The sequence below is a fragment of the Acipenser ruthenus genome, chromosome 1 (genome assembly GCF_902713425.1).
Source record: "Acipenser ruthenus chromosome 1, fAciRut3.2 maternal haplotype, whole genome shotgun sequence".
Taxonomy (NCBI): Eukaryota; Metazoa; Chordata; class Actinopteri; order Acipenseriformes; family Acipenseridae; genus Acipenser; species Acipenser ruthenus.
The window spans coordinates 67,579,736-67,688,361 of NC_081189.1; the positions used below are offsets into that span (position 1 = coordinate 67,579,736).

The following is a 108,626-nucleotide window of genomic DNA, read 5'->3' on the forward strand; positions in this document are numbered from 1 at the left end:
ACCACAGAAACAAATGTCAATGTTTAAATTATTTGTTGTATGGGGAAAATATGTGAGTTCTCAGATCTTTTTTTCAAACTTGCATCTACATTGTTTTTTTTTTTTTTTTTCTCAATCTGCTAAACTCAGCTCTGTGGTCAGTCAGCTTTCCATAAATATATTTATATAACTTATGATCTACTATACACCACTTATTCTCTTCAATAACAACAGCTGTTTTGTATTTAAAGGAGTTCCTTTTTCATTTTGTTACTAGATTTGTTAAATTCCTTGTTTAGGCTTGAATTTCTTTCCCCCCACCCATCAGATACTGATTGGATTAATCAAGTGCCAGTCACTTATATAACTGGCCTCTTGCATCAAATTTATACAGAGAAAGACTGAAATTGAGATGTAAGGTTGCCAAGCAACAAAGTCAAACATGCATAAATAGTTACCTAATGTTGCAATCTTGGTGTGGAACAAGCTGTATTTTAGCTACTAAGCTGCTGAATTTACAGCATGACTTCTATTACTTGGAGTTACTTGGTGATGATGGTGTTTTTTTTAATGTACTCACACAAACACCTTACACTGATTTTACTAATACTTACTAACAACAGGTTTTGATTTAGGACATTAACACAAAGTACCTGAGTAACATGTAAGATGCGCAATAAATTGAGAAAACGATAAAAAAAAGACTTGCAGATTAATGTTAGTATAATATATGAAAAACATATATTACACGAAAAAAACTACCTATGGATAATACATGACTAGATTAATGACATTATATTTTTAAATAAACGGACACAAACTAATTTATACTTGAATATTAAAACATTATTATTTTTGTGCGTGTGTTTGGTCACATATGAAAATAGCCGATTCTATGTTGCTGTTAAAAATTGTTATATAGGATGTTCGCAGCATTTAAATTGTGTCAAATTAATTTATTGTGGAAGAAGCTATTGGTACAGCTCCTGAATTCACTGCCTGCCACTTGGTTTGTGATGACGCTGTAACGAGCCTGGATGTAACCCGATCCAACAAGTGAGATCCAGAGATTTTGAGAAACAAGAAAGGACAAGATGGCTGGCTTTGGAATGATAAGTGTTTTTCTTCATTTTTAATTTGTGAAATATTCTCGGCAATTTATGGAAAAGACTTGGAACAATGAAAATATGTATTTTTTTGTTACACTGGGTATGAAAGGGACTAGTTTGACGTGTTGCAGAGTGTGGTTGAAGGTGCTTAATTTTAAAGTTGCCTTTTTTCGCTTCGTTGCTATTATGATGTAGGATTCAGTGTAGCCTACTGTGAAGAGACGTACAAAGTTTTTATTATTATTATTTAATGCAGCGTTTGTGTAATTTGGTCTGCATGCGAGGTACTGTACTTTTGCCAAACGTTTTTTGCCAAAAAAAAAAAATTATTTTGTGTAAAGGAAAACACTTCAACTGTCACTTTCAGATATATATCATCAACAGGAAACACAAAGAAAATAATTGCTACTTTAGTAGCTACAATTTTTTTATTAGATTTTCTGTTCTACATAACACGTTAATCTGTTTACTGTGTGAAGATTTCTAATTAAAGAAGGACAAGATACTGCATGTGCATGTTAAACTAAAAATCAAAGTAAATAAATGCAACATTCCGTGCATTGACAAGTGCGATGAGCTCAAGTCGTGTAACACCTCAGCAGCGGCAGCCCCTGCCTGGTCACAACTCCTCGGGCGCAACTGGTACGACACTGGGCATTAGACAAGACCCAAACGATCGCGGGATGGATATAGAAATGGTTCACCGCCCTAACCGTGGTCCCAGGAGCACCACCGGCACACCTCCCTCTTCCTCCTGCTCCAGACAGGCCTGGAGCCGAGTAAATCCTGGGTTTGAGCCCGAGGAAGAAATGCTGGAGGCGGGCTGGCCTCCTGCGAGCCCTGGGAGGAGGTCGTTGTCCACAGCATCCAGCAGTACAAGCAGCGGGAGTATAGGTTACGTCAGAGGTGGTGGTACACGGGGACCTTCGGGTCTGTGCCCGACCCCTACTGTGGAAATACTGCACCGCCAAGACAGAACTGAGCAAAGTGAATGTGGGAGAAGGATGCTGCAAAAACTTCGAGGTAAGTCAGATTTAGTCGTTTTGGGAGGATTATGTACAGGTCAAAAAGAAAATGTATCTGACGTGTTATTTATAGGACGTCTTTTAGTGCCCATACAACAGGACTGAGGAGGAGGCCAATTCTTTATCCCAAGGTTGCCCATAGTGCCAATATTGATGGTGGGTAAGAAGTGGTAGGGTACAGTCCTTGGCTGGACTGAGAGGAATGTAATTGCAGAGGTGGCAGGTTTTCCAATTGTAATAACAGCTGCGGTATTTTAAAATGTGCTCATGTACCACAATAAAATGTAGCCATTTATTTCCAATAAGCTGCATAACATTACACATTGTGTCCAAAAGTATTTCAGACACATAACTGTATAAATGGGTAATTGTATGTAAAATAATGTGATATCTGTATAATGTGAAATAATGTATAATGTGATATCTTGTAACAATTGTAAGTCGCCCTGGATAAGGGCGTCTGCTAAGAAATAAATAATAATAATAATAACTCTTTCAGTGAATAACACAGTTCCTCTGATGCCAGTTTTTGCTTCATTGGGTCTTCCCTTGGTGGGCATGCAATATTATTATTATTTATTTCTTAACAGACACCCTTATCCAGGGTGACTTACAATTGTTACAAGATATCACATTATTTTTACATACAATTACCCATTTATACAGTTGGGTTTTTACTAGAGCAATCTAGGTAAAGTACCTTGCTCAAGGGTACAGCAGCAGTGTCCCCCACCTGGGATTGAACCCACAACCCTCCGGTAAAGAGTCCAGAGCCCTAACCACTACTCCACACTGCTGCCCAATACCCTATTGGTCATTAATCAAATACTGTGTGTGGTAACATAGCAGGTGCTTTAGGTACAGTATGTGATGCACAGCACTAGATATGTTTTCTGTAATAGGTGAAGATGCCAAGGAGCGGTGTTTTTTATCTACAGGCGATGTTTATACTTGAAGCGTATTCAAGTAGTTTGACTTGGTTTAATATTACATTTTTGATTTAATTTTCAGTCCTGTGGGGAACGAGGCTGATGGAGGATAGCGGTGCAAGCAGAGAAAAGTACCTGAAGAATGTACTGCGGGAGCTGATTACCTACATCATTTTCCTGGTGATACTGTGTATTTGTAAGTATCCCACTATGCTTTGCTTGTGAAAAGTGTGGGGTGAATTGCACAGCTGACTGAAGTGCTCTGTTTATTCACAGTGTACATGCCCCCTCTCCTGGGATTCAGAATTTATCCCTTCCTCCATCTGTACCCATCCATTCATTGTACTCTGAGAAGATGTCCGAAAAGGTGATAATTGATGGTGTACAATGAATGATTTGTGATATGGATATGGTGGGGTCAGTTCAGTTGATCTAAACGGTGGCAGATTTATAAAAACAAACAAAAAAAAACAATTTTTAATAGAATTACACTGGGTATGTTTAGACCCCCATGTTTTTCGCAAATAGGAAATAGCATGAAATATAACTAAATGCAACCTATAAAACAAAATGAAACTAAACTCAGATATAAAATGAAATAAAGCGAAAAATCATTATAAAGCCAACGTTGAGTGGCATTTTTAATTTGGGAGGTTTATACAAAAACTACTTTAAATAAATATACTTGAAATCGTAGTTGTCAAGGCTCAGTCGTTAACATAGACACGGTCTGAAAGGAAACGGAAGCTGTACGCAGTGTTGCCAACTTTTCAGATCTCAAAGTCACCAGATCGGCCTCAGAAAGTCGGAACTTAAAGAGCGAGCGTGCCAATGTCAACCGAAAACGGTTCCCCCGGACTAAATTTCATAGATTAGCCTATTTTGTGTTGTGTTGTGGTACATGAACTAAGCGACAGTGTGAAAGATGCAGTTTATTTATTTTAATAATTTTGATGGCTCTGTAGATATTATTGACATGCTGTTTGTTCTCAGGTGCCAGAATGCCAGCTTATCCAATACCATGATTTATTGTCTCATGTACCCTGTGGTTTGCATTGACTGTGAACGTTTTGTTTTTTTTTTAAAAAAGAAAATGTAGTTATGTTGTATGCTTGCGTTTAATTCTTGATTTGAATATTTGTGCTAGATTAGAGCTCCTTATGAATACATGATAAAAGATCCTAATTTTCTTTCAGAAACCTGCTTTTTGAGTTAATGCTGAATTGTAGATTCTGAAATAAGCCATTTTTTGTGTTTGTTGATTTAATATCATTCATGCTGATTTGCAGTAATAATTTTTGTATCTATTTTATCTTATTGTATTTTTGTAGAGGGCATGGGCAGTATTTACTGTAAATCGGCAGTTCATTAAAAAATATTTGGGGTACTTCAAGTATGTTACTGTTGCTATTGAAAAATGAGGGTAACTAAATTATTGTTCTGTTCTAGGTCTGTTTATGTCAAAATAATAATAAAAAAGGATGTTTAATACATATGTATATAGTTAAAACGTGCTGTATACTTTGTTTTTATTTATATACATCTATTTGAGTTATTATATTAATGTGTATCTGTAATAAAACTAAATAAAACAAATTTTTTAGTGGATACAACGAAATAAAATGAAATTTGAAAAATAAAACAAAAAATAATAAGAAATAAAAAGAATTTCGCAGGGCTTTCGGAATGTTCAATGATTACAGCACGTCCATGTCCCCTTACAGGGAATATTATAATGTTAATGTAATAAATACAGAATTTTACCGGTATTAGGAATGAGAAAAATCAGAATAGTGCATTGTATAGGAATTCCTTTTCTGCATTTTACTGAATCTCTGACTTTTAGAACTTTGTATCTCCACTGAATCAACAATTTAAAAGCCACAAATATTTACTTACAATGTTTAAAAAAAAAAAAAAAAAAAATTCAATTGAATAAGTTAACTTGATTAACCAAGTATTTTCATAGATTCAGGTATGGCTCTCAAATTAAAAAGGTAGGCAGCTGTATGCATAGCAGACCCGAGAATGTGTTGCTTTAGAAAGCTGTAGTGCAGTACATTTCTCTTGCACAAGGGTAGGTGCTGCTCATTTCTTATATAAATATATGGTACACAGATTGTTACCAATCTGGTCTAGTCTTTCATGGTTACAGATGGTTTGTATAGAAAGTAAGAGAGACAGTTTGATACTAAGAACCATATTTGTGTTTTTAAGTTTGCACTACACTATACTTCCTTAACGCATGCCTCTTTATGATTTATGTATGATCTTGGGGACATGCCTTTTAGTGTACAAAGTGTCTGTTTAGGTATTTAAAGAATGCTTCTCCTCTCCACAGTCAACCCCCATGCAGTGTAGATTCATTCTGGAAACAAAAGTAAATATTAACAAACCAGTCAACTGTATAACTTGGGCAGTGGGTATTGACTAGAAAATTATCTTTATTTGTATCTACTGGCCAAAGGAAAGCCAGAGTTGTTGATCTTTTAGAACCCTATTGCACAGTATATCACAGGGTACAAAGTACAACTTTTAATGTTATGAAATCCACATCTACCCCAATATTTGTATGGTGAATACAATTAAAAATCAGCAATGTAGCTTTTTCTGACGTTTGAAAAGTGCATGGCATTCTGGGACACACTCACAGCCAAGTGCAGTTTAGAATTCTTTTTGTTTACATTTTCCAAATTAAATAAAAATACAAATAAAAAAATGGATCATCATAGCTTTTCTTCAGATGCATTTCGAGTGAATACTGTGTTGGTTACAGAGCTGCATGTATTTATCTTTTCACTGCTTTTTAAAAATGTGATACTGTAAATTAAGCTTGTTTTGGGGAAAACATTATTTTTTTCTCTGCCCTTTTGCGCCACTGCACTATAGATGTATTTTCTTCAATGCTGCAAACCAAACTTTATTTATAATATATAAATTACAAATGAACTGTGATTAAACATGAGGGATACACTGCCATATACTGTTTGCATATTACAATGAGATTCTATATACAGTAACTCCTTCACAAGTCTTAGTGTTTTGAGTTGGGTTCAAGCTACTTTTGACTCCCACTGAAAGCTATAAGCTTGCAGTATGGCACCTAACTGCTGTGATATATCTTGAAAGTGCTGGTATTAACATTAGAGTTTTGTTGTATCTGTTTATTTTTATTTATTTATTTCAATGTCTTGCAGTGACATATGGGATGGTGAGCTCCAGCATGTATTATTACACAAAGGTCATGTCACAGCTGTTCCTGGACACTCCTCTATCAAATGACGAGAAGACAAATTTCAAAACTTTGGCTAGTATGGGTGACTTCTGGAAGGTACTGGCTGTTTCATATCTGTGAGGTTCTGGTATTTTGTAGGTCTGCTTCCTGAGAGCAGCAGGAGGAAGTGACACATGCAGATAATGGCTTTCCAAATGAACCCTTCCTGCTCTCCTAATTGATGGAGACCATCTAAGTGATGGTGTTCTTGAATTAGTATGTGGGGCATTTCACAGCTTTGCAAAACAGCCTCCAAAGAAGGGTTTTGCCATGCAGGTGTTAACGCAACTATAAAGCAAATATAAAACAGTACAGTAGAGAAGCTGTGAGCTAGTCTTTATTGAGAGAAGTCTGGGTGAAAGTCTTTGAAACGTGAAAAAAGCTGAATCTTTATTGTAGAACAGTGGTTCCCAACCTTTTTCAATGTAGGATTGTTTCCCATATGTGTCTATGCAAGGCTGTAGCCAGCTATGAGGCACCGAAGGCACAGACCTTGGTTAAAATCATACCAGTAATGTTTATTTAGGCCTTTTACATGTTGCTTTGCCACAAGTAAAAACGCATGTCTCGTTGTATGCACACACTAATTCCCAAGTCCCGCTGATATCTCTGGGCTCTTCAAAGTCTTTACTCATTGCAGACTACAGCGACACCGACTCCATTTTTATTAAAAAGTGCAAGTGCCTCTGATTTTTCATGGCTGGCTATGGCCCTCATATGTATATGTAGAAAGTATTTATATAACATACCTAAAATAATTAGATTCCTAGGCTTGAATCTTCACTACCAGTGCATAAAGGAATGTTGTCATTTTACATTTTGAAAGTTGGCAAATTTCCTATTTCTTTTGTTTAAAAAAGTTTTGACCTAATACACATTTATTCTCAGGGTCTTTATAAGCAATAATGGACACTTCTCTCGATTAATTTCTCAAAATAAATATTTATAAATAAAATAATAGTTAATTCATTCCATTATTATCAGTAATAAGGAAAATAAAACATACCTGACAAATCTGCTTATATCCACTCTTGATATTTACAAATGTTGTAAAAACATATGTATTAAAACACGAGACAGAATAATGTTCTAATATAACTAGAAGTCAAGTACATCCGATTTACAGGGTTCTCAGGTTTTTTCTTAGCTGTAAACAAGTTCTTGTGACATATTTTGTTTCTCTGTGCTGTTGAAAATGTCTCTGCCCTTTAAAAATGAAAGGCCCTGCTCAGTGACATCACATGAAAAAACAAACAAGCAGGCAATGAAATTATATTAGTGTCCTATGATATGCGTTAACAAGCTGTACTGCAAATTATGGTGGCCCAGCAAGTCAAAGAAACAAAGTGTTTTTTCTTGTGTTTACCCGATCACAGGCCCAGAATGACACTTCAGTATGATCGTGTTTACATGATCACAAGCTGTCTGTTCTGTTGCTTAGAACTGCGTAAACCGAATTTTGGGAGTTGTTTGCGGACCACAGGTTGGGAACCACTGTTGTAGACCAAATAAACCCTATTTAAAAAAAGCAAACATGATTGTATTTTTTAAAATTACATTTATGAGGTGGGGAAAAACCTCAACACGGAACTGCGTTGCTCATTGTGCTCTCTTTCCAGTTCGCAGAAGGCCCATTACTAGGTGGCCTGTATTGGGATGCCTGGTATAATAACAAAACCCTGCCAGAGAACCAGAGTTTCATCTACTATGAGAACCTGCTTCTGGGTGTACCTCGCTTAAGACAGCTAAAAGTGAGGAACGAGTCGTGTGCGATCCATGAAGACTTGAGGGATGAAATCCAGGATTGTTACAACATGTATTCGATGGGAAATGAGGACACCTCTCCGTTTGGTCTTTTAAGTGGAACTGCGTGAGTACCAGTTTTTAGGACTGGAAAAAATATATCAATCTGATCTATTTGAACTGTTACAAAACATTGCACTGTATATTGTAAGCAATATCATGTACTATGGTTCCTCTAATTGTTGAAGCATTGTGGAAAAATTTGTATTTGTTATATGACCCAGAGACTCGCCACACATGCTCGCTTGGGTTCTTTTCCCTTCCGAATCACGACCCAACACACAGAATTTGAATTTTGAGCACTGATGCACACTTTTAATTATACAAAATAAATAAAACAAAAACACCTAGCTCCTTCAGAGCACTAACTATACATTCGTCAGGAACCTACTCTAACGAAGCCAGACAGCTAAGCTGTTTACCGGCTGAAACAAAAACATAGTTTTTTTTTTAAAGTTGAACACAAACACAACAAAAAGGTTTCACACAGTACCGTTTGTATTTTATGGTTGAAAACACCATCAACCAGGCCCTCCACACAGCAGCATCCCTGAAGGGACTGGCTGTTCTCTTTATATACCCTGCACCTGGCTCTAATTCACAATAATCGCCAGGTGCAGGTGATAATTAACTAATAAAACAATTAAATTAGGGCTTTTCAGCCTGTGTCCTTCTGGGAGGTGTAGTCCTGTGTTCTCCACCGGACTACACTTTCTTAGTTACAAGAAATAATTTACTGCACTTAGCTGCTTGAAGCTATTGATGATTGTGAGGGGTAGCAGTGGTAAGACTAACAGAAAATTAATCTTTTGAAATGGTCTTAAAAAAACCCTGAATTGCTTAAATTATATATAGATTTTATGAAATAACTTTTTTTTTTAAGGGCTTCTGAATAACACCGTGTAACAATTTTTTATTTTTTTTTGGTTCCTGGGTAGTAAATGTTATTTCCTAATTGCTTATGCCTCAAAAGTATAGAAAATGGCTATTATTCCCCACAAACTTTGCTTTTGTGACCAGGACAGTGATATTTTGAAATTTACCTATTTTCCAGAACATTCCAGATAGATTCAGTGCTGAGTAAACTTGGAGTAACTTCTAGAACTTTCTAGAGCTTTCCAGTAATATAAATAGTAGTATAAATACAGGGGCCTTAAGCCCACCAGTTCAGTTTAGTTCCAGCTGCCTAAGTGGATACATATCTGCATTTTTCTGAGATGGCATCAAGGTCATAGGAGACTTCAAAATGGTGGCATTCCTGATGGGTCTCCAAGGCGGTTTTACCAAGTTTCCCTGCTATCTTTGCCTTTGGGACAGCAGGGACACCAAGGCGCACTACCACAGGCGGGACTGGCCACAGCAGACCGAGTTCTCTGTGGGGAGGAACAACGTCAAGTGGGAGCCACTGGTGGACCCCCGGAAGGTGCTGATGCCACCACTGCACATCAAATTGGGCCTTATGAAACAATTTGTCAGAGCTCTAGATAAGGAGTCGGCAGCCTTCAAGTACCTTCAAGACTTCTTCCCTAAGCTGTCTGAGGCAAAGGTCAAAGCCGGTGTCTTCGTCGGACCACAGATAAAGAAGATCCTGGAGTGCAATGAATTCCCCAAGAAGCTCACTAGTAAGGAGAAAGCGGCTTGGAACAGCTTTGGTCGCAGTGGTTCGGGGCTTCCTGGGCAATCACAAGGCCGAAAACTATGTGGAGCTGGTTGAGACTCTGGTGAAGAACTACGGCACAATAGGCTGTAGGATGTCCCTCAAAGTCCATATCCTTGATGCTCATCTTGATAAATTCAAGGAGAACATGGGAGCGTACTCGGAGGAGCAAGGCGAGCGCTTCCACCAGGATATACTGGACTTTGAACGCCGCTATCAAGGACAGTATAACGAGAACATGATGGGAGACTACATTTGGGGGCTGATTCGTGAAAGTGATTTACAGTATAATCGTAAATCTCGAAAAACTACTCACTTCTAAATCTTTTGTAGTCATTTTTGCATTACTTTAGTATAAATACATGTTAATTTGGATTCATATGTTGTTTTTTTCTGACTTTATGTGAACGAAGACACAAATTTGCCCGTTTTCTCATTGGAAATAGGTAAATCTCAAAATATCACTGTCCTGGTCACAAAAGCAAAGTTTGTGGGGAATAATAGCCATTTTCTTTACTTTTGAGGCATAAGCAATTAGGAAATAACACTTACTACCCAGGAACAAAAATTGTGTTACATAGTGTAATGTATCGTATGTACAGTAAGATGGTGATAACAATTTACTAGCACCAGCCAATCGCATTGCTTATATTTCCTTGAATTTATTAATCTGATTAGCCTGCAAATTAAAAAGCCTAAAACCTTTTTTTTTTTTTTTTAAATCAACAGCTGGACTTATGCTAAAGAAGAGGATTTGAATGGAAGCCATCACTGGGGTCTGATCACTACCTATAGTGGCGGGGGCTACTATCTGGACCTCTCACGGACCAGAGAAAAGACAGCTGCAAAAGTGAAAACACTTAAAGAGAACCTGTGGTTGGACAGAGGAACCCGCGTGGTGTTCATTGATTTCTCGGTTTACAATGCCAATATCAATCTCTTTTGTGTTGTCAGGTACAGTGTATATTACAAGTAAGAATTTGGTACCGTTTTGTGCATGAGTGAGTTCTTGAACAAAAAAAGGGTGGCAGTAAAGTCAATAATAAAGCCACATTCTTAAATAGCTACTCATCCTTTTTCACCATGTCTTTTATTAAGACTGATCTGATACTGTGATGTTTTTGAAATATCTATGGTATACCAATGGAGGTATATGCTTTTAAAGAGACATTAATGTGCCGGTATCCTAAGGGGCTGTACATTAACAATCTTCAATATGAATAGTCCCTTCCCTTTATACTGTGTCATAGGGGTTTTGGTCAGGATTCATACTTAATATCATGTGCATCTTTTTTATAGGATGGTGGTGGAGTTTCCTGCCACTGGTGGCACTGTTACCTCTTGGCAGTTTCAGACTGTGAAACTGATCCGCTACGTATCCAACTTTGACTACTTCGTAGCTGCTTGCGAGATCGCTTTCTGTCTTTTTATCCTCTACTATATGGTGGAGGAGATCCTGGAAATACGTATTCATAGACTCTATTACTTCAGGAGCCTCTGGAACTGCCTGGACATTCTTATCATTGTGGTAAGTGGTGTAGCTGCAGTCAGACCATGTGACCTACAGAACAGGATGCAGAGGTCGCATTTAGCGTTGTATTTGGAATATCATAAATTGATGTTAAAAAGACTAGTGAAGAACCAGAAGTAACAAGGGGGACCAGTAAAATGTTAACGAAGCACCACTTTTAACTTGAAATTACCTAATGTGTGGAAGCTTTTAAAGAAATGCACTGGATAAAAAAGCTGGTTAAATGGATGTTGAAACTTCAAATTTTTTGTTTTTTTTACAGCTTTCTCTTGCGGCTATTGTTATTAATATATACCGGACATCTACTGTGAAGGCTGTTCTGAAGTACCTTTTGGAAAATCAGGAGACTTTCCCGAACTTTGAGCAGCTTACTTCCTTGCAGATCCAGTTCAACAACCTGGCAGCAGTGATTGTGTTCTTCTCCTGGGTTAAGGTATGTATTTGGTTTGGCTGTCTAATACATACTTCCATAATACTGTTCAAATTGTACTTAAGTTGTATAAGTACCTCTATAGGAACACTATGTGAGCAAACTTCTGCAATTTCATTGCAGCTGAAGTAGACCAAATTCCATATGTAGAAGAGAAAAGCTATTAAAAATCCACCTCAAAGTATTGTATGGTGTTTAATCAATTTTACTATTATAATTTACCATGCTGTTTCTATACTTGGTCATATGCATGGTCTTATGTATTAATCCAAATCAGAAATTGCATTCCAACAGTAAAAGTCGATCTGCTAATTTGCATTCTTGTACAGTTGTAAATCAATTGCTTTTAAAGAGCTTTTATCACAAAATATATTAAATGAAATACTGTAAATGAAATATATTTATATTACTGAAATATTAATGGAATACTGTTTTCTTTAATTTCCTTTGTCCACAGCTCTTTAAATTTATTAACTTTAACAAAACAATGAGTCAGTTATCTTCCACCATGTCTCGTTGTGCCAAGGATGTCATTGGCTTTGCCATCATGTTCTTCATCATATTCTTGGCTTATGCCCAGCTGGCATATCTTGTGTTTGGAACCCAAGTAGATGACTTCAGTACATTCCAGGCCTGCATGTAAGTAGCTGTAACAGATAACAGAGTTGCCTAGAGACTCCCGGGATAAGTTTTTACACAAAACTGTATTTATATCTTAACTGACAATCTATATTGGCAGTATTTTTACAGGGTATCATTTAAGACTCCCATTACACCGCAATTAAAGCTTAGTTAATTTAGTTAATTAGACACACATCACTCCTGACAGTTTAACAATTTAAAACTATTTCCTGTTTTTATGTACTTGTTGATATTACAATAATATTAAGACATTTAAGGTTCTAAATGACATGGTATAAAATGGTGGTTCCGCATTTCTTGTTCTGTATTTCAGATTCACGCAGTTCCGCATTATTCTAGGTGATTTTGATTTTGCTAAAATTGAAGAAGCAAACAGAATTTTGGGGCCAATTTACTTTACAACATTTGTCTTCTTCATTTTCTTCATTCTTCTGGTGAGCATTTCATTTTTCATCCCTCTGTTTATAATACACACCTCCACACATTTGCTAATGTTCTTTTGTCTTTTAAATGTTGTTGTGGATTTTTTCAGCTATCCTTGATTTGAGATTCTGTGGGGTGCTGCAAAAGTAATACTGCATGTGTGTAACAGGGCTCAGTAAACATATATTAAAATCTCTTTTTTTGGCAGAACATGTTTTTGGCCATTATTAATGACACCTATTCAGAAGTAAAAGCTGACATGGCCCAACAGAAATCAGAAATGGAACTTGCTGATCTCATTAAAAAGGTATTTAGGGCACAAAGTGTTGACCACCACTGTACTTTTTTTTTTGTCATGAAACTGCTGATTAAAGAAACTGTCATTTTAGTAACTTGGATATAGGGTTTTAATGATACAGCTTTCTGTTCTGTAAAAATAAATAAATACACAATAGAGTAAATAACCTTGAGCTTACATTATCCAGTCAATCTACTGTGAACATAATAATAATAATAATAATAATAATAATAATAATAATAATAATTTAAGCTGTGCTTCTAGGTGGAAATACAGGTTCCTATTATTTCACAGCTGCTTGAAGTGATTTGAGAGGTTTGATTCCTGTGTGCTGTTGTTAAATAGGGATGTAACAAGGCCATGGTTAAACTCCGGCTTAAGAAAACCACCGTTGATGACATTTCGGAGAGCCTTCGACAGGCGGGAGGAAAGCTCAACTTTGATGAACTGCGCCAGGATCTTAAAGGGTATGTGCATAGTGATGTCCATAAGGCCTGTGTGTGCACTGCTTGGAACATCTCAGTACATTTACAGAATAACTGCCCTGGGATGACTTATTTTAAGTACAGTAAAAACCGTTGTATAAGTCGATTTTCCAGGCAATTTTGCTGGGCCCTTAAAAGGGGGGAGTGACTAATACACCAGTGCGACGTATGCACCGGTGTGTCTTTATACTAAACTACTGTACCAGCGCCACAATGCGATTACTACAGCCACGGTTATTATGGCTCACACAAACTTAACTGTCAACAATCCGATTTATTTTTTCAGGATCTACAGCTGTCAGGTCATGTTGCTAGGTAGAAACACAAAACCACTGTTCTCATTAAAAGTTTTCATTTGTTACTTTCAATACCCTTAGTCATTTTGAATGTTAAACACAAGCTTTCAGGCTCTTGACTGACCTCCTCTTGACCCAGAGGCGTATACGTGGAGGACAAAAAAATAGTGGTTAAAGTTACCAATCTTTGGAATATGAAAACGTCACAGCTATACTGCTTCACTGTTAACACAATAGCTGTCAATCTATATGAATTTCCTTATTGCCACCCTCCCGAGCCTGATTTGTCAGACTAAACCCGCCCCTGGAATCCATAGCAAACAGCTATTGGTTAGAAAGCCGAGTAAACTTATCAAACCTTCCGTTCGTTGTAACTGCAGTGCTATAATTATGCATGTGTCTGTCTTTGAGACTGGATAAAGTAGGACAAACTTAAATATGGCGAAAGAAAAACAAGCTGAAAAAAGAGGAACGTGTTTATTGCCAGATGTAGAAAACAGTTTGTTTGAATGGAGTACAGTACTTTGAATAACTTTAATACAGGTGTGGGCAATTCAGGTCCTGGAGGGCCTGTGTCCCTCCTGGTTTTTGTTCCAACTGTACCCTAAATTAATTAATTGGACCAGTTAAGCTTCTAATAAGATGGTGCACTGTTTAGTTTATTATTATTTTTTTCTTTTTTAATTGATGCACTGTTTAATACTTTTCTTTTAAATTTGAATTAATACCATGAATTTGTAAAAGCCAATGCAGTTGGAACTATTGTCTAAGTATGGTTTTGGAAAAAATGTTCAGTAAACAAAGAAGTTATGTTCTTGAACTTGTTTGGGTACTTGATAAGCTAAAATAAAACAGGTTAATACAGATGCGACGTGGGGTGTAGAACTTGATTTTAGGCTCTGTTAATTATTACTTTTTAAATCCATTCAAGAACAATTTGTCAGTGATTCACACTGTTACTACTGGAATTTACAGGACTGTAGTAGTATTATATCCATATTTTGATGTATTTCGACATTGCATTTAAATTTACTTGAAACAATTATTTAGAAATTTTGACACACAGAATAGTTTCTAGCAGTTTAAACTAAAAACAAAAAACAACACTGCAAAATTATTAATGGAATAAAATGTTGCAAACAAGGGTTATTGCAAAACTAAACCTGTGTATCTTTCATTATTTATCAGTCTTGAGCAAGTAGGGAAAAAAAACAAACAATTGAATAAAGTATTTTAAAAACAAAAAAAGTGTTTTCCTAAAATTGAAGTCTCAAAAAGGTGGGAGCGACTTTAACGCCAGTGCGACCTATACAACAATTTTTACGGTAGTTTGAAAAAAATGTATAAAATAAATAACTTCTAGTATAGATAACTTTACTGGTCTGCTGCTTTGAGTAGAATAATCTTTCCTTTATAAAACTGTGTACCTTCTGTAGTATTGAGAGAATAGGATAATTGTTCATCTATTTAACTTACAGTTCTCTCCCAGCAATTTAAAGGATTTACACGCTAGTTTAAGACAATGCCCTTTATTATTACCTTCTTAGGAATTACCATTCATTTTATTCAGTAGTAAAGCTGTGACAGACTGGTTGGTTTGATAGGCTTTTTAATATTTTGAAATTAATCAGAAGAATTTAAACAATATTTTAGGTTTCCTTGGATAAATAAATCGACTCATTGAATAACTGTTTCTACAGTATATGCAAATTACTATATCATTTTTTGTACATGATCATATTGTATCAGGAATGAGAAATACAAAAAAGTGTTAGATGTATTTGTTTGTTTGTATAATGTGCAGAAAAGGCCACACAGATGCTGAGATTGAAGCCATTTTTGCTAAATATGATCAAGATGGAGATCAAGAGCTGACGGAACATGAACACCAACAAATGAGAGATGACTTGGAGAAGGAACGAGTGAGTGATCTCCACTTGCATGCATTGTACTATTTTCTCCTCACTGTACATTATGTTGTATTTCTTGAACATAAAATAACTTTTTAATGTGGCTGGTTGATCAATACACATTCATCATTGTATTTATTTATTTATTGATTTATTTGTTTGTTTTTAAGTGAGACAATATCGTATCATGTTGCCACCTAAACTTTATAAATAGCTTTCTAGTCATAAAGAGTGGAAGAAAATGACCTGGGTAGTGAAAGTGGTATGACTCGTTAGATCAGGCCTGACTACCTCCCTGCCCTGTGCGTGCTGCAGGAGGATCTGGACCTGGAAAGGAGCTCGTTGCCCCGGCCAGTCAGTGGACGCAGCTTTCCCCGCAGCCTGGACGACTCCGAGGAGGACGATGATGAGGACAGCGGCCACAGCTCCCGCAGGAGAGGCAGCAGCTCCAGTGGAGTCTCCTATGAGGAATTCCAGGTGTAAGTTCAGCTTCAGTTCTACTGCATTCACTTGACAACGGGTACAGTGCTTTATTTGTGAATATAGTACATAAGTGTTTGAAGCGCCTTTTTTTCCTCGTACAAATTAAATTAACTTTAACACAAAACACTGAATGATTAATGTTGGACTGTGCTTTAACAATGTAGAATTATGACATTTGTTTATTAGGCTGGTTAGACGTGTGGATCGTATGGAGCATTCGATCGGAAGTATTGTGTCCAAAATAGATGCTGTGATTGTAAAGCTTGAAGCAATGGAGCGAGCCAAACTGAAGAGAAGGGATGTGCTTGGCAGACTTCTGGATGGGGTCATTGAGGTAAGCTTGTGTCACAACATGAAAAGAAAAGCATGTACCTTTTGTCTTGCTATCCCCCACCAGAACATAAGAATGTCACACTTTACAGTTTTATATACATGTAGAGAACTTCTGATTTATTTGTCATGAAATTTAGTTGACATTCTTTAACACAAATTATTGAGAGTATCAGTATCTGTGGATATTAGCAGAGGCCTGCCCATCTGTGTCTATGTATGTACATGTTTCCCTTTTTACTTTCATGCATGGGATATTGAAAATAACTGAAAAAAAGTAGTTTGGACACTTAATAAATAGATTTTTCATTGAAAATATTCTTGCGTCTTCCATATCTCCCCAGATAAAGAGAACTGCTTTTCCAAATGGGATAAAACTTGGTTACGACATTCTTTACCACAAATTTATTGAGTATCATAATATAAGGATATATGCTGTGTGTGACACATCTGCATTGAAGATGATCAGAAGGTTATGGTGATCTGCTTTGTCAGAGCTGTAATTTTGTATTCGCAGACGTGGCAGGATTTACTGTATGTTGCCCACATACTTGTTGCAGGATCATCCTGAAAACAAATGTTTGCCACCTGTCACTGAAAATATATATTAGTCTGAACAGATAATCCACTAGTCACAACCTGTCCACAGGTGTGTGGTGTGTTGTGTGGTCCAGTGGTTAAAGAAATGGGCTTGTAACCAGGAGGTCCCTGGTTCAAATCCCACCTTAGCCACTGACTCATTGTGTGACCCTGAGCAAGTCACTTAACCTCCTTGTGCTCCCTCTTTCAGGTGAGATGTAGTTGTAAATGACTCTGCAGCCAATGCATAGTTCACACACCCTAGTCTCTGTAAGTCGCCTTGGATAAAGGCGTCTGCTAAATAAACAAATAATAATAATAATAATCTCAAGTTACAAAAGTTAAATAGAGACTTAGAAATGAAGTTTCATGTGTCGGTATCAAACACTTTTACGTCTTGTCACAGCTTATTGCAAACTACTGTCACACTTCAGAGTTTTAGGTATATCTAGAGTATTGTACCACTTGCTCAGTTTTGGTAAAGCCTCTGTGTCCATCTGTTTAAGTCACACTCACATTTTTACATATGCTCTGTATCTAGTGAATTGCTTATCCAATTGTGAAGAAGCTCACTAATGATGTTCTTTAGCATGTTATTGAGAGTATCATAATTTGGGGGTATGTCTGTATTAACAGTCGTCACTGATACGCTTGTTGTAATTGCAGGACTGAGAATACGTGTTGCTTGGATTGATTAGAATAAAGCCTGTTGATGCTGGTGTGCAAGTCTTTTGATCCTTATTCCCTTTCTCTGGGGCTTTTTAACAGTAACGCAGTCGACTACCAGATCTAATCAAATCTCCATCCCTGATTTTGTATTTATTTGGTTTTTTTTGCCACAGGACGAGCGACTAGGGCGTGACAATGAGATCCACCGGGAGCAGATGGAGCGACTGGTACGAGAGGAGCTGGAGCGCTGGGAGTCTGATGACACAGTGTCCCAGATGAGCCATCGTCTGGGGACCCCGCTGGGTGGGAATGGACAACCCCGTTCGCGCAGCTCCCGGCCCTCCTCCTCGCAGTCCATAGAGGGTCTGGAGGGAGCAGGAAGTGCGGGCAGCCATGTGTAACCTAGCAACCCAACAGGAACCTCAAGGGGGTGCTGCTGAATTAACTTGCAGTGAGCCGGGGAGAGTGGTGAAAAGAAAGGGGTATAAAACGGGTAAAACTCTATAAGCTTTCCCGTGGAAATCAGAAAAGTTTTAACAGGCGGTGTGCAATTAAGGCAGATATATTTTGCTTTGCAGTTGCACCCAGCAAAGGCACAGAACATGACAACAGTGCAGACTGGCAAAAGCAGAAATGAAAAATGATGGTGCACTAGGCTCATGAATATGCTTGCAGCGAGAGCAAAACAAAGTTTTCATTTTTAGTTAACTAGCAAGTATTTTCTTTTTCCTTTTCATTGTGTAATTCTCAGCAATGCTTTTTTTTATTATTATTTTGCTTTTCACTCTCCAAGCTGATGCAGAACCCACTTTTTTAGGACAGAATTCAATGTTTTTAATTTTTTTTAACTTGTTGTTTTTTAGGGACTTTTTGGTTTAGAAGTAAACAAATCAACTATTAATGGTACCAACAAGCAATATGAGGGAATGATGAAAACAGAGTTTATTACATATAATGGTTGACATAGTACAGTAGCAATGGTCAGTTAATACCCTTTTTTAATTGTGTAGTAATTTATGAACCTTTGATTGACATTGCCCCATGTCTCATTTCCCAATGTTTTGAACTAAATATTTCTGTGCATGGTATGGTTTTATTTTCTTCAAATGTTGTAACCATACTATTGGTTTTAAATGTATTGTTTTCAACCAAGATCATATGTCCTGTGTGGTAAAATTATAACAGTTATGTTTTGTTTTGTTATTTTTAGACCAAAAGGAAAACCATAACTTTATCACAAACCTAAACGGGACATGTTCATAATTCATTTTCTAGAAGCTGTTTATAGACTTTTCAGAGCAGCAATAGGTTGTAGAGCAAGATCTAAACCAATGTAATTTCTAAAGCGGAACTCAAAAACAAATAGTAATGCATTCATTAGAATTGTATTGAGATCATAAGAATGTTTTGCGAGTTCTATCAGCATTTGAAACGGCTGACTAATTAAACAACTGTCTGGAACAGTTTCCTGCATCCAAAAAATTTGTTTAACCTGTCAAAACCTATTTAAAATAACTGCCTCTACAGTTAAAGATGTTTGTATATGGTCCAGGAGTTCTAGAAAAAAAATTATATTGCATAAGTACTATACTTTGTCATGTTACAGTTTTTATGCACATACATTGAAGGTACATTACATCTTTTAGTTTTGTAGTTTAAAACATCATATATTGTAAATGTAAAAACTCTTTTTTGGTCAGTTAATATAAATGTTACCATGTATTATTTCTTGCATTAGAACAGCACATAGAAATACTAATAGTTTATGAAAGCAAAATTGCCTTGATCAACCTTTTTGCAAAGCATCAACATTTTAAAGTGAGTTTGTTGTTTTGTGTCTGTTTGCTAATACAACGTTATGTGTATTGCACTGTTTTTATGTGCCAAACTATTCCTTATAGACACATTGTTTATATATGCCTGTAATGTTGTGTAACTTTTAACAAACTTCATTTTGGAGTGCATCTAGTTTCATGGGATATCCATGTCTGTTTGACACAATGTGTGCCATACCTTCAAGTATGGTATTTTGTAGTCATTTTTTTATGAAGACATTTTACATTGTGATTTGTATTATTGAGATTATAAAGTTATAGGAAAGAAATCCACTTTTTATTATTTGTAGCATTGGACAAACAATGAATGGTAAAGCTTCTCACTTTTTCACTTATTCTCTTGGTTATTAGGAAAGTTCATTATATGTGGTGTTAGTCTTCCACTAGGTGATTTAGAATATGTAGGCTGTTAAATCTAAGCACTTTACTTCCTAATAAAGACTCTTTCCTGTACAAATAATTTGCTTCAGTCTTTTATGTGTTAATACTGTCCACTTTGTGATTTGAACCAACTTTAGTAAAAAACCACCTCCCCATTTCTGTGTATCTTCTTTTCAATCTGAGGATCTCTATTATGCTCAGCTCTCTATTAGATGGTTTTACTGTATTCTTTTGGTGATGATTCCACTGTACCAGACATTAGTACAATGACCCAGAACTTGGCGTTGCTGCAGAATTGTACACATGTGAGAATAAACACAAGTGAGATGTTTTTGTTCACATATGAGACAAAGAAGCATCCTTTTGGTGAATCACAGTATCATACTGTTGACTTCTTTAAATTTCCGCTCACACCTGTAGATTTTTTAATTTTCTGAAAGCTAGTTTTTGTATATCATGTTTTATCCAGTAAAAAGTCTTCAAATCTTGTATCACTATCACTGTTACATTCATTAACACAAAAATACTCTTTCAACAGTATCAAACTCATGTTTTATAACATGTTTGCATGTGTGTGTTACTGGGCCCAAACCTAAATTCAAAGAAAAGTGGGGATCCAGCACAAAAAAAGTTAAAAAAAAAACAAACGCTGCCCTAATTATATTTTACTATCCTCCCAAAACCACACATAAACTTGGGAGTTTTTTTTTTTCTCCACAAAAGGGTAAACAATATAGTGTTAAAATTAACATTTAAAGTAAACTATGCTGTCTCATTTTACAGGTAACATGTTAGGTCTAGCTAACAAAGTGTAAACAATTATCTTTAACCATTAAAAAAAACAAAAACAAAACAAACAAAAAAAAAAACAGTAAATTGTTAATATAGTAAAATCTAAACTATCAACAATGATTTAATGAAGGAGTGAACCTAAAACAGACAAAAAACAATTATAATAACATACGCCATGTTTATGAGAACTTCTTCATAAAGCGGAGTTTTAAATATGCAATTGCCAGGAAGATTAGGGTCATTATTGCCAAAGCTAAGTGGTTCTCCCACAGACCCCATTCTGTTGCTTCAATGCCTTGCCTCTGCAAGAACTGTTCCCCAGTACACCTGGAATTGAAACAAAGGCATCAAGTTCCATATATGAATCAAAATAAATTAACAAGCTAAGAACCAATAGATGCCCAGCACAAGAAAACAGGCTGCAGAGACAATGTTGTTGGTGCAATCAAGTCAGTAGCTATGAAAAGGAATTTTAAAACGTTACCTGACTGCAGTATATACAGCAACAACAATTACTTCCATGTCAGGAATGAACAGAACCAGTTCATAGATTGTGTTTTACTTTTTTCTCTGTCTACAAATGGAGCTGCATCATCATAGTACAAATACAAATGACACAACGTATGACGTCATTCATCAGTTTTTATTTGCGTAAACGTAAGTGTTGTTAAGACCAATGGTTTGATGATTTAAATATATATATATTTTATTACTCTTCATGTCTGCTCTCAACATGTATTTGGTTTGAGTTGTTGGTGTTTTCAAAGAAAATTCCATTTTGAAATAGCAGTACGGTTTAAAATTCATGTGATTTTAATGTCTGGTCATTCTGTGTTGGGAAATGAGTCAGTACAGTATATAACATCAAAGATTTCTACAAATACGTAGTGAACCTTCCACAGTGTAGCACATGCAGGTAATGTAACATGCAATTTTATATGAAAACACATTACTTACATTACAAATGGGGAAGACACGCTGCAGTTGATATTATCTCCAGGGGGCACTGATGATGTGGAAGAATTTTTACAGAAATCAAGTCCAACAAACTCGTTCACTTGCAAAGCCTAGCAGAAGAACATTGCACAGGTTAATAACGTTGGTGGGGGGGCACAGTCCCACCAGAACACTTCACTTAGTCATCATAACTATAAAAACTTGTGCTGCTGACAAAACCATCAGAACTCACAGTCAGTCCGTAGCGAGGGATGCTTAAGTATTTAAACCAGGCCAGCCAGTTCATAATACTTGGCAGATTGACAAGCAGGCCAGAGAAAATCTGAGAAAAACAAACATAACAGAAGCTACATTGAGTTACACCATGCACAATATGCCTGCGTATACTGAGCAGAGCCACTTACACAATTCAGAGACTTGTGTCGTGGACTGATCATGTTGACTAATATCCACTGAAGGAGAAGCTGAATCAAAACGATACCTCTCTAGAAGTGAATGAGGTATTAATCAAATAACCCCATAAACCCTTAAAGATATTGTAGTTTAGGTAAATCTCACCTGTCAACCATTTCCATTCACTGTGTACATGTAGGTCTCTCACATGTTCAGTTTTGAAAGAAGCACTTGTTATAGCAAACATGTATTATATCTGACACTGAGCCAGGTTAAAAATAGCTTACATTTTGTGTGCCTTACGTTCATGTAGTCTGTTTATGTTTGACTTCATAGGTCATTTCACTTCAGCATGTCGCTGACTGCAAAGGACATGTCAAAAAAGGGGTTGAATGGATAGGCCAATTCTCCTCACCAGATTAGAAATACAAGACTAGCTAAAAGTAAGACATGAAACCAAGTATAGTACCAGATATCAATTACAAAATGAAAAATTGCTATTATGTATTTTTTTTTCTTTTTTAAACTGCAGAGATAAATGTAGTGATTGGAAGAGCACACACGGAAAGGTTTATGGATTCATAGCCATAAGCACTTCAGTTGTTCAAACATATGATTACGCCTTTGTAACAACAACTAGAATGGCTCTGCTGTTGGATAAAATGAGGAAAAACACAGACGCTCACCATCATGAAAACAAAGCTGATGGTCATGAAGATATTGGCCACCGCCACCACACTCTGGTCTGCAGAGATGGCCAATGTCATCGCTGTGGCAGTGTAAGACACCAGAGTGATGGTAAACATGAAGATGAAGAAGGCAGATACAGTGTTCTTTAAACCTGGAGAAAGTGACCGGAGCAGGTAAATGTACTGCTCTTACTACAGCAACAAACAATAGCAGAACCAATGGCATTCACATTGCCTTGGCAAAATACACAACAGTTAACAAACTTTGATGAGGTTAAATAAGTTACACAGAATCCTACTAGAAGTAATATGAGTCAGGCTGCAGATGAAGGGAGAGAGATGTCTATTCTTTTTTATGCATTGGGTGCTCTGGGGCTTTATCTCCACAAGTTGGAATTCAAGTGCTCTAATCTAGAGGAGGCTTGACCTTTAGATGTTATTGTGATAAGATCTTCCTTGTGTTCCATATTCAATCCGTCTCCAAGTATTCTCTAAAATGGTATATTGGGCTCATTACATATGAAAAACATATGAAATGACCAGAAAAGCCGCTGCTTACCTATCATGAAGTAGACAACGCATGTGAAGAATATTGATGGTACTGTCCTTAGAGTTAGTATATCTGCCATTATTTTTGAGAGAAAATATACTGACAGTCTGTAATATCCACTGATGTATTCATGTCTGAGAAAGAGAACGAGAAAGAGATAATAGTTCATATGACACACATTCCATAGGCCAGTCAACCGCATTAAAGTGTTTTTTGTATAGAATAATTTATTTAAAAGTGAAAGAATCGATGTAACCCAGACTAAATTCTGCTCTAGAGCCACAGAACTTTTTAATTAAAAAATGTTTTTTTTGTTTGTTTTTTTGTCACAAGCAATCAACTAAAATGTATATATTTGAAATATATTTATACATTCAGCTTGCCAATATTGTATGTAGCGTATTACCAACTCAGTGGTGCTGTTGCGGTAGTTTAATGTTAAATTGAGAACACAATTACAAAATGATTAAAAAAACAAAACAAAAAACAGTAAAACAGTGAAAAGGAAATAAATAAGAATACTGTACTTATCATTTTTAATACAGAACATCATTAACAAAATCGTACTGTACTGTAACAGAATACCTAAAAACCAGAGTGATCCAAGTTTTTTCTCTGGGTTTCCAAATACGGAAAGTGCACAAACCATCTACAGTTTCGGTAGCGGGGTCATTTCACACTCACATAAAGATTTTCCTCTCTGTAATGAAGAGCTCAGCCGCAGAGACAGTGCTGAAACACTGATTGGTAACAACAAAGAATAACGCGCCGACTCTGTAAAACACAGTAAGATTTATTTATTAGATTTTTTAATATTCAGAGCCCATCATCAGCAGTGGTTTCTAAATGCTGTTGACTGTTATCTTCTGGCGTGTGCTATTCTTTAATGTGGGTTTTGATTTCTTGGTTGCAGATGCAGTCTGGAATACAGATACTTAGACTAGCTAAGTTCCTTCTATCATGTCCCTTTTAGACTCTGTCTTGTTACTGTAAATCACTGCATTTACCCATTTTACACCGCACTACAGCTAATTGCTCTTGCCTTACGACAAAGTCAGTCACATGGCATGTCACATGGTTCAATCCATTAGCATAACACATTTGAAGCTGTTTGCCATCATAAGTTACTGCAAACCAGTAATGGGTTGACTGGATAAAAAAAACAAAACAAAAGTTTACTAACCTGTTCTGGATCCCGCTTTCATCGTCCTTAATTCCAAAGAATATAGCACCCACAATAAGAGCTAGGAAAACAGTGACACCAATCTGACACGAAAAAATGTTGTGTTAGTATATGTACATAATATTTGAATGAACATGAGTGTTGGAATGTTTAATGAATTTTATTTGCTGAAAAAAAATACATTTCAGCACTGCAGTGCAGTAGATACAACTTAGATGTCAAACTAAAACCTATATGTCAAATGGCCTTACAAAATTAAGAAAAGAAACACTGTTTTGTACATTTGAATGAGTTTTACTTAGTTAATATGTAATATATAAAACCTGGCATCTTTTTGGTACACTCATGCTCATTTAATAAGTTTGTTACTTATGGCAAACACAACTATTTTTGTACAGAATACACAAACAACGTTGTTTAAATATTCAAATACTCAGTAATTTTCATGGCCATTTCAGATCGCTTACAGGTTTAAAATTGCACCTACCCTAACCTTATAGCAGCCTTTAACAAATATAAAAATACAATGATAACTTTAAGAAATGCTAACACTGCATAAACATGACCAGTTACAGTGTCTTTATCACATTTATTGTTATATGGGTAACAATGCCTTTATTAAAATGTAATCCTAGTGCTGGCTTCAAAAAAAAAAAATGATGACCCACATAATTACCTTTTTTTACAGTAATTATACAAGGACAAATAAGTACCAGAATTGTACTGAACCAACTCCCTAGGAGAAGTAAACCCCACATGTACTACTGCCAGTCAATGCCCATCATACTAAAGACAAATACCCAGTTCTACTCATGTGCCAGCAATTGCTCTCAGCCAAGAAAATAACAGACTCTGTCCTAAAATGTTACATTAAATGAATAATGTTTTCAGTTAGATGATAAATCCATCACATAAAAGCCAATTTAAGAGAATGCCATTTCAAATAAGCAAGTTTTTAGTCTATATTTAAAAACATCCAATGTCATATGTTTATATGGCCCCAAAGGTTAAAAATGTAATTAACTTCAGTGTTTAAAAACCCAAAGTCTGGTTCCAAAGGTGAAAGGATAATTTGTGAAGGTCAGCTGCATTAAACCTCATCAGCAGGATTTTCTCATGTGGCAGTTCAGCAAGGGTCATAAGGGCATCATGTGATGGTCTACAAGAATGCCAGGGCTCTACCAGTCTTCCTGAGATATGATATCATTTAAAATGCAAGGTCACAGCAGCCAAAGCTGCTTAACTGGGGGATTACGTAGATTATTTGGGACCGATTAGAAGCTAATATTTCTTAAAGCGAGTCCCCTTTACTGCATTTTATTGACGTTAATGACTAATAAGGCTAAGTATTAACACAGCAAAGTGGATTGCTGAAATAAAAAGTCTGCAGTTGAAACTCAGATTACTCTAAGTCACTTATGTCGGTAAGCACTGTCATAAGGTCACTACTTGTTACTGGTGTAATCATATATGCATAATTGTAATGCCCTTTTCTTCATATGTCTTTTGTTGGATATAAGTAGATCATAATGGCATCCTTCAAAACATAAAATGGATCTAGTCCACAGTCTGAAACTCTAAGACAAAAAATTGGTACAAAATGCCAACACACAAATATATTTTAGGTTGTAATGACTTTGCTCAAAGCTATATTTGATGATATGTCAAGGCATACATTCAAACCCTTTTAATATTACTTTAAAAAGGACTGACCAGGACTGTATCAGGAATTTACCAATAACATTGCAAAATAAGCATTGAATGACAGAAGTCTTGATACTACAAATATGCCTGTTTTGCTTTGGAAGTTGGAATCTAGTACTACCCATACCATATTGATTACAATAGTGTTCATTATTGAAAACAATGTGATATCAAGTGGGGTGTTGAATGTGATTGAAGACAAACTAGAAACTAAATTTAGCAAAGTTTAGCTGAGGAGCTGTGGAAAAAAAGGAAAACATCTAGCAATGTAATTCTGTAATTACCTGAGCAACTGAGGTCTGGGGGTTTAACATAAGATTCCTGAATGTCCTTTTTGACACCCACTTGAGCTGGTGGAAGAAAGACGTTGAATAGGTGATCTTCCTGGATATCGGCCTGGTATTGTACAGTTTTCCTTGGGCGATCTTTTCCAGATCTGCTTTGGTGTTCTCGTAGTACGTGGAGTTGCAGTACGCCTCTGCCAGCTGACCCTCAATATTCTGAAAGCTAGCCTTGCGCTCCACAGAGTCCAAATCTATAAGAAGAATACAAACCAGAAGATACGTGCAACATCATACTGATGACAGTCAATCAATCTTCTACATTCACTGACTGTTTCATTTTCTACTGACGAAAAAAAAAATAGAAAATAAAATGTTCTGACACAGGATGATACAAAATAATTCTAAAAGCCAGCCTAGAACAGTGGCTAAGTAGTTCATCTTAGCTTAGTTGCTTACTTACCTCGCAAAACTACATTGTATTAAAAACCACAGGCAACTTTTCTTATAATCTACCATTCTGTCAAGTGAAATCATTTATTACAGTGAGGGCAGACAAAAAGGTCATAGGTTCAATTTGCAGCCAAGGTTAGTTAGCCGTGACACAAGTTTAAAACAAGAGGCTGGATACTTGCCTTGTGGGAACATATTTATTGATTCTCTAAGTTTTTATGTGGTGCTTGTAGAAAATGACATAATTATAGAAAATCTGGCCCTTGACTCAATCAGTTTGCTTGATGAGAGAACATGGCTGTTTATAAAAGATAAGACTGAAAAGCTTGGCATCCTCCGAGCCCATATAAATATATATATATATATATATATATATATATATATATATATATATATATATATATATATATAACCCCAAAAACAACATTTATGGAATAAAAAATAAAAAATAAGTTTTGTTAGGGACTGTTTTGAATAATAGAACCAGTTCATTACATGTTTTAGTTCATTCTTATTTTCAAATCACTAAAAGAAAGTCCAGGTCAGTGAGATTTTAACTTCATGATTGTCTATAATATAGAGGGGTTACAGGGTTTATAGCCATGCAGAATGTGCAATTCTATACAAAAATACAGCGTCCAAATCCTGTAATGGATTTGTGATTTCCATTTTTCCCCCCAGGTCTTGCAAAAAGCTGTTTTGTTTAAAACTGAGAATCGTCAGAAAAAAATAATAATAAATTACAAAAAAAAAAAAAAAAATGATACCTTCCATTTCATTAATTTTGTTCATTATCACAGCGGTTGAATCTCCATTGATGACATCCAGAAAGAAATCTGCAGGGTTGTTGTACGGGTCACATGTATATCCTGCACATCCAAACAGTACAATAAAAACACATGTACAGTTAACTTGTAAATACACAAATGTAATTTAGAGAATGTGCTAAATTGCGATTTAATGTGTTTTAATTAGTTTGCTTAGTATATCATTTTCTATCAGTCTTGAGATCCCACAAGTGTGTAATTTTCTTTTTTATTCATTATCTGATAATAGCAGTGGAACCAGGAGTCACCTCACTAACCTTGTCTGACTAACCTAATTTGAAATAATAAAACCCTGCGTTTTATGTTTATGCATTTTTATACTGATTTTTTAAGTATCAGTTATGAATGATCTGTTCCATGTTCTTTCTTGAACTGCATGACACTGTCACTGATCCTCAGAGCTGTGAAAGCACCATGGTAAAATAAATGAGTTCTTACCGATATTTTTAAAATAGTCCAGTGCATTCTGAGCAGGTCCATGGTAAACAAGGTTTCCACTGGACAGCAGTGTCAGGCTGTCAAAAAGCCGATAGATGGAATACCTGGGCTGATGGATGGACAAAATGATTGTTCGTCCACTATTGGACATCCTAAAGACACCAAATGAAAAAATGAATTACTTTAACAGCTGTTAATGTGTGTCTGCGAAGCGAAACCTTTACCTCCCAAAGTTCTTGCAGCATGTTCTGCAATATGGTAACTCTTTCAGATTTCTTGAAACCTTAAGTACTTTCATCAATATTCTCATAGATGACGTATTGTTCTGATCTGCATTCAATAAAAATGTGAAAAGCATACATGAAATTAGCTATAAAAAAACACTTTCACACATACAGTATTGTGACAATGCTTCACATTCATCTTCAGCTAGCCACAGGACCCTTTCTCAGTACCCGCCATACACAGACACCACTGTTAACAGTGAAGTACAGCAGCACAACTTACACTTCCTTCTGTGATGCGTCTTGCTTGAACCAGAATGGTACTTAAGCATAACAGTGAAAAGGTTTACAGAGTATTTAAATGAATATTCTTTTTTTATTAATATAACTTATGAAAGACATTATAAAGAAAATATATTTAAAACACGCATTTCATTACTTTGTATGAGAAGATCTTGCAATTTTGAAGGTAATTCATCCATAACAGAAACTACTGTATGTAAAGTTGACAAACGTTAGTGGAATTCCCACAGTGGGGTCACATTTGTTTCTTATATACAAACAAAACATTGCAGCAGTAATAATAAAGTAAACATATTAATGAATTCATTTCTATAGCTATGTTTGTTGGAAATATGATATATATTTGTGTTCATGGTCTGCTTTGCAGTTTTGAGTTTCATGTTTTGATATCAGTGAAGTGGACAACCATAGATTTGGTTATATCTATTTATGTACAGTAGAGGGCGCGGGAGAGCAGGAGATTGCTGAGTGCAATACAGTATTTCATTGGTATTTTCAGTATCATGCTACAACTAGAAATGTTTCGTGAACAAAAATAAAGCATCCCCAGGAAAGGAATCTATAATCAAATGGTTTGTAAACATAAACTAAAATGGATATGGGAAAATGTTGCCAGTGGCTAAAACAAGGTGACAGGAAGTTCATAGTAAATTACCGATACAGAACCTCTCTCCCAACACATTTACTTCAAGTATAAAATGTGTCTAATAAATGTATGTATTTCTTTTAGTGCAGATACTTACAATTAAGTGTCTTGTAGTAACGGATGAAGAACAACACATTTAGCATGTAGTGTTTATATAACTCTACAAATATGAAGTCAAGGGTCTGGAATATGAGGCTTTTGATAGTGGTGCAGCGGCAGTCATATTAGGTCAAAGGTCAAATTAAAGGGTATGGTTTTTAGTATATTAGCATTTTTAAAAGGAGGCAGCGGATTTGCAGAAACATAAGGTTCTTCACAGGGATGCTTAATGCTACTCATTGTACTTTTTTAGCAGCAGCAGGACAGAATTAGCAGTACTGGCATCCAGCCCAGTGGTAGGCTCATCCAGAAACAGCACAGGGGGGTCGATTATGAGCTCCATGCCGATGTTGGTCCTCTTTCTTTCACCACCAGACACTCCGCGGATCAACTGAGTCCCGACCTGCAACAGAGAAGAAACTCAATGAAGCAATAAAACATCAGGTACTGTAAAACTGAAGGATAATAACTTTAATAAAATCATTAATAAAATATTAAAAGACATTCAATTATTTTTTTTTTTTCTACTGAACTACAAAACTTCTTTAGTTGTATTCATAGTAAAGTTATTACACTGTGGCTTTTCTTAATATAGTTTTCACTGAGAAAGCCACTTTAGTTTAGGCACCATTCGCATTAGCTGAAAAACACAAGTCGTGTTTTGAAGAAAGCACAAAGCTAAGGCAAAGGCTTATATTAGTTTAAAGTTGCAGGAAGGAAATATTATTTCTGAAAATGTTCCTTTGCACTTGCTTTAAACAGCACTGAACACACCTTACATGCAGGGTAATAGCATACCTTTGAGTCTGCAACTTTGGTCAGTCCTAACTCTTTGATGACCTGGTTGACCTTGGCCTCCTTTTCCCTCTCACTCACTGTCTTTGGTAGGCGAAGAGCTGCAGAGAACTGGAAATTCTCTCTCACTGTAAGTGTTCCCATTACAACATCATCCTAGTAAATAAAAATGTAACAGAGGGTAAATTCAGAAACACAGGTGTGCAATGAGGGAGGCAGACTGATGGGTGAACAGAGGGGTGGGGGTTGTACAAAGAAGGCCAAAGAATGTGACATCTGCATATTTATTCATTTAAAGGACTTCTGTTTGTTCTGTGGCAAAGAATTGAATCATAATCCCATGCTAAATCAACAAGTTTAGGAGAATTTCTCATCAGCTAAAGAAAGCATGTATTTGTCGGTCAAAAATTGGAAGTGTAAGGCATCAGAGTGTAAAGCATACTACTATGGAGCACAATCAGGTAGAGATTGTTTCGTGTGTACTGCATTATGACCTGATTGAAGTAAACCCTGCACTGCTAGTGGACACAATGAGGAACAACATTTCATCAAACTATCTCTGCTCCAGAATAAAAAAAAAAGCACATTCATAATAACTGCACCAAATGGTATAATGTTGGCGTCTTCACTGAAATAACAAATGACTATAAGTATTTTTAAGGTAGTCATGCATGGTCGATTGAGCATGGGATTTCCCACATGAGATTTTACTTTTTCCCTAAATAAGTGAGAATCACAATACTCTCCCAGCAGTAATTTCTCACACCTGAACCACATAGCCTGAGATGCATTTGAAGTTGGGTGGCTGAGGGGCTCCGTCAATGAGGATCTCTCCAGACAGACCAGCAGGGTCCTTCCTAGCTGCCAGGATATCCAGGAATCTGAAAAACAACAAATAAAGACAATATAGAAAATCACTTTTAACCCCAGAGCCGCAGCAGGGCTGTGCTGACTGGTAATGGTATTCGTTGATGCCGGTGAATGTAACATTTGATCCTCTTCAATTTTGTTTGTTCTGTAATCTCTTCTAAAAGACTTGAAAACAAGGCTGTCCAGGTATATTTCAAGCGTGTACATTTGTGTGTTTTGTAGGGTTGTATTGTAGCTAGTAAAGGATATCTCATATACTACTTTACATCACTTCCATGACACTTTTACTGTAGGTGCAGACTGTGGGCCTAATTCACAAAAGGACTGTTTTAAGGAATGTTTTTTGAAAGAGTTTATAAACGGTGGCATAATAGTTTCATGAACTGCAATTCAGTTAATAAAAATGGGATTTAAAACGTTTTGTGACTAGGGCCTGTAATAGTAACATGTATTAGAATGTGATTATGGTTTCTAGCCACAGTAACAAAGACACTTACGAAGACTTTCCACTTCCTGTGGCTCCCAGGATAGAGTTTAGGCCTGGTCTCATTATCCCACTGAAAAAACGAACAACAAAACATTGGTCCTGTAAATCAGTGTGCATAATCTATTAGTCATCTTTATAGTTTAAAGTCCAACGATTTGTTGAGCTTCTGAGATATGTTTCTGTTTAACAGAAGAGAAAGACACAAATAAAGATAATAATAATAATAATAATAATAATAATAATAATAATAACACTCTGTAACACAATTTTTGTTCCTGGGTAGTAAGTGTTATTTCCTAATTGCTTATGCCTCAAAAGTATAGAAAATGGCTATTATTCCCCACAAACTTTGCTTTTGTGACCAGGACAGTGATATTTTGAAATTTACCTATTTCCAATGAGAAAACAGGCGAATTTGTGTCTTTTCGTTCACATAAAGTCAGAAAAAAACAACATATGAATCTAAATTAACATGTATTTATACTAAAGTAATACAAAAATGACTACAAAAGATTTAGAAGTGAGTAGTTTTTCGAGATTTACGATTATACTGTAAATCACTTTCACGAATCAGCCCCCAAATGTAGTCTCCCATCATGTTCTCGTTATACTGTCCTTGGTAGCGGCGTTCAAAGTCCAGTATATCCTGGTGGAAGTGCTTGCCTTGCTCCTCCGAGTACGCTCCCATGTTCTCCTTGAATTTATCAAGATGAGCATCAAGGATATGGACTTTGAGGGACATCCTACAGCCCATTGAGCCGTAGTTCTTCACCAGAGTCTCAACCAGCTCCACATAGTTTTCGGCCTTGTGATTGCCCAGGAAGCCCCGAACCACTGCGACAAAGCTGTTCCAAGCCACTTTCTCCTTACTAGTGAGCTTCTTGGGGAATTCATTGCACTCCAGGATCTTCTTTATCTGTGGTCCGACAAAGACACCGACTTTCACCTTTGCCTCAGACAGCTTAGGGAAGAAGTCTTGAAGGTACTTGAAGGCTGCCGATTCCTTATCTAGAGCTCTGACAAATTGTTTCATAAGGCCCAATTTGATGTGCAGTGGTGGCATCAGCACCTTCCAGGGGTCCACCAGTGGCTCCCACTTGACGTTGTTCCTCCCCACAGAGAACTCGGTCCGCTGTGGCCAGTCCCGCCTGTGGTAGTGCGCCTTGGTGTCCCTGCTGTCCCAAAGGCAAAGATAGCAGGGAAACTTGGTAAAACCGCCTTGGAGACCCATCAGGAATGCCACCATTTTGAAGTCTCCTATGACCTTGATGCCATCTCAGAAAAATGCAGATATGTATCCACTTAGGCAGCTGGAACTAAACTGAACTGGTGGGCTTAAGGCCCCTGTATTTATACTACTATTTATATTACTGGAAAGTTCTAGAAAGTTCTAGAAGTTACTCCAAGTTTACTCAGCACTGAATCTATCTGGAATGTTCTGGAAAATAGGTAAATTTCAAAATATCACTGTCCTGGTCACAAAAGCAAAGTTTGTGGGGAATAATAGCCATTTTCTATACTTTTGAGGCATAAGCAATTTGGAAATAACACTTACTACCCAGGAACCAAAAAAAAAAAAAAATTTGTTACACGGTGTAATAATAATAATAATAATAATAATATTTATGTTGTATAGCGCCTTTCATTAAAAGAAAATCCCAAAGCGCTTTATATTTTTTAAAAAAGACATACAATAACAGAAAAACACATAAATATACATAGAACAATACAATAAAAACTATGAATTGCAGTAAGCCAATGTATAAAAATGAGTCTTGAGGCGCGATTTAAACATGGACACAGACTCTGAGTCCCTGATAGACCTTGGGGTGTATATAACATGTGATTTGTGGATTGTGAAAACGATAGTAGGATGAGACCGCAGTGGAGAGGAATTCCAAACAATACTGAAGATGTAGCACACTTGTCTGGCTTTGCAGAGTGTACAGTATTTGCTCTAGCAGCCATAATTTGTGCCATAATTTGTGGGGTTAAGGTAGTAGTATAGATTGCTATGCACTACTACCAGGAGAGATGGCACGGAACAGCATCCCACAATTCAAGCTTCTTGTTTTTAAATAATTTAAGACAGAATTACAGCATATGTCTGCAATAGCTGTCCCTTACAGGTGTCATTATTTATATTTAATTAGCCTAATTTCCCTCCCGAGTTTAAACTGCATGGTAATATATTCTATACTTGTAATGTATCGGCATTCAATGTTTCAATGGGTTTGAATTTACTGCTGGGCCACTAAGTAGAGGCAGACTGTGTAGTACTATATTCTATACCTATAATGAAAATAAAGGGCAATCAAAAGAACTTATGCCAACAAATATGCCATTATTGACGTCTTATATGTCAGTGTCACCTTTCACCCCCCCCACCTACTCTAGCTTGTGGTCATATATTTTACATTGTACAGAAAGAAACGGCAGTTAAGCTAGCTTAATCATTTACAACACATTAGATAATGTTTGTACTGCATCTCTTTGTCAGGTTTTGCTGTTCAGTAAAAATTGAACTATCCGATGATCTCTTTGTTCTGATTCTCAAATAATAAAAAAGAAATCCAAAATTTATGAATAGGGGGCTCAGAGTTTGTCACGTGACACTAATGCTTTTCCCTGGCAGCCATATAAAAGAGATTATAACCAAGAAACCATGTATAATATTGTATAATTAACACTGTGAGAAAAAAAGCTGAAAACCTGTGTGAAAAAAGCTTTTACTTGCCTGGGAAATGTCAAGAATATTTAAAATGATCAGAATAATATTTAGCTTTTCAATTGCCCATTGTTATGAATGTTCTACCAGGATGTGGTTTCCCAGGACCACACACTGAAGGACCACACAATAAATATATATTTTAATAATTTAATTTTGCCATAAAATCAGGTCAGCCAGATGGTGATGCCCTTTATCCCTTGTGTGATCTAGCAAACCCCAATGTATAGGCATTGTGATTTTTTAACATTATTTGATGGCTTTCAACATCAGATTATTATTTTTTTTTATGTAAATCAATATTTTGAACAAAAATAGTTACAGTACAGTTACGACAGCAAATGGTGGTCTATTATATGATATGAATTCAACTGTATAAACTTGCTTATTTACATACCTTATTTTAATGTTATTGTCTTTACTAGTAAGGGGGAAAACATAAACAGGAATTAACTAGAATAAAATGATATAGGAACACACCGGCTGAGATCATAAAAGCCAACCCCCCCCCATCTCTCTCACCAAAAAATAGTTCTTACATAAAGTAGAAAATGATGTTACAAAATGCATAGTTCACTCTCTGATACACTGATCCTGCACCATAAACAAACATGTTAATCATTATGGTTTTATGACACAATCCTCTCTGCCATTGACACGCAATGATTATGGAATTGTCTGGAGCAGTGGTTTTTAGTCTTTTCATTTCAAGTACCAGTGTTTCCAGCAGGGACCACCAGGTGTACCAGTAACTATGTGCAATCTTAAACGGCTGTTGTAAAACTGGGATTTAACACATTACAACCGGTTTTCTCACTGAAAGTGTGACGGCATTATCTAATTATTTGACAAAAGTTCACTACAATCAAACACAAATTGGCTGCTTTGGTTCCCCATCAAGAACTTTGAAAGTTCACAACAAATACCTCTTCTCATAATTTCTAATTTCTCTGTGATTCAGTGGTACAAACAGATTGCTACATTACGATAGTGCGATTGAGGGAGTATTGTGGTTGAGGAATCATATCATCATAAAGAACAATGGGCTGTGCGTACCAGTGGCAAGTCTGTCACATCCCGGTACTGGTATGTGGACCACAGGTTAAAAAACAACAACAAAAAAGATATTGCTCTAAACATGTACGTATTTAGCACATAAAATGTTAATTAATGATTATACTTTTTGTAGAGCATCTCACTTATTTTCTCAGTGTCGCTTTTTTTCTTTGCTTGTTTTTATTTGTTATTCCATAAGGTTTATCTAGTGCTACCATTATAACAAACAGGACTTCAGTAGAATCATATATTCTGGTAAATACAGCCAATGTTAAAGCATCTGCACTGTGCCTTGGGAAGGGTGGCAGACAAGACCCCAGAGTAATTAGAATCACCCGGTCTATCAGAGCAAAACATCAGATCATGACATAACAGATCCCACCCACATCACCAGCTCTCTCCCTAAAAATGTGTAGTTATATAAAGTAGAACATTATGTCACACAAATACTGCATGTTAATCATTCAAAACATGTATTATTTTACAACACATTTACCTCTGCCGTTGGCACACTATCATTCTGGACTTGCCTAGGGAATAATAAAAAGGTATTGCTCTGACCTCTGAGTATGTATTTTCTAAAATGTTACACACATAGTTAATTGAAAACAATGTGTTTTATTTAAGTGACCCTACGTTTTGTACAGCAACTCACTTATAAACTTAAAGGCTTATTTATTTACTTATTAATCCATAAAGTTTATTCAGGCTATGATTATAATAAACTTTGCTATAAAAACCAGCGCTTTCTTTGAAAAAATGACAGTAGAATCATATATTCTGGTATCTGTAGCCATTACCTTATACAGACAACAGTGTTAAAATATAGACAAATAAGCAAAAACACTTCATGGGACATTCTGTTTAAATTTCAAGTATAATATATGGAAAAGAAAATATTTCCTGTGACCATGTTTTGCATCTGTTGAAGTGTGATTCACCCAGTCAGTCTGGCATTGGATTTGAATGAATACAAAATAGATTCCAATTTTTTTTTTTTTTTTTCCTACTCAGCAATGTAATGCAAAAAAAGGTATTCAACACGAGAATTCTCAAAGCATGTTGTATAAACACACATTAGTTTAACTGCAGTGCCATGTAAACAGAAAATCCTCCCCTCTTCTACCTGGGAGAAGGGTGTTGCCTAGTTACTCCACAAAGTCACTTTGCCTTTGTACTCTGAATACACATATGATAGCAAGGCCCTGATACAAAAAGCAGGAATAAAGACAGCACATAAGAAAAGCAGCTCTTTTAAAAGCAAGGTTTAAAATAAGTGGGACCGCATACAAATTTACTGTTTACAAAAATGACAAAAATGGTTTGGACAATTGACCCAAACTTCAACTTTCACATGGGTAGCATTAATGATTAAACAGGCAATTTTTATTGTTTTATAACAGTCAAAATCAATCCATTACTGACGATGTTCACTCGTGACAGCCAAAGACACACAATTGATCCAAAGAGAAGCTATTTCACCTACCAAATAAAAAACACTCAATGTCAACCTGTCTGCCACTGTGATAAATTCAAAAAATATGCAGTACTTGTGCTTTTTCAATCTGTCCACAATACTGTAAATATTTTTTTTTATTATTTGTTTATTTAGCAGACACCTTTATCCAAGCCAAACTTACAGAGACAGTGTTCGCGCTAGGGCGCGCCATTGCGCCAATGGCCCCCTGAAAAAAATGTCCTGCTGAATTTCTCTTAACGCGTCCGTATGTCCCCTTCCCAGATGAGAAGCAATACCAATATGCAGTAAATGAATGCATTTTGTATTAAAATGACATGTCTGATGACATGCTAATCTTTTTTACTTGTTTGTTTACACTTGCGTTTTCATAATTAAACTCCCGTGCTTTTATTCTCCAGTCCATTGGAATGCGCTCACACCCACCCTGGTTACAGTAAAGCCTGGACGAAAAAGACATCAGGCTTGTTAACAACAAATATATATTTGGCGCAAATATAACCTCGTATTCCTGTTACACCCGACCATTACTTCTAGAAATCTAAGTAATCCGCTTCGGCAGTGACTGTTGAAATGTAGGGTATTATATTTGTGCTTAAAAATATTGTGGAATTCATCCGCTGTTAAATTATCTATTTGCAAGTGAATGGGAGAAATTTGAATTTGTGTGTACTGCAATAGAGTTTATAGACGAAGTGCAGTAGATTTGTGAAACAAAAACCGCATCGATTAAAATAAAAAAGTAGACTACGGTAACGTTATAAAATATGTGAAATGTGTCTTTTCTATGACAAAAAATGCTAAAATAATTCAGTATGTGTTAAGCACCAACTGTCTCTTGGACATTTCGCCAGTAGGCCTATAACGGCATGATAAAAAAGAAAAAAAAAAATTATGTAATACAGTTCACGAGCATTCACGGTTTTGGTAAGTAGCATTTTCAAAACCATATCATTATGTGCAGTATTAAAATATAGCAAAAAAAAATTCTGAAATGGCAGACAACGCATTTTACTTAGTACCACTTCCCAATCTATTGCAAACTTTTATCATCTAATCAACGTTTAATCTCTAACACCAGACTGCTGTGCTGTAACTGTGCGTTCAGTGCACACATGGCTAATTTACATATTAAATATGTACTTTTAAATAGACCCTGTTGTTTAAATGTCATATAAACAATTGGGCAGTTACTGCAGTCTGTCTTTGGGATAAAAAAAATGTACATATTTTAAACTAAAAGCCTAGTCTTTAACTCATTTTATTTCCTGTGTGCGTTCATGCATGCAAGTCGATATATATATATATAATTTTCAATGACCCGATTAAAGTTTATTGTAACTTAAGTACTATTGGTTCATTTCAAAATATAGAATGTATGGCCAATCAGAAACTGAAGTATTCGCATCCTTGACCTGTTGAAAAAGAGGTCCAAAAATGTAGTGCAGCATGTGCTCCTACTGAGAGATCGTCTGGAACTGGTCAGTCGTTTGGCCAAAGACAATCTCAAATCAGCTCAGCACCAACAACAGCAGCATTACAATAAAAATGCAAGAATTCAATGTAATGCTGCTTCTTCTTCGTCAGAATCAAAAATGCCAGGAACCATATGAGGTGAATCGGGCCATAGGAAAGGTAAATTATGAAATTAAGCAACCCAATCACCGTAACAAACGCAAAATTTATCATGTCAATCTGTTAAAGCCCTGGCAGGCAAGGAAGGCCTTATTTATAACCCCAGGCAAGATAGAGGATCATTTAGGCCCCTGTCTATCTAGCACCAGAGACATTCCAATGGGGGAACAGTTACTTCCAGATCAGCAAAGAGAGCTACTTCAGTTAATTGAAAAGCTCAATTATGTTTTTTCTGACTTGCCCGGTAGAACTAACCTTGTTGAATATGCTATTATCACTCCCCCAGGTTTCACGGTGCGAGAGAGACCTTACCGGATTCCTTAAAGTCGATGAAGTGGAGTTAGCAAAGCGGTATGGGCGATGCTCGAACTTGGGGTGACTGTACCTTTCAGGAGCGAGTGGTGCAGTCTGACTGTGATAGTCGCCAAAAAGGACGGCACCAACCGCTTCTGCGTTGACTTCCATAAGGTAAACGCTATTGCCAAGTTCGATGCATACCCCATGCCTCGGGTTGACAAGCTTCTCGATAGACTGGGAACGGCTAGGTTTATTTCCACTTTGGATCTGACGAAGGGTTACTGGCAGATTCCCTTAGAGAGATAACTGCATTTTCAACTACTGAAGGGCTGTTCCACTTTAAAACCATGCCTTTTGGGCTACATGGTGCACCCGCTGCCTTTCAGAGACTGATGGACCAGGTCTTACACCCACATCGTGAGTATACAGCAGTGTATAATGATGATGTGGTTATTTACAGCTCCACCTGGAGAGAGCATTTGGCTAGGATCACGGCCATTCTTCAGTCTCTAAGGTTAGCCCGGCTGACAGCCAACTTGAGAAAATGTGCGTTTGCCAAAACAGAAACTCAATATTTGGGATTCATTATGGGAAATAGACGGGTGAAACCCATTGTCACCAAAGTCCAGGCTTTGGTGGACGCGGCAATCCCCAAAACCAAGGCTCAGGTTAGGTCTCTACTGGGGTTGGACGGTTATTACCGAAGATTCATCCCCTAGTATGCCACAGTGGTCAATCCCTTGACCTCACTAAAAAGAGCGCTCCAAATTTGATTGTGGTCAGGAAAATGTCAGGGGGCATTTGACACCGTTAAGCATAGACTCTGCCAGGCCCCCACTCTCATCACACCAGACTTCACCAAGAGATTCATCCTCCACACCGATCAGAATCTCAGAATGATGAGATGACTCAAAACCGAAAAAAAAATCTACAAAAAAAAAACTACTGTTCCTCTCAGTGCAACTGAGGCTGGAGATATAAAGGGTTTCCAGTTTTTTTTTATGTTTTAATGACATATTGTGTTGCTTTTGAACCAGGAACATAAATAGTAGAAGAATAAAAATTATGTACCAGATGATTTGGTGACAAATCAACTATAGATGTAGCCACGTTAAACATTAGTAAAATATGGGAACAAATTCATTTGGGAATATACAGTATTATACACCCGTCCAACCAATCGGATCATTCCGTTGCTGTAGGATACGTCACGATACACTACAGCTTCTGATTTCTGTAGTGTCTTAAAAGGAACTAGTTTAAGATGAAAAAAAAACAGACTACTGCAGAAAAGAGCAGAGTAAAGAATTCTGAGAAACCCAGATACTGTAGGATTGTGTTATCTTGCTTGCCTTACGTAGGGTGTGTTAAACACAAGCGTTCAGGAGGTGAACTTTTTGAATAGAGCACTGTCATGCAAAGGGTGTGACAGCAGGGATAGTATATCACCCATCACCTGCTGCCTATATGTTAGGATAAATGTTAGCATATAGGAACTGCTACCACAGAAGTCAAGAAAATAAAAAGCAAAAATGTTTTTCAAATTTCTAAAAATAAAAAAGGATAGTTTTTATATAAAGTAATAGTGCTGATTTGTTTTTAAATGCACTGAACTAAAACAAAGAAATTGTCAGGCTTATAACGTTTACCGCTTCGTACACAACACTTCAAAACAAATGATTACTTATGTATAAATTTTTTGCCTAGCCACTGTAGTGCCACTGAGGATGACTGGTAAAGGACGTTGCCTTCTGCCCCACACATTTTATTAAGAAAGAAAGGCAAATAATGAGGAGAATTCAGATTTACTCAGTTACTTCACTCACAGATATCCCAGACACGAACAATCTGGGGAACATGGTCCAAAAGTTACCTATGGCATGGTGCAAAAATACACTTACTTCAAGTCATTTAAGATTTCCTTGGTATTGGTTTTCCTTTTGCACAGAAGTCCGCTCTTGAGTTGCACCTTGTAGGAGATATTATGAAAGCTGACAGTGGCTCCTCGAGGGTGGTTGTTCTTATCCTTCCCTATGGAGCTTCCATTCATGTCGTCCGTCATTTGGATGCTGGCATGGCCAACCTTACCAGTCATTTCTGAGGGGTACACTTTCTGTTCATATTTGAGAAAAATAATCTATTACAACAGTGAATTACCGCACAATTAAAGCATGTAAACAGTACTGTTAGAAACAATAAGACATAGGTTAACACCGTAGATTTACCATTATAATATATATGTATACATGTAACTTGGAGGTCCCCGGTTCAAATCCCGGCTCACTCGCTGACTCACTGTGTGACCCTGAGCAACTCACTTAACCTCCTTGTGCTCTGTCCTTGGGGTGAGATGTTTTTGTAAGTGACTCTGCAGCTGGTGCATAGTTCACACACCCTAGTCTCTGTAAGTCGCCTTGGATAAAGGTGTCTGCTAAATAAGCAAATAATAATAACAATACTCCTGTACCTGATGAAGACACACTTGGTGTCGAAACGCATTGTTTAATTTTTGCAGCAATGTTTTAATAACAAAGACAATAAACTGATTGATTCAAAATGAAATATGGAGTGGATCACTTTCTTTAATTATAAGATGACCATATTACAAGATGTTTCTGACCAGTGTGCTACCAAACCTGTCTCTGCGGCTGTTTGACAAGAGTTTGAAAATTATACAAAAAAAACGTTTTTGTAGCAGAGACACCTGATACTACATGATAGATAGATAGATAGATAGATAGATAGATAGATAGATAGATAGATAGATAGATAGATAGATAGATAGATAGATCTTTAAAAGTAAATGCATGTCTAATGGGTGGGTTTTACCAAAGTGCAACATTTTTAACAACTTTCTATATGTACACATGTATGCATGCATGTATGATTTGTGCTGGATTTTAACATCAAATGTGTCAGGTAAATACAGTATGCTTTTGTCCATGAGATTACAAAGTACTATAATATTTGCATTGAAATTTGACCTGAGTAAAAGTAGCAAGAACCTGATGCTAAAAAGCTAAAAATCAAGAAATTCAACGATAATTCTACAATAACATTTTTTTTTTCTACAATTATAACCCTCTGAAAAGACTAAGCAAAAACTGGCATTTGCTTCTTTTTTTTCTTCATAATTAGCCTACACCATAAGTTTAATGATAATACATTACATTACAAAAATTGACACTATTTGTACCTACTTTTCATATTATTTGAAATACTGGAAAGCTTGGCAACGATCATAGCCCACAGTACTTGTTAATATATAAACTTAAAACGAATGAACCCCGTCGCCTTCTAGCATCATAAGTATATTTTAGCGTTATTCAAGCTATATTACTATATCGGTATTAAAAAAAATAAAATAAATAAATACAAATTAAAAAGTTAAATTACAGGTACTTACCAATGCCAGTAAAACGAAAGAGAGCACAGCGGTGTACGGAAGCGTTAAGTGAGGTGACTGTGAGCCACAGTTGTATTTCTGATGTGTATTTATAAGGAGGGCTGTTTTGAGCAGACTCAGAACTCATACAAGCACGTGAAGTGTACACAGCTTATTCTGACCTCAAAGTAATACTTGTAATTTACAGGCTACATTACTGACCCCCTTCCCTCCTCTCCTGCCCCCTGCCCCCGACCATTTGTATTTCCTCTGTTTATGTATTTATTTTTTAATGTTGCGTAAGTAGAGCAATGGCTAAAGTCTAAAAATAAACAGGTGTCATGAAGCGTGTAAAACGGTGTATGCCGTATGCACGCTCTACACACTGCATAGACCGGTGTAAGTTGTATATTGCCATAGTTTACATTAATTTAGAGCTTCTTTAAAAAAAAAATACGTTTTTATTTTATTTTTTTAAATTAATGTATTCCGTTGGTGTTTTTAAAGGCTATTGTTTAGCCTTTTAACTGGAGCCATTTGTCTTTGCTCATAATTCTAAAATAAAATGTTGTATAAGGTTGCAGGTTGATTCTGTAATATCCAAAGTTCAGTAAAGTATTTAATAAAAAGACACACCCTTATTTATATGTAGCGTTTATTATATAGTTTAATATAGCCTACATATAATAACATTTGCAAGTTCACACACGTTCAAGGTCTGTTCACAGCTCACCAGTACATCATTCGATCAATAAGCCAGCTACATACAAGGAAAGTTAAGTCATTAATAATTTACATCAAACTTCCATCCTTAAATTATTTAAAATATTATAGTACTTTTTAAAACTGTGAGCTGAAAATGCATTTAACTGTTCCTCTCCTATTTATGTGGAAAATGAGCATGGTATATCAAGTTTTTTTTTTTTTTTAAATCAAGTTTCTACATTTCTTTTTATGCTTTTGTAGCCAGCTAGTTTAAGAAGTTAGCAAATAAACTACAAACTGGTAGGGAATTCTGGGACACTTCCTGTTTCTTCTCCATGTGGGTAATTTACATCAGCATACTGGAGTTAGTTTGTAAAATGGCTCCGGCTGTGCAACAGTGTGCTGATGTCTGTCTGCTATACTTGGTTTCGTTTGCAGGTGAGCTACACTCTTAACGTTCAAATGAATAATTATCTGTTTACTTGTTATTTTACTTCGAAATGTAAGAAATTATTAGAGAAACATAACTTGAAATTACTTTTGTAATGTTTATCTCTGCTGCTCTTTCTTAAAATTGAGTCTTTATTATTATACAGCTAGTGCGATTCTGTTCAACTAGCTGCTAATGTTATTTCAGGGCTTAGGCAAGTAAAGTAAGATTGAAATTATTGTAATAAATAGTTTTCAGGTGTTTTGCTGGTAACCTTATCGTAAGATGTGGGTAATTTACATCAGCATACTGGAGTTAGTTTGTAAAATGGCTCCGGCTGTGCAACAGTGTGCTGATGTCTGTCTGCTATACTTGGTTTCGTTTGCAGGAGATGAGCCAAAAATAAACTCTGTTGTACCTGAGTCTGAGCCAGAGTGATTGTGGTCTGGGACAAACAAATAATAATACACAACACAACGCAGAGTACGCTAAAAAAAACAGGTTGTTTTATTCACAGTAATTCATTCAAACCAAAACTAATATTTAGGAGGAGACGCAGCCTAGCTGCCCATTACGTAACCGTGTGGTCCTGCATGCACTGTAGTTTTAATAAGGGTTACACTTTCATAACACTAAATCGATGTGTATTGCATATGTATTAGGTCACATGGTCTGATTGTGATTAACCTTTGGAACTGTATCAACAATCAGCAACAACTTGTAAAAAAAAAAAAAAAAAACGTGCATACTGTATCGCCATTTAAGTAAAACAAACAAGCAATTTGAGCAAACAGCCAATCATACTTTTCACAAGTTTTTCAATCATAGAAATTGTGATTAAAGAGGCTTAATGGGGCCATCTTGTGGCAAGAGATATAGAAACATTGGGATATTCTTTAACGAATTTCTTAAAAATAGGAAAGAAAATAAAAGGCTGCATATTTTTATCAGAGTATTTTACTTTGAAACACATGCAGTTATGTTTTTGTTGATATAGGGATCTATGAGTTCAAACAACACAGCTTGTTTGAGCATAATGAAATAAATAAAATAAGGTAATATGAGGATATAAGGTTGCAAGTCACAATATATATTTAAATGCATACACAGTATAATATTAAAAATAAACCAAAACATGTAAATAAAAGTAAAGGTGCACAAAGTACAATATACATACAAAAGTATATAGGACGTTTCAGACATAAGAGTCCTTCGTTTTAGCTGCTGAAGGACTCTTATGTCCAAAACGTCCTAAATACTTTTGTATTTATGTTCTACTTTGTCCACCTGTACTATTACTTTAAAGTTTGTTTTTTTTAAATTATATATGTATATACAGTCTTGACAACAGAGCACGGTTCAATAGCTGGCAGGATCTTTATTTGCAGCAACAGGTTCACAGCAAGTAACACAGCTCACAGCACACGATTCTCCACTCTCTGAATCCACACACACTCACCTGATGCACCCTCTTTTATCCCCTTTTATCCACATGAACAGCACCTGGTGACCACCATCTAGACTGACTGATCCAGCTCCAAGTCCCAGCACGCTGCTTCATGGTTCATGGTGCAAGCAATCAAGTCCTGCAAGTTAAAAGTTCTGGAATTCAATACAGCCGCAGACAAAGCCGGTCCACCTGCTCCCGCCACTACATAGCTCCCCTTAGTTCTCCTCGTCCCAGAGGAGACTGACTGTCCCGGAGGCGGTGAGGTGGACGTCTGTGGGGTTGTGGCGATGAAAAGGGACAGCCGCTGGGGTGCCCTCAACCGTGGATGGTGGCTGCGGGCTGTCCCCGGCAGACTGCTGGCTATCAGAGCCAGCTGGCGATGTGGTGGTTCTGGGCAAAGGTGAGCCTGAGGGTCCAGCCCCCAGGCTGTCACTGCGCCACCCCCGATATGGGGCAAGCCAGTCCCGATGGATCACCACCGTCCAATCCCTAGGTGGCAACTGGACCCAATAGGTCACATCCCCAAGTCGTTCCAGGACCTGGCAAGGACCCACCCAAGCACTATCCAGCTTGGGGCAGCATCCCCACTTATGGTGGGGGTTATAAACCCACACAAACTCCCCGGCCGAAAAGTGCCATCCCCTCACCCAAAGGTCATAGTACCTGCAACTAGCCGCGGGCAAAGCAATGAGTGGGGTCCTGGCAATCTTGCAAGTGCCTTGCTTACTCAGGCCCTGGGGTATCCTCTGCAGCATTGGGTGGCCAGCTAATCAGTAACTCAGCCAGAGTTCTGATCTCCCATCCGAGCATCAACAAAGCAGGGGTGCAGCTGGTTGACTCCTGCATGGCGGTACGCAGGATAACAGGACCAGGGGCAGCTGTACATCCCAGTCTTTCTAGCGGTGACAATAGCCAACTGGGCGGAGAGGGTACGGTTAAACTGCTCCACAAGCTCGTCTCTCTGGGGGTGCAGCGGAGTGGTACAAGTCTTATGTATCCCCAGGCGATGGCACATCTCCGCAAAGACCCGGGTCCGAGTGAAGCTCCTGTGGTACTCTAAACCGGCAGAAAAAGCCTTCCAGCAGTACTTCGGCCGCTGTCTCTGCTTCTTGATCTGGGGTTGTATATGCCTCTGGCCACTTTGTGAAGTAGTTCATACCTACCACAATGTAGCAGTTCCCCCGATCAGAACACGGAAAGGAGCCCAGGATATCGACCCGATCCATCTCATGGGCTCCCCAGCTGGAAACTGCTGCAGTGGAGCGTGGTCCCTTCCTTACAACACACTCATCACAGTGCCTGTAGAAATCCTCCACGTCCCGATGGCAGCGGCCACAGTAGAACACCTGTTGGAGCTGCTTGAATGTTTTGGCGGCCCCAAAGTGTCCTGAACCCGGCGTGCCATGATGAGCCTGTAGTACCGCCATCTGTAGGGAGTGCGGTACAACGACCTGCCACCTCACCTCCCGTTTTGCTGGCTCCTTCCACCCTCGCTGTAATACCCCGTCCCTGATTGCCAGATTGCCTTTGTCGTTGGCGACTGCAGGGCTATAGTGTCCCACAGCGGCCTTCTCCAGCCAGTGCAGCATTGGCTGCAGATAAGCATCCCAGTCCTGCTGCCGCCTTCACTCCACTGCTGTGAGCACCGTCAGCTCACTACAGATCGCAGTGGTCGCCTGGCTCTCCTGAACCGTCTGGTGTTGTAATCAGTCCCTACCCCCGCTCTGCTCGGTCACAAACCAGCTCTTCCTCTCGGATCTCCCGCTTGGCAGTGGCTGCAGTCTTCCTCAGTACAGGGGTGACGGGACAGTGCACCCGCTTTGTTGTGTTGAGTCCCGGCTCTGTGCTGGATTCGGTAATTGAAGGGTTGTAGCTGCTTGATTCAGTGTGCCACCTGCCCCTCTGGTTCCTGAAATAACAACAGCCACTACAACGCAGCATGATCTGTGCGGATGAGGAAGGACAGTTTCATACCAGCCGTCTCTACTTGCTGCAACACCTCCCACAGGGAGCGTAGAGCCTCTGAGAATATTGGCCCGTGCACCAGTAGGTTGTCCAAGTACACCAGGTAGCACTGTGGTGGAATCCCGTTCAGTGCCTTCTCCCTCAGCCGCTCAAAGGGAGCAGGCGCATTACACAGTCCGAATGGCATGACTAGAAACTGCCACTGCCCCCAGCCGCAGGGGCAAGTTCGACCTGCCGGTTTTTAAGGGGGTGGCGGGCTCCGACAAACAGACACTGCCGCAAACCTACACGACCAAAGGGTCCAAATCGACACCCCCTGGACCCTACCCACACTTGCAAACGGGATCCAGCAAGCACCACTTGGACACCCGCCAGTGACCCAGCCAGCTCAATTGGGAGCCACCGCCAAACGGCCTGCCTGCCGCAACACACAGGCGAACCCATCCCTCCCAACGGCAGCCCAGGGGAACCAGCCAAACTCCGGGGCCGGCGTCGGCCGGCGTCGGCCCCACCGGGTGATGTCAGCCTAGCCTGGGCCTGGCCGAACAATCAACCCCCACTCAGTCCAGCCCAGCCACCGCCATTGCGCAAGAGAGGATGCCGCAACAATTTTGTTCCCAGTCCTGAAATCATGCTGAAATCAGCAGGCTGAAATCACCTGGTGCAGCACAACATCAATATGGGGGAGGCCACATATATCAAGCTGCAGCCTTGTCGCCTACTCCTGACCAGACAGGAGTCTGCCAAGAAGGTGCTGAGAGAGATGCTAGAAGCAGGCCTGATTGAGCCCCTGGACAGCCCCTGGACTTCGTCAATTGTGATGGTCCCCAAAAAGGATGGAGAGTGGTGCTTCTGCGCTGACGACAGACGGTTGAATGAGGTGATTAAGAAGGATTCATACCCCCTCACCCGCAGTGATGAGTCCCTGGACCTGGTAGCAGGGTCCACTTGGTTATCATCACTGGATCTCTAGAGCGGCAACTGGTAAGTAGCCCTTGCACCAGCAGTAAGACCCAAGACTGCCTATTTGACAGGCAGGGGACTGGCAGTTCAGAGTGATGCCATTCGAACTGTGCAACGCCCCAGTGCCCTGCTGGTGTATGGAGTGTCGTTCCAGACCGCCCTTGACTCCCTGTGGAGAGTGCTACAGCCAGACCACGGCTGGACTCAAACTGCACCCTGACAAGTGGCGCTTCATGCAACGAAAGGGAATAAGCACAGAGCCGGACAAGGTGACCGCCGTTGGGGAGTGGCCCATCCCCACCGACCAACGTCGACTCCGAGGGTTTCTGGGTCTTGCGTCCTAGACTTCGCCAGCATCACTGCTCCCCTGCACCAACTACTGTGAAAGGGATAACCGTTTGAATGGATGGAGGAATGGCAGGCTGCTTTCAACCCACACTCCGGGAGGCGCTGACACAGTCCTCGGTGCTCTCCCTCCTGGACCCCAGCCTACCATTCCTCCTGGACATGGATGCCAGCAATAAAGAGATCATAGCTGCATTGTCCCAACAAGGGTCCGACGGCGAGAGGGTCATGGCTAATACAGTGGGTCCGTCAACAAGGCGGAGCGGCAGTACTGCATGACTTGGCGGGAGCTACTAGCAGCGGTCTCGACCTGCAGACCCGCGCTCTTAACATTGGGCTGAGATGGTGTTTGGCCGGCCATCAGACCCCTCCGCTAAACCACCCGAACCAGAATATGCCAGGTTATTGCAGGACTGCCTGGAGGTGGCCCACAGCTTTGCCAAGAATCCGTTGCATGCTGTGGGCTGCCGGCAGAAAAGGAATTACGACACCAGGGCACGGGCAGGCACTTCACAGCAGGGGAGTGTATAGCCCCCAATGGAAGCGGGGTCACTGCCCCAAACTGGACAGTCACTGGCTAGGACCTTGCCAGGTCTTAAGGGGCACTCACACCGAGCGCGATGCGCATGCCACCTCCTTGCGCGTCGCTCTGTGTCACCGCAGACCACTGTTCACACTGAAGGCAGCAAGGGGAAAGTCAGTGGGCGGTCTGTTGTTACGTCACGGCTGTATGTACAGTGACTTTTGGTTGCCAAGCAACAAACAGTAAATGCCAGCGGGAAGGGAAAACTTTTTTTATATTTATATTAGGAGGCTGTGTGGTCCAGTGGTTAAAGAAAAGGGCTTGTAACCAAGAGGTCCCCGGTTCAAATCCCACCTCAGTCACTGACTCATTGTGTGACCCTGAGCAAGTTACTTAACCTCCTTGTGCTCCATCTTTCGGGTGAGACATAGTTGTAAGTGACTCTGCAACTGATGCATAGTTCACACACCCTAGTCTCTGTAAGTCGTCTTGGATAAATATGTCTGCTAAATAAACAAATAATATAGAAAATACAAAGCTAAATATTTCAAGTAATGAGGAACGAAACATTATAATTTTTTCACCAATAATCAGTGGTACTCAGATAAGCGCCTTTGACAATCTGATAATTAATTTGCAATCATGAACAGCAATGAAAAAAAGATAATTGTGAGTGCTCCGCTCTACCGCAGAAAGAAAATAAAATACACAAACATTGTGGGTCCATGACATTCTCAAAGGAGAAAGTACGGCGAATACCATCAGCTGATACAGGAGCTCCGATTTGATGAGGATAGATTCCAGATCTACTTTCGGCTTGATCATGCCCAGTTCCATTGCCTCCCAAGTAAAACTGGTCCAATCATTACAAGAATGCAGACTAATTATATAGAAGCTATCAGCCCAGCAGAGCGCTGCGCAATATGCCTCAGGTGAGTTTCTGATAATTCTATGAAATCAATCAATCAATCAATCTATCTGTGTGGTCCAGTGGTTAAAGAAAAGGGCTTGTAACCAGAAGGTCCCTGGTTCAAATCCCACCTCAGCCACTGACTCATTGTGTAACCCTGAGCAAGTCACTTAACCTCCTTGTGCTCCGTCTTTCAGGTGAGACGTAATTGTAAGTGACTCTGCAGCTGATGCATAGTTCACACACCCAAGTCTCTGTAAGTCGCCTATCTGCTAAATAAACAAATAATAATAATATCTATCTGACCTTGTACAAATATATTTAAAAATATTTCATTTGTAACTATAATAATTAAAAATGTGTAATATTATCTGACATTGCTCAAAATCGTTCACAAAGTAAATATTGGAAAATACTGAAAACATTTTTTACAAAGTAAAAATATTTGAAAATACTTAGATATGAGTAAAATAGGAAACACATTTTAAATTGCTCTGTTAATGGCAGCAGGTTTAATAGTTACAAGAACAGGGGTTAACCCGCTTTGAATTCAGGATAACAATTAGGCTTACATAGTGTTACAGAGAAATATTTGAAAATATTTAAACTATTTTGTCCCAGGTCTGCTATACACACACACACACACACACACACACACACACACACACACACACACACACACACACACACACACACAAACTTACCAAAATCAATTAGCAACTAGGGATCAAAATTAAATATAAATGCATATAAAGTATATACTCCAACAATAGTAAAGTCCAATATGCATGAAAAAATTTTCACAGGAATCTTTCATTGGTATTAAAGACGACAATGCTTTATTTGTCACAAAACATATTATTAAAAATAATTAATTAAATTCAGCTTCAAACAGAATTTGGTGGATTTTAAGCTTGGTTGCACACTTTTTTTTCACAAGGCAGTTTCTTGATGTTGGGGAGGAGACTCAAAAGGAACATTTCATCCTCATCTGTGGGCTTCGGTTGATGGGAGTGGACAGATAAAAGAGACTCCTCGAAGCTGTCGAGACCAGCTGATTGCCTTCTCCTCTTCTGGCTCGGCACCTGTGATCGTGAAGAGGGAGAATGTGAGGTGGTCTCCAGCTCGCTGTGCTCCTCTTCCATCTCATGGACGAGAGTGCCAGGGTTGCTGTCCTCCTCCTCCTCTCCCTCTTCATCCTGTTCTTCTGCAGGCATGTTGCTGGTAGCGGGCCTTGCCTGTATGAAAGCATTCAGGAATGCCATCACCTGGCTAAATTTCCAGCCCCTTTGGCAACAGGGGACTCATACCACACAATTGACTTCAGTTACCATGTCGATGTTTCCACAGCAGCTGGCATAGTAACTGACGTGTGCAAGGCCATATGGGACTCTATTGTGTCAGAGTACATGAGAATACAGAAAAAAGAAGATTGGGAAGCGACTGCCAGGGAGTACCACAGGCAGTGGAACTTCCAGCGCATTTTCAACTACCGCCTCTCTCGTGCCAAAAAAATGTACCATTGGTGTGAGCCCCCAAAATGCAGAGATTGTGGTGAAGGCAACATGTCGGTCTTCCTCGCAAAGGAGTCTCCTACTTTCCCCTGATTGGTTGCTGTTGGTATACGTAACGGCGCGGCGAGGCGAAAGTTGAAAATATTTTATCTTCTGCGTGTCACTCTGAGTGCCGCTTCCCTCCGCCGCTGTGTGCCCCCATCAGTGTGACCGTCTTCATTGAAAACAATGGCGTCAACTTTTGTTTTGCCGCGTGGCACTGCCACACCGCGTTCGGTGTGAACGCCCCTTTAGAGCGTATGTCAGGTCGTGCTCCATCATAATTGGCTCACCCCTACCGGGGACGGGACCCTGTGCAGCCCAGCCCGGCAGCACCTGCTTCCCCTGCCACACTTCAGTCCCGGCTCTCCCTTACCAGGGAGTCCCCCTCCACCTGGACCCGACAGACCTCCACCTGCAGAGGCATGGAGTCCTGGCTGACTTGGGCAGCCAAGACCCTGATAGCAGCGCAGGTCACCACATCGTTTTTAGGGACCCTAAGGGGGAACTGTGTAACAACCCAGGGGTCTACTTTATTATAACGGGACATAATTGTGTGTTGGCAGAGTTCTCGAATGTTCTTTGGCCCAGAGCCAAGAGTTGCTACTGCAGGTGTTCAGTGATGCCAGAAGGAAGAGAATTTCCACCTATCATTAGCTCAGCTTGCAGAACGGAGGGGCCCCCCATTGCAAGGAAAAAAGGGATTGACACTGCAGAACGAGGGATGGGAGGTGGGGCAGATCGTACATGCTTGGTATTGGTGGGTGATGTACTGGGGGGTGTGGATTGGACGAGGGCATATAAGAGAGTGAGGGCATTGGTGGGAAGGAGATCAGGGATTCGAGAGCTAGTGGATACTCTGTGTGATTTGACTGCACTTAGTTTGGCGTAACACACGGCCTACAGTATGCTTTTGTTTGTCCAATATCCAAATGTCCAATATATATATATATATATATATATATATATATATATATATATATATATATATATATATATATATATATATATATATACAGTGCCTTGCAAAAGTATTCAGACCCCTGACCAATTCTCTCATATTACTGAATTACAAATGGTACATTGAAATTTCGTTCTGTTTGATTTTATTTTAAAACACTGAAACTCAAAATCAATTATTGTAAGGTGACATTGGTTTTATGTTGGGAAATATTTTTAAGAAAAATAAAAAACTGAAATATCTTGCTTGCATAAGTATTCAACCCGTGCTGTGGAAGCTCCCAGTTTACACCGATGAAAGAAATTGCCCTAACGAGGACACAATTACCTTACCATTGGCCTCCACCTGTTAACCATTAAAGTTGCTGTCACATTTTCTGGATAAAAACCCCACTGTTGAAGGATCATTGGTCAGGCTGTGAATCTGAAGGAAAATGAAGACCAAAGAGCATTCTACAGAAGAGATAAAGTAATACAAAATAAAGGGTACAAAATAATATCCAAGTGTTTGGATATCCCAGTGAGCACAGTTGGATCAATAATCAGGAAGTGGAAGCTGCATCACACCACCCAGGCACTGCCAAGAAAAGGCTGTCCCTCAAAACTCAGCGCTCAAACAAGAAGGAGACTTGTGAGAGAAGCCACAGAGAGGCCAACAATCACTTTGAAGGAGCTACAGAGTTCAGTGGCTGGGAGTGGAGTAATGGTGCACCAGTCAACCATATCAAGAGCTCTGCATAACACTGGCCTGTATGGGAGGGTGGCAAGAAAGAAGCCGTTACTCAAAAAGTACCATCTGAAAGCACGTCTGGAGTTTGCCAGAAAGCATGAGAGTGACCCAGCTGCAATGTGGGAAAAGGTTTTGTGGTCAGATGAGACCAAGATAGAGCTTTTTGGACAAAACTCAAAGCGCTATGTGTGGCACAAACCTAACACTGCCCATGCCTCAAGACATACCATCCCTACAGTGAAGTATGGTGGTGGCAGCATCATGCTGTGGGGATGCTTCTCATCAGCAGGGACTGGGTATCTTGTTAAAATTGAAGGAAGAATGGATGGAGCAAAATACAGGGAAATACTGCAAGAGAACCTGCTTCAGTCAGCTAAAAAACTGAAGCTTGGGAGGAAATTCACCTTTCAGCAGGACAATGATCCCAAGCACAAGGCCAAAGCAACATTGGAGTGGCTCAAGAACAAAAAGGTGAATGTCCTACAGTGGCCCAGTCAAAGTCCTGATCTCAATCCCATTGAGAATCTGTGGCACTATTTGAAAATTGCAGTCCACAAGTGTCGTCCAACCAACCTGAACAACCTGGAGCAAATCTGCCAAGAAGAATGGGCCAAAATCACTCCGACACTGTGTGCAAAGCTGGTACATACTTACCCCAAAAGACTTAAAGCTGTTATTGCAGCGAAAGGTGGCTCTACCAAAAATTTATGTGTGGGGGAATACTTATGCAAGCAAGATATTTCAGTTTTTTATTTTTCTTAAAAATATTTCCCAACATAAAACCAATGTCACCTTACAATAATTGATTTTGAGTTTCAGTGTTTTAAAATAAAATATCAAACTGAACGAAATTTCAATGTACCATTTGTAATTCAGTAATATGAGAGAATTGGTCAGGGGTCTGAATACTTTTGCAAGGCACTGTATATATATATATATATATATATAATATATATATATATACTTGTTTACAGAAAAGTGTACAGGAATATCTTTTTTTAAGGCAATGGAATCGGAATCGGCTGGAATGGCTTTTTATGGAATCGGAATTGGCTGGAATAGCTTTTGGGAATCAACTCCTGGGATCGATTCCACCGATTCTCAAAATTAGAATCGATTCTGGAATTGACTCCAAAAAAATTGGAGTCGAACAGCACTAGGGTTGTGTGTTCGGTGAGTGGAGAGGAGTAAAGTAAATTAAAGACGCAATTGCTATGTCGTGCTGGAGTACCAGCACAGTATGTGTTTGTTTGGTGTTCGTTTTGTTTGTCTGTCTGTTTTGGCCAACGTGCCGTTTTCTTTTACAAAGTGTTTTTTGTTTAAACTTTTTATTTGCAATAAACCGGCGCAAGCAAGGGCCTTCACCATTTCACTCGCCGTGCTGTGTGTGTTTCTTCTGGGTCTGACGTCACCACTCAGGCCAGCTTGCCACAGAGACACACAATATTTAATAAATAACACAGTCACAGCACTAAAGGTGGCCCAAGCGCATTGTATGTGGAAAAGTATTGAAATTAAATTTCTCCCTATTTCTTTTATAATGCTACTGTATAATGGGAAAGTGGAGAGAAAAAAAGAAAAAAATACCCTTAAAGGAAAATAGTTTATCATGAACCCCTAGATTTAAAGTTTTGGACCCCAGCCTGCCTTAAACTATTGTGATGCTAATGATAAACAAAATGGTTATACAGCCTTCTAGGCACAGTCACCCATTATGTACTGTAAAGTTACTGCAACTGATTCAGTGGATTTCTTAAGTTTGTGTTTCAGCATTGAAACACAGCATTATTCATTGCTGTGTTCTGCACTTACTTCAGTGGTTGGGGTTAATGGCCACAAAACCCAGTCCAATTGCCTGAGATGATTTGTGAAATTGAATAATAAATACCAGTGTTTGATGAGTTTTATTGTGCATGTTTGCCGGCATGTGGAAATGTACAAACATTCCAGCTAAATGTGCGAGTGTCCTTGTGCATGTTTACTTTAACTTTGTGAGAAGTACTTTAAATGCACTGCTACACACATACACAAAGGCAGTTCTGAGCACCAGTAAACAGTAACAGGGTAGTTTTCATGGTTAAGCCTGACATTCACAAGGTGATACATAGTGCACCACTATGGGATTGAACCTTCAATACACTGATGTGTTAAAGACAATACACAACACAGGCCTGGAAACTACACAGCCTATTCTACGATTAGGAGTCTCTGTGCTATAATTGCAGCAGTTCACTGGCTTCAAATGATTAGACATTTATGCAACTAATTCAAGTTTTAGACATACAGCTATGGCCAAAAGTTTTCACCCTATAGAATGAACAGATTTTGCTTCATTAAGTTCAATGAAACCTGTTACATTAACATACTGAATTATGTTCTGCTTTGTATTTTTCCATATGCTTAACGAAAAACTGACAATTGAACAATTTGACATTTCAGAAACAAACATAAAATACCAAACCACTATTATGGCGTCCGGTAGACTTTTGCGATATCATTTTGTAGTTTCTTTGATTACATGATGTTAAATAAAAGATCTAAATTATGTTCATGTAGTTTTTTTTTGTTTTTTTTTTAAATGTATGTCTTAATCCTAAAATTCTAGGTGATGCAAAACTTTTGGCCATAGCTGTACACTTGTTTCACAGATGTTTCAGTTTCCAAAGATTATTTGTTTAAATGTGTTTTAAGAAAAATCTAGATGGTATGTTACTTGTTTGAAGTTAAAGCACGGTGCAGAAAGCCTCAATAAAGCGCCAGAAACAGCATACCATCACACAGGTTCACATCCAAACTGTGCCAAAAACTCTTTATTTAAATACATTTATAATGATACAGACATTTCAGTTTTTTCACAATTCCCCTAGCAAAGGCATACCTTCGGTACAGAACACCCACGTCACATTACTGATATGCTCACAACAGACAGCTCTAAGTGGAAAATCTTTTGCAACAACAAAATAATCAATCATTCCACTTTTGTTACACCTCCACCATCAGACAATATCTTGGTTACTTAATTGTAATTATATAACTTAAAGGCAGAAGCACACTTAGTCTAGTATGTACAGACATGCCGTTGTGAGAAGGTTGACAGTACAACATAACCCATGTTTTAAGGGAAGACTTGGCAGAGTTTTTTTTTTTATTTTTTTTTATTTAAATGCTACATACAGTATAATGAATATCATTACAATATCAAAGTATAATAATTACCCTGTGTGACTGGCCTGTTTTATTAAAATAAGGTTTTACGACTGCTAGGGAAAGCGAGTAGTAACCCAACATGCGATATCATGCAGCTACAACCTGTAGTCTAAGAAAGAAGGGAAGGTGCAAATTAATCTTTTAATCCAATCTATCTGCACAAAGATAAAAACACTGCTGAACTCTTCAATCCCGGCTGGACGATAGGAGCTGGGAGGTTTGAAATGTAAAACGATAGTGTAATTGTGCTTTTTTTGTGAGTTTCTTTCCATGCTTGTGTAATTTGACTAAGTGTACAAGCAAAGGACATTCCTGTGACAGAGGGAAAAAAAATATTAGTGAAAATTTAAAAGTGTGCTTTTAGCAAACCTCCCAATAAATGAATGCCTCCTGTTCAACAAAGTTTTGATACAGGCAAGAATCACAATCATATTTCACATCCAGAAGAATCTGAAATGTTTTTATTTCATTGTTTTTTAAGCTACTGTTTTTTAAACTATCACTTAAGCATCTTATCAGGGTCCGCATCTAGGGTGAAGAGATTAGGATTGTGCTATGTAGAGCCAAAAAAAAAAATGCATTACACACATCTGAAAACCAACTTAACAATACAATCACATTTCTGTATTTACAGACTGCAATAAAGACACATTGCAATGCAACTGATGAAACTAGAGAGATGTGGAAAGAGTCTATTTTCTTACCAGACAAGAAATACAACACAAGCACACTTTGTAACAGCTTCACGACAAAGGTATTAAACTCCTACAGCCTGAAATTATTTCCAAATTTCCCTGTTAAAAACAGACAGACGTTTGCTTTTAACTGTACGGCCATAATATGGTTAAGTATTTTTGTTCTCTGGCTTACGACTTTCACACTGTTCAACCTGTGACCACAGCTGCAGCAATGCTAGACATCAGGAGACCAGCCTGAACACAGTTCAAAGCCATTTCAGACATACCAGGTTAATGATATCACAACCACACTGTGCAAGCACAACCATGCAAATTGAAAACCATTTCAAAGCAGCTTACCATTTAAAAGAATAATGTATTTACAGAAACAAATCTTGTACTAAAACAGCAGCAATTTTTGCCAGTGACAAAAAATATATAAATATCAATATATACAATATTAATATACAAATATGAGTGATCTGTATGCAAAGCACTATTTTTTTTTTTTTATTTTTTTTTTTTTAATTACTAGAGTCAAGTTGCCAAGCAACCTTTTTTAAACAACATTTCAATATTTTTACTATACATATTAAAAATCCTTCTGGTGATCTACTTGTTAAACCCCGTATTTCCTCTATTTTATACCTGCTCAATTTCAATCATACTCACTTCAAGCACTGTTTTATTTATTGACTTTGTCAAAGAACAACTTTAATCTTTAGATAAATAATTGTGGCACAGACTCAGCTGAACTGGGTAGATATACACTGGTTTCAATACTACTCAGGGCAGGACATAACTGGCATGGTAGAGAAGACTTGCGGAGGGAGGTACTGTACTGTATGTACAAATCTTCTCATTTAGAATACCTGGTGCACTGGTAAGTAGGTAGAAGAATCTGCTTGTTAAGCAAGCTTTATGTTAATGTTTACATTAAGCTTCTAGTAAAATGAGCTGAGAACCTTTTTGTAAGAAGGGTTTAGCTGGCATTAGGTTCTACTTTGAATATTAAAATGAACGCCACTTACACGTTTAAATTCCTATGACTGTGGTGTCCTTTCTTTTTAGCAACAATTTCTGAAAATAATATATTTAATATTCACTATATATTAAACGTATTTCCTTAATATTTTTTGTTTGTGTATTTGTTTCCCTGTTCTCCAAGTCCCTTTACTCAATGTATCTGCTCACCAATATAGTTAGCAAATATTTTTCCTAGAATTGAATTTAAGGTCAACTGTGCCCCATGGTTTCTCCTTAGTGTGTGGTGGGTGCACTGCATACTGATCATATTGCACGTTGGTTGTTGGTGGTAACAGTGGAACTGTCTTCATGCCCATCTTCCACTGGAGACAAAGCTGCGGCTGAATGAGAACGTGACATCTGCATTCTTGTGTTTTCCCCAGGCACCGAACGGGACTACAATGATTGTGCTGTTGTCTTCTGAACCATACTGAAGGGCCTGTAAATAAAAACACAAAAACTGCTGTTTTTTTCACAATTTCAACTGCAAACTTTAACTGTTCTCATTGCTTCCAAAATAGTCCCAAAGAGCATAACCTATTTATGGATTTTAGATGATCAGTCATTGGACAAAAGAAATGTTTTAGATTTTTACATAAAATTGTCGGTAGATTTTAAATTTAGTGTGTACATTTTTACTTTTAGAATTACAACAAAAAAAAAATGGGTGAATAGAACAAATGCCAAATCGTAATATTACGAGTTAAGACTAATGACTAGGGGGGGTCATGACGGTCACGGAACCCGTGGATTCTGACATTTGTTTCCACTCAGAGTGAAAATAGGAAAGAAGCAGTTCACGTCTTTTGAATTGGTTTCAGTGTAAAGTTAAAGCGCTTAGCAAACGTCACATGAAGGTGAATACTTACACAGAACTATAAAAAAGTGGTGAAATTAAACTCTAAGCAACTAGCAGAGCAATATCCCAAACAACTTCATGAAAGCGGAGGGAGCAGCTTTAATGAGAAACAAACTTCAAATTAACAGAAGCCTTTTGTGCAGAAAATATACCTCTGCATACACTTGATAATGCAAAGCCTAAAGGGAGGGCGGTTTACAGTTCTGCAGAAGCATGAACCTCGATTTGTAGCTCTTGCTGTCCTTCCTCTGAGGTGCTTAACCTGTCAACAGTGTAAATGCAGAACAATCCTTTTGATCTTTTAATATACTTGTAATATCAAAACCACAGGTGTGTTTAAATAGACATTAACGAAAAGGATATTGTAAAATTGTCAATTTACAAACAGAACATTTATTTTAAACTACATTTCAGTGTTCAGATTATTATTATTTTTTTGTTTGTTTTTTAAAGGTACTGTTAAATAATAATAATAATAATAATAATAATAATCTATGTTTCCTTTTGACTAGATGTGTATGTTAAAGAAAACATTAAATACTTGCTAAATACATTAAATATATTTACTTTGCACAAATACTAAAATATTACAATCTATTACATTAATAAATATATTTAAGTTCTTTGTAGGCATGACCATTCTGTGAAATTGTCTATTTTTAGCCATGACTGTCCCGTGATTTCTACATATTTTTACTGTGACAAAATCACATCCTGTCTAATGACCACTAAATAGGGAATGGCAGCTCAGCCAGTAGTAGAGTGGATCACTCACAACAGATATCCATCCATCTTTTGTTAACAAGCACATACAGAGCTCAGAGAATTTATTTAGAAAGTGAACTGAGAATGATTACATACTGAGACTAAGTTTAATTTCTTGAGTTATCAGAAAACTTGATGAATGATTCACACAGTTTAAAGCCAAGGGCATGTAATGTTCTTTTCATAGATAAAAAACCCCCACTAGATCTTACCAATGCAAGAGACTAGTAGATTAAATGTATCTGGCAAGAGCTTCAAGAGACTAATCTAAAAAGCATATAAAAGAAAGAAAACTTTAGTTTTCATTCCTTCTGGTGGTTAGACTATGCTAAAGTAACACCAAGACCTCGTACACACTTACTGCCCAAAGGCAAACATCTGCTACACTTCAGTGTAGAATTGGAAATCCAAGGTCACCACCAGACCTTTCCTGTGGCATCTCTAAACTGCCTCAATCTCCATTATCACCACTTTATAATATACATGAAAATGAATTACCTGTAACTAAAAAGACTGAGCGCTTTTATTCTGTTTTTAAATATGGAAGCTTTAGTATCCGAAAAAGCCACCAGCACTTAATATTTGGCCAGCTATTATTTTCCTAGGTTTAAATATCGAGACAAGCTATATTCTTCAGTTATTTTTTTTCCCCACTAGAATTCCTAATTTAGATGCAAGTTGTTCCATATTATGTTAAGCATTATTGGTGCATTGCATAGTTTAATCAGTTAACTGTTTAACTTAGGTGCAGTACAAATAATTCTAAACTGAATTAGTTTACTGAAATGCTAGGTTTTGTACTATTTTTTATTTTTTTATTTTTTAATTAAATGTGGGTTAGCAAACCGGTTTCTTAAGAAATGTGAGAGTATATTTCTATTTCACATAAATAAAAAAACACAAAAGCAGAGACCAACCAAACTGATAAGCTACAGGTAGTGGACAGAAAAATGAAAACACCAATGTAAAATCACTTAATAGGGTGATGGGCCACTATGGTATCCCGCTCTGTGGAGTTCTCGGCAGACCGTTTTTGATGAAACTGGCCGTTTTGCCTTGCACTTCGAATTAATGCATGGATATCACAATCCTGGAGTATGTGCTTATGCCCACTGTTGCCCTTTGCTGATGATGTCTTTCCCTCGGGAGTTCCATGCTGACATCACCTTAGACACCGTTGCCGTGAAACATCAGCAAGTTCAGCTGTCTTGGTCACTGAAGCTCCTGCAAAGCGCACCCCAACAATCACCCCTCTTTCAAAGTCACTGAGGTCTCCTCTTGCAGCCATGCTAGCCATAAATATAGGCAACCAGGCCTGTCCAGCATTTTTATATATGACCCTAAGCATGCTGGGATCTTATTTGCTTAATTAACGCATGAGCCACACCTGTGTGGAAGCCCTTGCTTTCAATATACTTGGTGTCCCTCATTTACCCAGGTGTTTCCATTTTTTTATCCACTACCTGTAGATCTGGACAGCATCAGTCAGCCTTGTCTCCTACCTGTTCAGAGATCACCTGAGCAGCTTCAAGTGGATCATGGCACTGATTAATGACATCACAGATCTCCTGACTGTTCATGATGAAATTGATCCCGTCTGTCGTCAGCGCCAGGAAAGAGTCATAAGAATGATGCAGCTGAAATTACAAGAAAGTTAGGGGAGTTTCCCCTGCTTAGTTACTCTGTTTTGTTTACAGTAAATATCTATCTACATTATACTACCCGTATTTCTTGTTTGATTCCACACATATATTTTGTTAGACATACTAGTACCATATAATAATTCACACACACACAAAATGTCCATCTCTGCCAGTACTCGAGTCCTGCCAGAACACACCGGAACAGGGTTCCGGCACTTTTTGGACCACACACATGTGAAAATATATCAAAGAATATTGCTGTGATATCTAATGTTGCTGCTGTACACACACTCATGTTGAGGTACAGCTAACTTTAGACTGTGACTGAAGCCAGCAGCATCCCCCACCCCCCCGCCCCACCCCACTGTTGACCGAGCGCCTGGTGATATACCACAATGCAGTTGTGTCCTGCCCTTTTAATAACAGTTCACATTTTCCAGACTTACATTAATCCTTTTTGTCTCAGGCTCAGCAATGACTCCTTTATGCTTCAGGTCAAAATCTCCGATACTCCGTGTCATAGCAAGTCTGCCATTGACATTAGGCTGACCAAGACTGTTCCAGGCTACAAAGCCACCACTTTTTTTTATCCTAGGAGATAAAAGAAGACAGCGACAGAAGTTAGAAATAGAAGGTGAAGTGAATAAAGCAATACTATATGACCAAAAAAAGAAAGAACTGAAGGGTGTACTGGTTAGCCATTTCTCTACCTTTCATTAGCTTCAATACTGTTTTCAATTAATAAGACCCAACTGGAACCATCGTTGGAGGTAACCGCTAAAAAAAAGGTGCCTATACTATTAAACAAACAATTTTATAACTTATAACTGCATTTCCTCATTTTATTTATCTGTATGGCTTGATATTGAAGTTTTAACATGTTCACCGAGTTTCAGAACTTAATGTTAAAATATAAGTAATTAATTTGCAGAGTCAGTGTGATGAAAAAAAATGTGCTGAACACACACGCGTGGTTGTACATTGCAGTTAAAATGGAAGGTTCTTTTTTAATTTAAAGGATGTACAGTATTTAATCAAGATTACTCATGACTTCAATGTAATGTTGCATTTTGCCCCCAAAAAATAAATGTTACTCTCTCAGTGTTAAAATTAGAGGGTAAGTTACTCCCAGACCCAAAACCTTATCTAGAGTGCTGACTGGAGCTGATCATTTTTTTTTAATGGGCTTGACACAAACAAGATTTCTAATACTGGGGAGATGAGAGAATGGGAAAACGAAACAGAGTTAGGATAGGTTTGGCCAGGGGTCCTCTTGGGCGTGTGGAGAACCTTCCTGGCGGAGGATGAGGTCAGCGCAGCTGGGCCTCTAAGGTTGGGAAGTGAGCTTCGCTCCCCCAGAGGGAGACCATTGCAGCAGTGGAGCAGCAATATAGAAAAGGAAAGCAGAGTGGAGGAGGAAGGGAGAAAGGTGGAAAACCAAAAACGCAAGACAGAGAGCAAGTGCATGACTTGGGGTTTAAATAGGGGTTTAGCAGCTATTATTGGCAGGACAGAATTTAGCAGATATTATTGGCAGGACGGAATGGGTGGGATGAGACCTTGTTCCTGCCCCCCGAACCACACACAAGGTTACAAGAACATCAGGCATGTACTGAAGTGATAAAGTTATCAATGAGCAGGAAGGTGTGGCAGAACATGTGAAATTGAAGTCCACTATATGACTTAGTAAGGCAGTAAATGTTTATTCAGTAAAGGAAAATTACAAATCCTAAACGGCATAGTATTTTACAAAAGGTTTAACCCAAAATGTACTGTTCTGAGGATGTTGCATTGCTTATCTCATCATAATTTATAGCATATTAACACTCTCATTCACTGCAATCAAGCACATTACTATGTGATATTTACAACACAACTTCTTGAACAAGAAGCCACTTTAGCAATCCCTGCACATATAGTGGAAGATTAGAAAAAATGGCTTGGATTTTCCACTTTACATTAATAAAATGTTATTTTTGTTTAAATTACATACCCCAGGGACGTGCAGTATAAAAATGTACGTAATTTAAAAGAAACAGCTGCAATTACAGAAAGTGGGATCATTGTAGCATAATGTTTTGAACGTACTAAATTAGTCATCCTGCCGTATCTTAACGCTACAGTAGAAAATATGGGCCTGGTTTGCTTACATACCTTTCTTTTTCATCTTTCCGCTCAGGAGTGTGGTCCACCGTCAGCTTGCTGGCCTTCCCCTTCCTGGACAGCATGGCCCGGCTGTCGCCCACACTGGCTACGACCAACTCTATCCCGTCACGCAGCAGGGCCACCGTCGCTGTGGTGCCAGCACTCAGCAAGGAGGCTACAAGCACCAGGAAACACACACGCGTCAGTGTACCACCCATGCTCAGACAACCCATCATACACACAATAAAGCCTTATAGACTTTTTGGTTTATTTAAATAAAAAGGGACGTTTGTTTTTAAATCAGATCACTACATCTGCATGATTTCTACTTCACCATTATAGTTTGATTAACAATTGAGGCTGATCAATATTAGCTATTGTTTTGGTTTTAGTTGTTTTTTCCATTATTTTATAATTCTGTGCAGTCAAACTGAGACCTTTTATTACTATTTAACATTATTTTATTTTATCATCAATTTTTTAACAAGACTTTCCAGAACAAAGTTAATTTGAAGGGCGATACATGATCATTAAGCCCTGTTGTAAAAAAGGGACAAGAGACTACTTAAAGAAAGAAAAATACAAATAATTTTCTATCAAACGTGTAAAATAAAACAAAACAAAATGCTCATCTACAGGTAAATATAGCAGAGTTAAGAGCAGATACTGTTATTGCTAGATGTTAATGAATTGATCAGACTCTAGATACTTTAGACAATGACCAAGATGGTATTGTCTTGTCTGTGTGGGGGGGGTTTGAAAATGACCGCAAATGCACATCTTTGAAAAGGACACAAGCAGAATATTTTCATCCTTTTAGCATTGAGTGAAAAGCAGGCATATGTTGAAAAGAGTGCAGTGTTTCAGTCCGGAAATACTACAAGCATAAATGCATGGCACACCAGATATTTAATAACCTCTGATCTTTTTATATAGGTCAAGATGTAACACAGAACTCTTCAAATCTCTTTTACAATTATATTCACCACTACAAACAGTAAATCAAGCAGGTGGGTGGGGTGAACAGAAATCAACTGCAGTCTGCTACCCAAATGAGGTCAGAAGTGGTAATATTCACATCTTGAGGATTTATCCCAAGGAGAAATCCATCACAGAAGTGGCCTGATTTGTGACATGTGCAAAAATACATATGAAGAAGTGTGAGAAATGAACTACATCCACAAGGTGTTAGCTTCTGTTTTTTGTGCCAATATGGATGTGACTTCACATAAATCTAGAGGCAGGTGCTTAAATAGAACAGAGGATAGTCAAACTGAAGTCCTAATGCTCAAATTATTACCGGAGGAACTTTTGTTACCTCCACTGCACAACATCCCTGACCAAGTAAAAGATCAAGCTAACGAACATGAAACCATCCTGAAGTGGACCTAGATTCAAATGAGCAATTAATAATCGAAACAGGGTTTCTTCCGAGATCAACACCCACAGTGAGTACTGCCACTTCACAATGTTAACATCAGCAATAACAGTGACACTCTCACTCCATAAATAAGACAGAAAGGATAAAACAGGCTATCATCCAAGGGTAGCTTGGTTCTTTTTGTAAGGGCAACAAATGATTTAAAAAAAAAAAAAAAAATGTGGACTGATGTCATAGAAACTGCCAATTGCCAACACTTCATTGCTTGTTCACAAAGCTGCTTTTTACTGATCCTTTGTAAGAAATCACATTCTTCAAATGTATTGAACATTTATAAAATGTATGGGCACCAGGAACTGGAAGAAAACATTTCTGAAAAAATGATTTCTTGGCACTGGTGTAAGAGGGAAGGCAATAATTGTTTGTGTGAATGTGTGGATTTACATGGCCTCTAAACTGTGAGGTATATTAATAGCGACACTAAATCGTTTATTATTATTATTATTATGTGTTTATTTAGCGGACACCTTTATCCGAGGCGACTTACAGAGACTAGGGTGTGTGAACTATGCATCAGCTGCAGAGTCACTTACAACAACGTCTCACCTGAAAGACAGAGCACAAGGAGTAAGTGACTTGCTCAGGGTCACACAGTGAGTCAGTGAGTGAGCTGGGATTTGAACTGGGGACCTCCTGGTTACAGGACCTTTTTTTTAACCACTGGACCACACAGACTTTTTTTTTTTTTACTTCTAGTCATTAAAGTGGGCTCAGAAAAAAAAAAAAAAAGTTTTATAAATCTGATTCTTCACAGGCCTCATTTCACTTTATTTGTATTGTATGTAGTAATTTATTAATATAGTGTTAAAGAGCAGCAGTATTTAAAATAGAAAAAGTGTTGTAGGGTTAATTAATAAATAATTACACAGAAGAACCCACCTAACAGTTATGAGGAAACTAAATGAGAAGACCTCTTGTTGTATGAAGATAGAGTTGTGTCAGATATCACACATTTCTCAATCAACTTTTTAAAAATGTATGTTTGGGTGCCAAACGAAAATGTGGGAAGTGATATATGGTTTTAACAGTATTCATATAAATGCATACCGGTATATGTAAATAAGACATAACGCTTTTGTGTTAGTTTAAAAGCACAGCACTTGCCCTTTATCAATGTATCAGTAAGTATCTTAAATACACTGCTTACCCCTTTTCCAAGAAATAGCAACAATCTTCTGTTGCTGCCAGTGGCAGTCATGGAACAAGAGCCACTAGGAAGAAATAGCCAGGGGTATTCTCATTCTAAGTCTGGCCTGTATTCATGCCCACATATTTTTAAGGGTTTTTATGACAATATTTAGTTGTATATGTGGCATGCTTAATGTCTATAGAGCCTTTTGTTGTTGCCTATTTGGAAGTGTGTTCGAGTGTGTATGTGTCTATCCATCATTTACTGCAGGTGACCACAGCCATGGAGCACTTTGTATTCCATTTGGTCATCTCATATTTATTCTTGCAATAGATCTTTGACAGGATGTCTGTGCAACATCCTGATCAAAGTAGATTAAAAACAGGCAAAAGTTAAGTGCTGCAGTAAAATTAAAACTAGGACAGCAGCAGCTTCTGCAGCAAGAAATAAAAAACAGCTTTGAGGCAGTTTCTAGAAGCACTGGAACATGATCGACTCTTCAAAAGTGTATCTAAAAGTGTTAAGTAAATTATCATATGATTATTTTTTTAATACAAAAAAAGAAATAAAATAAATTAATAAGAAACGTATCATTCCCTAACAGTTGATAGTACAAAACTAGTTGTTTTTTTAAGAGAACACTCACTGCACAGTTTTTACTGCATGTGCCATCTCAACTAAAGTGTGTGAGATACAGAGAGAGAGAGAGCGAGAGAGAGAGAGAGAGAGAGGGAGAGAGAGAGAAAAAGATGAGGAACCTTCCAATAGTCCAGACTAGGAACCGCTGGACTCCTTCACCTGGGATAAAATTAAGCAGGTCTCCTTCCACTGAAGCCCAGCAAAAAAGTGTCCAGGGCCTCCAGTGACTGTAAGCTGGTCAGCAGCTCTGCCACAAATAACACGTACACAGAGGCAAATAGGAAATTTCACGAAGGAACAGCGGCCAAACATTAAAAAATCATCTGCAACACCAGGGGCTACAGCAATAAGAGCTCCAAAATGTGTTTCTTAGAAGCGTTTAGCACTTTTGAATATTTTTAACATACATTAGATAAACATATTCAGTTATTGATTGAAGGTTAATTACACAGTAGTTGAAGTAAAGTGCTTTCAGATATCAAAGTTTAAGCTTTAAACTGAGATTTCCTTTTTTTAAGTCCCGGCACATAATGTAAGTCAACATTACAAAAAGTTTGCAATGGAAATTAAAATATAGTACAGCTATACAGCCTACAGTGCAGATCATTATCGAAAATGCAGCTCCCATAAATAGCATCACCCAGTGTTGCAAGATAAAATGTATCATGGTAAACGCCACAGTAATATAAATTATGGGATAGTGTTCGCTAAAGTACCAAGTGTAGCTACTTTTAATACTTCCAACAATAAAAACTATTCCAGTGAAAAAATGGACATTGACTGTTGAGTTAAAATGTTTTGGGCTGCTCGTTTGAATGCATCTCTTTTGTAATAACGCTTTAGTAAGCTCAATTGTTGTATGTTATCAACAGGGATCCTAGGAATCCATTTGGTGCGGAATAATACGGAAAAAACATGGATTTTCTATGCTGTTAGAGAATTTTTTAGTAAATATACTTGTTCAATAAAACTGCTTCTGGTGAGCGAGACACACTCAGGTCACATTCCTGCTGAAACGCAGCTGCAGTGTACTTCAGTGTGTTTTTACTACTCAACAAGCTGTTTAAAGATGCCGTAAACAATCGGGTCAATGAGTTTGGCTATAGCCATCCAGACTAACTCGGAGATAAACTAATACAGTGCCTTGCGAAAGTATTCGGCCCCCTTGAACTTTGCGACCTTTTGCCACATTTCAGGCTTCAAACATAAAGATATGAAACTGTAATTTTTTGTGAAGAATCAACAACAAGTGGGACACAATCATGAAGTGGAACGAAATTTATTGGATATTTCAAACTTCTTTAACAAATAAAAAACTGAAAAATTGGGCGTGCTAAATTATTCAGCCCCCTTAAGTTAATACTTTGTAGCGCCACCTTTTGCTGCGATTACAGCTGCAAGTCGCTTGGGGTATGTCTCTATCAGTTTTGCACATCGAGAGACTGAAATTTTTGCCCATTCCTCCTTGCAAAACAGCTCGAGCTCAGTGAGGTTGGATGGAGAGCATTTGTGAACAGCAGTTTTCAGTTCTTTCCACAGATTCTCGATTGGATTCAGGTCTGGACTTTGACTTGGCCATTCTAACACCTGGATATGTTTATTTGTGAACCATTCCATTGTAGATTTTGCTTTATGTTTTGGATCATTGTCTTGTTGGAAGACAAATCTCCGTCCCAGTCTCAGGTCTTTTGCAGACTCCATCAGGTTTTCTTCCAGAATGGTCCTGTATTTGGCTCCATCCATCTTCCCATCAATTTTAACCATCTTCCCTGTCCCTGCTGAAGAAAAGCAGGCCCAAACCATGATGCTGCCACCACCATGTTTGACAGTGGGGATGGTGTGTTCAGGGTGATGAGCTGTGTTGCTTTTACGCCAAACATAACGTTTTGCATTGTTGCCAAAAAGTTCGATTTTGGTTTCATCTGACCAGAGCACCTTCTTCCACATGTTTGGTGTGTCTCCCAGGTGGCTTGTGGCAAACTGTAAACGACACTTTTTATGGATATCTTTAAGAAATGGCTTTCTTCTTGCCACTCTTCCATAAAGGCCAGATTTGTGCAGTATACGACTGATTGTTGTCCTATGGACAGAGTCTCCCACCTCAGCTGTAGATCTCTGCAGTTCATCCAGAGTGATCATGGGCCTCTTGGCTGCATCTCTGATCAGTCTTCTCCTTGTATGAGCTGAAAGTTTAGAGGGACGGCCAGGTCTTGGTAGATTTGCAGTGGTCTGATACTCCTTCCATTTCAATATTATCGCTTGCACAGTGCTCCTTGGGATGTTTAAAGCTTGGGAAATCTTTTTGTATCCAAATCCGGCTTTAAACTTCTCCACAACAGTATCTCGGACCTGCCTGGTGTGTTCCTTGTTCTTCATGATGCTCTCTGCGCTTTAAACGGACCTCTGAGACTATCACAGTGCAGGTGCATTTATACAGAGACTTGATTACACACAGGTGGATTCTATTTATCATCATTAGTCATTTAGGTCAACATTGGATCATTCAGAGATCCTCACTGAACTTCTGGAGAGAGTTTGCTGCACTGAAAGTAAAGGGGCTGAATAATTTTGCACGCCCAATTTTTCAGTTTTTTATTTGTTAAAAAAGTTTGAAATATCCAATAAATTTCGTTCCACTTCATGATTGTGTCCCACTTGTTGTTGATTCTTCACAAAAAATTACAGTTTCATATCTTTATGTTTGAAGCCTGAAATGTGGCAAAAGGTCGCAAAGTTCAAGGGGGCCGAATACTTTCGCAAGGCACTGTATAAATACTATTTTTTGGTTTTTATTATTAGTACACAGACGTATTTGTAATATTTAAAGTAAAATGGTACGTTTGTTTATATTTTTGATTCTGGTGAGCTTGTAACTTCCTTCGAATTTGAAAGTGTACCAATAAATACTTTCTATAAAAACTAATTAATTTTTTATTGGAAAATTTGAGGTTTTTTTTCTTTTTTTTATTGAGGAAAACTAGGATCCCTGGTTATCAAGTACTGCTCACTTAGATTTGTATAGATTAATAGAGCCATGCATTGCTAGTTTGACCAGGGTGTACCCAGAAATGTCTATACATTTCTCTTTACAAAACAAAAAATAATGTTTAGTTTAAGAAAAATGGTCTTTCACTGTTGCGTTAAGACATTTAACCTAGTTTATTTCAAAACAAACATTGCAAAATACTGTGCCTTGAAATGCTTATTAGCGCAGTTTGGACTGGGACTATTGTGACAATGTTGATTAAAACAAATAATGATAATCAAATTATCTGATAATGTAATACTACATGTACTTTACAAGAGAAAGTGTGTAGAATTATGACAGAACTGGTCATTGTTGTAATAAGTTCAATGGTGTTATGTGGGAGGTCCATAACAAACCTGTATTGTTTTTGCTTTTGTGTAACATTGCCTCATAATCCACTTCCTTGGTCTTTGCCTAGCAACACTGTTTATTAAACAGAGTTTATATTGTTTGTGGAAACTGCATAGATCTACTCATATATTCTTAGGTGAATGTATTAGAGAGGCATAACTGCATGCTGCACTGAAAAATAAATGTGAACGTTAATTAAAAATAAGAAGTACTGTTTGGTAAATATTAATACATTTTCATATAAATTGGGTAATACAATGATTCATTTTAATGTATTATCAATAAAACGTATTCATTGTTGATAGAAAATGTCCTTATAAAACAATGCAAATCACAATGTTTTTTTGGTTGCACAGAAGAGCAGTATGGCATGCTCCAATACTGCATCATCTACAGACTTGTACCTAAGTTTCCATTGAAGTAACAACAGTGCTTTTTTTTTTTAACTGTTACAATTTTAAAAGCTTTTTTTCAGCAATATTAAATGCTAAAGAAGCGCTGTGAATCATGGAAATTGAGACAACATAATGACCCATTTTATCTGGAATAGCCTTTAATTTGTGCCAAGAAAAAAAAAGCTGTTTTGCTAATTACTGAGCTAGTAGTTTACAGTGAAATTGTGTTACAGTTTGTGTATCAGCACTGTAGGTGTTATTTTTTTTTTCTTTTGAAGAGGAAATCGCTTCTCGTCATTATTCATGCCCACTATAAGTAGATTGTCTCATGGTTTTCTTGTCAGTGAAGCTAACAGAAAATGTGCAACGTGCAGTGAAACTGCAAAAAGGGAAAACTTTGAAAGAACGAAGCCTCTTCATGTACTGCAAGCAGCATGTTTTTAATCAAACAATCTGAAATTACAGTACAACAAATGTGATATTTCTATTATTTTGACTATTCTTTTTTTAATTATGTACAAATGCAATGGTAACACTTAGTATGGCAGGGGTTATTTTTTGTCAATACTTCACTAAAACAGCATGCAAACCTATATAACACATGGTTTTCAATGTAAAATGCAGTGTTTTTACAAAAATCTGGTCATTGTACTGTTTTATTACTTGTCGCTTAAATTATCCAAAGAATCTCCAGTGTGTTCATTATTATACCTACCATTCGCAGAGAGGTGTATATGCCTTGCCAATGCTTTGTCTATTTCCAGGAATGCTTTGGTCAACACAAGCTCCAAGTTATCTTCTTCAGCTATGCAATCCCTACAGCAGAAATATTAGAAGGTAGCATTTATTTTTTGTATTAATGATTAAGATACAATCAATAACTTGGAAGTGACATATGAATACTTAGGCAAAGAATGGTAAGGTTTAAAATACTAAACTGCTATATTAAAAAAAAGTTTAAGAAAAGTCAAAAGAAAGAAAACAACACTATTAGTGATACGAGTCATTCATAGTGACTGACCTTCTTGCACACCATCAATACTGGGCAAGAAGCACAGGCTCAAAAATCCATTAACATACAAGAATGCCAGTAACTTTACAAGGCAACATTCTTGACTTTACAAACCAGCCAGAAAGAAGCACTGCAAGCATTTACAGTTCACCTCCAGGGTGTGAATAACAGGTTCAAGCTGGCTAGCAAACCTATACGTCACAATCACCTACAGAATGTATTTCTCCATGTATTTGTCACAGAAGTCGGCCGCCGCTGGTCCACCGTGGCCATCAAAAACAGCAAAGTAGAGGATGTTGTCAGTCATCTGGGCCACTTTGAACCGGTCCTCATTCTCTTGCCGCTTGCCGATCTGCGAGGCACTGCCCACCTTCGACAGATTCACTTTGGGAATTGGCTTGCCATACTTAATGCTGGAGGGGAGTTGGATGGGCTCATCGATGCGATTGTCCCAGATGCCGAAGTTGTCCCAGGTGGTGGGGCGGCCACTGCTGTCGGGATCAAACCTGGATGAGCTAAGCTCAGGGGTGGAGCTGGTGCGGAACAGCCGCGTGTCGTCTTTCAGAACTCGGGTGGTCAGCAGCACTCGTCTTCTCACTTGGAATCCACCAGACCTGACCAAGTTCAAAAGTGCAGCTGCTGACATAACTCAGCCCTGTGCAGACACCCGGAGGAAAACACCTTGAGCACGTCTCGAAAAGCAGCTATCTTACTACACTTTCTGAAAGACAAGTGGGAAAACAACAAAGGCATTTAATAAAACAGTACACCACTCATTAATCTTATTGAGATGATTAAAAATGCTGGGGCTCTAATATACAGTAAAGGAGCTGGAACTGTCCATCTGCTGCACTGAAAGGATCGTGAGAAGCAAGCCAGCTTGTAATCTGTCTTGATTCTTATAGGAGGCTGTGTGGTCCAGTGGTTAAAGAAAAGCTTGTAACCAGGAGGTCCCTGCCACTGACTCATTGTGTGACCCTGAGCAAGTCACTTAACCTCCTTGTGCTCCGTCTTTAGGGTGAGACGTAGTTGTAAGTGACAGTGCAGCTGATGCATAGTTCACACACCCTAGTCACACACCCTTGGATAAAGGCGTCTGCTAAATAAACAAATAATAATAATAATAATAATAATCTGTCAGATAATCTGTGAAAAAACAGGGGATTACTATCAGACCCAATTCCTCTTTGTTTATATAAAGAAACAGACATAAACATCACTCTTATGGCAGCTACTAGGAAACGTACAGATCTTTAAAACAAAATAAAGCTGATAATAATATGAAACCCACACACATTCCCCCAACTCCATCCCAGCGAAGAAATAAAATGAATACAATTTTCTTCTTGATGGGCAACAGTCTCATTCGTCTTTAGGTATGACAAACCCAGACCTTAGCTTCGTGTGTTAGTGCCCCATAGGATTTATGAATGACCTGCTGCTGCTACCACTGACGCACAAAAACACTGACTGTGACGTCGGTGCCTGCTGGTAGCTGCCCGAACCATTCAATCAAACATTGCGTTACCAGAATCGGTCAATTGAAGGTAACACAACACATACTTTTCATATATTAACAGTAAACAGTGATCTAGCGAGCCTCTCTTTTTCGCAACAACCTTTTTTTGTTATTCCTTCAATTAACCATGAAATCCATTGTTTCTGTAAATTGCGTTCCTCAAATAACAGTAAGGTTTTTTTTTGTTTTTTTTACAAGACATCAAAAAACTTACCTAAATATTTATGGTGCGATATAGTTGCCTGGATAGATCAGGCTTCTGGGTAATACGAGCACAGCCTACCTTGCCCGCCTATTTTGACTATTGCAGTGAAAATATGGTTGAGATAAAAGGGTAAGGTTTTGACAGTCGAATCAGATGACAGCCTGATCAGCCAATCAGAATAACCCTTAAAACTCTAGCCAGCCAATCGTGGGAATACATTAACATGGAAGGCGGTCAGGTAAATAGACCGGAGGCGTCAATGATTGACACACTATCAGTCCAATGAAAGACGAATTCAGTCGCTATGCCAAATGGTTTTGTCGAATCAGATACCAATACGGTGTGGTTGGAAAGCTACGGGGGGGCGGTTACTGTAGCAGTAGTAGATTTATCACGAAATGAGACTATTTGTTTATTTTGATTCCGTGATTGCAGAAAACTGCGATGACGCGCATACATGCAATGCGACATTATACTAATTTCCATTATCCCAAAAAGTAACAAGATAATACCCATTTACATGTAGTAGGCCTATTTGAGATATCATTATGCAGACAGTGAATATATAGGTTCTGTTCTTCAAAACAGTATTTTTGTTCTTTACAACCAGAAACTAAATAAACTAGGTTAAACAGAAAAACGGAAGCTAAGATAACGCGTTGAAACAAAAATAAGCTACTAACACTGTACTGCTAGTTAGTCTTAAGAATTGTGTCCACCTCGTTCTTTCAATTATATATATATATATATATATATATATATATATATATATATATATATATAAATAAAAATAAAAGAAATAAATAAAGTCACTTACCACTACTGAGGTACCGTTTACAGCGAACAGTACAGATATTTCCGTCAACGTCACTGTAGTACAGAAATTGATGTGGTCGATTATGCTAAGGAAAGACAGCGCTTCATGTATTTAAACCAAAACCTAACAGCGCCTATCTTCTGTATGAAACTTCCACATCTGATGTAAGAATATGAACACTTGAGGCTTGCACTCGCATATGTGTGACACGCCTCCCTTTCTTGCAGCTCGAGCATGCTGGGTGAATGCTTGTGTGATGGGCGTTTGAGCTCAAATCTAGATGGTACTCGTCAGTGACAACCAATAACAGCAAGGAGTCAGTCATATTACAGGTTTCATTACAATTCTTGCTCGAAAAGCGCGAAAGAGCTTTCTTTAAACGCGTGGTGTGTTTACACTGTACCTTTTGCGCTGTAAAAAAGAAAACAAATATTTTGTTTTTAAATAAAATAAAACAGCTGGCAATATTGGGAGGTAGCCCTTTCCTTGGTAGAAGTTGTCATAGTTACAGACTACATAATACTCAAGTAAAACCTGAACAGACAAACCAATTAGTCTACCTTTTTGTATTTCCCTGGAGTAAAGGACCCACCTGACTGTGCAGCTGATACACATTTTACAGTGACTCATTAAGGACAGGGATTAGTATTATTTTTTTTTAATCAATGTAATCTTTTCATATTTGTTTTTATTTATTGTATCATTTTGCAAACTTCTTATTTTCTGTAGGGGAAAATCTACAAACATCTGAAAAATATCACCATAAAATAGCGTCTCAATAAAATGTATTTTTATGCTATGGAACTGACAACAAATATACCTCTTAGATTGACTAATTAAATAAAAAAAGTATGATGAACAGAATCAATCTGAAACTGGTCTTGTCAGAACCGTTCTCCAGTGAACTGGTCTGAGATCGATTATTGTCTGAACACAGCTTTTGTGTGAGGTAAGGTTGGGGGTTAAAATCAGTACAAGACTAGCAGAGAGGGTCAGGACAGGTATCCATTTTCACATTTTCCACAAGTGGCAACTACCACATTTGGACAGTAGCTGGTAACTTGGGGCATATTGGCTACAAAGAACTTACAGCCTACTGGGATCTATGTGTAATCGGACAGGGATGCAAAGAGAGCTGGGGGTAGGGGTCAAGAAACGCCCATGGTGTACTTTGTCTAAAATACTGGTACCAGCCGTGCATAGACCCATCCCAGGGGACACCTGATAGTTTGCAGGCAGTTACTGGTGGTAGCTGTTGATTTTCTTTTTTTTTTAAACAGCAAAGGATCAAAAAGACATTGGTCCAGAAGAAAGTCTAATAAAGGGATCAGAGACCATGTGAAGCCCTGGTACCAACTCCTCGAAACAGAAAAAGGCCCTTCCCTTTATCAGACCTGTCTTTTAATCATTGAGGGACCCCTGAGTCAGGTTGGTGTTTTCTAAAACCCAACAAAAATCCTATCAAAACAATATCCGTTAGTTCGACAAAAAGAGAGAGGGTGAAATACCATGAACATGACCTTGGAGTTTGTCTCAATATACTGTATCAGCTATTTCATTTCACAAGTGTCAAATTGATATTGATATAATAACATTTTTATATTTATATTAGGAGGCTGTGTTGTCCAGTGGTTAAAGAAACAGGCTTGTAACCAGGAGGTCCACGGTTCAAATCCAACCTCAGCGTCTGACTCATTGCGTGACCCTGAGCAAGTCACTTAACCTCCTTGTGCTCCGTCTTTCGGGTGAGACGTAGTTGTAAGTGACTCTGCAGCTGATGCATAGTTCACACACCCTAGTCTCTGTAAGTCACCTTGGATAAAGGTGTCTGCTAAATAAACAAATAATAATAATAATAATTTGGTAGTCCAGATTAGTGAAACCAGCCCTTTATTAGAGTCAACCAAGGTAGTGAAATCCTATGTAAGGAATACCAATCCAGTAATACGGTATACAGTGCCCTCTAGTGGTAAGTACAAAACTTTCCCCTTTTGGCTGTTGTAAGCAAATAATCTGTCAGTGTTAAAATTATAGTTGAATTATGCAGTACAAGAATGCAAGCACGCCTCTTAGGCTACTGTCACTGCCCCATTCATTGCTGTTTTCCAACACATGAAGTATAAATTATCAGTTTAACCCTGAAGTCTGTACTAAAGTTGGGTATCAGCTAATCCCAAACTTTATACAAGTTAAAAACATTTCATTGTGACACTATTTCATCCTTTGCTGGTTTGGGGAAAGAAGACAGCATGGGATACATGGCATCTATCCCAGGTTCTTGTATTTGTTGTTCAGCTGAAACTATGTCCTTGATTGAGCACCATGTTGTACTGCTGTACGACTAACCCAGTATCCAGTAATTCTGAATGCTAAAAGAGCTGCATACCAGGTAGTATTGGGGCAGCTGTCATTCCTGAACCAATATCCCTCTCTCAGTGACTGGGGATGGGCACAGGTATCTCCAGATGTTTGGCAGTACTGTGGACAACACTCCCAGAAACTGCTACAGTGTGGGTGCAAGAAGGTGCAAACCGCATTGCAAATATATAAGGGCATATATGCTGCTCGATTACCTGTACATTGTATAGTGACTGAACTGCATGAGTATTCACTTCATTGTGTGTTTTCTTTACTTTCTATGCTACTCCTCCTTGTAAAACTGAATCCACTATCACATTTTGCGAACAGTCATACTAACATATACATTCATTTAAATCACAAACTGCATCTCAGATAAATGCTTTTTGTACACGTCTGCTACACGGGAACATATCTGTACTAGTGCAATGCTATTTGAGTTTGAAACTAAATACTGAAGAATTTAAATACTGCATTTATTTTTTTCTAATCAACCTGTGCGTTGTAGGCCTAATTGTGTTTTTTAAAAAAATAAAAAATAATAAAAATAAAAATAAACCGGCAAAATACAGCTGGGTAGCCATAGCGATTGTTTATTGGGTTTTTCCAGCAGCAATGTGATGAGTTTCAGGGGGTTGGCTCAATACGCATTCTCCAATCCTTTTAGTTGTAGGTGGGAACACTTTTTTGCTTAACTTAATATTAGATTGAAGTAGCAGTAAAATGCCAGTATATATCAGCTTTGAGTTGTATTTATTTTTTCTCGGTCGTCAGTGTCAATCAGATAATGTAAAACAACGTAGGGCTAACGTCTAAAGCGGTTAAAAAAAATATTACAACTTTATTACAGTGTTCCGTAATGTATTGCTGGGGAAAGGCTTCCTGGACGGAGTTTGGTATAACACCGAAAAAAGATGTCAATAACGGGGAAAAACAATATTTAAACCCATTTTTTTCACAGAAAAAAATAGTTAGAATTGCGTGCAAGTGCGGAATCGTTGCGCTCGTCAAGGAAAATGGGAATGGCTGGGTCTGGATGGAAGATGAAAGTGGACGGCAAAAGAAACCACAGAGAAAAATAAGTAATTATAAATATATAAATGCTATTTTTAACTCACCATTTTATGTATTTAAATTCAGCTAGCAGTAGCCGTGTCTTCGTGTTAAACTAAGGGAATCTGCGCAAGGCGATCCAAAGCCAATCTATTTTTCGTATTTGTGAATTTGGAAACATACTGTACACAGTGCGATTTGTGGAACTTTGTGTATCTCTTCTGCTTCGTGTAGTATATGTTAATACTGGTACATACATACAGCTTTACGGGTTTATTTAATGGACATATATTTATCATCAAGATGAGCTGCGAATATTTATGCGAAAAGGCATACGGTAGGTAGACTAGGGCAGTTAAGGAGAATCCTGATGTGCTGTAGTTTCTTTTCTGCAGAAAATCAATATTAATTTAACAGTTTCACTTTCGTTTTCTGTTTTCTGACATACCGGTACTAATAATGTTTACTAAAGAACGACTTGTCAGTGAACATTTGAGCAGATAAACGAAACGGGCCCACCTGCTGCCAACAGTACAGTATAGTACAATGCAGGGGGTGGGTATTGTTAACCCTTGGGCTGGCGTAGAAAGGAAAGTTCGGCAAAGAGAAAAGGCCCTCAATGCGACAAACAACATACAAATCAACTTGTTTTTGCGGAGGTGTACTTGTAATCTGTGATCAATGAAATGGTTTTTATATGTATTTTTAGGCACAAATCTCATATAGCCTCTCTCTCTCTCTCTCTCTCTCTCTCTCTCTCTCTCTCTCTGTCTCTCTCTCTCTCTCTCTCTCTCTCTACACACACACACAGACACACACAATTTACAAATTGAGACATTTTCTGATACAGTACCATTGCCTTTCTCTTTTGTTTGTGCAGAAGAACTGATATTGGCAGATGAAGAAAAGGTTCATACTCTTGACTGTGGAAAGTCTTATATTTTGGTGCTTTCAACCACTGGAAAAATGTTTCAATGGATAATACAGTCAGAACTACCGGAAGTTGTGCGCCCCAAGTAAGCAGCATATACATTATTTTCAAAATCCATGATTTATTCTTTTTTACAATTTTTTTTTACAGTACAAGTTTCTGGCTAAGGTGTTTTCACACACATGCACACACACACACACACACACACACACACACACACACACACACACACACACACACACAGAGCAGTTGACAGAATCAGCAAGCAGCACTGATATTAACAAAAAATAAATCAGTGCTATAGGGAGATAGGGGTGTGTTTTCAAAATAAAGTTCCAATACTGCTACATGTTCTCTGTACAGTACAGTGCTTACCTCCTTGTAACATTTTTTTAGACTGAAATGTACACCGGTCCATAAACATCTTGTTATTTAATACTGTGTTTAAAAAAAGGTATTAAGGAACTTTTTTTTTTTTTACAGATTAATGCAGACTCTATGTGCTACAGGTATAATTCAAGTTGCATGTGGAAACCGTCATTCACTGGCTCTGTCTAAAGGTAATAACATCCAAACTACATTACGGTAATCAGTGATGAGGGATGTAGTAGAGGTGTTTCTACGTATGTCACACAGTTCTACCTATAGGAATTACTAGTGCCACTGTTTCCTTGTTCATTCTTTTCAGACGGGCAGCTCTTTACTTGGGGACAAAATACAAATGGACAGCTTGGCCTGGGGAAAGGGGGGCCCAGTAAACCATCCCCCCAGCCTCTGAAGTCTCTGTCGGGGATCCCGCTGGCTCAGATTGCTGCAGGGGGAGACCACAGCTTCGCTGTCTCGCTGTCGGGGGCTGTTTTTGGCTGGGGGAGGAACCATGAAGGACAGTTAGGACTCGGAAACACCACCGGTATAACTTTTTTTGACAATGACATTGATTTAATACAAACACAAATTAAGGAACCTGTTTGGGTTACAGACATCCCCTAGAATACACCTGGATGAATTTCAAGTTTGGTATTTGTCTTTTTGGTTATACGTACAGTACACCTTCCAACTAGTATTGGGACACAATTATTCATACAAAACAAATGGGGTGGGGAATTTGTACCTGTTTTCACCAGTACAGTGGCATCTCAAATATAATACATTCACTAACAATGCAAAACAACTATGTAGGAGAGTTGGCATGGTAGAGACACATTTTCTGGTGCTAAAACACAACAGATGGCTAACACACTTTTTTTTCTGCAATTATTCACCTGTCCCTCTTCCACTGCTATGAGAATTAAGAAGAAAAAGTTGGTCATTGACATATCTTCCCAGCTTTGCCTCTGCATGAATAAGTCTGCTGTAGCTGAGGTAGCAGTCAGTCTTGCCACCCTTGTTTCCAGGGAAGCTTTGTGTGCTGTCATTACTTTTCCTCTGTGCGTTGGATTTTCTAGGTGTGCATGCAACAAGTGAAAGAATGTATTTTCTTTTTACAGACAGATACCAACCAACCCATGTCAGGGCTTTAGAATTCAAGAACACTGGGTTTATATCTTGTGGAGAAGAACATACTTCCATTCTGACTAAGGTTGGTGTCTTAGCTACTAAGTGTTAGACAGCTGTACATTCATTACTATGAGTATGGTTTATAATTTCCAAACTGGAACAAGATACAATTATATGATTTTCTTATTTGTTGTTTGGGCTTTGGTTTCTTGTTGTTTAATCCCAACAATTATGCATTGTTTTGAATTGCAATAGTCGCCCAAATCAGTACCCTTCAATATCCACCCCTTTTTTCCCAATACTACTGACCATTTGCTGGTTTGTCACCTGCTTTGCATTATTATTTCTGGGTGTATAGTAACAACGGAGGGAAGACACAGGGCACAGTTTCTACCATGCTCTCCCTATTCCAGTTATATGTATATAATAGAACTGGACTTCTTATTGTAGTGGCAACTGATAGAAATGCATATTTTTGTAGGTTTCCCTAAACTGAGGGGTAGCAAACCTTGGCACTTCTGGACCATTTGAAAGATTATTGTTCCAACAAGGTCCTTAAATATATAACTGAACCTGTTAAAGACCCATTAAATAATTAAAAGTGGCGGGGCTCCCAAGTGGCGCATCCAGTAAAGGCGCTCCACGTGGAGTGCAGAATGTGCTCTATAGTCTGGACGTCGCGAGTTCGACTCCAGGCTATTCCTTTGCCGACCAAGGACGGGAGCTTCCAGGGGGCAGGGCTCAATTGGCCGAGCGCCGCCTGTGGGGAGCGAGGGTTAGGTCAGCCAGGGTGTCCTCGGCTCACCACGCACCAGTGACCCCTGTAGTCTGTCCGGGCGCCTGCGGGCTTTCCTATAAGCTGCCCGAGAGCTGCGTTGTTCTCCGACGCTGTAGCTCTTGGGTGGCTGCATGGTGAGTCCGCAGTGTGAAAAAAAGCGGTCGGCTGACGGCACACGCTTCGGAGGACAGCGTGTGTTCGTCTTCGCCCTCCCGAGTCAGCGCAGGAGTGGTAGAGGTGAGCTGAGCCTAAAAGTATTTGGCCATTTCCAAATTGGGGAGAAAATAATAAAAATAATTTTCAATGACTAAATTTATAAAAAAAAAATAAATAAATAATAATAATAATAATAATTAAAAGTGGCAAAAAAATTGACTGAAAGAGTCTATGTTGCCTATCCCTGATCTAAACAGAACTAACATGGTCTGTTTTTTACATTCAGTCATGAATCCATGAATCATATTCATGCTGTGCAGTCCATTGTTTCTTTAAAACATATTTCCTTGGATGTGTTATTCAAAGGATTTTACTGCTTGTGGTTCCCTGTAATATATGTAGGTATATTCCTCCTTTTTTTCAAGGATGGGTTAGTGTACACTTTTGGAGCAGGACGTTTTGGACAGCTTGGACACAACTCAACAAGAAATGAGGTCCGACCTCGACTAGTTGCTGAGCTGTGGGGGAAGCAAGTATCTCAGATAGCATGTGGAAGGTAAAAATTAAATATGGTAAAAAATAAAACATGTACTATGTATACCTTAATCATCTTGTCTGGGCCAAATGGTGATCGAGATATTGTTGTTCCTAAATATATTAATTCCACACTAGAGGCAAATATACCGAATGTATTTTTTCATTCCCTGATTTTGAGGTGAACATTTGTTTATAGAATGCAGGGGAGTTTAGATTCAAAGATTGTTGGTTAAACTCCTCCTAGTTCACTGCTCCCCATCTGGAAATAACCAGACAGGTTGAGATAGGGATAATCTGTAAATTAGTTGGAATCTGAACTAATTATACTATTCTCTTTATTTTAGTTACCATACGCTTGCTTTTATTCCTTCATCTGGAAAAGTGTATTCTTTTGGGAGAGGAGAGCATGGGCAGCTGGGAAACAAGAAGACCATTAATCACATAATTCCATTACCTGTGAAACTTCCATCAGGTACCTCATGGTCACACCTTACACTCCACTCAGCGCAGTGCAAACTCTTAGTCAGATACGGTTCTATATATAGACAAGTTATAGTAGTATAGTAGCAATCCTTTATGTCACACTAACTGTACAAGAGTTGTCACTTCATACACTTTGGGTGAGAGAAATGCTGCATAGCCTTTAGAGACAAAAACATAGAAAATGATGATAGTTTTTTCACCCAGTTTATTAATTTTGTACAAAAAGCACATACAAACAACAATAAAATCAGTTGCACTTAAAATTGCTCAAAATAGGGGGAAAATGTACTTTAATGTTCACTACTTAATACAGACTGTAAACCTCTTTTACACAGAAAAACGCTACTCACTGGTTGTGGACAGAATATTTGCTGGAGAAATCCAATCATTTGTTCTATGCTCTGAAAAGCAGGTGAGAGTAATGTTGTCCTCTAAAGACACATCACAATAATACAGAATTAAAAAATCTGCATACAAATGTTTACATCAGTGTGATGTTTTTTATTTTTTTTTATTAATTACAATAATAGATTTTCTTTTTTTAATGGGTGAAATTTCAATTTTAAAACAAATAAGATACTGTACAACAATATCCAGGTTATTTATTTTTTGATTGGCAACTTCATTGGGTGCACTTTTACTTTTTGAATTAAAAAGCTTTGACGATGTATGCCATTGGGATCAGGGTTGACTATTTTGTAAAAGGCAAACATGAGATAGCGAAGAAATGAAAACCATGTATAGTGTCAAGGAATAGTTTTATTTTCTAAACATAAATAATTTACACTTGTCAAACTTTTCTCTTAACAAGATGCTCTATCTTGGAACTCACATAAAATTTTCTTAATGAGGGCTCCCGAGTGGCGCATCCGGTAAAGGTGCTCCGCGTGGAGTGCAGGATGCGCCATATAGTCTGGATGTCGCCAGTTCAAGTCCAGGCTATTCCTTTGCCGACCGAGGATGGGAGCTTCCCAGGGGGCGGTGCTCAATTGGCTGAGCGCCGCCCCGGGGGGGGGGGGGGGGGGCTAGATCAGCCAGAGTGTCCTTGGCTCACCAGCAACCCCTGTGGTCTGGCCGGGCGCCTGCAGGCTTGCCTGTAATCTGCCCAGGGCTGCGTTGTCCTCCGACGCTGTAGCTCTGGGTGGCTGCATGGTAAGTCTGCAGTGTGTAAAGAAGCAGGTGGCTGACGGCACACGCTTTGGAGGACAGCGTGTGTTCGTCTTCGCCCCTCCCGAGTCAGTGCAGGGGTGGCAGTCATGGGCTGAGCCTAAAAATAATTGGACATTACTAAATTGGGGAGAAAAGAATAAAAATAATTGGCGAAATTTATATATATATAAATATATATATATATATATATATATATATATATATATATATATATATACATATATATATCCTATATATATATATATATATATATATATATATATATATATTCTTAATTCAAAAAGTAGTTTTAAATGATGTGAACTGCTAGTTATACAGTACATATGATAGTATACAGTACATGTGACAGTGTACAGTACATATGATTTAAAGATGTTTCTTTGTAGGACTCCCAGGCTTCTGAAATTGTTATCCCCTTGAAGCCCGGCAAAAGGATTGCAAGAATTGACAATAGTTTAATGAAAAAATGGATTGCCAGAAGTGATCCCAAATCAAGGAACATTACTAAAACGTAAGTCACCTAAGCGTGTCTTAGAAACTCTGCTCTTAATGTAACACAAAAAATCAGAATCCTAACTAGAACCTTTTAAGGACTTATAAGGAGAAAAGTTAGACACAGTTACAGCAAAGGAGCTATACTGCTGGAAGCAGCCAGACTTCTGCCACACAGCTTCCGATATAGGTAGAGAACCGCTTATCAAAGTCAGTCTTGTCTGTACATACAGTGTATGTCATGCTTACATTTCTACACATATGTACAGTGCACTACAATATAATGATAGCAATAGCTCAGATTTCGTATTAACAGTCGGGGTTGTATATTGGTATCATACTTTTTGCAATAAACAGAATATATTATTAGTAAAATAAAAATATATTCCTGTAACTTTTAGGATTTGTAACATTTATTTTATACAGTAATATATTAATTATGTTCTAATATTATCTGGGACTGCATGGCTAATTTGAAAGAGTGAACTAATTCATATGTTCCAATGTGTAAAGTCCATGTGTGAAAAATGTTATATTTTATGTTTATTTTCCAGAGAAATCACAACGCTTTTTTCCTCCCCTGCCTGCCTGAATGCAAGTTTTCTGAGGTAAGAGCACAAGCCTTGGTCTGGCACACTCCATGCTCCTGCGCCACAATATTGCTTACAATCTTATTAACTGTTTCAGATGCTGACTTTTCAGTGTTATGGGAACTGGATCAGGTTTGATGGATATATACAAAAAATTAACCCTGAAAATATTATATTTTTTTCTTATGGCAATTTTATTTTGTGGTTGGGGTCATCAAAAATATATTATCTTTTCAGGATAAAGGTGTCAGAATAGAATAGGTGTAGACTGAAGACACGTTACATAATTTGAATCCAAATCAAAATAGCTACTCATGTTTTCTATATGTGTTTTACAATTAGAAGGATCTGAAGACTTACAGACTTAAAGATCATAACCCATTCTCTCTCAGTTAATCATCCGGCTAGAAACTAAACAACACACTGCTTTTCCTCTGTGTATGCTTTTCTTGTGCTGGCACGCTCTGTGTGATGAACTAATCCTCGCTCATTTCTATCCTCTTCCTGATTAATGATAGCATTGTGTAGATCCAACATACCTTGGGGTATATTAAAGCACCAGAATGCCAATGTCAATTTGTGATACAAAAGCTTTTGTACCCTGAACAGTTTAAGCTGATGACTCAGTGGCGCTCAGGGTATCCATGTCAGTTCTCATAACTAAACTTGGTTTTGATGCTGTTCAGGAAATGCAACATTTTAAAGAATTGAAGGCTGCTTCATGTTGACGAACAAGACAGCTAACTATATCTTATTTATTTTTTAATAGTAACAATGAACACTTCAGAACAACCAATGAGATTGCGGGCTTGAACATGACATCAGTTCGCGAGTTGTTTAAGACGTTGTCAGAGCATGGTTTGTTATTCCAGGTATCTATCATACTTTGAGGGTGGTGGTCAGGCTTCCCTGACAAAAATGTAATAGAGCTTGGCAAATGTCTTTATTTATGGTTTTGGACTGATGTTCCTATTATAGGATATTCTCTTTTCTATGCCATGGACTTTATTTATTTTTTTTAAATGCTTTGACTAAAGGTAATTACTCCAGGTTACACTCCTAGGCGTCTTTTGTAATCTGATCATTTCCTCTCAGGTTAATAAACTCAACCACTCACTGTGTTTTTTGTTAAGCCTCTAAAATATATCAGCCGGCAAACTACTAAACCAGTTTTATTCCTTAAGTAATCTGAATCTTAATTAGAAATGTATTTGAAACCAGTAAACAGACAGTACTGTAAATGTTTATATTCTAGGTTACACATTATTAGATAATATTTAGTTTGAAAAACAACTAGCTGTAATAATGTCTCTGTGTCTCTGAGACTATAGAGATTTTCCATTTACTAACTCAAAGCTTTTTTTTTCTAAATACACCTTACTTAAGGAATTCAGCTTGATTTTTAAACCTGATAAGAAATAATCTAGCAGAGCCAACTATAGATAATCATAAAGAACACACAACATTGGCTATTAAACTGTTAAACATATTTATAAATAAAACATATACAGAACCGTAGTAAAAAGAAACAAATGTAATATAAACTGTATTAACATAAAGATTACCTTGGAACACACCATAGTGTAGCAATACAATTATCACTTAAAGTTGGATGTGATGACAGAAACAGGAAATCTAAACAACCAGAGAAATACATTAGAACTACTAATTTATTCTGGTATTTTGTTGCCTTATCAAGTTGCTCCTTAAGAGACAAATTTAAAATGAATTGTCTTATTGCGGTCTGTTTTCCCTTCTATTGCAGGTAGCGACTGCCGTTCAGAAAAACCTGCTGCCTTCACTAAACAGAGCCCCAGCTGTGGGAGAGGCCTTGAGGGTTTTTTTAATTCTACCTGAACTCATCGCAATACTTTATACCCTAGACCGGAGTATTGCTGATATAACAGCTGCTTTGGCATGTGCCATCATCATACAGAAGCCACGCAGCCGCTCCCTCCTTAGTAAGCATTGTGAGGTTGTTGTACTGTGTGTGTGGAGGATACAGATATGAACGGAATTCTGAGTTTTGAAACCCAACACACTACACACTGTCATTTTGAACCAAGTGGCTTTTAATAATATTTGGACAGGTGTTTTAGACCTTTCAATTATTTCAATGTCTTGGGTCCGTCAGCTGTGTCTTCAGTTAGTTGTGGGTTCAAACAAGTCATGTTAAGGCTTTAAATAAATGAATTAAGAGGAATCATGTTTGTTTGTGGTATTCAAACTTCAGATTATGATTATGCTGAAAACATGTATTATTATTATTATTATTATTATTATTATTATTATTATTATTATTATTATTTAAAACTTTAGCTACATTTCCTTTATTGCCTATTTTAGAGTCCTTTTGGATGAAGCTGCCTGTCACATTCTTCGAAAGAGTTGTCCAGATACACCATGATGCATCCAACGAATTAATTCTCAAGCAGTCAGGAGTTTCATCTGCAGAAGAAAGCAAACTACATATGACCTTATATGTCCTGCGGTTACTTTACAATGTAATGTAGTACTGAATTACAATTCACCCAAAGACACATGTGACATACTGGAAGTGTCCCCCTGCAACTGTACTCCCATGGAAACCTCTCCATTTAACTTTCAGTTGCAGGGGGAGACTTCTATAATGAGCATCTCAATCACAAGTCTTGGAAGTATCAGGGTTATCCCTCCTATTGCTATAGCCCAAGCTTGAATTCTATACTTCTAATCAGTCGAATTTGAATACCTGATTGAAGGAAATTAAAGAATACCGAAATATAGAAGGTAAACATTATCAGCACTAGTAATACTACAGTAATACTGACAATGTTATACAAATGCACCACCAAAAAGTCTTAACTGCCTAGCTTGTAAGGAAAGTCAAACGTTTATGATTTGAAAACACTACAAACATTATGTAGCAAACATGTGAAACATAATCTGAAACACCATTTGTGTCATATTTCATATGTCATTATTTTACAGAAAGTTATGAGAATCTGTCCCTAAACTGTTAACCCCAATATTTCCTAACTGGCAGTTTTTCTGTGTACTTATTTTTTTGACCACTGTAACAATAAGTCAAGTAAATTAATGTGGCCCTTATGAGAAATTGTACAAATATTAATGTCTCATTCATTTTCTACAGGTTAACACCAAAGCTGGAGACAGGATTCCGAAGAGTAAATTCTACATCGAAAACATTCCACTTGTAGGTATTTAAACTCAGCACTTCTATTTTGTGGTTTTCCATTGACCTTTGCAACTTTCAGCCAAATATAGCTCCTTTGTGGAGCTGTCTTTTCTAACTGACCTCACTTCTCTTTTTTTATTTCATTAAGAAGTAATAGGACAGCGACTTTCTTAACTGATTTTTTAAGGTTAAATATTTTAAAATAAAAATAATCCTGAATTTGGGCTCCTGAGTGGCGCATCCGACAAAGGCACTCCGCGAGGTGCACAATTGGCCACGTGCTGCCTGGGTGGGGAGGGCCTAGGTCGGCCAGGGTGTCCTTGGCTCAGCGTGCACCAGTGACCCCTGTAGACTGGCCAACCGCCTGTGGGCCTGACTGTTAGCTGCCCAGAGCTGCGTGGTTCTCCGGCGCTTTAGCTCTGAGGTGGCTGCATGGTGGGCCCGCAGAGTGAAAAGAAGCAGACAGCTGACGGCACACGTTTTGGAGGATATGTGTTCCGTCTTCATCTCTCCTGAGTCAGCGTGGAGGTGGCAGCAGTGAGCCGGGTTGAAATAAAAATAATTGGACATTTCAAAATTGGGGAGAAATTAAGAAAAATAATTGGCGATTCCAAATAATAAAAAAAAGAATCCTGAATGAATAACTTCTAATAAATAAATAAATGCATATTTTACAATAGTTTGATAAGGTGCTTGGTTATTGTAACAGGGTGATGTGTTACATGCGTGGGTCGTCACTTACGGAGGCAGACGCAGCATTTTTAATTGAGACACAGGCGTGCAGATTTAATTAACACAAGTGCTGACACTAGGGTACCAGCAAAGGTAACCCTAGTGTCACATTTAATAAAGAAATGAAAACAAAATAAAGCTAAAAGTAAAAGTTTGTTACACAAAATGGCGACCGCTAGTCCTACTAAAAGGTACGTCCCGCTCCAGGAACCTACTACTCTACAGTAACCCTCTCTATACTGTTTTGGGATCAACATCCCCTAAACTACCTACTACTGTTGCTTCCAAACTCCCGGTCTCCCGACGACTCTGGGCCGTTCCAATGGTCCTGGCTGAGCAAGCGCCTTTGAAGGGTTCCATAGTAGTTCCTGCAGAGTGGATGCTTCCCTCCTTGATGTAAACAAACAAACGCTTCTGCTCAGCGCCCATCTTTGTATCAGTGGCCTTGCAGTAGCCTCGAACTGTGGCGCAGACGGTTTTTTAACTCCGCGGAGCATCCACAGCCAGGCCCGCCAGCCAATCTGGACCTCCGGATCTGCTCAACGCTGGGTGAGCCTAACTGCCCAATTGGTTGCCCAGCAACGCGTCTCATCTGCACAAACTAGCGCAGAAACCATCGACAGGGCTCTCACTCTCACAGTTATATAAGGCAGTTTGGTTGTGGCTCCCATTTGCCCTGTAATGCAATTACGCTAGTAATTTCTTGTTCTAAGGCAGAACACAAATTGCATGGTCTCTTAGCTTTGGCTCCCAACTAGAGCATTATAAAGTTAGAGCACTGTATTTATTTATTTACAGAAGCTGCACAATTGATCTGAAGTTATTGACTTAATTTTGATTTTTTAACTACATAGTTTTGTTTATATGCTTTTTCTTCAGGAGTGTGTGTACTCCTTGCCGATGTACCCCTGCATCCTTGATATGAAAACAAAACAACATGTATTTCGCGCTGACTGTGAAAAACTGTCACATGTAGGTTATTTTTATGTTTCTTACAAGTCAATCAAACTTCAATTCACCTTTAGCAGGATGGCCAGTAAAAATGTGTTTTCTTTTTTATTACAGATAAATGACATTTCTTGTTTACAAAACAATCAACAGAGACACCATCTACTTATCAACAGAGACACCATTCTGAGAGACACCTTGCTGCTCTTAAAGCAAATCGATCCAATCCAATACCAGTGGCAATTAAAGGTTATCTTTTATTACAAATAAATGTGTGCAAAAGTGGGGTAATTCTAAGCAAGTCTTCCTGAAATGTACCAGAGCTGTTCTGTTCTTTTCAACACAGGTTAGCTGTTCTGTTCTTTTCTGTTTGCTTTCTGTAGTGCTGCATGAACTAAGCATCTCAAAATGAGTTTGCTCACATTAAGGGTTAGTAACTTACACTTAAAATCCCAACTATTAATAATATATTTGTGGGTGGACAAACCTATTTCTTGATGACTAAATATAAATATTATTATTATTTTATAGATATAGTAGAGCAAAATGTATTGTGTTCTTTCTGTTTACATTGCATAATATATATACAAATATTGACTTGCTCGCCCCATTTCAGCTGAGCTGCTACCGTACAGCACTGTATGTTTCACAGCGAACAATACTGACATAGTTCTTAAAGACAGTATTTTTTCACAGAACAGAAAACACCTCAAATGTTAATTATTCTGAAATAAATTGCATACTCTTCTTCTTCTTTATTATTATTATGGATATTTTTTCAGTAAGAAGCTTTGCCCTCTGTCACAAACATAATTTTTTGCCGTGTTCAGTAGTTGTTTTTTCAGTCAGATGCAGTTAATCCTGATTAGAGTGCTACAAAGATGTGCCTTTTCAAGCCTGGAAAAATCAATCACTACCATCATTTTACCCAAACACAAATTCTGTTGTTTAATAATTGTTCTAAAAAAATGTTTTTCATCTTAACTAAGACCATTTTGATTTTTGAATTTAATTACAAATCTGGTAGTGCCCTGGATGATAACTTAATTTGCATTTGTTATATTTTGTTTTCTAAATTAGGTGACATTTCTAAATGAACCTGGGGAAGATGCTGGAGGAGTACAGAGAGAATTCTTCTCTGTAATCACAAGGGAATTGTATAAGTCGGCACAGGAGGAATTCAAACTTGATGAGAAGTCTGGGCTACTTTGGTTTATTTCTGAGGTGTGCATCCCATTATTTCCTATTGTATTAATGTAACGTGGGACTACAACAAAAAAGTGCCCTGTAAATCATTGAGAGTATCAGGTTGTGGGGATAGGTGTATCTACGTCTGTCTGTTTGCATGTCACACATATCTAATTTTCGTTAAACTATTTATTTGCCAGTGCTTAGTCTGTGCCATTCTGTGTATACTGGTGCTATACGTCAGGATCATCATAGAATACTGATTAGCCCTAATTTTTAATTGACATGTAGTGGCGTGGGGATATATTTACTGAAATACTTGTTAGTCTTTTCTACACAAGATATTATTTGTAGCAGTGGCATGCCGTCAGGACCTTCAAGGTATTCTCTGCTGACCAGACAGTGCCAAGTAAACCGTCAGTCAAATAACATTACGTTGCCTCACTCACTTGCGTACAGTGTGCTTGCTTATACTATGAAGCATACTACTCTAATTATTATTTGTTCATCTGTCTGACGCCTTTATCCAAGATGACTTACAGGGTTTACTAGAGGTTTTTTAAAAGTCTAGGGGTTTCCTGAAGGGGATGTGATCAATAAGAGATCTGCATTTCCCCCGCATAAGTCTAAAACAACGACCAGACCCTAAAAAAAAACTGTTGAGGGTATCCTCCGTTTCAGTTGAAGGTCTTGAATGAATTTAACCAATAGGCGAGTCGAAGAATGTCCTTTTTTTTAGACAGGCGACCAATCAGGAGTGAGCAAAGGCGGGCCATAAATCTCCCAGGGTATTCTCTGCCTCACTTGAAGGCCCTGCTTTAGCAACCAATGGGAAAGTCAAAGCTCTGACAACTGACCAGTCATTTGTGAGCAACCCCAAAACATGAATATTCCTTGGTTAGCACTGCAGTTAGGAGAATTGCTGGATTTCGCACAATATTGCTTATAAATATACATTGATAAATTGATAATACCTTTAGAACATCTAATTATATCAAATTTTATTTTACACTAAAATAAAAAAAGTGAGAAAACAGAGACATCATAGTCGATTAGGTTACGAATCCTTTTTCAAGGAGAACTTTCTCTGAAAAATTGGAGATTGTTAAAAAAGGGAGATATACACCACAGATCCCCGAGCTGACACAGGAAGGGAAAGGATATACTCGGCACTTTCAGAATTCAAATTATGAAAGGTATTTGAGGCTTACAGGTAGCTGCCACTTAAAAAAAGGAGGGGGGTGGGTGGGAGTTGCGACGACTCTGCTACCCCAGTCCATTTTGTCACAGCACACCACTGATTTGTAGTTGTTAAAAAAGTTATGATAAATAGTCAGTACCTTGGGACACATCAGAAGTCTCAGAACTGTATGCAAAAGCTTAACTGCAAAACAACAATCATTACATTTTCCTTGACCAACTGACTCTTCAGTTCAGTCTTTATTAATTGTACCATTTTGTAGAATCACAGTGAAGTATACCATTCTGTCGGAGTCCTTTGCGGAATGGCCTTGTACAATCACTGCGTAGCAGACTTCCACTTCCCCTTGGCCTTGTTCAAGAAGCTGCTGAAAGAAAAGCCCACACTGGAAGACCTGAATGAGTTGTGTCCTACAGAAGGAGGGTAATGCAAATCTAAAATGAAATAACATATTTCATCAAAACGTTTTACAATGTATTCTTTGTTTGTCTAATTACTGGTAGGGGGTCTTTGCAAAAAATGGAAAGACACTGAAATACAATGTCACGGGAAACTTTGTTTAGGAGCTAACTGACATTCGATTTACTTTTAGGAATCTCCAAAAAATTCTTGATGAAGATGAAGATTGTGTTGAGGATTTATATTTGGACTTCACAGTAGGTTTTAGTTACCTTCTTTGTTTCTGTGTTTTATTTACAATTATATCACAGTATAACCTTTCCTATAACCAAAAACTATATTACATGTTTTATAGATTCAAGAGCATGAACTTGTACCAAATGGCAAAGATATAGCAGTCACCAAATACAACAGGTAATGGACAACTTCTACTTAATAATTGATTTGTTGAGTGAGTATAGTGCAAAGCTCAAGGAAACCATTAGTCCGCATTTGACGACAGTAAAAAAGATGTCTTTTGTTAGTGTTGTATATTTATAATAGCTGAACACAGACAACCAAAGAATGCCTTCTGTTCCATGATGCCTTTAAATTGATACTTTAAATTGGACAATTACAATGTTTTTTTTAATTTCTAAATGGATATAGGGTAGTGGTTTCATAGTTATCCTTATCATTATCCCAGCCTGTGAATGTCTGCAGGCTGCTTTACCCTTGTTTTGAAGTAACCCCTAAATCATCTGTGGTAGGTTCAAATTAATTTGCTTTGTAACATTTGTGTTCCTTTGCTAAGATTGTTATTTAGACCTTGTTGTTTTTTTTCACAGAAAGCAGTATGTTGACGAGTACTTGGATTTTGTATTCAACACATCAGTCAAGAAGCAATTTGAAGATTTCAAGGAAGGTTTTAGTAAAGGGTGCCCCAGCACCATGTGGAGACTATTCCTTCCCAATGAACTAATGGCTGTACTGTACGGAAAACATATCATTGACTGGACAGAACTGGAAAAGGTAATCACAATCGTACAGGTGTGCCATAAGAAATTCATTATTGCACAATTGAGAGTTTTAGTTATTTTCCTAGAAGTAACCAGTCGCTGCTCTTTCAATGCTGGTAATTCTGTTATGCATAAATAAAACGGCAAGCCACATGCTACCTATGCTTTAGCAAACTCTGCTAGATCATTATGTTTTGTTTGTTTTCTGTGAACAGAATGCACGGTATGATGGTTATGAACCAACAGACCAGACAATTATGAATTTCTGGACAGTATTCTATGAACTTAATGAGGAGAAGAAGAAACGCTTTCTTGGTAAGTCAATTCCAGCATCAACTTTTAAATTAAAAAAAAAAAATCCTTTGCAGCATCAGTCCTAAGAATGACTTTTACTGAGCACATTTGCACAGTTCCACTGCCATGTACTTTATTTTCACAGCCTTTTTGACGGGAAGTGACAGAGTTTCAGTTGGGGGGTTGAGGACATGCCGCATCATTATAAAGGACAACGGACATCAGAATCCTGACGACTACTTCCCTGATCCATGCACTTGTTTCCTGGTCTTGAACCTCCCTAATTACAGTAGCATAGACATTTTGAGAGAGAAGCTCTTGCATGCAATCACTTATCATGAAGGATTTGGTACTTGGTAAAATGTGTAGTTTTTCATTATGGCCCATGTTGTACCTTGTGTCCTGGCTATTTAATTGTATTAGGTGAATATAGTGAAAGAACATGCACCCCCAGCTGATTTACAGGATGTAACCCTATTGGTCCTGCCAGAACTCTGCATGAAGAAAACAGTTTGATCCCAGTGATGTACTACTAAATATTTTCTTGATTTTTGTCAGTTTTCTATCTAATGTATATATGCAGGCAGATTACAGATATATGAAAACTACTTTGAATAATTTAGTCATATTGTATAAGGAACCACTTTCATTTGTATTGTGTTAAAAAGCTGTGTTACTTGAATTGCAGTTGGGTTGTGCTTTGGTACAATAAAGGTAACATATACAGTATAAACAATGGTATTAACCATGGCATTCAGAAAAAAGGTATATTATTATTATTATTATTATTATTATTATTATTATTATTATTATTATTATTGTTTGTGCTACTGCTGACTAGCAATTTTTATGGGTGTGTATGTATTATATTTATGCGAATGTACTGTGAAAAGTTATAATTCTACACAAAAATAAAATATATTCTAGAAACAACTGCACTGTATTTTACTGTTATGGTATTGAATGAATATTGGGGATCTGTTCTGCACCTTAATTCAAAAACTCTGCTGGGCGCCTGGCAAATAGGACTTACTGAAGCACAATGAAGCTGGATTTCCTCCCTAATCCTGCAGGTGGGTAACAGGTCAGTACAGTGTAAATGGAAGTGAACAGATAAGATTTACTTCATATGCCACAAGGGTGATGTTTTCTTTCACTGTTAGGCTCATTTAAAAAGACTGGTGAGGGGGTCTTATATATAATTCATTAAATACAATGTCAGTTATTTAACTGAAGACTTTCAAATGCATCAAGCTACTGTGCTCTCTGTTTCCTATTAGAGAAAGGCATTCTATTAAAATGATTTTATTTCTAGGTGTTACAGGCTGGTTTGATAAAGGCATGTGGTTGGGATTTGATCTCTTTTTTTATTGATTTTTTTTTTTTTTTTTAATGTCTTGTATACCATAACTAAAGACTTCAACATTTGACAGTACGGCATTACTGTCAGGTATGCTCCCAGGTTAAGTTCTAATAGAAATAACAAGACAAAAAAAATAATAGCTGTCTCAACTGCTCTGACGTGTTGAATCTCAAGCAGTGATGTAGTCATTGCTTGCAGTTTCACTTTCGTTTTCTATTTTCTAACGTCATCCTATTTAAAAACCGAAACTAAAGGCATGGATATCAGCTGGCTGATATACCAGTAATCAAAATAAATCATGAACATTTTTTTGTTTGTTTGTTTTAATAACCTAATGCTACCACCATATCAGTAACATTACTAATAATAATAATAATAATAATAATAATAATAATAATAATAATAATAATAATAATAATAATATGCTAATCAGGGTGCGATTTGAAAGTGTGTTTGTAAATGTATCCTTGCCCCGCAAATCAACCCCCATAATAAAAAAGTAATACCAACCAATATGTAAACTAGAGCCTGAAACGCTGTCTGTTGAATATTGCAGCCAGTGGGACGTGTTTCAGAAGGCAGGTCAAAAATATATGGACCAATCTGTGTAGTCTGGCGGCGGGATGTGTTGTTCCCACTTGCCTGAAAAAAACGTCGGCATGGGAATAAATAAACAAACACCGGAGCTCTAAGTACTGTATTCTTATTTAGCATTCCGCTGTAGAAGTTGAAACCGATTCACACTGCAACTATCTGAGGTGCTCGATTGCTTCTATGATGATGTACACCTGGGGAGAAGCGAACTGGACTGGTTTGGGGTTATCAACTCAGACACGGGATGATGACATTAACTTGGAGGACAACTATTTCCATCAACCAGACTCGAAAAACAGAATTATTGAAATTGCGTGTGGAAGCGGTGTTATTACGTTTGTTAAGGAAAATGGGAATGGCGTGATGTGGACGAAGAGTGAAAAAAGAGGTGAGCAACAACAGAAAAGAAAATTAATTGTTTGTATTTTTTTTTTAATTGATGTTGCTGTTGAGTAATTTTTGTATTTGTATATTTATATTATATTAATATGAGCTAAGTGTCTGGGTTTTGCTAACTTTTCTATTAGATATTTTTAGCAAAACAACAACAACAACAACAACAACAACAACAACAACAATAATAATAATAATAATAATAATAATAATATCGAGTTGAGTATTTATTATTAATATGATGGGATGTAATTGTTTGTACATTTCAGGTTCAGTCTATGCTGTTACAGTTTATGGGCAGATACTGTATACTGCTTGGTTGTTTGATTTTGTAAGTAATTGTAAAGCTCCGTAGTGGAATATTTCCGAAGCACAGTATCGTGCATTCAATAACTTATTTGTTTCTCTTCTGATGAAATTGATCGCACAGTGAAAAGTTTCATTTTCGATTTCTGTTCTCTGACAACATAATCACAAGATTACAGCAGGCGAATGTACACTGAGCGCCCTCTCCTGGAATATCCAGGGCACTGACTAGGGCCACACCATATCCATTTTACAACTCTTTACCAATACTTACACAATGCACGTGCCTGTATATATTTTAAACAATGCTTTACTACACGTTTTTCCAACCGTTTACAGTGGTACAGTGTAGCACAGTAAACGTTAAAATAAGGCCACATACAACTGAATTTGAAATGTAAAAGTTGCTAATTGCACCATCATTATTACAATTCCTGCTAACGTCAAACCCATTCCCCTTCCTTCCATTAACTTACCTAGAACTGTCTGTGTATTTGGTTTGCTGTGTCTTGTGGGTTTTAGTTCTGAAATTTAATGAATGAAGATTCAATTGTCACACCTTCAATTTGTGTTGGTGCAGAGCCTTTGTTGCTGAGAAATGAAAAGATCCTCATTGTGGACTGCGGGTCAACTCGTATTGTGCTGGTTTCTGAAACAGGACAGATTTTTGAGTGCAATTACCGAGAACAAGCTGAAGTGGCACATACCAGGTGAGCTACATGGGTTTCAGGTAATGTCTTGTGGATACAACATTTTTGTTCAGTAAGTTTTAGTATTGTATTTGTATATATTTACACTTGTTTTTCTAAAACACATTAAGTGTATTATTTTGTATTTTGCCACAGGTTGCTGTCAAGTTTAAGTGACAGAAAAATCATTCAAATTGCTTGTGGAAACCATCATTCATTGGCTCTGTCTAGAGGTAGGATCAAACCTGGTCATTTTGAAGTAGAACTTTAGTTAATTAAAATATGAAAATGCTAAAATTAAAAGACTACAGAGAAATAACGGTATGCACTGCTGTGCAAAAGTCTTAGACATGTTGTATTTTTCTACTCTGATGCATTATGAGCATCAACAATTCACTCAACGCCTCCACTAGTGTGTTCTACTATTATAAGAACCTTTACTTGCATAAAGAAGGAAAAGCATTGAGTGAAATAGCTCGCATCACTCGATTTTCAAGGTGTGGTATCCGAAGCATAATCAACATGTACAGAGAAACATCATCTGTAATTGACAAACCCAGGACTGGAAGACCCAGAAAACTGTCTAACAAGGATGAACTTTACTTGAAGATAATATCCTTAAGGAATAGAAAGAAGACAAGCGTTGAATTGACAACAGAACTGGCAGAAGGCACAGGTGTCGTTGTCCATCCATCAACAGTTCAAACTCCAAAGCACCTTTGACCATTGTTCCATAGTCCAATTTCTGTGTTCTTGTGCATATTCTAGCCTTTTACTCTTGTTCCTACTGCCACATCCTTTAAGTCCTAATTTCAAGAGTGACCTTCGTACTGTTGATTTGATAGACAACGACACCTGAGCCTTCTGCCAGTTCTGTTGTCAATTCAACGCTTGTCTTCTTTCTATTCCTTAAGGATATTATCTTCAAGTATTGCTCATCCTTGTTAAACAGCTTTTTGGTTCTTCCAGTCCTGGATTTGTCAAATACAGATGATGTTTCTCTGTACTTGTTGATTATGCTTTGGATACCACACCTTGAAAATCAAGTGATGCAAGCTATTTCGCTCAATGTTTTTCCTTCTTTATGCAAGTCAAGGTTGTTATAATAGTTGAAAACACCAGTGGAGGCTTTGAGTAAATTGTTGATGTTGAATAGGAAAATGCAACATGTCTAAGACTTTTGCACAGCAGTGTATGTGCCTAAGATAACATACAAAATGTTGAACTGTGCTGTGTTTTTCATTTTTTTCTGTAAAACCATTAAGACGAGTCAGTTTGGTGCAGCATTGTTTCATGCTCACTCCTGGTTCATTCTTTTCAGACGGGCAGCTCTTTACTTGGGGACAAAATACAAATGGACAGCTTGGCCTGGGGAAAGGGGAGCCCAGTAAACCATCCCCTCAGCCTCTGAAGTCTCTGTTGGGGATCCCGCTGGCTCAGATTGCTGCAGGGGGAGACCACAGCTTCGCTGTCTCGGTGTCGGGGGCTGTGTATGCCTGGGGGAGGAACCATGCAGGGCAACTGGGACTCGGAAACACCACAGGTAAAAGCATTTCATTGTCAATGACATAAGCATATTGTTTTGTAATAGAAAGGGAACTTCATTACTTTTATATCTTACTTTTAAAATCTTGATAATCATGGAGTCTAGCCAACATATAATAAATAAGGTAATGTGCAGAAATATGTGAATACAATTGGTAAATTTATATTTTCTTTAGTTAGAATATGTGCAGGACTTCATTATTCGTACTAACGTACTAAATTCGGAAATTCTAACTGAACTAGCTCACCCAATGGAAAAGGTAATGATCATATGGAATTTGAATAGACTCAATTGCTGTCTTTCTGGAGAAAGCTCCTGAAGTTTGAGATGAGAAAATCAACCACAAAGAAGACAGGGTTGTTGCTCTAAATTCATATTCTCATTGTTGTTTGTTTCCACCATCTTTCGCAAGAAGATTCACTCTGAAACTCAAATGCATAGCAGAAACTGTGCAGCCCTGTTAGAGTGAATGTTATCCATGATTTCCCTTCTCTTGCAGACAGATTTCGTCCAACCCTCGTAAAGTCTTTACAACTCAAGAAGACTGTGTTTATTTCTTGTGGAGATGAACATACAGCCATTCTTACCAAGGTTGGTGTAAAACGTTATTCATTTTTACTTGTAGTACCTGCATTCTACAAAAGCAGGTCAAATTTGACCCACTGTTAAAAACGAATTGCTTCTATTTATTTCTGCTATATATATTTTTTTCAAGGATGGGCTAGTGTACACATTTGGTGCAGGAAGTTTCGGGCAACTCGGACACAACTCAACAAGAAATGAAGTCCGACCTCGACTAGTTGCTGAGCTGTGGGGGGAGAAAGTTTCTCAGGTAGCATGTGGAAGGTAACATAACTGTGTTGAATATTCCCAAGAGTTATTACAATGATTGACCTGATTCATCCCAAAATATTTGTATTGTTCTGTTTTATTACCATAGGTTGTCCTTAGTCTGTGCTTAGCTGTTTAGTATTTTTTTTTCTTTTCTTTTTGATTCTAGTCACCACACGGTTGCTTACATTTCCTCTACCAATAAGGTCTACTCGTTCGGGTGTGGAGAGCAAGGGCAGCTGGGAACTGGACAGAATATAAACCAAGAGGTTCCGGTTCCTCTTACTCTATCAGCAGGTATTGCTGTTTGACTGAGAATTAGTTCTTGTGTGTCTTTTTTTCTTTTGTCATGTTTTCTATTAACAGAATTAACTCCAAGTAGAAAACACTTTGTTTTTATGACTCCTAAAAAAAACATAAAAACAAGCACAGTAGTAACACCCGACACCAGTGGCCAGTTGTGAATATCAGAGGGGACAGAGATCCAGCCTACTGAGCCACCAGCACCACCACTTCCTAAACCCCAATACACAGTCATTTATATTTTTTAGAGATATTACATATTCATATTTTAATTATTTTGCTTTCTGCCGTGTTTTTTGTATAGCTGATGAAAACACCCTCACTGTTGACAAAATTGTTGCTGGAGGAAACCAGACATTTGTGTTAATATCTCAAATTGAGGTAAGCTCACTAAGTATCTCATCCAAATAGCAACACCTGCAATAGTGTAAGAGGGAGTGGAACGTCCTGTCTGTTTTATGGACGGTTACCAGTACAGATAAGTATCTGACGTAGAGTACCCAAACTCTGTAATCTATTTGTCCAGCATAAAAAAAGCTATTTCACCCATAACAATAAAACACTCGATAGTGATAAATTTAGAAATACTAAAAAAAAACCCAAAAACGTTGTCTTCAAGACACTGAGAAAGACTTCTAGTAAAACATTTGTTTTAGAATTTAGTATCTTTGAATTTAGGATGTTGTCAAATGTTAAAACTATAACTTTCAAATATGTTTTGTTTGTAGGAGCTTGAGCCTTCAGCAGACATGTTCCCCTCAAGCACCGGTAAAAGGATTTCCAGTATCAATGATAATTTGCTGGACAAATGGATCTCAGAATGTGAGTCAGAATGGAACAATATAAATAAGTAAGTAAATAGACAACTGTTTTCCTCACATTACCTTTTTTCTGTAGCTTTTTCTTTCTCTTAGTTTAGAGTCATTTCCTGTGTTATTTATGACCTTTGTGAGGAATATGAATGTTACAGCTAATATGATCATGTAGGTAGAAAGGAATCACACAAAAAGGGATGGGTTTTAGAACTATTTTCCAAGCACACAATTAGGCACAATTATAAATAAACTAAATTCGGCATCACTCAGGCTTTTAGATGGAAGACGCAGCTCCTCCCTCTCTGTCACTCACCTAGCTAGAGTCCTGTAACTAATCGATTTCAAACACACACAATTTGTTCCTACCACCAGTCTCAAGTGATCCAGTCTCTCCCTGTGTGGTCCAGTGGTTAAAGAAAAGGGCTTGTAACTAGGAGGTCCCCGGTTTAAATCCCACCTCAGCCACTGACTCATTGTGTGACCCTGAGCAAGTCACTTAACCTCCTTGTGCTCCGTCTTTCGGGTGAGACGTAGTTGTAAGTGACTCTGCAGCTGATGCATAGTTCACACACCCTAGTCTCTGTAAGTCACCTTGGATAAAGGCATCTGCTAAATAAACAAATAATAATAATAAATAATAAATATCTGAGGCAATCGACTGCAGTTCATACTGGTTATTTTCAATTGTATTTCATCATTTCACATGCGTATTCAGGACTGTTTCAGAAATGAGGAAGAGGGAAAGGTTGGTCCTAAATTTGCAAGGTATTATTGTGTCTTGTCACAGCACACACACACAATTTAAACACATGTTTATGAATAGGGGAGCATTGTGTTCTATGTGCTACTCTTTGTAAACCAGGACTTGCAGTTCCAAGGACCATGCTAACCCATAATGTAACAGGGGCCACTCACAGTTTGACAAACATTTACATTTCCTTCCTGTTTTTTAAATTTTCTTAGAGAAATTACAAAGATTTTCTCATCTCCTTCGTGTCTTAATGGGAGTTTTCTGGAACAAAGGTAAGATAAACTAAGAAGCAATAGAGTAGTTATGAAGCAATTGTTGGTGGAATTGCTAGCTAAATGCATTCATGCTTTTCAATCATTTTTTATAATCCTCTGCCCTCCCAGAAGTTAATGTTTTAAAAAATCTTCAACTGTTTTAATTGACGAATTTACTGTGTCTCTCACAACTTGTTAACTGGTATCAATACTGTTTAGAAGCATTAACTATGCAATTATGTTTTTTTTTTTAAATTTATTTTAGCAACGATAAACACTTTAAAACAACCACTGAGTCTGCGGGCGTGGATTTATCCCTTGTGCGTCTTGCTTTTGAGAAGTTAGCAAAGAATACGAAAGTGTTAATGCAGGTATATTTTTATTTATTTTCAAACTAATGCCCCATCCATGCATTGTCATCTGTAATCAATACAGCACCTCTTTTACCTGTGTTTAGATCCTAAACTTCTCCTTTGTGCTTCTAGGTTGAATCTGTGGTTCTGAACAAGCTGCTGCCTTCTCTAAGTGGGGCTCCAGCTGGAGTGGAGGCCTTGAGGATTTACCTGATTATACCTGAACTCTTCAGAGTCCTCAAAACACAGCAGAGTATCAAGGAGGTAGCGTCTTCTCTAGCTGAAGCCATTCTCAGACTACAGCCAAGCAGCATACAAATCCTTGGTAAGAATGGTGATGTTACTGTTTTGTGTTTATTATATTAGAGAGCCCTTTGTAATAATAGTTTGTTGAATCTGACTTAGACATCTTGGGGCTTAATATTTTCACACCACAATTATGATCCTCACTATTTTAACTGGGATGAAACTTGGTATTAACATCATGGAATAAGTTGGGAGTAATGGACATTTCTCTGTCTGTACATCTATCTGCTATCTGTGTCACACTTATATTATATTTTGAGAACACTTTATACTAATGCCTAATACTAATTTGCTTACATAATGACATCTATGTCTTAAATGCCATACAATATTCTCATTGCCATTGTTAATCTATACTGTACTGTAGATATACATCAAGGTCATTATATTTTTCCATCTCTACCGATGGCTCTAATTGTGAATTTACAGCTGTGGCAGGGATGTCTGTTATTGACATAGTTGTTTCTGCTCCTGTTTCTTAAATTTAGCTTGAAGAAACATGAACAGAAAGATACATATCAAAGATGCTCCATGCTTTTCCTACCATGCTGTGTTACATCCGATTCTCTCTCTTGTTTTTAGAGTCTTTGTGGTCAAAGCTACCCATTGTCTTCTTCAGGTTGGTGGTGACGATATACCATTTTGTATCCAGCCGATACCTTCACGGGGCAAGAAAAGGTTCCCCTGCAAACGTGGACAAGCTGCATAACTCTTTGCGTGTCCTGCAAATACTATACAAGGTAATGTAGTGGTCCAAGAAACATTATTCATAACAATCTGCATTAACCCTATCCTCCTTCACGCACACATGCTCACACACAAAACTTTAAATAAACCGCCATTCTCATCCCCATAATGATAATGCTTAACAGAGTTGTGTCTAAGTTACAGTCTGAGGTAAAATGTTCTTAATTTTGGCTGACATTTTGGCTAAGACGATTTTAGCTGGTGTGGTTAGATTATACTTTATGTTATTTGTCTACAGGTGAACTCCAATGCTGGTAACAGGATTCAGGAGAATAAGTTCTACATAGATGAAATTGGACTTTGTGTTCAGTCAGTAAGTTTGTTTTTTCTTTTAACTTTTGTGTTTAATATATTTCAACTTCAGAAATCCACTCTTATTAGTTATTACATGGGAACTATAAACACGTTAAAACAAGTAGATAAAATATGTTTATATTAAGAGGTAGTGGGACTACTGAGACTCTTACCTTATAAAAGTTGATATCATGGTAAAAGGATAGCAACGTGTAGTAAAGATTAGTGGCCATATAGTGAAAGCATGGGAAATTACAGGGCAAAATATTATTATTATTATTATTATTTATTTCTTAGCAGACGCCCTTATCCAGGACGACTTACAATTGTTACAACATATCACATTATACATTATTTCACATTATACAGATATCACATTATTTTTACATACAATTACCCATTTATACAGTTGGGTTATTACTGGAGCAATCTAGGTAAAGTACCTTGCTCAAGGGTACAACAGCAGTGTCCCCCACTGGGGATTGAACCCACAACCCTCCGGTCAAGAGTCCAGAGCCCTAACCACTACTCCACACTGCTGCCCTATATTATTATAGATTAGTAAGAAATATAGGTGAAAAAATACCTGCAAGTCCATTGTTTTTGTTTAGATTCAAATTAATCCATTAGGCAAATCACCAAAAACCAAGGCACTCTTACACACTTATAGACAAAATACCTTTATTAATGGGGCATATCCAAAAACGGAATATTTAAAATAGAACACAGAATCAGCATGTTCTAAAAAAACAAAAAAAGAGACCAACGTGTAGCGGCAATCCTGGCCTTCATTAGGGTCACGCATTGGTAGTTACTACAACTGTTTAAATAATGTACCTGCAAATTTTTTTTTTTCATTGTTAACATCCTGACAACTTATTACACTTAACTAGAGCGGCCATTTTGAAAAGAGCTTTGAAACAGACTTTAAAGTTATAAGTGTAAAGAGTTGTCAGGATGTTAACAATGAAAAGAACAATTACAGGCACGTTATTTAAACAGTTGTAGCAACACGTGGGGACGTATAACGCTGTATTTTTCGGAAACCCCACTACTTACTCTTTAAGATCATTAGTGTGTTTATGTGGTTGTTATTATCTTTCACAATCTTATATAATTTTTATATCTCTGCAGATTCAACAAATGCATTCTTTGAATTTGAAATTATTAAAAAAACAAGAATCATTGATGGTATGTAGACCAAACATTTTATAGTTGCTATTTGAAGTTTAAACTATGGGGGCATTCTGTTTTCAGAATCCTTAGTCCAGTGTGGTTAAATGGATTTCTTTTCCATTTGAATTTAGTGATTAATTACCCCTCAATTACCCCTGGCTTTAATTTGTTAATGGGACCCCATGCTGGTGCATTTCGTAGGGAAATGCCATGGGGATTCTTTCATTTTTGCTGAAAAATCTCATGGGTTATAACAAGTTAAATAAACCACTCAATGTTTTCTTTGACTTGCCCATCTTTTGAAAAAGATTAAACACAAACGTGTCTTGTTTTTTTTTTTTTTTTTCAGACTCTCCTACTTTCATTGACCGTATACCCCTGCATCTTTGATTTCGCTGCAAAGTGCTTTGCCCTCCAATGTGATAGTTTAATGACATTATTTGTAGGTTGTTTTTGAGTTTACAATATTTTTTTAAATTTAGGTTTGTAAAGTTCTGTGCTACTTTCAGCTGTTCGTGTTTTGTTTGTGACAGACCGCTGCCCTGACACATCCTTTTGGAGAAAATAATCTGCTTGTCAACCGAAGAAATCTCTTACATGATACGTTGCAGTACTTAAGAGACAATTCCTACAACCACTTAAGTCCATTAAAGGTGATTCTAAATTAAAACTCAAAATATACTTCCACAGCTTGATTTGCATTGAGTTAATGAAAGTATGAACCTGACTACTATAGTTATTAAAAATATACAGTGCAAGCAGGACCCAGAAGTTCCGTAGGCAAACAATGATTAAGCTTTTCACTATTGTCACTAGCCTGACTAGCCAATACCACTGTGACCATTAAGGATGAAGTATTTGGCACCTTCTGGTTTGAATAGATCAGTGGGTAGCTCTATTGTAGTTCTGGTCAACTGCATGATGCATTTGTACGCATTATTGATTTTTTGTATTTTATTTAAGGTGACATTTGTAGATGAAAACGGTGTTGATCACGGAGGACTATCGCAGGAGTTCTTCTCTGTCATCACCAGGGAGCTGCATACATTGGAACCTGGAGTATTTAAACTCTTTGAAGATTCTAGACTAGTGTGGTTTATTCCGAAGGTAATTACAGTATAGTTTGATTTCTAATTTTAATTTTTCTACAAAAAAGTTTTACCGCTGTCATTTTTACATTTACAGGAACACAAAAACAGTGATATGTTCTTTCTAATTGGAGTCCTTTGCGGAATGGCCTTGTACAATCACTGCGTAGCAGACTTCCACTTCCCCTTGGCATTGTTCAAGAAGCTGCTGGAAGAAAAGCCCACACTGGAAGACCTGAAGGAGTTGTCCCCATTAGAAGCCAGGTAAGTAATGCAAACTTAATGCACTAACTTCAAGTGGTTGTAGCTAACACAATAATTCCATTGAACCTTTTGTTTACTTCCATTTGTGACATAGTTCTCAAGTGTGCAGTTTTGGAAGAAGCGATCATGTATTTTCACCTTAAAGCATAATTTCTAGTACTACACTTAGTTACATTTTGTTTGCAAACCTTGCTTTCAGATCGTGTTGCACTTCTGCTAAGATGAAACTTTAACCATGTGTAGTACATGCAGTAAAACACCTGTTTTCTTTAAACATGCAAATTTGAGACCTAGATAGTGACAAGATGTGTGGAATTATTTTATTAGCTAAAACAACATTAAGATGGATTTTTTTTAATGTTTTGAATGTTGCACCATGTTTGACAGTGACAATTGCATAAATATGTTTTTCTGGGGGTTAACATGTGTGTGTGTGCTATATGGATGCAAAATCAGTTGACACTGTCAATGTCTTTCTTTTGCTTTTCTTTTTAAGGAGCCTTCAAGCTGTTCTTGATGAAGATGAAGATTCCGTAGACAGTTTAGATTTGGACTTCACAGTAAGCATGTGCTCCCTATAAAAAAAAAAAAAAAAGTTCTAGACAAAGTTATTTCATAAGACAAGCATTTAATATTACCTTGTGGTTTCAGGTTCAAGGACATGAACTTGTGCTGAATGGAAAATACATACTTGTCACCAAATACAACAGGTATCACTTAAAATGTTTCTAAACACGAGTGCGGGAAAAAAGATCATTCAGAATTAACACAGATCACCTGCTTCACCTCACCATGCTAAAGTGGCCCCTACTGGCCAGGTGCCTAGTAAGCTTAAGCTCCTGCAAGATTGGCCTTTGTCTTTCAGGGGCTGGTGGCTTGCCGACATCTACTGTCTAACAGAGCTGTTGTGGGGACGAAGTGAGGAAACATATAGTCATTCGAAATTGAGGAGAAAGGGGGGGTAAAACAATTGGACACTAAACATACAAGCAAAAATAACTTCTGCTTTTTTGGGTTATACTGTATCAGGAAAAATAACTTCCATATTTTAAAAACTACATTAAATTAATTGCAATGCATCCATATTATTATGATCACACTCCATGTATTTTATTTGCAGGATTCAGTATGTTGAAGCATATGTGGATTTTGTGTTCAACAAATCAGTCAAGAAGCAATTTGATGGTTTTATGAAAGGTTTTAGAAAAGGATGCCCCAGTAAGATGTGGAACATATTCCTACCTGTTGAGCTCATGGCAGTACTCAATGGAAACACCAAATATGAGTGGGAAGAATTGGAAAAGGTGAGCTTCCTGCAGCATTTGATTCCATTCCAGGTCCGAAGTGACCTGAAGTCATTTCTTTCTCGTAACATTATGCTATATGAGAGGTATATTCTAAAGTCTGTTGTTGTGGCACTGGTAGCAAAAACACAATAGGCAGCAATAGACACATGCAGTAGCAGCCTGTAGGGTACAGCAGAGACTATCTGTGCTTTGTCAGATCTTAATATTTTCTGTTTTCTAAACACAGAATGCAAAATACAAAGGATATGAACCTACAGATAAGAACATCAGGAATTTCTGGAAGCTATTCCATGAACTTGATGAGGAGCAGAAGAAGCATTTCCTTGGTAAGTTTTTTTTTCATGCATGAACCATAACTGTCCGTCCTTCGGATGAGACATAGAACCGAGGTCCTATTGTAAGTGACTCTGCAGCAGTCTGACTGACTGTGATGCATAGTTCACCCCCTAGGCTCTGTAAGTCGCTTTAAATAAAAGCGTCTGCTAAATAATAATAATACTGACATGACTTTGTTTTTGAATCTGGCAGAAATCAGACCTTTGGATCTTCTCAAAAGAATCACAAAGGGACAGTTTTATTTTCAATTCACAAAAGTTGCACACTGAAGTTTGCTAGATGCTACAATAAGTTTCAAATGGTATTCATGCCCACATTCTCCTAATAATCTTGTATTATTACAATAATTACATGCCTAAAGAAGACATCATTTTTGTGAGTATCCCCTACTGAATTAAACATTTGTTTTATCAGCCTTTTTGACAGCAAGTGACAGAGTGCCAGTAGGAGGGATGGCCAGTCTCAGCATCACCATAATGAACGGAGAAAGAGAGGATCCAGACAAATACTATCCAGTTGCGAACACCTGTTATTGGTTATTGTGCCTTCCTAATTACAGCAGTGCGGACATCTTGAAAGAAAAGTTCTTGCACGCAATCACTTTTTATGAAGGATTTGGTGACTATTAAAGTTTAGCAATCCTTTTTTTTAATCCCTGCTACTAACATTTAAAAAAAACTTAGATTACTTGCTTGAAAATATTTAGATGGTCCCTTTTGAGTTTACATTCTCATTTCAAATACTCCTTTTGAGACAAAAAACTGGGAAGTGAAACTTCTTTATAACTGATTATTCAGCTAGGGGTCTTACTCTGTAGTTAACCTTTATGTTGTGTCAAAATGCATTGAAGGCTTTGAACCAATGATTCCCTATCAAGTACGAAATGTAACCATTAGCGAATGGGTGTTCACCTGTAAAGATCCCGGAATCTGAATAGAATACCAAAGCTGCGCGCAAGCGCCCGTGACGTAGCCATGCTCGCCCCCGAGAGCTTAAGAGGGCTACAGACACAGGTACGAGTATCATTTTCATTTTAGATCCTGAGGGGAGCATATAGGTAAGCACCAGTTACTTTTATCTGCATATATTTCGCTACTAACGCGATCATTATTTTTGAAACATTGTATTTTTAGTTTACTAATTACAAGTAATTTTTGCACACGGCCTGTTGCTTGTTCCTTCCCCAAGCGGTCTTGTGCACCGCGTGGAGCCGACAGCTTCTGTCGCCCCTTCCAGGGATCAAGCAGCTTAAGTCAGCTGATTTGTACTCTCCTGCAGGCTGCTAATAACTCCAGCTGGAGTTAAAATAAAAAATAAAAATAGAGTGTTTTGAATGTCTCGTGTGTGTTTTCTGTCTTGCACAGCTGCTGGGCTCAGCAGCTCTGCATTAATATATTAAAAATAAAACTTTGTTGTGTACAGGTTTATTATTAATGGAAATTATATTATTGTGATTACTGTTTACTGTGATAGTTTCTCTTTCTTGTGTGTGTATTTTTGGATTAAAGTAAATACAAAATAACACGGTTACAGCTGCTGGGCTCAGCACCTGTGTGTTAATACGCTTTAGGTAGATTGTTTCAGTCTGCCACTGTATATCTCTGCCATCTTGGTGGCTACTTGCAGCACCATTACGAAGGCTGTTTAGGCTAAAGGCAGACTTTCCTCAGTTGTTCCAACCGTGGGTTTGCCAGAAGCTATACAGTCCCTAGTTACTGGTTCTTGCGGTAACGCAGGGCAAGGTTACCGCACAAGTACCGTACCGACCCAGTGCAAGTCACCGCACGTGTACTGTACTAGTACATTATTGTGCAGCGGTGCTTGGGTAGACTGTGGCGACAGGTTTTCACTGCATTGCTGTTGCATCATGCCGATTTTCCTGTGACATATGCAAGGTCAGTCTCCCAGTGGAGGATAAGCACGCCAGCTGCTCTTCCTGCCTAGGGCCAGAGCATGCAAGACAGACACTCGCTGACCGCAGCTTCTGCAAGTTTTGTGTGACTTTTTCTAAGCGCACGCTAGAAAAGCATGTGTCTCCACTCTGAAGAGATGTCCATTCCTCTTGGGCAGGGCCCTGCCCCATCTCCTGCTAAAGATGGGTCTGCGTCCTCCTCAGATGGCTCAGTGCCAAGGCAGAGTAGGAAAACTGCCTGAGGCAAGAGCCTATGTAAGAAGCCGTCCTTACGGTCTTCTTCATC

The 108,626-nt window shown here is 37.9% G+C and overlaps 5 protein-coding genes and 1 long non-coding RNA gene across 9 annotated transcripts; 4 read left to right on the top strand and 2 right to left on the bottom strand.

Annotated features, from left to right (window-relative positions):
• The first annotated feature begins 961 nt into the window (after positions 1-961).
• LOC117421050 (polycystin-2-like) lies at positions 962-18,342 on the top strand. The gene is made up of 15 exons (XM_034034926.3): positions 962-2,111; positions 3,125-3,238; positions 6,240-6,373; positions 7,936-8,186; positions 10,506-10,730; positions 11,076-11,304; positions 11,570-11,740; positions 12,195-12,376; positions 12,693-12,813; positions 13,011-13,109; positions 13,446-13,567; positions 15,686-15,803; positions 16,107-16,270; positions 16,461-16,608; positions 18,026-18,342. The coding sequence occupies exons 1-15, from the start codon at positions 1,661-1,663 to the stop codon at positions 18,251-18,253; spliced, it is 2,757 nt and encodes a 918-aa protein (XP_033890817.3). The 5' UTR covers positions 962-1,660; the 3' UTR covers positions 18,254-18,342.
• A 359-nt stretch (positions 18,343-18,701) lies between these two features.
• On the bottom strand, positions 18,702-42,550 carry LOC117421051 (broad substrate specificity ATP-binding cassette transporter ABCG2-like). Its single transcript, XM_059028066.1, has 16 exons — positions 42,359-42,550; positions 40,854-41,065; positions 31,770-31,829; positions 31,169-31,283; positions 30,406-30,558; positions 29,853-30,010; positions 28,336-28,487; positions 27,838-27,939; positions 26,621-26,871; positions 24,633-24,715; positions 24,134-24,223; positions 23,459-23,583; positions 22,897-23,051; positions 22,050-22,139; positions 21,818-21,927; positions 18,702-21,187 (listed from the first exon to the last, which is right to left on the bottom strand). The coding sequence occupies exons 2-16, from the start codon at positions 41,045-41,047 to the stop codon at positions 21,040-21,042; spliced, it is 1,986 nt and encodes a 661-aa protein (XP_058884049.1). The 5' UTR covers positions 41,048-41,065; positions 42,359-42,550; the 3' UTR covers positions 18,702-21,039.
• A 754-nt stretch (positions 42,551-43,304) lies between these two features.
• Positions 43,305-50,337, top strand: LOC131737675 (uncharacterized). Its single transcript, XR_009329307.1, has 2 exons — positions 43,305-43,480; positions 44,973-50,337. It is a non-coding gene; the product is annotated as an uncharacterized LOC131737675 (long non-coding RNA).
• Positions 50,338-55,666: 5,329 nt separating this feature from the next.
• ppm1kb (protein phosphatase, Mg2+/Mn2+ dependent 1Kb) lies at positions 55,667-73,956 on the bottom strand. 2 transcript variants are annotated; one of them, XM_034035762.3, is made up of 7 exons: positions 73,730-73,956; positions 71,401-71,909; positions 70,892-70,992; positions 63,203-63,368; positions 61,495-61,639; positions 60,908-61,042; positions 55,667-58,220 (listed from the first exon to the last, which is right to left on the bottom strand). In XM_034035762.3, the coding sequence occupies exons 2-7, from the start codon at positions 71,832-71,834 to the stop codon at positions 58,089-58,091; spliced, it is 1,113 nt and encodes a 370-aa protein (XP_033891653.2). In that variant the 5' UTR covers positions 71,835-71,909; positions 73,730-73,956; the 3' UTR covers positions 55,667-58,088. The 2 variants fall into 2 exon arrangements, with proteins under 2 accessions (XP_033891653.2, XP_033891654.2); XM_034035763.3 differs by lacking the exon at positions 73,730-73,956 and adding an exon at positions 72,922-73,052.
• Positions 73,957-76,766: 2,810 nt separating this feature from the next.
• LOC117421391 (probable E3 ubiquitin-protein ligase HERC4) lies at positions 76,767-93,635 on the top strand. Of its 2 annotated transcripts, none has more exons than XM_059028116.1 (23): positions 76,767-77,169; positions 78,021-78,156; positions 78,555-78,631; positions 78,760-78,981; positions 79,559-79,650; positions 80,928-81,058; positions 81,384-81,511; positions 81,858-81,934; positions 83,079-83,203; positions 83,739-83,792; positions 84,544-84,646; positions 85,540-85,735; positions 86,121-86,278; positions 86,908-86,970; positions 88,564-88,656; positions 88,750-88,881; positions 89,713-89,856; positions 91,284-91,444; positions 91,614-91,677; positions 91,776-91,834; positions 92,248-92,431; positions 92,634-92,733; positions 92,858-93,635. In XM_059028116.1, the coding sequence occupies exons 1-23, from the start codon at positions 76,947-76,949 to the stop codon at positions 93,070-93,072; spliced, it is 2,937 nt and encodes a 978-aa protein (XP_058884099.1). In that variant the 5' UTR covers positions 76,767-76,946; the 3' UTR covers positions 93,073-93,635. The 2 variants fall into 2 exon arrangements, with proteins under 2 accessions (XP_058884099.1, XP_058884109.1); XM_059028126.1 differs by lacking the exon at positions 76,767-77,169 and adding an exon at positions 77,343-77,477.
• A 966-nt stretch (positions 93,636-94,601) lies between these two features.
• LOC117421390 (probable E3 ubiquitin-protein ligase HERC4) lies at positions 94,602-107,762 on the top strand. Of its 2 annotated transcripts, XM_034035743.3 has the most exons (24): positions 94,602-95,057; positions 95,949-96,078; positions 96,214-96,290; positions 97,379-97,600; positions 98,103-98,194; positions 98,319-98,449; positions 98,604-98,731; positions 99,042-99,118; positions 99,466-99,587; positions 100,516-100,575; positions 100,823-100,928; positions 101,043-101,235; positions 101,799-101,956; positions 102,202-102,276; positions 103,392-103,448; positions 103,783-103,875; positions 103,967-104,086; positions 104,397-104,540; positions 104,619-104,785; positions 105,282-105,345; positions 105,437-105,495; positions 105,906-106,089; positions 106,319-106,418; positions 106,843-107,762. In XM_034035743.3, the coding sequence occupies exons 1-24, from the start codon at positions 94,850-94,852 to the stop codon at positions 107,055-107,057; spliced, it is 2,982 nt and encodes a 993-aa protein (XP_033891634.3). In that variant the 5' UTR covers positions 94,602-94,849; the 3' UTR covers positions 107,058-107,762. The 2 variants fall into 2 exon arrangements, with proteins under 2 accessions (XP_033891634.3, XP_058884086.1); XM_059028103.1 differs by lacking the exon at positions 100,516-100,575.
• The last annotated feature ends 864 nt before the right edge of the window (positions 107,763-108,626 follow it).

Coding starts and splice junctions, on each gene's coding strand:
- LOC117421050 (XM_034034926.3), top strand. CDS start 1,661: ATGAGCTCAAGTCGTGTAACACCTCAGCAGCGGCAGCCCCTGCCTGGT. Junction 13,110..13,445: donor TTGCTGATCTCATTAAAAAG/GTATTTAGGGCA, acceptor GTTGTTAAATAG/GGATGTAACAAGGCCATGGT. Junction 16,609..18,025: donor TTCTGGATGGGGTCATTGAG/GTAAGCTTGTGT, acceptor TTTTTGCCACAG/GACGAGCGACTAGGGCGTGA.
- LOC117421051 (XM_059028066.1), bottom strand. CDS start 41,047: ATGACTGGTAAGGTTGGCCATGCCAGCATCCAAATGACGGACGACATG. Junction 24,716..26,620: donor CCCAGACCTCAGTTGCTCAG/GTAATTACAGAA, acceptor TTTTCGTGTCAG/ATTGGTGTCACTGTTTTCCT. Junction 21,188..21,817: donor GTGTCTTCCCCATTTGTAAT/GTAAGTAATGTG, acceptor TTTCAATTCCAG/GTGTACTGGGGAACAGTTCT.
- ppm1kb (XM_034035762.3), bottom strand. CDS start 71,834: ATGTCAGCAGCTGCACTTTTGAACTTGGTCAGGTCTGGTGGATTCCAA. Junction 63,369..70,891: donor TATACACCTCTCTGCGAATG/GTAGGTATAATA, acceptor TGGTGCTTGTAG/CCTCCTTGCTGAGTGCTGGC. Junction 58,221..60,907: donor CTCAGGTGATCTCTGAACAG/GTAGGAGACAAG, acceptor TTTTATTTACAG/GCCCTTCAGTATGGTTCAGA.
- LOC117421391 (XM_059028116.1), top strand. CDS start 76,947: ATGTATTGCTGGGGAAAGGCTTCCTGGACGGAGTTTGGTATAACACCG. Junction 83,793..84,543: donor CTGAATGCAAGTTTTCTGAG/GTAAGAGCACAA, acceptor ATTTTTTAATAG/TAACAATGAACACTTCAGAA. Junction 92,734..92,857: donor GAAGAAGAAACGCTTTCTTG/GTAAGTCAATTC, acceptor TTATTTTCACAG/CCTTTTTGACGGGAAGTGAC.
- LOC117421390 (XM_034035743.3), top strand. CDS start 94,850: ATGATGATGTACACCTGGGGAGAAGCGAACTGGACTGGTTTGGGGTTA. Junction 106,090..106,318: donor AGTGGGAAGAATTGGAAAAG/GTGAGCTTCCTG, acceptor TTCTAAACACAG/AATGCAAAATACAAAGGATA. Junction 106,419..106,842: donor GCAGAAGAAGCATTTCCTTG/GTAAGTTTTTTT, acceptor TTGTTTTATCAG/CCTTTTTGACAGCAAGTGAC.